This window comes from Clarias gariepinus, chromosome 2, assembly GCF_024256425.1.
Source record: "Clarias gariepinus isolate MV-2021 ecotype Netherlands chromosome 2, CGAR_prim_01v2, whole genome shotgun sequence".
NCBI classification, from domain to species: Eukaryota; Metazoa; Chordata; class Actinopteri; order Siluriformes; family Clariidae; genus Clarias; species Clarias gariepinus.
The window spans coordinates 13,144,687-13,288,865 of record NC_071101.1 but is presented as its reverse complement, the minus strand read 5'-3'; the positions used below and the strand labels follow the sequence as shown (position 1 = coordinate 13,288,865).

Sequence of the window (144,179 nt, the reverse complement as noted above, 5' to 3'; positions counted from 1 at the left end):
CTGTATATTCTGTATTGTAATTCATATACACGAATATATATTCTTATAAGAATATGAATTACAAATCATTATTACAATACAAATATAGAGTAAGCGTGTTTTTAAAGTAAAAAAAAAATTTTTTTTCCAGTTTTCGGCCAAATGCATCCTAAATTTTTGGTTTCAGCACAGAATTTTCATTTCGGTGCATCACTAGTCCAGACCCTGAAATATTTGTTAAAACATACTAATGCAAAAAATTGCTACAAATGCTTTGGCTTTTAGGGCCGACCAACTTTTACAAACTGCCATTTTGTAAACTCCAAGGTTTAGTTCTTCATTTTTTTTTCTTTGTGTTACACTGCACATATGGGTAGATATAGGGAGGGAGGGTTAGTATGTTGGATTTTTGAAATGTAAAATTAATAGAATCATTAGGCAATCAAAATATTGTTTTAAAGGTCGTATGTATGTGTCATTTGCTGTATGTAGAAGACCACTTTTGTGTTGGCAAGTAAACCCGTCCAGTGCTGCTGGCTTCCACTACAAGTATATTTCAGACTGTGGGAAACACCAAACAGAATTACATTAATTCATTGCTGATTATTTTGCAGATGGAACAAATTTACATTGAGTTCTTAAGCAATAATAGTATCCTTTCAGCTTTTGAATTAATTATTGAACGTTTTTTGTTTGTTTGTAGGAAGCTGAAGAAGGAGGTTGACTTGATTCAGGCAGGACACATGGACTCCAAGCTTGAGGAGCTCTGGGGAGAGATTGAACAGTAAGGAAAGCTTTTCAGTTCATGTGTATTATTGTCAGGCCTTGCTATTCTTTTGAGAATGTAGAAGAGTGTGTAGAAGAATGTTCTCAGTAGGAATAATTTATTTGTCTTTAGGGGGAAAGTATTTACTGGTAGTCCCCGACTTACTAACGAGTTACGTTCCGGGAGCACGTTCATAAGTCTGATTTGTTCTTAAGTCCGATAAAGTGAGTTTTATATGCCTTCGACACGAATTGACAACGTAAAGTATACCAATCCACTTGAAAAGTATACTAAATTTGCATCTGCAGTGTCTGTTTTTTGTACACTACATGTGAGGTACTTCTGTGATTTGTTCAGATTTACGAATATTTGTCGAACTGTAGTCTTTTCATATCTGCGGACATTTGTTCATAATTCGGGAGCTGCCTGTATAAAGTAAGCATAGTTGAGTGGTTTTGCTAAACGTAGACATGAGCATGAGTTGTAAGTTACACACTCTGCTTTTACATACACTCGCTGGCCACTAAAGGAACAAGCGCACCCATGTGTTCTCATATTATAAAATTTAGTTGATTGCTGTGATGAGTTTTGTTGCACACTTATGGTGTGTAAATGTATCTGACAGAAAAAAGAAACAGGAGGAGGAGGAGGCTGAGCAGAAGAAGAGGGCTACAGAGGCGGCCTATCAGGGTAGGTGCAGAAGAACACAAGTTGCATGCATGGTCCTTTATTTTACATTTTATATTAAAGGTATAAAAAATTATATATTTTTTTTCTTCCCCCTACACATACACGTACATCTCCAGCACGACAAGCTGCTAAAAACACAAAGAGGCACCCAAGCATCACCGTACGTTCTCCCCTGGGGGCTGGGTCACCCAGCATGGATGTCTCACAGCCTGACACTCCTCAGCCAATTATGGATGAGTCCTGTCCCAGTCCTATGGTGCGTTCATGCCCCCCTCTAGCAGTCTCTCAGGTTTAAACGTCCGCTCGTTGCAAAATGCAACCTGGGTACTAAATTCAGAACCTCAGATTTCCTCTCATTGTAATCATTGTGTGTTTTCCTCAGACACAGGGCGTGCCAGTGTTCATTCCGGTGTCTGAGTCAACCGGTCCAGTGCATAAAGAGGGAAGTCTGGGTTCTCTGATAGATGAATCCCCACAGAAGAAGCTCCCGAATCAGAAAGCCACGCCCCCACCTTCGCCGTTGTTGTCTGAGCTGTTGAAGAAAGGTAGCCTCCTATCAGCCAGCCCCAGACTGGTAAGCATAACAGATTGAAATCGAAAAAGCATTGTAACTTACTTTTTTACTTTTCTTTTTTTTTTAATTGTGGGTTGTGTTGATAAAATCGCTGTTTGTGTTGCGTTCAGGTGGTGGAAGGCGAGGTGGCTGCAGCTCTCAGTAACGGTGCTCACAGTGTGGATCTTCACGTCCCTACAGCCGTTCATTCCACCAGCCATGACGTCTCGACAGGTAAACCCTTAGCGCGTCTAAATCATCATTTTAGGTTTCTGTGCTTAATTTACACGTTTTAATAAGGCAGGTATGTTTACTGCCCGGATTTAGATTTAATTCTATAAATTGTGCGTTCCCTTCGTTCGTTTTTAATCAGGGTGTCTCTCAGGAGTACAGATCTCTAACAATCCTACTAATAATATTAATTTGCTTAAGTAAATTACAGTATATTTATTCTTAATGCATCGGCTTGTTACAATTCTAACAACTAACGTTACATGTTGCTGGTTTTGTTATGCATGAAAATTATTATACTTGCATTAGGACCGTTATTTAATGTATTCAGAAGCGATAAAAACACTAATTTGTAATATATTGTTATTATTATTATTATTATTTACAGGTAGTCCCCGACTTATGACCATTCGAGTTATGAATGTCCGAACGGACCGCCGATCTACTTCCGGTTCAATCGCGGAAGTAGTTCACGTGTATTGTACAAAAAAATAGACACTGCAGTGCACCAGATACCGATATTTACAATTATTTACAATATTTTCAGTGCGTAAGTGAATGTATAAAATGTCTAAAGTCTGGTATATTGTATGTGTGTGCGGGACATGCGGGAGAAATGATTCAGCCTCACCGGTTTCAATGAATCAGTCCGGGAGCCCGATTAATGCAGAATAATTCTAATTTTTGAAAATCCAGTAAAAAACAGCTTTGCGACAAAATGCCATCCAGGATTCCCCTCACAAATTAAAGGCGCAAAGATAACAGCACTTAAATTTCACAGAAGATTAATTTTTTTAGGCGCAGAAAGGGAACAGATTAAGCCAAGTGGATTGGTATGCTTTACATTGTATTTGCATGTCAAAGGCGTCTAAGACTCAGTTTCTTGGACTTAAAAACAAATCAGACTTACGAACCTGCTCCCGGGACAGAACTTGTTCAGGGGACTACCTATTTTTAGTTTGCTATACTTTATAGTTAGTGAGCAGAAACAGCAAACAGGTTTAATGAAGTTAGTTCTGTTTACAGTTGGGATAAAGATGGTGTATATTTACATGAGAAATATGAAATGCAGTTGTTATGCTTTGTGATTGCCTTTGAGTGAAGTTTTGCTATGTTGCGCTTCTGCTTATGTTTGCTCTGTCAGTGTAAAAGTACAAGCGCCATAATATAAAAAATATTCAGATGCAGTCTAATGCAAAATTGTATAATGTGACTGAAGGGGTGGACATTCACTACGTCACTACTTTAGACTATTAAAAAAAAATAAAAACTCCATCGTCTTACTGCGTTTGGTTAAAAAGTTGAAGAAGGAAAGCTAGGCTAAACAATATGATTGATTTGGAGCGATGGCTGTCTGGCGCCTACTTTATCGGTCCGACTCGAGGACATCCCGGCGCGCTCAGAGCTCCATATACTGAGGAGCACATTGTATGTTGTTTTGTTCAGATTGGTTCGTCGTAGCGAGACTTAATACAGAATATTCAGGGCCTCTTTCGAGTGAATGACTCTGTAGAGCAGTTTAATAAGCAATTCATAATTTACATGTTTATTTCTTATTTTTCGTTCATCCACCTCTGCAGTCTGTCGTGTTTTTAAACAGAGATAGCTTTGCGTTGCATCTCCGTCTGGCTTTTTTCCCCCCCGTCACTAGTTTCCTGTGCCTAGTATGTGTGGTTTTAGCGCTGTATCTGTGTTTTGTGTGTCTGTGTGTCAGATGCGCCAACATTATCACGTTTGTTGGAAGCCGCTCCCCCAGTCCAGATGTCAGCCAGCGCTGAGCCCACTAACCCCCCCACTGTAGCTCCTCCCGTCTCTGGACACCACTTTATACCCAGCACAGGTCTCTTTACCTCTTACACTCTATATTACAGCTCGGTGTAGGTTTCTTTTTTCCATCTATCAGTTTACAAAGGAAATGATCTGAGCTAAGTCTTTAAAGGAATACTTCAAAGATTTTCAACCTAACGGAGATGTACAATAAAATGAAATGCAATACAGTGGAACCTCAGCATATAAACGCCTTCCTTTACAAATTTTCGCCTTAAGAATTTAAATTTGGCATCTAAGTGCAAAGCACTTTTGCCATACGAACCAAACGCCGAAGTTGTGCATGGTCCGATTAAAATCAAGCGAAGCTAGTTTGTTAATTTTGGTTAATTAATAATTTGTAATATTGGTTACATTTTTGAGTACCTGGAATGGATTATGACAAAATCTAATCAAATCTAATGTAGTTATCTGCATTTAAATTTTTTTCTCATGGAGAAAAAACGTATCACAGTACGAGTTTTTAGCCTTAATATCTTGCCTTCAGAATGAATTAAATTAGCATGCTGAGGTTCTGCTGTGCTTTTATCGTGAAACGTGTGGTAATATTTTGTACATTAGAGATGCGATAATGAAAGAAATGTCTGGAGTATTCCTTTTATTTAACCACAAACTTACGTTATATGTTTTTTTATTATTATTGTAATACTACTAGCTTCATGTCAATTTTTCTTTTGTCCATCTATGTGCAGTTTGTGATGCTTGTTAAATCAGACTGATTTTAAATCTCGCTGTGATTGGGCATTTTTAAGCTTCCTGCTGCATTTTCACCTCAAGCACATTATACCACCACCACCAATAAAACATGAGGAGAAGCATTAGTCCTGTTTTTGATGCAGAAACTAAACTGTGTGTATGTGTGTTTAGGAGCTGCAGTAGCAGAATGTTCTGGTCCAGAGTCAGTGCTGACGGTACAGTCTGGGTCGGAGCAGACAGAGGAGCGAGAGGGTGAGCTTGTGGAGGATCTGGTGGCTGTGTCTTACATGGAAGACGAGTTGGACCTGGAGACAGTGGGGGACATTATAGCTATTATTGAAGAAAAGGTACAAAAAATATATCCAGAGATACACAAAAGCATTATTTATTGAATTGGCAATCCAAGGATCAAATTACCTTACAGCTTTTATTTTCAACAATTCTGTGATGTGCTCTCTCTCTCTCTCTCTCTCTCAGGTGGACGACTCGGTGGAGGTTTTGGATGCAGCAGCAGTTGAGGCTGCTCTATCGCTATGTGAGGAGGCAGTAGCCGGGGGTCACTCTCTCTCAGACCCCTGGGAGTCACAGCCCTTTAAACCCCCCGAGCCGGAATCTAGAGTTTTTACCACACCCCAGCTTAGCTCTCCCTCTCCTGCGTCCGCCGCTATTGTGGTAGAATCCGTCATGGTGGAAGAGATAGGACAGACTGGAGTGTCCGAGCTGCCCACGGAGGACCACGAATCCGCCCCCGCGGCAGTTCCGGGAAACGCACGTGAGCCTGAGACAGCAGGAGGAGAAGAAGAGAGGGAAGGAGAAGAGGACGGAGCAAGGGAGGAGGAACAGACGGAGAACAGGACACCCAGTCCGTCTGTGAAGTGCGAGAGCGAGGAGTGGACGCAGCCGGAGGCTGAGACACCCTGCCTCGACTCTGAGGACAGCTCTACCTCCGGGAGAGACCCGAAGGTACGTGATCTTTAACTCAACAATGGATAGAAAATTAAGCTGACAACCAGGTTTCCATGGTAAAAAAGATGGGAAAAGAAAGAGAAAACAAGTATATATAAATAAGTCGCTGAAAAAGAAAAACTACAGACTCGACTTAACTTGATGTTTCGTGTGGATATGTCTCTCATCTCGCTTTAGGAAGTGAAGGACGAAGACGGAGGGAGTGAGGTGGATGCAGACGAAGGGATGGAGATGAAAGAATGCGGAGAGGGACCATATCTTTCAGAGGTGGACCCCCCGGCAAGCGAGAGCGAGGACGGGTACGGCACCAACTCCCAGCGCTACACCACAGCAGACTCCACCGCCAGCAGCCCCGCCTCATCCCAGTTGTGAGTAGGGTGTGGGTGTTGGCAGAGTTTTTGAAAAAACAGAATATGTCTAAACTCATTAAATAATTAGTTTATCGTCTGCTGTTGTCCTGCTGCGTGCCAGTTCGATGTGCAGTGAGGATCAGGAGGCTTTGCAGGCCCAAAAGATATGGAAGAAGGCCATCATGTTGGTGTGGCGGGCAGCAGCCAATCACAGGTTAGTGCTGTTAAATTAAACGTTTAGAATGGTTACTTTCTGGCTTGTGATTTTAAGACTTATGTCTGGTGATACGCACAGGTATGCAAGTGTGTTTCTGCAGCCTGTATCCGATGACATCGCCCCTGGCTACCACAGCATCGTACACAGGTTCTAAAACACGTTGACATGATGTCGAGGTCATATTACTAAGAGCAATCACTAAACTAGCATTTTTTTGTCTTGTTTTTGAATGAGTTGGATGTAAATGAATAGCTTTAACAACATCAGTAAGTCAGCTACACAGTCTCACACTTCCCACCCTCTCGATCAGGCCCATGGACCTGTCCGCAATCAAAAAGAACATCGAGACGGGGCAGATCCGGACGACGGCCGAGTTCCAGCGAGACATCATGCTTATGTTTCAGAACGCGGTCATGTACAACAGCTCGGACCATGACGTCTACCACATGGCCCTGGAGATGCAGCGCGACGTCCTGGAGCAGATCCAGCAGTTCCTGGCGACCCAGCTCATCATGCAGACGTCCGAATCGGGCATCAGCGCCAAGAGCCTCCGCGGGCGAGAGGCCAACCGAAAACAAGACCCCAACGACAAGGTAAGCCGTGCACACCCGACACGCCGACTCCGGCTCAAGGAAGAGTGATCAGAAACCTGATTTCATTTGATCCTGGCTGGAGAAACAATCCCCAATCCTGCTAAAGTCCCTGTCATTAAGCATAGCGCTCGCTGCATCGCCTAACGCATAGTCTCATATACTTAGAGCCTGAGCCCAGCACACAATGATGCACATTTAGAGCCAGAACCAGCAGCCATGTCCAGAAGGAAAAGGAACAACTCCAAACAAGATACTATTAAACAGGTCAGTGAGATTAAACACACACACATATACTGTGCACGCAGAACCTGTTTACACCTGGCAGTTTCATGCTTACAAAAACACCCATTTAAAATGTATTTACATTGGATTGTTCTATTTGGGGTGTAAATCTCTCTTGGATATCAATACACCTCTATAATCTTCATACACACCAAGAAGGAAATAAGAACAATTTGGACAGTTTGTGTACAGAAAATTCTAAAGATTTATTTTTTTTATTTTTTACTACGTAAATTACAAACTACTTACAGAAGAACCAAAACCCAGTTTTACACAATACGACTTTGCAGCATGTTCTATATGAATAGGAGAAAAAAAACGTCTGAGGCAAAATAGGTGCCATATAAAGGTGCCATACTAGGAATCAAATGCTCTGTATGCTATTTTGGGCACCAGTGTAATTTAATCATGCCTATCTGTAGCATTATTTTGGTTTTAATAAAGTTGAACAGTATTTTTAAAAATGCAGAACATGTTATTCGTAACTAAAGGCTGAAAAAATGACAGTCTAAAGTTCTAAACTGAGACTTTAAAAGTCAGTCTAAAGTTGTATTTTTATGCTTAATTAAACAGCAATGTAAAATATATAAGAGAAACAAAGATTAATTGTTTTTTTTTAAATTGAAAAATCAACTTTTATTTTTAAAATGTATACAGCATTTAAAAAAAACATTGTCATTATTTACAACACAAGGAATAGCTTAAAGTTGACTGAGATGAATTACGTGCATTACAGTGCCATATATTTTTTAAAGCCTTTTCTCAGATCAAAAACTAAAATAAAGTCATTTCAAATGACTTTAAGCGTCAAAAAACTAAGGCAAACATTAGTTGTGCAACTTTCAGAACTAAAAACTTTTTATCGCTACCTTCTATTTTGCAGCCCGCACCAGAACGCTCCCTCAAATCAATACACAGCTTACTGTTTGCGTCTCCTCCCGCTTTGTGGGTGACATAAGCGCTGCTTCTTCGTCGGTGTTTACTGGCGACTTGCATCTGGAAGCGCGCTGTGTCGCGCAAAACAAATAATTGTTTAAAAACGTAATGCAAGCTTTTAAAATTACTTAAAAGAAGCTTCGAGGCAGAAGATTTTGCCTCAATCATTTTTTGTAATCGAATTACTGAGGAATCGTCTTAGCCCCAGTCTAAAGATTTGTGTAACTGCACAAATCTTTCATTATGAGTGGTAGGGAATGAAAGGTCCTGTTAATTTTTTTTTTTCCATTTTCTTTATTTCAGCATAAAATTGAAAAAAAAAAAAAAAGCTGCTGTCAGTTGAATAATAAGAATAATTATTATTATTTTCATTTTTTATTTTTTTTAAAGGTTTTTGATTCTTGGTTTTATGTTAAAAAAACATAAAGGTATTAATGATTCATGGATTATAATCGGCTAAGGCCGTTACAGTTTTTAGCACAGATCATGTTTTATAGTTGTTTGAGCTGTGGTGGCTCAAACGGTTAAAGCTCATTTAAAGGTTATTATTTTGAAGGTTGTAGGTTCAAGTCCCTGCCACTGCCAGGCTGCCCACTGTTGAGCCCTTGAGCAAGACACTTAACATTGTCAGCTCCAGGAGAGCTCTGACCCTAGCTTCCTAACTGGGACATGTGAAAAAAAAAAAAAAACAGTTCACTGTGCTGTAGGATATAAATAGTGCACCGACCAGAAATGGCTGGTATTCAGTTTGAATACAGTGATCTAGTGATCGGCCCATCAGCCTCAGATATAAATAATTCTGGACAGAGCCAACAAGCTTTCGATTGGTACAGCAGAAACAGATTTTTATGGTGTCACGATATCAAGAATTGTGTGAGTTATAAGCCTCCAAACCGTATGAGCATATTGTCTTAAAATCCTCTTATTATACAGTACATGCTTACACAAGTCTCAAAATACTACGAGCGCAAGTTAGTCTAAAAAATTGTCCGCGTTAGAAGCCCCGTGTGCGTTAGAAGCCCAGTCGCTCAGTTGCTCACTGCTGAGTTGAGTTTTGAGACGTTGGAGGCATTTGAGGCAAAAAAAAAAAAGTCACTGTTTCTGTACCATTCACATATTGCCATCCCAGGTTAGTAGGAGTAAATTATTTGTTTAGATATAAGGCAGATGACATCAGAGATGTAGCTTTTTGTATAATTAAATTTTATGTTAAATTCTTATATTTAAAGTTTAAGGATAATTTATTAAGCTGAATTTTTGGGAGCATATTTAGGGTTTAAACTATGAAAATAGGCATTTATAGGCAATATAAGGGTGCTCTGGGTGGGGGGTAATGGGGGTGTTGACTTACATAAATATTTATTGTATAGAACATGCAAATAACTTTTGTAAAACTAGGATGGAAATATTGGAAAAAAGTTTTACAATTATAACTCTTTAACACAACAAACCATAGATTATTATAATTTTTTTTTTCTGGAAAAGCCTTTAAAACAGTATAAAAAAAGGTTAAACTAGAAGTGGCTAATGGCTAAAAATGGCTGTTTCACCAAACAATTAGACATCCTCATGATAAAAGCTGTTATTTAAAGTCTGATCACAATCCGTGAGAGCATGCTAATCATGGATAACCTGTAATAAAGCTGTTTAAACAGCGTATAAAAGGTCGACTCAGTCCTCAAGACTTTTTTTTTTTTTGAGGACATTAAAAGCACCAATCCAAAATCCAAAATGCATAAATGATTTTCAGTCAAGATGGACATCAGAGAGGAACAACACATATATATGTCAAAAATATTCGCTCGCCTGCCTTCACGTGCATATGAACTTGATAAGCATCCGTAAGGTTTAATATGATGTTGCCCCCCCCCCCCTTTTTTTTTTTTTTGTTATAACAGCTTCAAATTTTCTGGAAAGGCTCTCCACAAGGTTTAGGAATGTGTTTATGGAAATTTTTTCCATTTCATTCTTCTAAGAAGCGCATTTGTGAGGTCATCATAACATAATATTAAAACCCTACGGATTAAAAACCGGATGTTACTCAAGTTCATATGGATGTGAAGGCAGGTGAGCGAGTACTTTTGGCAAAACATCAATCTGACATTTAACATATTAGGAAACAGTGTAATCATAAATCAGTTCCATGAGAATGCCAGGTGTAAATCTGGTCCTGGACACCTCAGGAAACAAAGATCATCAGCTAATTAACAAACGCCTGGCAGGAAATTTCATAAAAATGATTGACACGAGTCCAACAGCTACTCAGTCGAGTTGAATTTCTAGAAAGATCACTTGATGGTAAGTTTTCAACATGTTAACTTGTAAAAGTGAAAGAATCTGTTCAGAATAGTTCTGATTCACTAAACACTTGTGTCCTCCCCACCCCACTGGCCCTGTGTCCCTTTTAAATTACCAGAAATTGGTAAAAAAACAAACAAACAAGGTAACACACATGCCTCAAGCTTCCCTGGTGAGATTTGATCACTTCTTTCCTTGAGAAGGACGTGAACGTGTGTGCGACAGTTTGTAGCTGCATCATCTGCATGAACCTGTTACATTCGCATGATTCCTCTCTGTGGCCTACTGTCATGTGTACGCCGACGTGTCTGTGACTTAAACACACACCAGACCTGAAGCAAACCCATGTCACCATAATGACTCCATCCACATGATGTCCTGCCTGCTTTGTGATGTGTAACGTGTGTGTTGATGTTCAGTTGAAATAAATCGTGCATGTTGTGGTGTAGTGATGCAGAAACAGCCTGAGGGATCACTAAGGGGCCAGGTTTCTCAAAATAAGAAATAAGCTACTTGAGGTTGTGTGTTCATCGTTTCACCCGAGTGCATTAAACAATACGAGAAAGCTGAGTGTTTAATAAATTAATACAGCTTAGTCATTTTTTTTTCTCGAACATAACAGCATCAAAGGGAAGTTTTGACATTTTGTTAGATTTCGCATTTGTTTAAAAATTTATTACAATAATGTTTATCATTCTATCGACAATATTTAACAATGACAGAAGGGAAAAAAGGTGTTTGAAGTGTTTCATTAATTTATTAAATAGAAAAGCCTGAAATATCCCAATTACTTAAGTATTTATACCCTTTGTGACACTTGCAATTGGGCTCTGCCACATTCTATTCCTATCAGTGGTCCTTGAGATGATTCTACAGATTGATTGAAGTCCACCTGTGGCTATTTGAATTTATTATACATATTTCGAAAAGGTACACTTGGGACAAAGGGCCTTGGTCAGACAGGAAATCAAGAACGCAGGGCACTATAAATAAGATTCTAAGTTCTATTGTGGAGATGGGAGAGCATTAATGAAGGACAATCATCACCGCTGCTCTAAACCAATTAGGCTTCTGTGGTACAGCGGCCAGATTTCTCACTAAAATGCAAATGATTTCTAGCTGGAAGTTTGCTGAAAAGCGGCTGAAGGATTCTCAGACCATGAAAAACAAATCCTCTGGTCAGATGACACAAAGATCAGACTATTTGGAATCAGGAACTCGAGCATCATCCTGTGGGGAATTTTTAGCGACTGGGACTATGAGATTAGTCCGTATAGATGGAAAATTTATGCAGACAAAATAAAGAGCTATCCTGAGTGTACTGTAAATTTTCTCCAGAGTGCTCAGGATCTCAGGCTGGGGCAACTCTTTACATTTCAGCAAGACAGTGAACCAAAGCACAACGCAAAGAAAACACAGGAGTCGCTTCAGAATAACTCTGATCTAAACCCAAAAGAGCATCTCTGGAGAATCCTGGACATGGTTGGTACCCATACAACCTGGTTGAGTTTGAACAATTCTGTCAAAAAGAATGGAAGAAACTTCCAGAAGAAAGATGTGCCTTGTGAAGATGAAGCTTGTAGAAATGTTTACAAAAAGACTTGTAGCTGTCATTACTGCCAAAGGTGTTTTAACCAAGTACTAAAAAATGGCTCTGAATACAGTAAATGGAATATTTTTTGTTTAAAAAAATTATTGCGTATAGAATGATTGTGGGTGGGGGGGATTTAATACATTTTAGGATAAGCATGAAACCAAAATGTAGCAAACATGAAAGGGTCTGAAAACCTTGTCGGCGCTGTATATAATTATGAACTAGAAAGTACAGGTTTCACATGGATCCTCCCTGGCAGCCAGTGAGCCACCGACTCCTGATATGGAAACCCTGCAGTCATACACCACACACTAACAGCTTTAAAAGCAGAAAACTGTCACTAAACATGTGTAATATCTCCTCACTGCTGTATTTTGGGAAACTTGGCCTTAAAATGTTATTTATTTATTTAATACATTATTTACAGTTGTGGTTTGTGTTGGTGGCGTACTATTTGTTAAAATTTGTATTCACACACACTTCAGGACATTTACCACCTCCTATCTCACACTATATCAAACACAATTCATTCCACAATACTTTTTTTTTTTTTTTTACACACAAACACCAATCGCTCATCTACCATTTCTCTCACATTCTCCTGTCAAGCACTGATCTGTCATCTTTCTCAGCTCCATCTCAGACAAAACACACAAGTGGCTTTCCTTGCTTTCAGTTCTCTTTTTAACACGCTCTTTGTGGAACACTTTTCCTTGAAAATGTTTGTGGAATCCCCTCTCTCTCTCTTACATGCCACTACGTTCTGCTGCTTTACATAAACTTTGGAAGATCACTTCTTGTAAGCCCGAGAGATTAAATCTGCTTTGGCGAAAACCTCTCCAATCTGGCGTTCCAAAAAAAAAAAAAAAAAAAAAAAAGTTTATAAATTCTGTCTAGATTTTTTATGTAAACATGTTAATAAGTGCCAGTCAGTAGTAGATGACCCTAGCATGTTCACGGCACAGCTGATTTACGTTTAGTGACATCCACAATAAAAGGCCAAAAGCTCACAGTAAGCTGAAAGTGACAAACACACACACATAAAAAGAAGGGAGCTAAAACTTTTAGCAACAAGACTCAGATGCCCTTACTTTTATCCTAAAAAAAGCTCGGACCCAGGGTGCCGTCACTTTTATCTTGATGAAAGCACAGACCCGGGTGCGGTTACTTTTAACCCAATAAAAGCTTCGACTTGGGCACCATTACTTTTATCCTAATAAAAGCTTGGACTCGGGTGCCGTTACTTTTATCCTAATAAAAGCTCAGACTCAGGTGCCATTACTTTTATCCTATTTGAATGACTAGACTGAATTCATTCATTCAGTTTATTTTTGTATTCATACAATTTTCAAATATTAATATTATAAAAATTTTATTATAAAATTGGCAAATTTCTGAATTTGAAGTGAATGAAACAAGGATCACGTGAGGGAGTCCGCCTCATCTCCTTCATTTTCATCAACGGCGTGAAAGATGTACAAGTACATTAATTTTATATTCTTGAGTATATCCCGTTGAGTATAAAGCTGTTTGTACGTCCAAATCTTTAAATGTTCAAAATATATATATTAAAAAAATATCACTACATCACTCAGAAAACGATCGATCTGCTAGCTAGTTCTCACGGCAGGAAATTTAACACTCCTCCTTGTAAGCTAGATAATAAAATGATGGTGCATATATTTTTCCATTTTGCCTTCTGGAAAAGAGAAGTGTGTCCTGCCTGGAAAATCCCCTCAGCACTACTCGACAAGGGCGTGTCCAAAAAAGCGAAATGAAACACACATTCTCTAGCTTTTGCTTTCATTTCCATCCCACCTGTACATGAGAGCTCCTGTATTTGTGTGTGTGTGTGTGTGTGTGTGTGTGTGTGTGTGTGTGTGTGTGTGTGTGTGTGTGTGTGTGTATTCACAACCTGCTGTGTACGACTAATACATGTGTGTGGTTGTGTGTGCTTTCTCCTGGTGTTAGTTTGTGTATTTGGTGAACATACTGTACTGTACAAGTGCTTTGAGTTGTTGATGTTTTGTGACTTTTAACCAGGATGTTAACACAGTGTCTCTTCCATATCCATGTTAGATGTGTTTCCACCGAAGTCTTGATATCTTTGTATTGTGGAAGATCCTGTTCTATACTACAGAAACAATGACTTTTCTTTAGAAAAAGAAAAATGAAACAGATGCAAGATTTTACTGTGTTTTATTTTATTAGCATGTATTATGCTGAGTAGAGTATCGCCACATTGTGATGACGGTCATCCCAGGGCAGAACTTATTTCTTCACACTGTAAAAGTGCAACTTTATACTTTGGAATATTTGAGACTAATCCACACAGTAAGACTTCACTAATAAGAGAACTAAAAATCTTGTCCCTTCTGATTTGTACATGTTTTTAAGAAGGCCGTACATCCGTGAATAACAATCCTGGCCAAGGTGGCTCGGGACCCACCGCAGTCGTTCCCAAACATCTGATTCTTGAAAATTGACAGATAACTTTTCGCTATCGTGCGGAGGAGACGCATCTGTCTGTGGAAACTGTACACACAATTTATCACCAACTCCACTTGAACGTTACAGGAACTCAACTGCGAGTTATTGCCACATCTCCCGTACAGTCCTGACCTCGCTCCAAACCATTTCCACGTTTGGGCCATTAAAGGTCGTGACGATGATGTGAAGCCTCATTTAGGTGTCGTGGCTTCCCAGCCGATAATTAAAAAAGTAAAGTTTGTTGTGAAATGCAAAATAAAAAAAATCCTGAATCTTGATTTATGAGTTTAAAAAACAAAAATCTGCAGAATGATTCAGTCACGTAAATGGCTTCATTTCTCATTTGTTGAACCGACGCGCCTCTAAGCAAGGCTTCATATGGACACGCCCCCTCCGAGCTTCGAAGCTTCTTTGTCATAGTAACATCACTGATTGATGGAGTTTTTGGGAGGCCACCATTTCAGACATAAAGCAGGCAGTCCGATCATGGCTCCATCTTGAAGACGACAAAGCACCAAAGGAAAGATGTAGAAAAATTAAGTCATGATTGACCCTGAGGAATTGAAGCACTCGGGCCTTTTTTCCACCCAAAGTCATTTGAGCAGCAGGTGGTCTGCTGAAGGCGCTCTGTAAAAATGACGAGAGCTGGTGCTGACTGATTCAAAGTGACATGCCAAATTATATTGATTGCCTAGGAAATTATTTTAAATGCTGTAAAGCGTCTTCACTTCGCTGCAAGACAAAGCGACATGGAGACATTCCACTGTGAGTGATCAGATTGAGTAGTGGCATGCAAGCGCCACCCCTGGTATCTTCTGCTCCAAAACGTAAAGTGAGATAAGAAATAAAGAGCTCCTCTTCCAAGCCCTGTGACTCAGGAGGTAATGAAGCAGTTCACACTTTTTTTTTTTTTTTTTTTAAGAAAAAAATAAGGATGCCCCATAAAAGCGCATGCCTTATGTTCACTGCGTTGGAGAACATAAATCTTTGTCTGCGCTTTTACAGTCACAGCATTAAAAAGGTCACTGGATTTGTTCTTCTGTGGCAATTTTCAATCACTCATGCAACATTTTGAAAGTTCCTTGTTGTTAAAAAAAAAAAGCTGTATGTGCTTTACTCTGCTTTACCTGTCTGTCTGTATGTCCGTATATCTTTTTGCGTGTCTGTAGTTCTTAGACATGTCTGTAGGCTGCTGCGTGTCTGTTGTGAGATACAGAGACGTGTGAGTGTGTGTGTGAGAGGGACTCTCTTTCTCACTGCTGTTTGTCCTCCTACAGGACAGTCTCCCCATGGCCTCTCCTGCTTTCCTTCTTTCTCTTTTTGTAAGTATCCAGCTTTTCTCTCTGCTCCCTTAATGCCTGTCGTCTTGCTTTTTACACACACACACACGCACACATACGCGCGCACACTTTCTCCCGTTGTAGGACTGAATTGAGTTTTGCACAGACCATATAACTAACTAGTATATTTATACATACATTTTAATTTTTATACATTTATGTAAAAGAAGAAATCAGTTTTAGAGTGTACAGTGTCTGGTGTGTCATGTCTGACAGAATGTCCATGAGCTCATACTTGCACCCATTGCTTTTTCTGTTTTTCCAGGATGGAGGCACCAGAGGGCGCCGCAGTGCTATAGAGGCTGATATGAAGATGAAGAAATGAACAGGATCCGCAAAGCCTTAAGCATCTCTCCCTCTCTCTTTTTTTTGTTTGTCACCTGGACTTATTGCAGGACAGACCAGTGCTCTAATGTGGACAAGAGTGTGTGTGTGTATGGAATTACACTTGGTAATCTATCCTACCTTTAGTCTAGCAAGCAACAAGTCACTCGCATGCACGTGTGTATATCGTCAGTTGTGAAAAAGTGGTGGAAGCTATACGTGAGTTTTACAGTTCGTAGATCAAAATAAAATTCAACCAAAGTTTTTCGCACTAATGGTTGTGCAGTTTGGGTTACAATGAAGAAGCTGAAGTCAGCATTAACAGAAATAAATTGAGCCAGAGTAGACTTAAGTCAGCACTATCATAAAAAAACAAGGTGGCAAAAAAAAAGTAAGGCAAAGATAAAGTCAGTTAGTCAAATATGTGATGTTTAAGATTTTGCAATAAAGACAGTGTGGCTTTTTTTTTTTTAATACGTAATCCGCATGCACCTGTGATCTCTGACTTGCTGTAGTCTATTAAACACGGACTTCTCGTGTAGCTGAACACTGCCCTCTTAGACAACTGGATTCGCTTAACATCATATAATTTCATTTGTAAATACAAAGATAACATCGCTGATGAAGATCAGAGTCGTAGTGTACACACACATCTGCTCCTGTTGTGGGAACATTCATACTGATACAAGTCGTTCAGTCACATGCACATGGCATCATCCTACAGATACGGATCAGCAGCTTTGGTTAATGGCAGGTAAAGATATGAGAGGCGTATGTTCCTGTCTGACAGGAGAGGAACACGATTTGATCTTCACTGTTGAAGCGCATCCACATAAAGTTTTGACGTGCATAATGAGATTGAATAAGTCTATAATGAATGAAAATCTCTAGAGATCAGCATTTATGCTTTAGAAATGCTCAAAGCAGCCCGTCTGCCACCAACAGTCACTGTTTAAGATCACATGTTTATTTACATCATTATGATCTTTCATGTGAACATTAGCTGAAGCTCTTGACCTGTATATGCACCGTAATGTACAGGTGTTCCTAATAAAACGACAGGATTTATCTCCAATCAATAGACGGACATGGTGGTGAACGTCGAGCACGTGTGTTTTTTGGATAAGTGGTGTAAAGGGGAACATTGTGTAAATTTTATTGTTTAATGGTTCCTTTAATCTACTCGGTGTCTACTAAATGTCAGTAGATGTGCACTGTCTGCGCTCAAAAATCAACTTGTGTGTAAAATAAATTCCTTAAAATGTAGCTAAGGAAATGTCCTGTATAAAAAACGTGTATGTTTAAAAGAACCTTTTTCTACTTGTTGTAATTTATGTGTGGTAATAAAACTTAAAACTGAAAAACAAAGTTTATGGTCTTGCAACAATCTTTCCAAACACTGACAGCGCAAAACTAAAATCATATTGCCTTTTCGTGATACGGCATATTTCTAAGTAAAACACTCAGCATTTTGCGTGCCATGAGTGAAGTAGCATGTGACAGTCATTGTGCAACAGTAAAAACGGGACAGTTTTAAAAAAGAAATCACGCTTGAAAAATTCTGACTAAGAAAAAAAAATTCTGAAGTGATACTGATGAGTCAAGTCCAACAGTAGTGTAAAAAGGGTCAGTTTTGGAGTTTGTCTTTAAAATTCCAGGATTTAGCTAAATCCTTTGACATAATGACACTGAAAATATAAACCCTGCTTCTTTAAAGAATGAGTTGTTTAAAATAAAAATAAGCCCTGTTTATTACTTCTTTAAATAAGTAGTTTTTTCTATGAAAAAAAAAATAAATCCTGCTTAGTGCTTTATTAAATGAGGTCTTCAATTTAAAAAAAAAAACCCTGCTTTGTGCTTCTCTAAAGAATAAGGTTTTTTTTTTTCTTTAAATAAATCCTGCTTAGTGCTTGTTTAAAGAATAAGGTATTAAATAAAAACAAACCGTTTATCACTTCTTTAAAGAATGTGGTGTTAAATACATAAACCCTGCTTAGTGCTTCTTAAAGAATAAATGCTGGTTAGTGCCTTTTAGAATGAGGTTTTTAAACTAAAAGTAAACTCGGCTTAGTTTTTCTTTTAGGAATAAACCGTTTATTACTTCTTTAAAGAATGAGTTGTTTAAAATAAACCCTGCTTAGTGTGCTTGTTTAAAGAATGGGGTGTTTTAAAACAAAAATAAATCCTCCTTAGTGCTTCTTGAAAGACGTGTTAAGAGAAAAGGAAAAAAAAAGAAGAAAAAGAGAGATGCCATCGGTCATTTAAAAACAGTGCAAATATTTTATTTTTCTTTAGTCCTGAGACAATAAAGGATAAAATGTGCTTATGCTCATATAACATTTGAGAACATAAGGAAAAAAAAAAAAAAATCACAAATTACAGTTTTTCTAAATAGTTACACAAAGATAAAACACCTGTTATATAAAACACAGATAAGAGTGTTTTTCCGGGAGACATTTCCCCCCCTCAGAAAACAATCACAAACGCACCTCAAGCAGCCCAAAAACACATTCCTTAAAGGTAAATAACACTCATAACATCTGTACGCAGTGTAAACAGTGCAGTAGTGTGCAAAAGGTAGCAGTTCAGCAGTAACAAGTTTAACATGTATCTTCAGTAGTAAAGGTAATTAATAAATAAACATAAGAGCAATGTGCAAATTGGCTAGTGACAGTTTTCTTTAACACATGCAGTGATACAGATCTTCCTGATCCTCCTCTTCTTCCTCCCTGCCTTTAAAACTCAATCACTGTAGGACTGGCGGACGAGTAAAGCTTTCTTTTGATGAGCCGATACTCGGGTCGAAGCCGCAGGACTCTCTCAGACCCGAACAGCTGCTTTAACTGTGGCCAGCGCTGCAGCTCGGCTCTGAAGACCACTGACAGCTCGAAGGTGGGCGTGAGGTCGTGCTCCAGCGTCACCGTGCCCGCTTTCTGCAAACCCAACTGCGTCTCTGTGAACAGGTGAATGAGCGCTCCTCTTAAACCGCACGGCTCGTGCTCTGAAGCACGGAGGACGTCCCTGGCTACACGCATGCTCATGCGAGTCGGCACCAGCAGCTCGCTGCACTGCAGACTCGCTGCTTTCGCCATCACGAGACACTTTTCAATGCGTGCAGCCAAATCCTGCTGCTGTAGCTGGATACTCGCTTCCAGGTCATCGTCCTCTAGACTGCACTCTGACTCCAGACCTGTGAGAGGGGGAGATTAAAGTTTCTTTAACACCCGCATCATTTAATGCCTCCATGTTGTACAGGCTATAATTCCCTATGCAACACTTTAACCATTGTTACTGCACTCTGTGTTGAACGTATTTAAGTAGCTAAGAAATATTCACATTAGAACTGTATTATACAGCTGTTGCTGTTAGTCTCAGTGCTGCTACCATTGAGGGGTCGCTGCACACCCCGCATGCCTTTCCTGACACAACCGTCCCATTTTGTCCGAGTCTGGGACTGGCACTGGGGTTTGGGCATTGGCCGAGAATCGAACCCGAGCCTTCCACATAGGCAGGGGAAGGCGGAAAACCTAACACAGATAAGAGTCACTAATTCCTATCAGAACTGTATTACATAACAAATACTAAAAATACTAAATAAATGTGATTTTTTTTTAATCAAACTGTCAGTAGTCACTTTTTAATATATTTCTTAAACGGAACTAGACAAAGAGTGGGAAGCTGAAGCGGTCAGCAGAGATGTGTATATACGTATGTGTGTGTGTGGGTTGGTCGGTCACGCTGGTATCAGCTGAGCAGGTCTCGATTACGTCAGCTGCAAGCCTCCCTAGTGTAAACCGTATTGCGCATGCGCACATAGCCACTGAGCTTGCAGTGAAACTACATAATATCTACCACTTCTTTTAAGCCTAGACACAAATATATAACTAATATTTTTTAAATGTATGTCAATTTTTTATGCTGTAATTATGTTTGCGTTAAATATTGCTTGTCACTTTCAGTTTTCATATAATGTACTTTATATATATATATATATAAGGCATTTCTCTATACTTACTAGTGGAGCTGCTCGCTTTCTTCAGGCGTCCAGCGTCTTCCTTCCCGGCTCTGAAGCGCTGCAGCACCTTCCTCCACTTCCCAGGTAGGTTATCCTGGTCAGCTCCACTCGCCAATCCGTAACCGAACACCAAAGCCTGACTGTAAACCATTTTCGTTTCGTTTCTTCCCTGAACTCTGAGATATCTCCGGTCGCCTGGACCCCGAACCTTCTCCCTCTTCACTCGTGTTCATGAACATTCTAGAAACTGAAGTGCGCGACTACGGAGCGCTCGCGCCGTATTTATGCTCCACTGGCCTTGCATCAGCTGGACCACAAAGCGCTCTGATTGGCTGCAGCGCTCTCGCGCGTGGTGGGACGGCCTCGGTTGCTATGGGAACGTCCCACGTTGCGCAACACTGTAGTGAAGTTAGATCAGCTTCTGCTACATGCAATTCCCAGAGACTCTTTCAGCTCTAAGAATGAGACATAACGTCACAACACTTTATTATTTCTTTCATTTTACATATTTTATTAGTTTTTTTTTATTACTTTACAATTATTTTACTGATTATGAAGGTCCCAGGTTCAAACCTTACCATCACCAAGTTGCCACAGTTGGGCACTTGAGCAAGGCCCTTGACACTCAAATGCTTAGATGTATAGTGTGTTCAGAAAGATAACATAGAGTAGTGCGTTGACACGTTCTTGTACAACAAGTTGTACGTATCTGAGGAGTTCTTGGCTAAACATCCTCTGTGTTTTTTGTGTGAAAATATTAACCATCGAAAAAAAGCGTTTTTTAAAGCTGACAATAAATACATGGAAGTCAGTGGAAAATTTAAGGCAGCTTTTCCTGAGACAACTATACCACATTGCAATATTGTGTGAGATTTAATAAATAAATACATGAATAATAATGAGCTTCATTAAACTAATATTTTCCCATAACCTACTCTATGCGGCCACTGCGGAGGGACTTTTTGAACACATTTTATAATGAAATAAAAATGTAAGTTGCACTGGATAAGGGCTTTTGCCAAATGCCATAAATGTAAATGTACTGTTGCCTTGCACCTCCAGGGTCTGGTTTCGATTTCCGCATTTATGCCGGCTGCCTTTCCTGACGCAACAACGTTTCCATTTTATTCAGGCTTGGTATCAACTGTGGCTGGGGTTTGGGCGTAGGGTGAGTATTACACCCAGGCCTTCCGCAAGGCAGGCAAGAAACCTACCACTGAGCCCCCAGTGCCCATATACACAGCAGTATATCAATATTGTAATAAATTCTGTCAGAACACTTTACTAAAACCATTTAAAAGTTTGAAGCTTTCTACAATTTGTTTTCAGGGTTAAAATACATAGATATGTTTTAATTGTAAAATTACAACAAAAATAAAAACATTATGAATGTCTTAATTAACAATAAGCACTATTTTTAATTTTTTTTACTGTATATTACTGTATATATAGTGTTTGGACATTCAATGATCGAAATTTTTATTGCAATGTACAGACAAAAAAACAGGTAAAACTTGTAATACAATAAGTGTCTTCATTAGGTGCAACAATAAATGTATTATGCAGATGAAAACATTTTTTAAATGTCCATTTATTTAAACACAAGTAAAAACCTTATCTTAAGTTGTTTGTTAACTTGGAGATATGAATCTAGACTGCATTATGAACAGACAGTGATTGTGAAACGAGCCAGAGAGCCGCTATTGTCGTGTAAATCGGCCTCTTTATCCTAATTGTGTAGAAACCAAAGGGGGAATTTGTCTGGGATGGAAGGTTGTGTGGTTAATCAGTTAAAGACGTTGCATGAGGCTGTGGTAGATGTTTACGGGTGAGGCTCATTTACAGTTGTTACAGCCTGGGCATTGAAACCAGTGTTCAAGGAACGAAAATGAAAAGTGGAACCAAGTGAAACCAAGAAACGTAATGATTGTTAACTAAAAGAAGAACAGAAATGGAAATTTGACATCTGTGACACATTTACCAATAAATCTTCATTTTGTCCTGTCCAGTAACTTTCCAGTGGAAAGATCAGACCAAGCTGCATTTTTCATTTACTGTTAATAGTTTATTCCTGGCTACCATTTTATTTCTTTTTTTATCATCACATCTGCTGATTTTATTCAGTGCATCACAGGTGAAAACTCTGAAAGAAGAAACAAAATAAATTTAGAAGTCTTAGGCACTATATTATCTGAAGTACAAATTACTTTATATGTTTATCATTTCTGCATTATTATATACAAAACCCATTTACTATGTCCAAAATTTACTTAAAAATTAATAAAGAAATATTATTGCAGAAGAATATTTACATGTCTGTTAGAAAAGCAATGTTACGACGAAACAGGTTTTTTAGAGAGGAAAAAAACGAATGTAGACTCCTGGGTTTTACAAGAAAATAAAAACGAGCGAGTGTGACGAAGTTAGCAGAAAACATCGAACAGCTGTTTTACTTTTAAAACTGCACAAATCTGTATCTAAGACTACTGCTTATTTTTAAGCAAAGGGTTCTCACACCAAATATTGACTGTGTTCATTTAATTTCTCTTTAGTGACCTTTATAAAAGTTTCTTTTATTATGATTTGGTAAAATATAGAAATGTTTTTAATGGCGTGTTTGATTATGGTATTTTTTTGTATGTTCCCAAAGTGAATGTGCAGTACTGTAAGTAAATAGCTGTTAGGTTTTACTGAGAGTGCTAGAAAATTTGCGTTCTTTTGGTAACTTTATTACACTTTGGCTTGGATGTGGATGCTGGACAGATTGTGAGACAAATTTATAAGACAAAGCAATAATCTGGAAAGACAAATCAGGCAAAATCAGACAATCAGCAAACAGGTGGAATGTGGCAGAAGCATAAACAAGCATAAACAAACCTATCAAAGCCATATCTGGAAAATCCAGGGGCTTGAGAGCAAAGGTTTAGTGACATCAGTGATAAAGTGAGACCTTTTAGCAATGGTATAAAATTCCGGGCTATTCACGGGCGCACAGGATGGCACAATGAGTAAGGCTGCTTTATGGATGGGTGATGACTAAGTGTTTTAATCAAAAGAAAGTGAAATGAATGAGAGATACGTGTAAAACAAACATATGAACTAAGTTACATAAAAATGGCTGAACAATATGTAGATAGCAATATGTAAAAATCAATATGTAAATGAATTCTTTACCTGTGTTGTGTTATTTTTTTTTTAAACATTATTTAAAATGATGTGAGCTTTGTCTGGTAAATAAAAAGTTAAAAATCTGCATGTACTGTGAACTGTACATCTCAGGGTACATATGCAAATGAAGTACAGACATACATGCTGTTCCCTCGAGGGCACAATAGCGTTTTCTAAAGGAATGTAGGTACATTGTGTTACTTTTCAGGGTTGCTAAATGTACCAAAGACACACCCATGAGGAATCTACCCTAGTGCCCCCATGACATTAAGTATGTAGTTTGGTTCTGTGCGTGAGAAGCTCTAGTATGGTAACTATCCTGCAGTAATGTGAGAGACGTGTCTGTGATCATGTGGTGGAGTAATTTTACTTTACTTTAGTTTGGTCACAACATGAATGGGGCATGAATGAGTACTGTAGGTGTGGGTGTGGTGAGCGGAGAATGCAAGAAAGAAATAATTCCACTCTATGATGTACACTGTACGATAAATTAGCAGACATCTTTATGTAGTGTGACGTATTACACCCATATGACTCATCTTTAACAAATCTTTATTCTAGTTCAATAGATCAGCATCTTAGTCAATTGCCCCAGGTAAGAATCTGACGTTGGTCCAGGGTTTATTTTGGGTGGCTGTGTTGGCCTTTTGTATACAATGTTGTGCTCAGTTTTCATATTATCCCTACCAACGCTGGTCCAAATTCAGCTGGCGCTAAGTGACTAGATGACAGGCCGAGGCTGATCAGTGAATAGGTGGTGCTCAAAACAAATACAGTGACTGTGAACTGGAACAATAGACCATGTGACTGGTCTATTTAAAGTTTGCACTCCATGGATGAGTAGTGCATTGTGGGAGTTGCATATTTACAAACCTTCTTATTTTAATTAATCGAAAAGTAAAAAAAATAATGTAATATAATGTTGTTCTTCTTCTTTTGTAGTTCTTTCTCCTCCTGTTAGGGGTGGCTACAGTGGATGATCCAATTTACAGTTTTGGGTGTGGATACTGGCTGGGAAGTCTTTCGCATTTTTTATAAAAATATAAAAAGTCTGATTGGGCTCAGATCCAAATATTGACAAAGCTGAGGGATGAGGGTCATGCTCACTACCAGACAGGCAATGTGCATGACAGGCAAGATGAACTAGACTGGCAGTGTCAAACTTATCTGTATGTGTTTGTTCCAACCAAAGCAGGAGCCACACCTGATTCCACATGTTTAATGAATGGATCTTTGCTTTCAGTAGACTTTCGGGTGTAGCTGCTGCTTGGTTGCTGTCCACCTACACCAGCCCTTACTGGATAAGATCAACCCTGGACTAGACCACTAAAAATACAAAACAAAATGAAACACAAAATGTGTGTTCACTCACAAAAAGGAAAAGACAATTTTCTATGGAAAGCATGTTAATAAAACAACTATATAGAGCGCTTGACTTACAGTATAAATAAAAGTGATTTTTGAGTCTGCAGAAATTATAATTTGTACGTCCCAGGGAACATATATAATATAACATATATGTAAAATATAATATTTTACCAGCTGTTCCTAAATAAAAGTTAAAGATAACAGGATAAGGTACAAATGAAATATCTATGAGGAATCTACTCCAGTGACAAGACACTGCAAGATACAGCTTAATTAGTAAAGCAATAAATGAGCCTGGAAATGTTCATGATTGCTGGAGAGTTAAGACAGTATAAGTCCTGGCCCACTCAAAACACCATGACTGATGTACATGAGTGTATACGTATGTGGGTAAAGAATGCAAAAAAGAAAGAGTTTTTCTTATGATGGACAGCATACAATAAATATACAGATATTTAGCAGACACGATGATGTAGAGCAGCCATAGTCAGGAACTATGGTCATGGGTTACTGTCCCTGGTAGCATATTGAATCTGGTCCAACATCTATGTCAAGGATCGTAGATATGCAGTGTTGTTCTCACCCTGGCTGACCCTGGATGACTGAAAGTTTGTTTGCCCTGGTCCATTGTCCAATAGACAAAATTACATTGAGCTAATGTTGGTTAGTTTGTTACCTCAGATCAAGCTGTACATCAATCGATTACTCAATTAATCCTTCAAACAATTAATAAATAGATCGATCAATCGATCAATCAATCAATCAATCAAGCAATAAACATGTTATGTTCATGTATTTTATAGTTGGTGGTTATTTGAGTGCCCAGTGAAGAGCAAGTAATTGTTTTAAAGCAGCCAGTGACTCAACTCTTCGCACAGTCAGAAGAAGGTCATTTCATCAGTCTGGTGCTAGGTCAGACAAGTACTGTCTATAGTACCAGTCAATTGTTTGTCCGCAACAATACTGTATTTTTGTGTTATTTTATAGTTTTTTCCACCATAAAATAACACATACTGAATTAGGTAATTTAGTAACAACAACAACAAAAGTCAGTTGTTATTTTAGGACATGAAGGACAGCTGGCCTGGAACAGTTCTTGCAAGAAAAATATGGTCAATATTGTTATCATTACAGCAAATATTGTATTTTACATGTATTCTAATATATTGTTAACAGTATTGTTATCAGTTGTTTAAGGGAGATCATTGCATATTTTGGATGCTTTCAGTAGTGTTTTATTTCTTTAGAAAAACATAAAAATAAGGAAAGCCCACTGAATTAGAAGCTGTGTCCAGACATTTGACTCTATACCTTGAGTAATATCAGTACATGTTATACTGTGCTCTAGGTTTAAAGTCAACGTGGTGTAAGAAAGGAGTGTCTTCGCGTGTGTAATTGTAGCGTTTTTGACTTTGCAGTGTTTTTTATGTATCTGATGTGGAAAGTGACAGGAAGCCATGGCACAAGTGCCGCAACAAGGTGATGTAGGAGAATTTAGAAAGACTTAAAAGCAGAAGTTCAGTGTTTCATTGGTTTGTTCAAGCTACATAAAATTGACAGATTTTTTTTACCTTTTTTTTCTTTCTTGTCTTTTTTTAACCATCACCCTAAACCCCTTTTCCTTGACTGTTATGTGATTTCCACTCTTTCATTTGACCATTTCTATAAACATTATTTAATTTTAACTAAAAATAACTGAATAAAAGTTGTGAAATACATATAGACGCAGCTACAGACAGGTGTGCAGCGGTGAGTCTGCCTTTCCCCCGTAGTTTTTATTGAGACAGTATGAGTCAGACATTACCCGCAGGTGATCCAGACTCAGACGGGAAACAAACGTTAAATATTTCACCACTGCTCATGCTGACAATGCTTTTCCTTCTGCTGAGATCACTGAATCAGGCCACCTTCCACCTGAGTTCACTTTACATGGGAAAGTCCTGGCTCCGTCTCAAGTACCACTAATCAATTATTATTGAATATTATAATATCACCTTACTTACAGTATGAGACTGTTAATGACACAGGAAATTGGCACATCTCCCATACAGTCCTGACCAGGAAACAATATTAAATAACTTTGAGGTTTGCTAGTACTTTATGGAAGAGATAAAACGCACAGAGCAAAGGAGTAAAAAAAAAATTTCTTTACATATGAATAAGGAGGAGAACTGAATAATAATAAAAAAAACCTCTGACTTACAATATTGTACTTTTTTTTGCTACTTCTACTACTACTGGATAAAGTTACTTAATAATGTATAGTACTTATAGTAAATAATATTGTAGATAAGGTTTAGATAAATAATGGGAATAATAGCAGTAAAGGTATTAAATATTATGATGTGAGAGATGATTGAGTCAAACCAGGACTTTAGATTTTACAGAATAACAGAATGTTATAATGAGAGTAAAAACTACTTTAATTTCTCTATGCAATTCTCTACTACACTAATTTACTTATCCTATCAAGGTATAAAGTTTTCTTTGTACACCAGAGCAATGATTGCACTGCTGCTTTCATGTCTAAAATGCTGGCCCCCCAGGAACTCCTTTAATGGGAAAATGGCTTGGAGCAAGGCCAATACTGTATGGGAATGTGGCAATTACTCCCAGCCGATTTCCTTTAATGTGCAAGTGGTACTGGTGAATGATTGTGTGGACACAGGCAGATCTACAATGCACAAGTTATCTGTCAATTTTTAAAGATCAGACATTCCACTTGCTTAAAGTTAACATAATAATTGTTTATAATAACTACAATTTATTTTCCTTTAACTGCCTTGCTTTTAATTTTTAATAGGTATACTAGTTAACATTTAATTGGTGCACTTACATATGGTTAATAAATTCAATAAAAAATTTAAATAGTTTACAAATTAAAAGTTTGGCCTGCAAATTATACACTTTTCAATGTCTTTTCATTATGGTTAATGAAAAATGAGGATTAAACACCAGTATATAAATATATTTTTTTACTTAAACAAATTTTTATTTTAATTATTATTTATTTTATTTATATTTTTTGTAATTTTTTTAAATTTATTATTCTCCCCCCAAACATGTACTAGTAGAAGCAGTAAGAACCTGGTCTGAGAATGTTAAGCATCCTTGGTCATAAAGCTGAGCAAGAAGATGCAGAGAGAGTGTAGAACTTCATAATTAATATTGTTAAGTATTTAAAGTATGGAATAGTTTGGAATTTTTTGTCACTGCATAGTTCCATGTGTGTAATTTTATAATTTTAATATCCTCCTGTTTCTCTTCCTACATGCATTCTTCTAAGATCAGGTGTGTCTGTGCCGGTAATGTATGTATTTAGCTAAATGACTAAAGCAGCATTAACCTTAATGCTTAAATGAATGTAAAGCAACATTTGCAAGCCTACTGTAAACAGTAAAGAGTGTGCAATAATCTTAATTTAATCCATACTTTTACTGCTTAGTGGGTGCGTGACATTAAGTCTTAACATCTTTCTGCCTTCCAGCTGCTTCTGTATGTGCATGTACATGCATATGTGAGTCACTCTGGTGTTTTTCCCCTTAATGGTGACTTCACCTTCACTCATGAATACTGTTTACTGTAATGAAAGGTGTGCTGTGTATAGAGCTATGTGTAGAGCTGTGTGCAGTTCAGTCACATGAATATGGAAATGTGGCTTTTTAGGAACTACTTGAGGAAGTTATTTTACGGGAACATGAACTGGTTTACCACCGAATATGTCAAAAAGAAAAAGAGACTTGAGCTTTATTAAACATTTGAGCTAAAAAAACTTACAAGGAACTGATATAAAAATAGTTGTTGTTGCGGCCCTATGCCCCACCAGGAGTGGGAGAAGCCCCACTACAGGCTTAAAGAAAGAAGAAAAAGATATAAAAATAGATAAAGTGATGTGGCATCATTTCTCTCAACTGTATTTTATTGCCAGATTGCTGTCTTTTTGAAAAAAAAAAAATTGTCTGGGAGGAGACACAAGCGGTGGTAAGTTTTGGGAGCCAAAATGGATCTAAGCAGTAATTTTCTGACTGGCTTTCAGGTATAAAAAATAACAGCAACATAAAGTGTCTTAGTAAAGTATTGCTTAGCCACAAAGTCTCTCACACCATTCCTCCAAACATTAAAACATTCAGTGAGCCCTAGTGCCCTGTGGAAGGGGCCATCATCCTGAAAGATAGAATAAAGATGATAGGTCAGAAGAGCTTTGTATTGATTTGATCATTGTTGCTCACTGACAAACTGTTAGTAAACTGGAATCCTATTAATAATGTCAAAAATTATGTATTGATAAAAATAATAATAATAATAATAATAATAGTAACAAAAATAATAATAATAAAATAATAATAATAAAATAATAATAATAATAATAATAATAATAACTAACATGCTTCTAATTTCTCATGTGATGTTAGTGAATTACATGAGCAGTAAAACTATAACGGGCCTAAAGTTTGGCCTTATGGGACAAACATTTTTTTTAAAAATAGCTTACACAAATGTACTTTAATTTAATTAATTAATAATACCCAAGCCAGTACTTGTTGCCAAGCATTATTGTGCACTCTTTTGTACTGAGGTTAATTACACATTTGTAGGGTCCTGGTGGACTAGTTGTAAGCATTTGTTGCTTTCACTGCTATGGCCCTAGTCCAATTTCCAGTGATGAAACTAACCCAAATTGCTGGGAGTTGCAGTAGCCAGTGTGTCCTTTATGTTTGTTCTAAGCCCAAATGAATAGGGAGGGTTGTATCAGAAAGGGCAGCTGATGTAAAAACCTGTGGCAAATCAAATTTACAGATCTGGTGGTTGGCTGTGCCAACCCTTAACAGGAGCAGCCAAAAGAAGGACAACAACAATTACATGTTGATCATTTGAACATTCCGTGGACCTGTCCTAAAGGGTTTATTCAGAGTTTCGTATTGTAAGTATTGTAAGAAAATGTTATGATATTATTTATATTTGAATTCGTAGACATCCTATTTAAATAATAATATTAACAACAACAACAATAATAACAACAACAATAACAACAACAAAAACAACAACAATAATAATAATAATAATAATAATAATAATAATAAAAGGCAGCTCATTCATCTGTAATTAATAAAAAAGGTATAGCTGACATGATTTTAATTCCTCATCTAATGCTTCTGAATTATATGAGCCGTAAAACTATAAAGGGCCTAAAGCTTAGCCTTGCGGGACACTATATAACACTTTAAGCCTCCTGGAAGCTGTAAAAAGGTCTGAGTGGATGATGTAATATCCTGACTCACCTTAATAAAGTTATATAGTACTATGGATGAGTTCCCTCAGGTTCCTCTGGATTTTCCCTGATCTTTCCTTGTCTCAGGGACTTTTTTTCTTATCTCTGTTTACCCTGGTTTGATTAACCCCTCATACTACAAAGCAAAGAAAGATTATGGATCTAAAGCTACATTGTGATTTTGTTTAAGCTACTCTCTGAAAATGTCCATTCATGAAAGAAATATAAAAAATAGGCTAAACTCAAAGCTTCTCAGGTGATTTTTGACATGCCTCATTTTGAACAGAGTATGCCTTTACCTTGTGATCCGTCATACACAATCATGAGATGTCCATGAGTAAAAGACCGGTTATCTTTTTTTTTCTTTTACAACAGTAGAGAATCACTGGCCCAGAACCGGACAGACACGTTCTCTCAGTCAGCTGATCTACATATGACTGAAAACAACATCTGCATGTCTTCAAAATACCTCCAGGCCAAATGCATGCAAAATACCTTAATGTTAAAGTTTTATCTGATACAGTACCTTTAAATGTGAAACACACACACACAAATACACACACAATAATATAATTTTATTTTGGCTGCAGTAAAATATTTGAATTGTGTGAATGTTTTAAAAGAGGCCATATTTTCAAAACCTATCAAGCACCATGATGAAATTGGCTCTCATGAAGTTTCTCATGTAGTTTCAGCACTATCCTTGTAGATTTTGATATTGCGTTGAAAGGTAATTAACCCAATTCCACTAATTTCAATCTCCTTAGTTAGTTGCTTTCTTTGCTTGATGCAGCCAAATAATTTAACACGTTTGAAATAGTGACTTTTTTTGGCCAGGCTTTGTATTTCCCCATAAGTCATTCACACATTTTAATGCTACTTCGATTTCTGTAAACAGATCTACTGATTTGTTGCTCGATTACTTTATCAGGGTTATTTTAAGTAATAGAATTAAAACTGCTTCGACAGATGCAATGGTAAGATTAGATTTAAAAAAAGCTTGTTTGTGGAAAAGAATATAAAAAAATTGAGCTTTGACACATGATTGGCAGGAGGTTTCAATTTCAATTGAACATTAATCTGATATGATACCAGTGAAATGATTTAATCATGACAGACATGATCTGACACGCCCGTTTTTAGTGTTTCCTCATAGATCTCGTGAAAAAATACACAAAAAGAAGGAAAATATGTCTATGAATAGGGTTAGAAAATGTTGTGTTTGTTTCACAATAATTTCATATGAGAAATTTATATATACCCACTGGGCGCTTTATTGGGCACACCCGTATGACTGTCCTGTGAGCCTGGAGCTTATCATGGAAGAGTTTAGGTATAAGGCACTACTGGCAATTAGGGAACACCAGTCAGTCTAATACGCACATCATGATTATGGGAGGAAACCAGAGTACCAGTAGGCAAGTGCAGAGAAAACATGCAAACTCCACACACACAGACCCAAGGCAGGAATCAAACCCTTAACTTGGAGTTTTGAGGCCATAGTGCTAACAAATTATGCCAGTGTTCTACCTCATGCAGGCATTAGTTTCAGCTACAGAATGCAGGACAATGTAATCTCCGTGAGTTTGAAAATTAGCACGGTTGTTGGTGTCAGATGGTTTAGTGCGGGCATTTTTAGAAATATTGTGGGCTATTCACTTAAAAAGTCTCTAGATTTTATCCAGAATGGTGCAAAAAAACAAACACCGTCCACTAAGTGGCAGCTCTGTATTCATTTAGCAGATGCTCTTATCCAGAGTGACGTACATTTTTTTTAAATTTGTTATCTCATGACACATCTGAGCAGTTGAGGGCCTTGATCAAGGGCCCAACAGTGGCAACTTGGTTGTTGTGGGATTTGAACCTGGGATTTTCGAAACTGTAGTCCAATGCCTTATCCACTGAGCTACCCCTGACCCCTATTCAGAATCAGCTTGTTAATGAGAGGAGAATCATTAGCTTGGTTCAAGCTGACAAAACTTCTACAGTAACTCAAACAACCACTCTACATGACTATGTTGAGCAGAAAAAAAATTCTCAAAAAACACAACACATAGAACCTTGCTGCCGATGGCCTACAACAGCATGTAGTTATGTTCCAGTAGAATCAGAACTTAGACTCAAACTAGACGGAAAAACCACTCCCAGTCTACTATGTGACTATATTCAAGATATTTTTACTTGCTGGAATATTTTATTTAATTAAAACAGACAGGAGTGGCTAAATGTGTGACAAGATTAAAAAAAATAACTTTGGAAACATCAAAATCATGGCTCTAACTAAAGAGGAGATATAATAGATATAATACTGATTTTATACACCATCTAGTGTTACTCTCGGTAGATACAACTGCTGAAGTGTGCTTCCATTGCTAAACAGTTTTTTTTTTTTTATTATTCTATATGTAACCTGGTAATCAGGTTAGTGCTGACTCACTAGACAGGGATATTTTTATAGTGTTACTTAAGCTACAACACAAACACAAAGACACTTCATGATGATGTCATTGTCGGTAAGTATAGTCGTCATTCACTTCTGTCTTATACAGTCCATACATGGTGCTGAACTTCACATGACACACACAAACGTACATGTCAGCACAATATTTCCCCACTTCCCATGGAGCAGTTGTCATGTAATTTATTAGAAACAAGTCTTTGGACAATCCAGCACATTTATTAGTTCCACATGTTTTAAAAGAAAAAAAAACATTTTTTTTGTTTTAAACTTTTTTTTTTGCGTTTAACCTACACTAAAAGTGAAATCAAAATGTTAAGTAAAAGCAACAAGACAACAAGATGTTATGAACAGATATGTGGCAGATTTAATGATGTACTTTTAAATAAGATACTAATAATTTACTTGCTCAATGTAAACAAACACCTGCACCAATATGTTTTAATTATGAAAAATAAACTGAATATTTTAGCTAGGATGAGTTCATATTTTCACTGATAAAATAAGAGTACTGAAGTGGTATAAGTGAGTTTTAATCCGCTGGAGTCATCTTAAAACAAAACTTCATCTTTATCCGATCATTTTCGATTTCTCATCTGTGATTCACTCTCCAATTACTCAACAGGGAGTGTATTTGGCTGTCGATGAAAGAAGTAGGGATTAGCGTAAACAAGCGTTAAGATGCTCGACCTTAGAAAAAATTAATTTCTTTGTTTTATTAAGAGGCAGCACAGTGGTATAGCAGTCAGCACTGTCGCTTTGCACCTCCAGGGTCTGGGCTCGGTTCCCAGCCAGGCTCGATTCTGGTCTCCCCATGTGTGCATGGAGTTTGTATGTTCCCCCCATACTTGGTGGGTTTCTTCTGGGTTCTCCCAGAGGACCATGCAGATTGGGTAATTGGTGTTCCCAAATTGCCTGTAATGGATTGGTGTACCCCACCTCGAGCCCTAAGCCTCCTGGAATAGGTTCCAGGCCCCCCACCACCCTGTATACAGGATAAAGCGGTATAGAAGATGAGTGTGAGTGAGTGTTTTAATAAGTTAGACAGAGAGTTCTGACAGAAAGACAGACAGACGTGTACTGTATGTGGGCATAAACACGAAATAATGATAATAATTTCACTGATTATTAAGGCTGATCAGATTATTTTTAGCTTTAACTAACTTTGGGAATGTTGTGATCTCACCTCATTGAAAAAAAGTTTTTTTATCTTGATATGTTTTCATCCTTTTTCCTAAAAATGTTCTTTAGCTATCTGTGAAATTAAGTTTACAAAGTGAGCAAAGCCATATGAAAATGACTGGCGTATATGGAATATAAAGCACCAGTCAAACGTTTGGACACAAGTTTGTATTTATTTTCTATATTCTGGAACATTACTGGAATTTGCCAAAACTATGAAATAACACATATGGCATTTAGTTAAAACAAACAAACAAACAAACAAACAAACAAAAAAACAGTCAGTTGTTATTATAAGACATGAAGGTCATCTGTTCTGGAACAGATCTTGCAAGAACAATATTGACAAGTGCATTTGCAAAACCCATCAAGCACCATGATGTAACTGTCTCTCATGAGGACCTTCTCAGGAAGACCAATACTTACCTCTGCTGCGGAGGAGAAGTTCATTTTAACAGCACTTTGGATTAAAGACGCTATGAAGGCTTTACAGAGCATAAGACACATCTCAATATCAACTGTTTAAAGGAGATTATTGCATATTCTGGATGCCTTCAGTAATGTTTTAGAGTTTAGAAAGAAATAAAAACCAGGAAAGATGATGGAATTAGAGGGTGTGTACAATCTTTTGTCTGGTAGTGTATAATGTGTTTAATATGCATATAAATAACAAACATGCAAATGATTAATTGTATGGAAATAAAATTAAAAAAGTATAAAAAAAAGTGGTTTTTATTATTCATATTCACAAAGAAGAAACAATATTCACAGTGGGCTTTAATCTCGAATTGTTTCACAATTCACTTACTATACAGTATGTGCCTAATACATACAACATGATGTAATAGAGATATAGAACCAAAATACGTTTTAGAACAAGTGTCTTTTTGGAAACAATTTCTTTTGACATCGAAATTTTAACAGAAATATTTGATAACAAAATGTACCATTATTATTTTGTAACAAAATTTTAGGAATTGTGTTTTGACAGACTAAGCACTTAAGAAAAGAATTTTCTTATAGCCTTTGAATGCATAAATATCATCACAACTATCATCACAAAGTAAAAAAAAATGTTTTCTGATAACCATTATCAACAAGATACATTTTTATTATGTTTTTATATGTTTGTTTGTCACTAGTAGAAATTTCCTACTACTCATTTACATGTCTCTAAACACACCATGAACACACATTATGTACAGGAGGTAGTGATGGAGTATCAGCTTATCTGCGTCTGTTTTGATGGTTGTTGGTGTAGTCTGTATTCTCCTCAGGTTCTGATCTCAGAGACTGTGGTGCACTGATCATCAGGCTGGGCAGAGAGCTGAGTGGCTCCTCCTGCTGGCGGTAGTGAACCTGAGGCGTAAACCCTCCCTGTTCTGGTACGGGCTCGGGCAGGTCCTGCGGGAGGTCCATGGGGATCTCACGCTTCTCCTGCTGCAAGTGCTTGATGATGTCAGTGGACACATAGTGAGGGTGGATGTCAACTTGCTGGTCTAAAAAAAAAAAAAAAAGTGTTTATTAGAGATATGTAAATGTTTACAAGAAATTGTTCGGCACGTATTGTCTAAAAGGTTTTCATTTAAAAAAACTGACCTAAAATTTTTTTTAATTACAAAGTACAATTTAGAACTTCTGTTGTCTGGTGCTTTATTTAATGTAAAAAACTAGAATTGTTTGCAGGCTGCAATGGATTTGCACCCCATCCTGGGTATTCCCTTCCCTGTGCCATGACAATGTATACAGGATAAAGCGGTATAGACGATGAGTGGGTGATTAAGACTTTTTGTGAGTTTGTCAGAGTTTAGTTGGTGTTTTGTGAGAAAATTCTCACCATGTCTAAAAAACATGATTTGAAAAACAAAAAAACAAAAAACATAATAGTCAATAAGGTGATCAAAGGTGAATTTTAACAGGTTATATGTTTCATGCCTCTTCATAATGGAGCTTATGCCAAATTCCTTATGTACAGTACTGTTGACAGTTGACCTATCACTCCTGAGGCCGAGTCATTTCTCCCGCACCCCTACATGCACACACATACAATATACTAGACTTTAGACATTTAATACATTCGTTTACACACAAAAAACAGTGTATACAATTGTAAATATTGGTATCTGGTGCTCTGTGCAGTGTCTATTGTACGATACACATGAGCTACTTCCATGATCGAACCAGAAGTACAACCATGATCCATTCTTATCTGCTAAAATTCGTAAGTCGAATGTTCATAAATCGGGGACTACCTGTACTCTAATAATCTAATACTCTGTTCTCAACTGCCCTGCACATTTTTGTGATTTCTAATCTCCCAGTACATCTGATTTACCTAATCAACAAATAAGCAGCTTTTCCTTAATTGAAGTGGGTGTGTTGGAGCAAGTACAATACCTGAATATGCAGGACAATGATCCTCCAGGAATAAGGTTTCAGATTCACTGCTAAAACTAATAATGCTAAGTACATGGCTAAATCCCTGAACTAAATTACTAGAGTACAATTCCCACCCCATACCCAAACCCCAGCAACTGGATGCAGTGCCATGATAAAATGGGAAGGTTGCGTCAGAAAGGGCATTTGGGGTAAAACCTGCACCAGAGTTGCGTGCGAATCTGTGACGCTAGCAGCCAAAAGATCACAACAACGACTATTTAGTAGTTCAGTTTGCTCGAATGCCGTTGGTCTTATCTTCCAGTCCTGAAGGACCACTGCCTTGCACATGTTAGTAATTAGCAGTAGACCTCCAGGAGTAAGGTTATTAACCACTTCTCTAGTAGATACAAATTCCATGGATAAATCTGACCTTGCATGGGAAATTACTAAAAAAGTAATGTCTAGAGTGCGTTTAACAGGTCAGAAATCTTGTTCTTATCCAAAGCAAGAAGTTTATGAATTCATATGTGATTCAATGAGCCAAATCATATGTGATTTAAGACACAAACTAACTAAAAACTGTCAAGAATTTTAGTTTGGGACAATTCGGTATGTCCTAGCCAGACTTTTACTCATGTGTGAAAGCCCCTTGTAGAAAGCTAGAGAGATTTCTACACTGTATCTCTACATTCACCAAAGCTTTTTCCAGCCCTCGGGCTGCAGCATGAGAATTTTGAGTTATAGTCCCAGTTATAAGACTCACTGTCGAGCAGGATAAGGCGGTAACGGTTGCGACACTCTAGAGAAGATTCCAGGATGTGACTGAGAGTCCTGTAGAAGAGCAGAACCTGCTGTCTCCTGTCCTGCTCGCTGAAACCTGCAGTGCTGTCCTGAGACATGTGATAGAGGGTGAGCAGAGGAGTGGCGTACTCCACCACACAGTAATACTCCTGGGGGACGGAGACGAGCAGAGATTAGAGAAATCAGCTAATGACATGAGACCAGGGAGAGAATTAGCAGAGAAACAGGACTAAAAACTGAAGGTAATGTTACTGTAGTATTACAAATCATAAGGTTTTTGTAATATCTACTATAATAGTGCTGTGTTAGAACATTCCTCACAAAACATTCCCAGTAAAAGGCTGAAATATTAATAATCGAAATGTTGTCGTAGGAATGAGAAGAGAAGAGTTTTACAGATTCAAAGGTTTGTTTAACTGGAGAAAATGTTCTGCCATATTAACATAGCGTAAATGAGTGACGTGTGAGTTCAAAACAAAGTGCAGTGTTAGGTTAGATGTTTTCCACATGATGGTGCTGTTCTCGCAACATGATTATTCCTGTACAAACTGCTTAATTCTTGACTAATATACATTATAGATATTATAGAAATGATGTTTGTTTTACAGACTTTCTGCCGCAAGGAGCGATGAAGTGTGGGAAGTGGGATTTATGTACTGTATCTATGTCAATAAATATTGTTGTTACTAATAATTGATATGATCCAGTTTTTTTACAAAGGTGTGTGTTTATGAAAGGATAAGAATTATTAATAAACTTTTAAAGTATATAATAAAAATGTTTGTTATATCTTATATCCTATTTTAAATAGCTGTTATGATTACTGCACTGCTGCACTATGGTTGACCTTTATTACGTGCCGGAAAGATGATGCTCTAATGATATCTCGTTGTTATTTATACTCTGCTATTTATAACAATGACAATTAAATTAAATATTGTGCCAGAAAAAAACAATATTTGTATTGTATTTAACAACCTCAAGAAAAGCAATTATTATTTCATAATACGCTTTTAAATTACTAATAATCACAATGTCAGTCATTGAGCCAGGTATTTATGCTGTATTCATGAATATTGCACTAATAAAAAACTTATTTTGCTAGACTGAAAGTTTCATTCTCATGCAACTGTTACACCGTCTGATGAAACCATATCCTGATCAATCAAGGTTTTAGAGTTAACCAAGTTGGATTTTCAGTGCTTTGCTCCTCACCTCTTGTTTATCGTCTCGGATTTTGTAGATGCTGTGCTTGAAGACTCTGCCCCTGACACCGGCCCGGTCGACCTTCAGCTCTGGGAGGTTTGTGTGGAAATGTATGTTTTGGTCTTCTTCCTCTATCTTTGCCGGGGCAGCTGCGCTCAGAGGCAGGAGGATGTGCAGCCGGGCAGAGTGAAGATCCTGCCCAGTCAGCGTTTTGTGTTTTTTTATCTGGTTTTCCAGCTCTGTGGTGACACACACACACACACACACATACACACAGAAAAGAACTGAATAACCAACGTACTGGTGAAAAACATGCAGCTTCCGACTGGTTTAAGGTAACAGGAAGGCTTCGCAACTCAAATCGCAAATCCTTGGAAATATGATGAGCACGCAACAGGCTAGAAAGTGAAACCACTTTGTCTTCCTTTCTATTTCCTGAAAAGTGTTTTTTTTTTTTGTGGAAACTATACTTTTTGTGTACATTCATAGTTAGATTATTTAGATCTTAGAATCTAGCTTTTAGAATATTAGAGTATACAGATTTTCAAATATGTGTAGTAAAGTTTTTATCACAACACAATGTTGGTGCTGATTTTATTCTTTATGTTATACATATAATACAGAAAATTTGGTCCCAAAGAAAGTGCACAGAAATATATGGAAGTGACCACTCTTGCTCCCCTAAAACTAAAAAGTTGCTAACTTCAGCAGTTTTGCAGATGCTTTTAAATGTGCCCCAAAAAGCACCATTTTTTTGTGTTATACTGTCTCACTTTAAAACAATAATAAATGTAAATACAAATGATTCATATTTCTTTATGAGTATTGATGCTAAAATTGGTATAACCATCTAGAAGCACAGAACCTGTAAAAATGTTTGCTTAAATTGTTTTTGGGTTTTTTGGGGGGAAAAAGCTTAAAAGGTAAAACATCTGTAGTGTCCGTAACCATGTCAAATTCATGTTACAATATCTGAACAATTTTGAGTTTTAGAAAAATACACTTTTTAGGTGTTATGTCTTTTCATGTGAAACCTAAATTGATCAAGGTTTATCTGAATGACAATTAAAAGTTACAGAAACTACATAAAAGGGCATGAAATTGTATTTAGCAAATGTGTTTCTTTTTATCTGATAACAATATAAATGTGCATCCATCTTTATAAAAAGCTAAGCATGGATCGGGAGATAAGAAGCATTAAGTATTCTTTAAAAAATGGTGTTTTCTGATCCTACCTGAAAATTACTGCTGTAGGTGAGACACATTTTAGCACCAGTACCATGTTGTGTAAGTTTGTAGTGTGCTATTCTTATAATAACAGCGTAAAAGAGTATTTGTGTGGAAGTGTGTGTACCTGGGATCACAAATTTCAAATAACCTAGGTAATAGGACCAGGCTAAGCCGTGAGCTACATTCAGCTTCCTGCTCTCACACACCTCCAAGATCTCCACTGGTGTAGGGCCCTGAAAGAGAGAGGGGGGGGGGGGGCATTTGTTGGTTACAGTGAATTACAGTCATACAGACAAAAGCTGTCTAGACATCACATTTTTAGAAACATAGAATACATTTTTTTTTCAAAAGACTTAAGATTGACAGGGTTGACAAAAGTATGTGCCCCCTCAACCACCACACCAATAAGAGATTGCTGAACATCCCATTCCAGATTTATTTCCAAGTTTGCAGTAATAATAAGCTCCTATCTTCTAAGAAGGATTTAGAAATTAATTTTGAAGCATGTCTGTCTATAAGAGTGCTGCTGTGAGGTCACTGATGTTGAGTCAGGTCAGAGTTCCAATTTATCACAAAATGTTTAAATTATGTTGAGATCAGTGCTTTTTGCAGGATATTTGAGTTCTTCATTTTCATCTTTGGCATTGTCATGTTGGAACTTGCTTCGTCTCATGGAACGAAATTACAGTGTTCCAAGATACAAAGACACTTTATACAACCGCGTGCTTCCAAGTTTGTGGCAAATTACCACAGATGGGCTTGATGGTCAGGTGTCCACATACTTTTAACCATGTAGTGTGTGTGGCATAAAAAGACTTTATTTAACAAAACCTATAATATATTCAATTTCCTGCTTCATTTCGGAAAGCAGATTAGCTTTAAAAATCACGTCCCTCAATGGAATTACATAGAAGCCTTGTTTAACATTATGGCTGAGTTTGTGATCAGAACCCTTCTTGTAATCACGCTTTTATAGTTAGTTTCTTTTAAGGCCAAGCCATGTCATAATCACTTTTTATGTCCAAATCAAACTCACACCTCTCAGCTACTGATCGTCCAAATATACAACTCCACAAACTCTGCTACAAAGCTTTTTATACAAACATAGCTATAAAACCAATCTAGATAAAACTACAGCACTGATATAAATACAGTATAACTGTAAGCAAATATAACTACGACGACATTTCTTAGTGCTTAGCTAAGCCATCATGACCTGTCTCAGTGCACACTGGTTACACAGGTAATGGAATGCTACTGGAAGCATGGACACTATTCTGCACAAAGATTTAACTTAATGATGTTCGTCAAAAATGAATGTGAAAGAAATTTCATATTATTATTTTTATTTTCTTGAGCAAGGCCCTTAACCCTGTCTGATCTACAGTAGGAGCAGTTTATAATGGCTGACCCTGAATTCTGACCCCAGCCTAATAACATGAAATCTGCGATATGTATGCAAAGAATAAATAATTCCACGGTGTAATCATGTATATGTAATAAATAAAAAGGCCAAACCCGCTATGGGTGGGTTGGACTCATCTTGGATGAATCTATTCTCATCAAGATGGAAGTCAGAACACAATGGCATTGATTATGACATGTCTACATCTGGACACGTGAGCCCAATGTAAATATAGCTAAAAATGGAGACCCGCAGAGTCGCAATACTGTTTTTTTTTTTAAAGTAAAGCTTTTTTTTAAGTAAAGCTTTTTTCAAATAAAGCTTCCAAGCTTCTTGTGAAATTACCAAATTTAAAAATCCATGTACGAACTAGCACAAAGATGCTACATAGAGAAAAAAATTAGCTTGTTTGGTATTACCGTTTACATAATTTTCATATTATAACACCTCCTATTGATGGCGATGCCCTATGTTTTACATGTCTTCAGAATATGGATTTTACTTTTCTTCTAAGCCTAAGCCACCATATGTTGTATAGCCACCAGCTACTATATAGCGGTTTGAGAGATTTAAGTTTTACCAGGCTAGAACTGATGTTTTTTCAGGCTAACACAGGACATTTTGGACAATTATTAAGATGGATTATATTGCAAAAGAAGGTTTAGCATATTACGCAGATTAGCTCAAGAGCTAAGCATGTGAAGCAAAATGGTTTAACTTGCAAATGTTGGTTCTTGAGATACAGAGCTGACCAGTTCGCATGTCTCTAGGACTTGTGATTTGGGCTGAACATTTTATTTAAGGACAGAAGAAGACAGAAATGTTTCCAGCTCTAGCCGCTTGGACCCCTATAAACACCACCAATGTTGAGTATGTACAGTAAGAGGTTGTGATTTTTAGGAAAATTTGGCAAGTAAGTAGTGCTGTTGCGAACTTTACCAGAACTCCAAAGGCCTTCAGCAGGAGGTAGAAAGCGCAGGTTAAGGCACATGAGACAAACTTGTCATGTGTCCATTTAAATCCTCCCACCAGCAGAAGTGAAATGACTACACACGTTCCTGCAACAGTAGATCTGCTGAAACAGGCACTGAGCATCTTCTGGAATCTGCCTCCATACCTGACAAAGAGCAAGAACCGAAAGAGTTGCTTGTGTGATTACACATGCATGGACATAGTGTAAATCTAAACATGTACAGTACTAACTTAAGAAAGACATGGTGATTATTTTGCTCTATTTTGTTATTCGTGAATGTGCAGACAGCTTAAGTTATCTTTTAATTGTTAAATTTTGGTTTCATTAATTAATTAGACATAACTGAGATTTTGACAAATGTACCCAAATGTAGCACAATGTTTGTACAGTGATACTATTTATTACCAAATATAACATTCTTATTACCTACTGGTGCATATCACCACATGGACCCACATATGGACCCACACCTTCATTTACCACATTGAAATTTTACTGTAAATAGGACAACTGCATTTCTTTGGCTTTGTACATGTACAATCTAATCTAATCTCTATCCATCTAGGAACCTTTGTAGTCCAACTAGGCATTGTGGAGACTAATGGTGACCATTGTATTTATTCCCATTTTAATGGCCAAGGTAGAACCTCTGGTCAACATTCACACACACTACGGGCAATTTGGGAATGCCAATTAGCCGAATCTGCATGTCTTTGGACTGTGAAAGGAAACCGGAGTACCTGGAGGAAACCCACCAAGTGCAGGGAGAACATGTAAACTCCATGCACACAGACCATGGATTAAACTTAACATGGGGTGGGAATTGAACCTGGACCCTGAAGGTTCAAGGCGACAGTGCTAACCACTAAGCCACCTAATCTAATCTAATCTAATCTAATCTAATCTAATCTAACCTAATCTGAAGATAGCTAATATAATAATATTAGATACTTACTGTGGTTGATACCAAGCAAGATATTAGATAAAAGATATTAGATACAAGATGGTTGGTTTCATATAGTATGTCTCAGTGGAAGCACTAACCCCTCCAATAGGTAGCTCTCACCAGATCTGAACGTTTTTTAGTTAACGGTTGGGAATGACCTTTGTACCTGTTGAGTCATGCCAGATTGTCTTTGGTACAACTTTACCGCTAATGTAGCTGACGTGATGAAGAGAAAGCACTATGTACTTGAACTTTGTTTAGAACACCTACTGCCCACAATACAACCAACGCAAGCCACCATATTGGTCTGGTACTTCAAAGGTCTGCCTATGTCTTTATAACTTATATTATAAGGCCTGGGCAGACCTTTGAAGTATCAGGCCAATATGGTGGCTTGTGTGGGTTGTATAAGGTTAAACGAGTTGTGAGCTGTGGCCGAAAAGAAACCTCAATTTCCCTAATTTCTTGTTAAGAAAAATTCTCCGGACATGTCTCAGTTCTCATTCGTGAAAAAAAAAGGTGAACTCTCCTTCAGTCGGGACTTTCCGTCCACATCCATGGATGTCTACTTTAGTTACATCACAATTCTTCATTTTTGAAGCTGCCAAAAGCAGCCGTGCTATCATGCTGGAGGGAGAATTGACAAGCAGTCTTCCCACACCATTTATGCAATAACTCCAGGAGCTCAATGTGTCATTAACTGCTTTACAGCTAGATGGCGGTCATTAACTGCTTAGTAATCTGCACTAATGGGTGGTCAAATAATAACAATGAACTCCAAATTGACCAAAAAAAAAAAAAAAGAAAAAAAATTTATGCTGAATCATGTTCTCATGCACCAACAATAGTTCTGTTTATTACTTTCTTTAAATAAGGGTCAATTTAGGTGCTCTATCATTTTAACATAGATTTTAGTCCTGATGTTTTCTTCTTCCAGATGTTGAACAAAGATCTAAGGTAATGATAATGTAAGAGTCACCAGGACCAGGAAAAATGGCTGACATAAAACAATCTGAAGGATGTCTTATCCCTTAAATTCGTTTTTCTAATTCAAATACAGCATACTATCATTAGGGCTATTAAGAATGGAAGGCTTTATTGATTTCTTTCTCCAAACCGAGTAATTAGGGAAGAAATTAATGTGTACCAAAAGAAGAAGAAAAAAAGACGATCGTCATTTTATTGGATAGTAATAAACATTTCAGGTTAGTAGCTGCTTGCTACATTAGGGCAGTAAGTGTTCAAATAATTTGACTCATCTCTATACATATTAGAACGAATAATGTGAATATCTGCAATACTGTAAGTACTATATTTTTTATCCATTATTTTAATTTTACCTTTATTTTTAGACTTTATCTATCATCTTGTCAATATTGTCCCACATTGTAGCCTTAAAAAATCCAACAGGTTTAAACTTTAACCAGTTCATACTGTACAAGCAAATGTCTTACCTTTGTCTTGAATGAAACAGCCACTCTTCTGGAAACAGGCAGAGGCTATGCAGTGTCTCCCCCAGGATCAGAGTGAATAAGACGAGTCCCGATGTCTCTCGTGTTAGCACAGCGTCATGCAGCCAGATTGGCACAAACAGCAGACTGAACAACAGCACCGCACACACCACAGGCAAACGACCCCGAGGCCTTGGAACCATATTCTCCTTCAACATCCTCACCTGCTTCTAAACATAATGAATACAATTCTGAGAAAATCTGCGCCTGCTCAGGTTAAACTCAGCAAATAATTTCACAATCCCACAACATCCGGGTTTAAGCCTCAAACAGCCTTTCCTCTCTGTGGTGTATTACTAATTGACGTTGAAGCTAAATACGTATGTCCTAACCTGTTCTACAGGTCTGTTCCATTTCAGAACATACAGCATTTTTGTGCAACACAGTTGTCTAATAGTTAGCTAGAAATCTTGATGGACATGGCTGCTGAATTTCTGATATCTGAGATCAGGGAGTTTTTCCTTCCACTGTTGCTCCCAGTTTGCTCATCAGGGAGCAGCTTTACAAGCAACACATATTTCAATATTCATGATCTGCTTAGTGATTCAATTTCCTGCTTGGTGGATTATGCGATGAGGGTCATTCAAGTCAAACTGGGACTTTCTTGTGAATGAAGCTGTAAGACTGATTGAAATTTACAGAAAACATCAAACACAGTATGGTGATGTGATTTTCATCGCAGTAAAACATCTGAATGGTAGAAACATTTGAAAGAAGGCCGTACGTCCATAAATCCTGGCCGAGGTGGTTCGGAGCCCTCCGAGTGGAAAACCCGATTCTGGAAAAATCAATGGATAACTTGTCGCCTCTGTCTGTGGGAACTGTACACACAATCACTTGCACATTACAGGAATTTGGCTGGAAGTTATTGGCCCAGTTAAAGGAACTCCTGGGATGCCAGCGTGAAGACGTGAAGCAGGCAGTCTGATCATGGCTCTAGTGACACTAGTGAAACGCTGGAATAAGTGCATTAGTGTAGTAGAAATAATATATAGAGAGAAATAAAGAGAGTTTTTACATACAAAACTACGTTCTGTTATTCTGCACAGTCAAAAGTCCCGGTTTGAATTGAATAGCAATAGTACTTAGCTATTATATACTTGATAGTAGTCTATCAATTAAAAAAACTAATTTAAGTGGTCTCAATGATAAGATATAATGGTCAGGTTTTGCTGTTTGCGTTGAGTAAAGCATGCTTTGAGGTTATTTAATACTAGGTGGTGTAGTGGTTAGCACTGTCGCCTTGCACCTCCAGGGTCTGAGTTCAATTCCCGGCCAGGTTAAATTCCTGTCTCTGTGTGCATGCTTGTTCTCCCTGTGCTTGGTGGGTTTCCCCCCGGTTTCCTCTCACAGTCCAAAGATATGCAGGTTAGGTCAATTGGCATTCCCAAATTGCCCGTAGTGCGAGTGAGTGTGTGTCTGTGTGCCCTGCGATGGATTGGCACCCTGTCCAGGGTGTACCCTGCCTCGTGCCCTAAGCCTCCTGGGATAGACTCCAGGTCACCGTTTACACAGGATAAAGAAGATGGTATAGAAGATGAGTGAGTGAGAGTATTTAGACCTCAAACTTAAGACTTAAGTATTTGTGTCCACATTATGCACAAAAAAGATGCAGCATTATGATCATTAATATGAGCCTGCATGATATTGGCTTGAATGAGAAATTACATTAAGTGCAATGAAGCAGTACATGTTTATTTCAGTGCTTGCCATCTTCTCACTAATATCACGTCACATGCACAGTTTTACAGAAAGTAAATAGATAACCTTGCATTTACGCTAAAAATGTATGAGGTATACACCAATTTCTGTTGCTAATGAATCAAATTAACTATTTGTTCCTTTCTTTTCAGATATGAATATATATTTAACTTAAAGCATGGCTAGAATGCTATAAGATAAATATATATTTTAGAACCGTTTGCAGAATTATAATTCACGTTAAATTAAAGTATAAAACATGATGATGATAGGGATTAGTCAACAGTGCCTTCTGAAAAATGTCTTCATGCCGTTGGACGACCTGTTGAGAATAACCTTCTCATTCTATGCCTATACGTGAGTCATTGCTGTTAAGGCTGCTAAAGTATTAATAATGTACTGATCCTTACATTAAACCATTTTCAGTGCATTTTTGTTTACATCTTGTATGTCTGTGTTTCTTTACTTTTCATTTTTAAATTGTTTCCTGCATTAATATTAAACTTTAATGACGTTTAACAAAACAAACATCCTTCCTTCTTCAGTCTTCAATTTCTATCCTTTCTATTTTTCTTTTTTTGTTTTTCAAGGATTAAAAGTAAGTGAGCAGGTCTACATTCCAAGCTGCAGGTCTAGACACTTGTAAACTGTTCATATACTCATGAGAATATTTCCCAACCTTGAATGCATTACACACAGGTAATTTTTATTCCTATGAGCTCATACAAATAACACTTAAGTACCTGTGCATCCTGACTCATAAATGTGAACACGCTTGACTTTTCCTTGACGATATGTTGAAAATTTGGATTTAAGTTAAATCCATTTTTATGGTGAATCTAATCCAAAGACACTGTTTATTAAATAATAGATCCTGGAATGTTATTCGATTGTGCGTTTGTCATGTTAGAGCCTGTATCAATGATAACATCTGTGTGACTTATTCAAAGCAGAAAACCCTACAGCAGCTAATGTCCAAAAAAACAAACCGCAAATGACCAGAGTTTACAGCTTTTTTATGTATATAAGACCTGTTTATTAGGTTAGATTTAACCCTTTTATGCATTGTGTCTATACTGATGGACAATCAATTATGGTTTTAAACAAATCTAAATAGTACTGTAAACCACCTCCAAATCAATAGACTATTTATTGTTCTTCGTATTTACTAGCTTTTTCTACAAAAATAATCTAATAAAATAAAAATTCTTATACAAGGGTTTTTTTGGTTTGTTTTTTGGATTGGCAGAGTGGGAATTTATATATTGATTTTTACATGATTTTATTCAGATCTAGCTTTTTTTTCATGCACAGTCTATTTAGTTACAAATCGTTGCTATCAAATTTATATCATGTGATTTTATATTTAAAATAGAATAAAAATAGAGAATCTGATGAATAATTTATGCAATAAAGAGTTGCTTCTGTATTCGGCCCAGTCATTCATTCCGAATGAAGTGTGAACTTTTTTATTTTTTAACTAACTTAGACATGGCCTCCGGGGATGTGCGGTGGTGCCTGGCACTGGGGAGTTAGTGATGGATCCTTTGGGTGCTGTGGGTTGCAGGGTTGGGCCTCCAAAGTTCAGACTTGTTTGTCTGGCATATTCTATGGTGGCTCAATGGGATTGAGAAATGAGAAATTTAAATGCTGGAAAAACAACTTTGAACTCTTTACCTGCTAAACCCTAACCCTAAACCTAAGATGCACTGAGTGTCCTATCATGATTAGCATTGACCTTTTTCAGAAATTTGTTCTTTTCTGTGGAATTGGACCAGACGAACTAAATGAGCTTTAGGTTCCCATGATCCTGTCACCAATTTACTGGTATATACCTGTTAATCAATGCCATTCAGTATATAACTGTTAATCAAACTGTTAAACAGTTTTTTGTTTTTTTTTTATTACAGTTTTCCATGAATTAAATTAAGGTTTCACCCTCAACAATGCATAAGGCCTTTCAGGATTCTATCTGTTACACAATATTTGCATGCCTGCTTTGTGGTCATTTGAATTGCTGATTCACAGCAGCTTCTAAGTCTCTAGCATATACAGGAACATTATCTCATCATCGGACAAGGAGATGTTTGAAGAGTAGAGTCATGCAATTGTATTGTTTAATCAAGGACATCTGAAACTACAGTATCTGAAACTTGCAGATTCATAGGATTTTTTTTTTAATTCTAAGAAGCATGTATAAACTCAGTATCCAGTTCTCTATTGAAATTCTCTCGGTACACAAGCATAAAGAATGAAGTGCCATCATTCTGACTCTGTGGAGCATTTTAGGTTAATATTTGGGTTAGTATGCTGAGAACTTTATTTAACTGTATTTATACTAAACCTTTCAGTGACTTGTGTAATAACAGCAACAACTCTGTGCCTTCGTGTCTTGCTAAAAATGTTCCCTAGACGTCAAATCCACAACAATCTAAAAAGAATAAAATAAAATGAATTAAAAAAAAGATTAAATGCTGCTTCCTGAAAATTAATGACTAAACAAGAAAAAATAGTTTTACAGATGAAAGGGTTAAAAAATAATGCAAAAAAAGAGATAGAATAACCTGTTTACAGTTTATCCCTTATATACTGTAGAGATCTTTTTTTATCGACCATATTTTAGATTGTTTATTCCTGGAATTAAAGTTATAAGTTCTCATGCTGATTAAAAGTTATTTACTCCTTGTGTAAGTGAGTGTGGAGTTATATACAGTAATAACAGTGTAACAAGTATATACAGTGATAACAATCAGAAGGAGTTGCACAAAACAGCATGAAAGTGCAAAGATAGTCACACTTCCTAAAAAAACTCATCAAATTGTCTTTCTTGTTATCATGTTTCCCATTGCTTACAGCTATTCACTAATTAATAATTGGATTGTTACATTTTATTAAGCATTTAATTAATGTTAATTAGCTGGATTAGACTCCTCTACTGTGTCCTACTAATTTGAGATCTTGCTCGCTGTCGTGTGTGACAGTGTGTTGATATCAGGGCAATATTTTCGGTATTTTTGGCGGGGTTTTCCAGGGTTGAATCAAAAGTTTATCTTTATTACAATCTTCAATTTTTATTATATTCATTATCATAATGTTTAACATGTTTCAAGTGAGTTTCTTTCCTGATTATTTTACATTTTATAAGAACATGGAGCATCTGTTTAATACATTTTTGTAGCCCAATGATCTCGTCACTTTGTATAGAAACATCCGTTATTTTAATAAAAGTCATTTGTTGAATTCATGCAGATCCTGAGTCATCCTGATTCTGTTTTAGACCAACCGTCATTTAGATGCTGAACGTAAAGAAGTCTGATATCTGAAAGGATTAGGTATTGGGCATGACTATAAACCTCTTCCTGTGTAGATGAGATACTATTATTCCTGTGCAAAATAAATCGAGTGCGCCAACAAATCAGTAATACATTACGGCGGTATGTACAGTATACACATGTGTGTGATTATAAAGGATTAAAATCGTGACACTGTGTGCACTAATTACAGCAAATAAACCATTATAGTGAAAGAAATGCATGAAACTTACCTGTAGTAAATCCTGTCCCTCTCTCTCACACACACACACACACACTCTCTGTAACTCTCTGTTTCTCTTTCTCTCTCAGTCTCAGTCAATGTGCCGATTTTGTGTCTGGTTTCTGGCACCTCCACACCCTGTTTTTCTTTACCGCCCTTAAGATTTGCTGAGCTACTCTTTCAGTTTCACTTTCAGTTGGAAGTCATGTGATCTCAGCCTTCTTGCTATTGTTTTTCCTGTTTCATGTCTAGCTGTTTATTTAAAACTGACAGAAAGTCCAAATTTAATCTTGCAACGAACACACAAACTAACAAACAAGACCGTAGTGTCTGTTAAACAGATGTGCGCCCCTAAAGTTGTTTATGGATACTCCTATAAAAAGCTGGACATCATGCCTATGACTTTCAGTTTTATGGTCCAAGTTAATGTTCCACATATGAGAAGAACAAATCTGGTTTTTTAGCAAACTGTTACAATGGACCGTCCACTTCACTGGACATTAAGGACAAAAAAGAATAAGGACATGTTTTTAAATGCATACCAAACAGGTAAACAATATACAACTAATAAAAGTTTACAATGTTGCAGAAAAGTGTCTTCTTGTCTATGCAACGTGGCATGGTTCAGACAATAAAACAACAACAACAACAAAAACAAAAAAATGAATGTTAGGGGTAACCTGAAAAATACCAAAAAGAAATTGTAACAAGTTTGAATAGCAACTGTGTTAGATTCTCCTGGATGTTTAGTAACATGTAGGGGGATTACCTTCATCCCCAAATTTGATTGATTTGAAATTTGAAATGTCTAGACCACCCGGCAACTTGTGTCAGAAAACACTGTTGTTGGGTCATACAGATCAGTCCAGCCAATCCTCACGTGTGATGTTAACATGCGCATTGTTGCTGCCAAGTTCGTTCCCAGGCTGCTGACTCAGGAGCAGAAGAAACGTCAAAGTCTGCCAAAAGCTCAGCGTGCCATGGATGACCTGTCCTTCATGTGGAGGATTATTACCGGTGATGTAACTTGGGTATATGGGTACGACCCTAAGAAGAAGCAACAGTCTTCACAGAGGAAGAGCCCATAAACAACATTTACAAACCTACTATTGTAAAAGAGGTCCTTTTATGCTTTTTTAAATATTTTCTTTCATGCAGTGTGTCATGTAGCTGTATGTGAACATAAACTATCTGCACTATCTGTGACGCTGACAGTGCACGATAAATGGAGTTTTCGTCTATTAAAAAAAAGAATCGGCTCACATTCGCCTAAACGAGTCGTTGGCAAATCTATTTCACTCCGTAACATATTTGCATAATGTCTGCCTACGTTCTACGTCGCGAACAACTTGACCGCCATCTTACAATAAACGTTACCACACTCTTGTTAATGTGACCGAGCATTCATGCCAGGTTCGCTTAAACACTTAAAGGGGCCAAGGCCCTTAACCCTCAACTGCTCAAATGTATAATGAGATAAGAAAAAAAATAAGTTGCTTTGGATAAGAGCATCTGCCAAATGCCTAAATGTAATTAAACGCTTAAAATAAAAAAACAATAAAAAGGAGAGCACACGAAATCCTTTTTAACTGTTTATTCTCCATCATTCACCAAAACTGAACTTAAAACTCGCAAAGTGGCAAGGCGCATGTGCACTTCGCATGTGCGGAGGAATTTTTTCCCTTGGGGTTTTCCGTCGGCAGGGAGTAGTAATAATGATGAAACAGTGCTGCAGTTATTTGTTTGGCACGAGAGAAGGAGAGATTGTGGTGGTTTTTTTTTTTTTTTCGAAGATTTTTTAACCGGATTATCTTTGACTGGACATATTCCCCGGACTTCTCACCCTCTGTCATCGGCCTCTCGGACTTCATTAACCCCGGTGAGACTGAACAATACTCGGTATACTCCGATAACACACATACAATAAACACGGACTTCAGACATTTTTCGCACACATACCGTGATTTTAAAAGCCGAATCGATTCCTCTTCCCTCGGATAGTAATGCCTGTGCACGTGGCCTTGATGACGTATTTTTGACATTGGTTTAACGCACAGCATTTGTGGACGTAATTTCGCCATTCGTCCGTGTAACAGAGGAGTTGTAAAAATGAGTTTTGGGGCTGTAAACGGTCAGAGTCGTATATTTCAGAGTTGTATTGTAACAAACACACAAAATCTCATATTTGTAAGCTGTCGTGGGCGTAGATTTTGGAATCCAACTCAAACAAAAGACAGAATTACACAGAGATTACAAAAAATTTTTACTGATGAATATTTTTGATTCTTTTGAAGAATAAAAATAAATAAATAATAATAATAAAACTTTTATGACTCAAAAACCTTAATTAACAGAATTGTCAAAATCAGAATTGTCTTATCTTTTAAAAAATGCAATCTTTTGATTTTAAGAGACATTTTTTTAAACAAACATTTTAGTCTATCCTTAGTCTATTGTTGTTTAGAAAAAGACATGATGGGATCAAATCAAAACATACTGTATAGTTATGTTTGTAGGTTTATAGTGCTGTCAGTAGTCCACTGTTTTAACACCAACATTTACAGGTCCTTCTCTAAAAATTAGCATATTGTGATAAAGTTCATTATTTTCTGTAATGTACTGATAAACATTAGACTTTCATATATTTTAGATTAATTACACACAACTGAAGTAGTTCAAGCCTTTTATTGTTTTGATATTGATGATTTTGGCATACAGCTCATGAAAACCCAAAAAATTTGCATATTTCAATAAAAGAAAAGTGTTTTTAATACAAAAAATGTCAACCTTCAAATAATTATGTTCAGTTATGCACTCAATACTTGGTCGGGAATCCTTTTGCAGAAATGACTGCTTCAATGCGGCGTGGCTTATATAAAGGCTTGAACTACTTCAGTTGTGTGTAATTAATCTAAAATATATGAAAGTCTAATGTTTATCAGTACATTACAGAAAATAATAAACTTTATCACAATATGCTAATTTTTTGAGAAGGACCTGTATAATGAGATTCTATCAGCACATGAGATATTCCACACTTTGTATTCCAACATGCAGTTTTGGATTTATTAATTTTTCGATTTGATATTAATCTTTGTTTTAAAGATCAGCACTTTTAACGCCACATTCTGTATACCGGTATTTTAGCTTGTGCATCAAAGACTAATGAAAGCCAGCAAACACTATATGCACCTCCTCATGGACAACGTGTCAGTGAGCAAGACCTTCTGTAAAATGTACTGCAGGAATGTTAATAACTGATGAAGACAGAATTCCTACAGGCAATCAAATCCAGACATGAGAAAAAGCAAGGACTCTGCAGGAAAAAGCTGTAATCTCGGAACATTTTGTAACTTACTTGACACAACACGAAACTCCGTTTTGAGCTTTTGTTATTTGATCCACCCTTGTTTAATGATCTGCTCGTTATGATTCAATGCCAAACTGAAGTCAGTTACAGTAAACATTAAGACATGTTTCCACAGAAGAAGGAAGTGAGGTATAAGAGTGTGGAATACCATGTCTAAAGGAATGGAGTTTAATTCTGACCTTGAGGCTACTCCAGAATTCTCTTCCTGCAAGATCCTGTTGTATTACTATTCTAATCTCTTTTAAAATTTCCGTTTGCAAATCCAGTTTCTGAGTGCATGGTGGATGTTATATATAGAAATATTTATTTCTAAAAATAAGCCACGGGACAAAAGGACAACTTCTCATATTCTTCTAGATGGCACCAGACACTACATTAGGGTTTTACTAGTAATCTAATGACGCAATACTACTCTGACAGCTCTCCTGGGACTGTGCATAATGTGCATAATGTGGGTCGCTGACTCACTTCTCACATCATCTTTAACCCTTAATTTCCCAGAAATGCAAATGCTATCTTTAAGTCACGTGAACTTGCTTGAAAGACTGTTCAGTATTGTTAATGATATAACAATTTAAACAGCAATTCCATAAAAAAATGGAAATGTCGAGATCTGTGTACTTAAATAAAATAATAATAATAATAAAGAAATAATAAACTTAATAAATAAATAAATGAAATAAAATTATATTTTTATTTATGTAACCTTGCCAAACCATTTCCATTTAGAAAAGCCCAGAAAACCTTTTTTTTTTTAATTAGTATTTCATTAAATCTCCATTTGAACACCCCATGTAGGAAATATCAGAAGGATTAGCATGATGTAAACGTTCTTTTTTTTCCTGACTTAAAAGCTTTCAGACACTGCCATTTTCTACCATTAGCATTCAGACATGTCCACTTAAAGCAGTACATTATACATTGGGATAATATCGTCCTAGTCATTAACACAATCAAATGCAAAATGTCCAATCTGTCAGCTGTAACTTTTTATATGCTGAAAATTGACTATTAATCGATGTAAAGTTGACAGCTTCTGAATGTTCCTCATAAATTGGACACGAATACAATGATATTACCACTTACTCTAGTTTTTTCCCAGTAATTTTGCTGTCATGGTTACAGATTTCCTTTTGTTATTTTTAGACTTATTTTATTTACTAAATAGTTTTGTTTTCTGATTCCTTGTGGTTTTTTTTTTTTGTTTATTTCAAATTTTTGTATCTTCTTTATGCATGTTTTGGGGTTTTGTGGGCTATATAGTTATGGTAATGTTAGATTTTTTAATAATATTATTATCATGATTATTATTATTAATAATAATAATAATAATAATACATTTCTCTTTACATTTTTTTTATTTGTGGTGATACACTTTTTAGTTTTGTTTTTGTCATTTTTATTTAGTGTTTTTCTCTTTTGCTATTATGTTTCCAAATATGCTTTTGTGATTTTGGATTAGTTGTGCCTCCATACATTTTTCTTTACTGATTCCTTGTGTCTTTTTTTTCTTCTTCCTTTTTTTATTGGGGGGGTGGGGGGGGGGGGTGTGTTGTGTGTTTTTAAGTTTGTTGTTCGTTTTTGTAAAAAATTCTGCATGTTCACTTTTGCAGATCCTTTTTTTTTTTATTATTTCTAATACTTTTTATGTGACCAAGACCTGGTTGAGAATGTTTACCTGAGGTGGGGTAAAGTTGAGCACAACAACAGCTTCACCACACACTCACCTAAGAAACTAGTTTGCTGTTAATGACCTTAGGGGAATTAGGACACGCCTCAGCTTCCCAGAACCTACAGAACATCTTTTGTCAAATGCTTTTATGTTTTCAATGTCACAGTCTTAGAAAGCAAGAGGGAACTGTTGCAGTGTGTGTGTGTGTATGTGTGTTTTCTTAAACAAGTCTTCATAAATTCTTTTATTATATTGAAAGTTTACTCATTTACAATTTTATTATTGTTTTACTAGTCTTTATTACACTTACGTTCTACAGTATATGAATACTTGATATATGTATTTTTAATCACTTCAATACAGTTTGATACGCTGGCCAATCTCCAGATGTTAGGACTGTTGCTATAATTAGATACAGTGCGAAAATGTGCATTGAATTCAGTGTGGAGAATGTGTTTCAAAAGTGTGTAAGTGCATAGATATTTAGAGTGAGCACAGAAATGGCTAAAGGTCCATGCATATTTTATTCAAGAGTAAAAAAAGAGATTTGTCCCATTGGGGCATGCGTACACTGTGTGTAGATCAAAAGTCCAAATGGCAAAACTAAGAGGAAAATATGAAAAAGAGTGATATATATATATATATATATATATATATATATATATATATATATATATATATATATATATACAGAGAGAGAGAGTGAGTGAATGAGAGAGAGAAAGCCAAAGATAGAGAGAACCACAAAGAACCCATGAACTGCTTTAGTTTTCAGTTTTAAAGTAAAGCACAATGAGTGACCAAACCAGAAGTCAAGCCAGAAACAGCAGAAAGCTCATTTTATAATAAACAAGAAGAATATTGAAGAGAATAATGATGACTGTTGAAGAATATATCTTCTTAAAAACAATAGGACGCCAGAAGACACGTCCGTATTTGCTTTACATTGTTGAGTTTCCCATGCAGTCATGCAGCCTGGATGGCTTCGCAAACAGTTATACGATCATTCACGCAACTGAACGACTGCCGTACGTTAACAGAATAGAGAAAGGAAAGAGAAATAAATTAATAACAGAATTCATAAGCGCCGCCACTGAAATGTACAGCAACAAAATTACAGCAAAATTTGTAAATGAAAAATTAAAATAAATAAACTTAAATAGAAAAAAACATAATGTGAAAAAAAGGTAAACCAAAAAAAGAAAAAAAGTATCTTTTACACTTTATGTACAAAGCGAGATCCCAAGGCGTGTTCTGAGCAGCCGGATCAGTCTTTTGAAGCTGGACAGGCCAGGACCTGATTGAGACCATACACTAGGTGTGTATATTTGCACGAAGAATGTCAGTGCGTGAATGTCCACATACTCCAGAACCTCATGATCCCACCGGTCCTCCAGGACAGTTCGAGATATAAACGCGTGATGTGAATGTGTGCCTCTTGTTGAGTCCAGCTTGTTCGGGTCCTGCGTGATTACGACAGTTTTACAGCGGGTCCTGATAAAATGCAGCGACAGCAGTGTGACAGCCCACAGAGCGGATGAGTAAACATGAATGGGGGAAAAAAAACAAAACTGCATCACAAGTGTCTTTGGGTCAGGTCCCGGTTTTCATTCGACCGCACTGGAGGCTAATCTGATAAATACTAGTAGCAAAACATGGTAAAGAAGAGCTAGAGATTGTGAAAGTAAATATATATATATACATGTATATATGAATACTGTGCAAATGTCTTAAGTCATCCCTCATTTCTTCATATTTAATTCATTTAAATTCTGTAAATTAAATTCTGGAGCAAATGTTTTACTGCGACAGGTTGTTTATGTAACAGCCTCAGCAGCGACCTCATTTCCCCTCTCATCTGTTCCAACCACTCAGAGTTCAGCATCACCAGTACACTAATCACCGGCCTGATCATCTGTCACCATCTGCACCTGTTTCTCACTGGTTCATGCCTTAAGTTAGATGTTGTTTTTATGCGTGAATGATTCGCAGGCTAAACAAAGAAAAAAAATTTCTCTGAAACTGCTCAGGTACAGGGACTAGATTAAAAATTGATCAATTAGAGAAGTATTCCTCAAAAGTACATGAAAATTCCAGAAAGTCTGACTCTTCGGAAAGAAAATATGAAGAAACGAGGGGCGGGATCAAGACTTCTGCGTGGTATTGTATATACACACAGAGACACACAGGAACGCAAACACGCACACATACTGTAGTAGGGCTGTCGGGTCATATTTTACATTTGAACAAATCGAGAATGTTTCATTGTTTAAGACATCATGTTCTGTCAGACTTTTTAACCTTAATGAAGCTGATGTTAATAAACACATCAATTAAGGCTACCTTTATTTTTTTACATATTAAAAACTATATATTATGGACGTAACACAATCTACTGTTAGTTTTTGCTTGGATTTAATTTTTCATTTTCATTTTTAATTTAAAGATGAAACCGAGAACCGTGTGCACACAGTGAATGGGATTGTTTTTTGTGCTAAAAGTCTAGATCACAAACTTTTTTTATTTTTTTTTATTTTCCTGCAATATTTTATATGAAATTAACTCTCAAAATATAAACCACCACCATTCAAAAACTACGAATTTACTACGTCAATCATGATGTATTTTTCTGTTCATTTCCAACACACTGCATCAAGGCTGTGTAGAACGCTACATAGCCACCAGAAAGTCAATTAGGATTTTAAGAAAATTTAAATTTTGCGTGATTGAACAACTTGACTGAGTGTGAGTGTAACCTGGGATGTGCAGTACATTTTCTGTATGAGCACATATACATTTTTCCACCTTGTTGTAAATTAATAATAGCTTAAATGCTGAATTTAGTATCAGCGTCCTGTATGTGCCAGGAAAATTCTACATATCACCAACAAATACATTTTGAAAACTATAAACGTTCAAATTCAAAAATATGATTGCTTTAATTTTCAAAGTGATGTTGAACCTTTGATATTTCACTACTAATCCTATAAATGATACAAAATTGCATTTTTAATTAAATAGACAGCCCTAACCGACTCGCACACACTTTTGCATACACACACACACTCCTCTGTCAGTGAATGGATATCACAGACGCCGTAATTTTCAGTTTCCAGCAGGCAGGAAAAGAGGAACAGTCTTCTGTGATTAAGCCTACTTCCTTACAAAGTAATTACACGTCAACCAACTGCCCACACACACACACACACACACACACACAACAGACACGAACTTATCCAAGGAAACAGCGCTCCAGCATCCTATTATCAGTTATCATGTCATTATACTGTACAACCCACACACTTGTCTCTCTCCTTCACACACACTTTCACACACCCGTCTCTTTTCTACTTCGATAAAACATGACCAGACTGAGCTTTAAAGCAGGACGTCCTCCAGCATTAAGAAATAAAAAAAAATAATAAAAACAGGCTCTTCCGTTATCCCCCTCAGGCCACGTCTCAGGTCACAGCCGGACATCCACTGTGAAGAAAAGAGTGACGCAGACGGATGGAAAGACAGGACAGAGTGAGGGAGAGGGAGAGCACAGACGGAGATGAAGAGGAGGAAGATGAAGATGGGGAGTCACTGAAGGTTGCTGTTGTCGTCGGTGCCGTTGGACTCGGCCATGTTCATGCGGCCCATAGACAGACCCACGCTGTTGAGCACGTCGCGGCGCGGGGGCATGCGCTCGTTTATCCGGTCCAGACCCTTCGCCTCCTCGAAACTGGTGATCTTATGCTGCGGTGAGAAACCACGGATAGCTGGAGAGAGGAAGAGGAGAGAGAACGAGAGAACGGGAGGAGGAGGAGGAGGAGGAAATAATCAGAAAGAAATAGTTGAATCAGGAAGAAAGATGGGAGAGGAAAGGGACATAGATAAAGGAGAGAGAGAGAGAGAGAGAATGAAAAAGAAATGAGACAGGAAGAGTGAGAGAAGTATAAAGAGAGGGATGAGAGAGAAACACAAAGAGGACAGAATCATGGTTCTGCTGAAACAATGTTTGTACATTTTACAGACACACACACACACACACACACACACACATGCCAATGCATTCTTTAATACCCCACCACTCATTCTTTAATACCCCGCCCTCTCTTTCTTTAGTACCCCACCCCCTCTTTCTTTAATACCCCGCCCTCTCTTTCTTTAATACCCCACTCACTCATTATTTAATACCCCACCCACTCATTATTTAATACCCCGCCCTCTCTTTCTTTAATACCCACTCACTCATTATTTAATACCCCGCCCTCTCTTTCTTTAATACCCCACCCACTCATTATTTAATACCCCGCCCTCTCTTTCTTTAATACCCCACCCACTCATTATTTAATACCCCGCCCTCTCTTTCTTTAATACCCCACTCACTCATTATTTAATACCCCACCCACTCATTATTTAATACCCCGCCTTCTCTTTCTTTAATACCCCACTCACCCATTCTTTAATACCCTGCCCCTTTTTCTTTAATACCCCACCCACTCATTCTTTAATACCCCACCCACTCATTCTTTAATACCCTGCCCCCTTTCTTTAATACCCTGCCCACTCATTCTTTAATACCCCACCCACTCATTCTTTAATACCCTGCCCACTCCTTCTTTAATACCCTGCCCACTCATTCTTTAATACCCCACCCACTCATTTTTAATACCCCACCCTCTCATTCTTTAATACCCTGCCCCCTTTCTTTAATACCCTGCCCCCTTTCTTTAATACCCTACCCACTCATTTTTAATACCCCACCCTCTCATTCTTTAATACCCCGCCCACTCATTCTTCAATACCCCGCGCACTCATTCTTTAATACCCCACCCTCTCTTTCGTTAACACCCCGCCCACTCTCTCTTTAATATCCCGCCCACTCATTTTAATACTCCGCCAACTCATTATTTATTACCCCACCCTTTCTGTAGTTCCCCACTTTTGGGAGGCCAAATATAAAAATAATAATTTAAAATGCAGTTTTACAAAAATTGCATTTACATAAAAGGGATACTGATTCTGAAACTTAAAATACCACACTGGTCAGGCTCTATGTCTAAAATTTAAGTGAGAATTAGTAACTCAAGTGAGAATTAGTAACTGAAATCTTTACCATCACTAATAATCATTTATCCCTCTCTCACTCTGACTCATCGTTTATACCAACTAGGGACCGTGGAGGCCAATGGTGACTATTGCATTTTTTTCCATTTGTACGACCGTGATGGGAACTCATTCGCATGCACATTCACACTCTACGGGCAATTTTGAAACGCCACTTAGCCGCATGTCTTTGGAGGTATGTGGGAGGTAACCAGAGTACCCGGAGGAAACCCACCAAGCACGAGGAGAGCATGCAATCTCCATGCACACAGACTGCGAGGCAGGAATCAATCCCGGACCCTTGAGGTGCAGGGCAACAGTACTAAACCCCTAGCCATGAGCATTTATACTTATTTATTTATTTATTGAATTGTGTGGGAATCAAAATTGAAATAAAATGTAAACAATAGATAAAATCCAGTTAAATAATTAAATGAATAATTAAAATCCCACAAAACAGAGCATAATGTTGGAACTAAAACAAACAAAACAAAAAGACAAAACTGTAAAAATAAAAAAAAAGAAAAAAAACAGAAGATCAAAGTAGGACAGTGACCAGGAGAGCTCACACACTCTGGCATACACAACTGAAATACACACACTTGTATCATCTACTCATTCAACTTTCGATGTTTCGCATAAAATTTTACAAAACACACACACACACACACACACACACAAAAAAAAAACAATAAAGAAATTTGTGTCAGCTGAAGAGGAGGTCACTGTCTCTTTTTTTTTTTAAAACCACATTCTGAATCACAAGGAACTCACACAAACATCAATGTTTCCAATAGAAAACGAGACCAGGATCTACAGTAGTTAAATATTTTAAGACGTCTGGTCCACTCTGATCTCTTCTAATGGAAACATGGCGGAGATGATGTGAAACGCTGCTCTACAGGGGATGCATTCACACACAGCATTTACAGAAACTTTTTTTTTTTTTTACATAAACATCTCTATCATACAGTATAATTTTTCCTGCTGTGTTTCTTGGGTTTCGAATGCCCCGTTAGCAGAGAGGTCACATGATCTCAGCATAGGTCACCTGCTCATGAGGGACCAATCACAGAGGCAGCAGTTGTGAGGCAAGGCGGGGCTGGACAAGGGTCTTGTAATAGCATCTGTGTTACCATTCAACACATAATAATAATAATAATAACACTTAATTATAATATTTAATTAGGATCAAGTAACATGCTGTGTCTCAAATCGTATTATACTGTGTAAAAGTCTAAAGCATATAACTTTAGATTGGTTTATTCATGCAGTGTGTGTTAAATAAGAATTTAAATATTCTTCCCGCACAAGGAATTGAAACAGACTACTTTTAAGGGTTGTTTTTTTTTTGTCTTCTTTATTTAAAAAAATCACTAAAGCCGACAGAATTTAACAAGCATAATGATTAGCTATGAACTTTTAGCTGCTCATTTGATAAAACACTTTGAGGTGTACGACTATAGAAATATAATAGCAATCAGTTATCGCTACTTTATTTTAAAATAGCTCAGAATTATTATTATTTTTTTACTTTTTTGTCCCTTATAATCACGCTGATGTTTTGGAACAATTTGGCATTTGTGTTATAGCAGGACCAGTCTCTATTTGCATCCCTTACAATGTTAAGGTTATTTACAAACTGTAAAAGTTCTCAATCCAGAAGACTTCCCAAGAGAATTTTGAGTTTTACCCCAGACTTTCAAGAAACACCGACACTCTTCCAAAAATACCACCTTTATTGCCAAGTTAACAATTACTGAAAGGTTTCTTATGTTCAAGGTTATTTTTGCATCGTGTCCCTTGCGTAAGCAGATATCATACAGTAGAAACCATAACATATTAGAACGAGTGCATCAATATAAACCAGTGTTTCCCAACTTAATTCCTGGACGACCACTTTCCTAAATATTTTTATGTTTTCCCTGCTCTACAACACCCACTTCAATTAGGAAAAGGCTGTTGATTAGTTAAATCAGGTGTACTGGGAGCTGAGAAGGCACTAAAATGTGCAGTGCAGTGGTTCTACAGGACTGGAGTTGAGAACAATTGACCTAATGCTGTGGTTTGTCTATTTTTATATTGTATTTTGTATCTACTACCCAGGTGGGTATTGGTGGCTCAGTGGTAGGCTTATTGCCCACCATGTGGAAGTCCCAGCTTTGATTTGCAGCCAAAGCCCAAACCAGGGCATCCTTAATGCCAGACACAATTCCAGATAGAATGGAAGGATTGTGTAAGAACAGGCATTTGGTGCGCCAAATTGTACGTGGATCGGCCCACTGTGGCAACCCCTTGTCGAAAGCAGCCGAAAAAACAACATCTACTGTACTACCCTGATAATGTACTACTTAACTATTTATTGTACACTGTAGCAATAATTCCTCTGTATAATGTAAAAAAGTGACTTGCTCGCTTTAGGAAACAATTTCCGCTGCTTTAACGTTTAATTGTATTATTTACTTGTGGAAAATTAAAAATACCTTCTGTGTAGGCATTTTAGACAATAAACAGTATCTGTAACATCACGGTAGACCATTAGACCAGCAAAGAAAAACACCACTTAGTCATGACGTTGGCTATAAATAATTGAAAGTGAACTGTTTAGCTTCAACTTTTCCAACTGAAGGGGTGGCGTTCGCTGGTGGGTATGAAATAGGGCTGCACGATTCTTGCTAAAATTTGAATCAGGATTTTTCTCCATGGGAACTGAGTTCACGATTCTCTCCTAAGACTCTCATTTTTTCAACCAAAACATTTACTGCACTCAAGTAAAAAAAAAAAAAAAAGTGCTGTCTACGTACACAGGACTTTCAACTCTTGTAACAAAAAAGTGGGTTTTCCTTATTTTAGAAGACTTGTATGTTTTTGAATTTTAATAAAGTATTCATTTATTTATTAATGTGAAAAATTTTAAACCTGTTGAACATAAATACAATGTTAAAAATTATAATTAAAACTAATTAATAAATCGCACTCAGCCAACTATAGTACAGTGAAACCTCGGATTGCAAGTAACACGTTTTGCAATTTTTTAAATAAATTTTGACCTGAAAAACGAGCAAGTCTTGGTTTATGAGTACCAAGTATCATGTATCATGCATCATGCATGCACTTCTTGTTTTGGCACGGTGTCAAATTACACGCGCACACACACATAACAACAGGCCCAAACACACACACACACAGTGCCTGCGCGCATAATCGGAAACACTTATCTGTCGGGATTTATTTTTACTGTTTTTCATTAGAAGGTTAAAAATCCATTTTCTCCCTCAGCCTGTCATTATATGCTGACACAAATCTTTAAAAATACAGACCGGACCAACACAAATCTTTAAAAATTACAGACCGGACCATTAACTAATATTTTTAATAATCACGTGCATATGCTGCAGATCTCACAGCTTTCAACTCCAGCAACTCCAGGAAACTCCCTGGCAGTCATGTTGTTTTTCTATCTGTTGTCTGCTACATCTATCTCTATCTGTTGTTCCCGTTTTCTCTGCAGTGCATGATGGGATTTCAAAATACACTATGGTCTGTTTAGTGAATTATATTTGTTAATGTAGTGTGAACACAGAAATATCTGAGTACATTCGATTTGAGACACAGCTAATGTCAGGTTTTAGTATTAGCAGTCAGTGTGTGTATGTGTGTGAGAGCGTGTGTGGATATGTGTGTGAAACCATCAACGAGTCTGGAATTTATTTTTTTCAGTAACATCAGATGACACAGCCCCTGACCTTTCATAGCCACCTCAAGCTAAGTTAGCTAGCGCACGCTAGCTAGCTAGTGCACACTATGGGTGGCTATGCAACCTCTGAGCAGCACAGATAGCAAGGCCGGCTGGTGATTACCTTCACTGTCCTCAACCGCCTCGATGGCTTCAATGGCCTCGATGGTTGCTGAGAAAGCACAGACAGACACACAGAGAGACGGAGAGACACACAGACGGAGAGACAGAGAGAGGAGGAGTGAAAGGAGGAGCGTTATTGTGGCAGCCATGCAACCGGCACGAGCCGCCATGAGTCCGCCGCCGAGGCTGGGTATTTAGCGGTTTAGCGTTAGCCAGATAGCACCGCTAGCCAGTTAGTAGTACAGTGTACTGTAAGTGCATAGAGTTGCTCAGTAACAAGAAAATAAAAAATGTCAAATTAGGGAGAAAGAGAAAATGTGAGAAGAGATAAACGAAAGTGGTGATGATTTAATTTTTTTTTTATTTTGCTTACCGCTCTGTAAAGTCTGTTTGCCTCCAGAAAGAACGCCGCTGGGCAGCATGCCGGTCGGGGTCAGACCCTTTAGGGTCAACACGTTTTCGCTCTCCTCACTGTAGTTTGAGAATCGCAGTATAAGTCACAGTGAAAATATTCAGAGGGAATATAACTGATATAATGAGAAAATACATTAATACTTTCAGAATAAGGTCACGGACGCTGAGTAAGTTTGTGGAGTTATACCTTATTCTCCTTTCTTTATACAGTATATCACATTATTTATTTTTTTTAATCAGTGGCTCCTAAACTTAATCATACACCGTTCAGCCATAACATTTTGACCACATGCCTAATATTGAGTAGGTCCCTTTTGCCGCCCTTTTGCGATGCACTGTGTGTTCTGACACCTTTTCTATGGGACCATCAGCAATAACCATTTCAGCAAATTCTTTCGTATCTGTCGATATGGACCAGCCTTCACTCGCGATGCACATCAGTGAGCCTTGGCTACCCAGGACCCTGTTCTCCGGCACTTTTGGAAGGTCCTAACCGCTGCAGACCAGGAACATCTCACAAGAGCTGCAGTTTAGGAGTTGCTCTGAACCATCACACAATTTAGTCTGCTGCACAATAGCTACAGTTTTGTCCATGTCTGTGCAATTTTGTCCCTGAAGTTGATGTATTGGAAGCATAAAAAAATGGGCAAATGTAAGGATTTGAGAGACTTGTGATGGCTAGAGGAAAAGCAACTCCAAAACTGCAGCTCTTGTGAGATGTTCCTGGTCATACATAGCTGACTTCTGGGTCAAATTCAGGGTGCGGTGTGTGTGTGGAGTTTCAGTGCTTGTGTAGTTCCATATAATGCTAACTTAAGGCCTGTACCATAAGTAACGCAAAAGTGGGGAAAACTTTTTTTATTAACTGACAAAGGAAGTTCATATTGTACATATTGGTAGAACGGAAGGTACTACTCAACATCACAAAGATGCAGTGATTGTCATCATTGTACCAAACTCTCGAAATCTCTTTGAAAATCCACTTTGTTGCATTTGACAGTTTCCGACAGTGTGGTTTTGTCTTCAGTGCTGGTTTCTCCTTCCTTAAACTTCATGCATTTGATGAAAAATGCGTGAACATTCTGTAGCGCAGTGGGGGACCATTGACTGCGACAAAGGGGATTTGCAAAGAGGACTCGAAAGTTGGGTTTAACGATGGCGCAGATACATTCCTTGTTATGGAAATTATGTTCAGTAGTACATTTGTTATACTCTGAACCCCTGGATACATCTCACAGGAGTGGGCTCACAATGCCTCGTCGCTCATCACCAGACACAACTCGCTGCCCTGAGCAATCAGTGGACATCTGAAAGCTGTTTGACTCACAGCACCTTAGATATCCACAAGGCATGGTGTTTCTGCTCATTGCGTGTACCCATCATCCCTTTCATCTAATGATCCGAAAACACTTCGGTGTAGAAGTATAAGCCTGCTTTTACATGCTCTTTACTCACCGTAAGACGGAGAACATTTTGGCCATTTTGCCAATGGCACGGATTTTGTTCCTGATGACTTCCTTACGGGCAGCTGCAGCATTCGCTGAGCGAAAGAACATAGCACACACACACACACACACACACACACACGCACAAACACATACACACATGCACACACACATGCACACACACACACACACAACAAGTGAGAAAAAGTCTTCTCAAAGCTAGCTCTTACCTCTGTTAGTCAGATTTAGAAGTTCATATTTTTAACGTAGATTGTCGTCCCTAACTCTGACCTTATTTAGGATGCAATGCATAGCCAAAAGTATGTGAACACATAACCGTCACACCGATATGCGTCATTTCCCACTAATGTAGGATGTTGTAGCATTACAGTTCCCCTTCACTTAAACTGCAAGGCTCAAACCATGACAAAGTGAGATCCAGGAAGACATGACGTGCCAGGGTCTGGGGTGGAAGAACACAAGTGTCCTGCACAGAACCCTGTCCTCAACCCCACTAAACACCTTTGGGATAAACTTCACTACAGACATCCTCACACAACATAAGTGCCTGACCTTACTAATGCATAGCTGAATGAACACAAATCCCCACAGCAACGCTCCAAAATATTTAGAAAAGCACATATGGGTGCGATGACTAGCTGTACACAAACATTGGGTGATAATATAGTGTAGCTAAAATCTGGGATTTGACCTCACCGTCATAGATCTCTTCTCCATCGTTTACGAGTTCATCATCAGAACAGATGCTAAGGACGTTCACCAGCATCTCAGTCACTGTGGAGAGGTCAAAGGTCACAGAGTGAAAGAGAGAACTGTCTCCAATCTATCCACAAAGATAGTTTTTGTGGTTTTATTTTTTTATATAATAATAGTTCTGTTCATTATAGTATATATCATTATATTATATATATAAAAAAATACATATAAGATAAATAAAAATTGTAAAAAGTTTTTAAAGTTCATACATAAAGAAATATATAATCCATCAATATGTCCATTTATAATACACACCTAGTGCAAATGTTTCTGGTGTTTTTAATGCTCTGGTCCAATTTAAAATAAAGGTATAATAAATAATTGTTTAAAAAAAACATTGCTTAAAAATAAATAAATCAACACATATTAAAACTTTATTTCATAATCATGTAGTTGAAGTAGGTGTAATAACGTCTGAAATATTTTAACAAGACGATATTATTTGGTTGGTGGTGGCTCAGCGGGTTAAGGCTCTAGATTACTGATCAGAAGGTCAGTGGTTCAAGCCCAATTTCCAAAAAGTTGCCACTGATGAGTCCTTGAGCACGGCCCTTAACCGTGTTTGCTCCAGGGGTTCCATATCATGCCTGACCCTGCACTCTGACCCCAGTCCCAAAGTGAATAAAACCTCCACCCTGAAACACACTAAGAATAACTATATTAAAATATCCTCATTCCTCACATACCTTTCTCTCCTACGAAAGGCAGAGACCAGGTAAACACGTCCATGAAGTTGGGCAGCCAGTAAGGGTGCGGCGAGCAGTTAAACTGACGTATGTTCATCACGTTGTTCTCGTATTTTAGCACAGCAGCTGCACAAACATCAAATAATAGTGACATGCATCAGTGCGTCCAGTGCTAATGCTAATCCATCAGCCAGCCGAATGACTGTTACTTCATCAATACTAGAGCCTCAAAATCAGTGTGGACCATTAGCACACCATAGAAATGACCGACCTTTATTATTGTACACGTCCAGATAATTCGGAGCGGAGAAGATAGTGATGAGGGACGGGAAGCCTGTCGTCTGGCTTTTCCTGTACATCCGATAACTATTAAAAAAACAAACAAACAAAAAAAAAAGAGGTGATGACAACAACAATAACAACAATAAGAAGAAAAAAAATTAAATGGAGAAGATTCTATGCTGGAGGAGAAACAATTGGATGATGGGAAGAATGCTGGGCAAACTGGTAAGGATGAATAAATGACTGGACAATAATGGATAGTTGGAAACTAAAGAATAATAGATAGATGGATAGATAGTGTTCAGATTGGCTGACATTTTGGTATGGTGAAGCAGGCCAGTAGAAAAAGATCAACTATAGATGGGTGATTGGATAAACGTGTGGATGTTAAGCAGGTTTACATTTACATTTAGTCATTTGGCAGACGCTCTTATCCAGAGCGACTTACATTTTTATCTCATTATACATCTGAGCAGTTGAGGGTTAAGGGTCTTGCTCAAGGGCCCAACAGTGGCAACTTGGTGGTTGTGGGGTTTGAACCTGGGATCTTCCGAACCGTAGTCCAATGCCTTAACCACTGAGCTACCCCTGGCCCCGTTAGGTTGTTATAGATAGATAGATAGATAGATAGATAGATAGATAGATAGATAGATAGATAGATAGATAGATAGATAGATAGATAGATAGATAGATAGATAGTAAGGAGACTGGTATATATGGATAGATAAATAAATGGGTGATGGATGGATGGTGGAAGGAATGGTGAACAGGTGGGTAGTGATAAGTGGATAATTAAATATGTGGAAGGCTGATGGGTGGTGGGGGAATAGTGGGAAAGGAAAAAGAGATGGATAAAATTGATTGTGGTTTGTGAGGATGAATGATAGGCAGGTGGGAGAAGATGGATCAATGGAAGTTAGAAGGATGATAGGGGAATGGTAGGCAGGTGGGATGTTTAAATAGATGGATAGGCTAAGCTGAGGGAAGAGTGGACAGGTCGGTAGAGATGGATGGATGGTGGGGAATGCTTATCATACAGTTAAATGGATGGTGGAACACTGGTGGAGAATGCTGGGCAGGTGGGTACAGACGGATGGATGGTTGCATGAGTGTAGGGGAATGGAGTGGGCAGGTGGGTATAGATGGATGGATGGATGGTGGATGAGTGTAGGGGAATAGAGTGGGCAGGTGGGTATAGATGGATGGATGGATGGATGGATGGTGGATGAGTGTAGGGGAATGGATTGGGCAAGTGGGTACACATGGATGGATGGATGGTGTATGAGTGGTGGTGGAATGGAGTGGGCAGGTGGGTATGGATGGATGGATGGATGGATGGATGGATGGATGGTGTATGAGTGTAGGGGAATGGATTGGGCAAGTGGGTACACATGGATGGATGGATGGATGGATGGTGTATGGATGGTGTATGAGTGGTGGTGGAATGGAGTGGGCAGGTGGGTATAGATGGATGGATGGATGGATGGATGGATAGATGGATGGATGGTGGATGAGTGTAGGTGGAATGGATTGGGCAGATGGGCACACATGAATAGATGGATGGTGTATGAGTGGTGGTGAAATGGAGTGGGCAGGTGGGTACAGATGGATGGATGGATGGTGTATGAGTGGTGGTGGAATGGAGTGGGCAGGTGGGTATGGATGGATGGATGGATGGATGGATGGATGGATGGTGTATGAGTGTAGGGGAATGGAGTGGGCAGGTGGGTATAGATGGATGGATGGATGGATGGTGGATGAGTGTAGGGGAATGGATTGGGCAAGTGGGTACACATGGATGGATGGATGGATGGATGGATGGATGGTGTATGGATGGTGTATGAGTGGTGGTGGAATGGGGTGGGCAGGTGGGTATAGATGGATGGATGGATGGATGGATGGATGGATGGATTGATGGATGGATGGTGTATAAGTGTAGGGGAATAGAGTGGGCAGGTGGGTATAGATGGATGGATGGATGGATGGTGGATGAGTGTAGGTGGAATGGATTGGGCAGATGGGCACACATGAATAGATGGATGGTGTATGAGTGGTGGTGGAATGGGGTGGGCAGGTGGGTACAGATGGATGGATGGATGGATGGATGGATAGATGGTGTATAAGTGTAGGGGAATGGAGTGGGCAGGTGGGTATAGATGGATGGATGGATGGATGGTGGATGAGTGTAGGTGGAATGGATTGGGCAGATGGGCACACATGAATAGATGGATGGTGTATGAGTGGTGGTGGAATGGGGTGGGCAGGTGGGTACAGATGGATGGATGGATGGATGGATGGATGGTGTATGGATGGTGTATGAGTGGTGGTGGAATGGAGTGGGCAGGTGGGTATAGATGGATGGATGGATGGATGGATGGATGGATGGATGGATGGATGGTGTATAAGTGTAGGGGAATGGAGTGGGCAGGTGGGTATAGATGGATGGATGGATGGATGGTGGATGAGTGTAGGTGGAATGGATTGGGCAGATGGGCACACATGAATAGATGGATGGTGTATGAGTGGTGGTGGAATGGGGTTGGCAGGTGGGTACAGATGGATGGATGGATGGATGGATGGATGGATGGATGGATGGTGTATAAGTGTAGGGGTGATAGAGTGGGCAGGTGGAGAGGTGAATGAATGGTGGATGAATGGTGGGGAAATAAAGTGTGAAGGTGGATACAGTTGGATGAATGGATTAGGTTACACCTAAAAACATCTAGTAAGTTAATAGAAGTAACAGAAACTACATTATTGGGGGATAAGTTTTCATTTACTTTTCTTCTTTGAATAGTATATCCATATACTATAACTATGTTTTGTTCTCTGCAGAACCTTTTCACATAGGGCTTCATCATAAAGCTTTTAGGGTTTAAGACAGAGTGTCTTTCTGCTCCACGATGAATCATTAAGGCAGAATTGTGGACTTATAATTTTTATGAGTAACGATCGTTATGGTGAGATTTGTGGTTTTGTCTCCACCCTGGTTACTCCCCTCAATACCAGTCAGCGCCAGCACAGTCTTAGTTTTAGTCATGCTGTTGACTAAGAGAATTATGTTAGGGGGAGTCCATTAACAGGGGATTTATACATAAAATACACCATGCTGTTTCATAAAGGATCTTTACTGGATTGACATTTCTTAACCACGGCCTGAGGAAATAAATGGTGAAATCTCCTCAGTTACCTGAAAGGGACAGGAGGTAAAACTGATAGGATGTACAATCAGCATGTGTGCATGTGTGCAAACTTCGGAAGTTCTTACATACAAATACAAAACAAGATTTTGTGTCAAATCACAGGTCTATATAGTGTTTATGTAATCTTTTAAATAAATGATCATCCTAAACGTGAACATTCCATGGAAAGGGATTAAGAAATAGGCACAATCATAAATATAATGGCAGGAGTTATAACTCGAACTTTCATAAGAAAAGACTGCAGAAATGGAGAGATTTGTGCTTTATAGTTTCTCCGTACTGCATTATTTTATCTTAATAGCTTTAGGAGCGAGAACAAAAGATAGTCTGGTGAGGGACTGCCTATTTATAGCTCCTATAATATATGTGAAAACAAGAACAAGAGGAGAAAGGGCCTGAAGGAAAGAGTTTAGCAATCTATAAAAAGAGCGAAAACAAGAACAAACCGGTCAGATAGACATAAACCGTAAGTGTAAATGGATAGGAAGTATGATGTTATTCTTTAATGAATTACGAATAAGAGTGCTGTTATTGGACAATAATCAAATTAAATGAATAAATATATAGTAGAACTTACATCATACACTGATTATCATTTTATTAAAAAATAGTTCATAATAAATAACAAATTTAGCATTTTTCCTTAGTTTCTTGTAATGTACAACACAAAGGTCAATCAAAGCTTCATTTTATAAAAAAAAAGTTCTAAGAATGAAAAAAAGAAAAAAAAAAGTCCTGAAAAAAAAACAACCTATATCCGAGTTGCTAACGTATGTTGCACTTTTCAGGCTTTCATTTGCCTTAGTGCATGCGTATGTGTGTGTAACCTATTTCCCACACGAATGTCTCCTACCTGTGTGCAGTGATGTGGTTAGATGTTTAACTAAGGTGGAGTTCACTGTTGTGGAGTTTACTGATGCTGCAGTGATGCTGAGGTTTATTTTAAGTGAATTCAGTGATGTGGTTCTAATGGAAGCGACTGTTTCCGCTTACCCTGCGTCCTGCGCCTCATGGGCTCTGATCACAGAGAGCAGGTTATTGGTCTGTAGGAACTCACACACCGCTGGATAGCTGGAGGCGGAGAGAGAGAGAGAGAGAGATAATTTAGTATTTAAAATATAGGAAAGAAAGGAACAGGGAGAGACAAAAAAGAAGCAGACAGAGAAAGTGAAATACACAGGCATATGAAACAAAAAGACAGACAAGGAGATGTAAGTACAGTGGAAGAAACAGAGACAGAGATATACAGTATATAAAAGAGAGGTGGATAAGGGAAGACAGAATAAGTGAGACATACAGAGAGACAGAGACAGAGTACGGATTATATCGAAAGAGAGAGAGACAACAAGATGGAAAAGATTAAAGCGTACAGTATAGAATGAGAGTGAGACAGAGATAAAAGACAATGAGACAGAACGAGAAACACAATGAGACAAACAGAGAGATAGAGATGAAGTGAGACAGACAGAAACTGTGCCAACTGCTAAAAGAAAAAGAGAGAGATGTGTATACCACATTAAAAGACAAGGAGAGACAGAGACAGAATGAGAGAAACAGATATACAGAGAAACAAGCACAGAGATAAATAGATAAAAGAGGGGGAGAAAGAGACCTACAGTATTTAGAATGAAATAAATATAGAGAGACAAACAGACAGAGAGACATAAAAAGAAAAAAGACATCATGAAGAGTAACACAGAGAGACAGAAAGAGATGGGAATAGAGAGAATTAGTTAAAGAAAGGGAGAGAAAGAGATATGTGTATAGAATATGTAGAAAGAACAATTGAATGAAACTCTTCTTTCACACTATTATATTCTATGTCCAACAACCACAAGATGGCAGCACTGAGCACATTCTTAAACAAAAAAAAAAACATTGCACATTTTATAGCTGAAAAGTGATCATTTGAAGAACAGCTGTGCAAAAATGTATTTTAGCATGTTAGTCCCTAAAATTGAATGCAAACTCATTAGTATTAAAAAAATTAAGTTAGTTTGTTAACTTTATGTGAATATGTGCTCAATAAATCTCCTAGAATGTAAAAAAAAACCAAATGTTAGAATAAAACACATGCTAGGGGTGCAAAAACATGATTAAAAAATAACATGATATGGGTCTGCATGGAAATTTTAATAACTAAAATAAATAAACACAACCACTATGTGTTTATGAATTATTTTTTAAAATCACCATGCCCACAATTTCATCATGATACTACAGACTAGCCAGAAGTGCTAAGGGATCACACGCTCTGTGTTCTATATCAGCCTTTAAAACAGTTTATTAATATTTTTAAAAAAAACAAAAAAAACAGAGAAGCTGCAATAATAAAATGAGCAGATGGAAATCTCACACTGCGCTTACAGAGTGCTTCTCTTTCTCCCTGCTCGAGCGCTCCTCTCTCTGAGCTCAGTCGGAAAACTGCTGCTCAAAAATCACCCCGCTCTTAAACCTCTTTCATAAATGACTTCATATGATTTCGCAGGCCTTGCAGTTTAAAGGAAAGTTTGCCAGAATGTTTGTCATCATTTCTAGATGTAACAGGGCTGGACGATGAGATCTTACCATGAAATTGGTGCTAAACGTAGCTAATACAGTATTTTTATACATAGTGTTTTATATTATATATGTTAGATACCTTCTGAACTTTTCCACTGTAGTACATGAAAAATGCATAACATATATAGGACAGTATGTTGGTAAGTGTTCCATAGTACCATACTACAGTACACGGTAGAATATGGTACTGTTGTATGAAAATATGTACACGCACCACACTATAGTGCATGGTTTTAAAATGGTACTTGTATTTATATCAGCAAATAAGTACACTATATAGTTAAAGGTATTTTACCAAACTTGTTAATTATTGACTTGAGGTGTTTCAATTAGGTCCTGTATCCCCAGTGAAAGGCAGTCTTAATGCTTCAACATACTGTACCAAGACATCTTGGACAATGCTACAGTATACTTCAAGGTCCTTTTCTATTCTAACATGAAAGTGCCCCAGTGCACAAAGCAAGGACTATAGAGACATGGTTTAATAAGTTCTGTGTGGAAGGCCTTAAACCCTGACCTCAACCCCATCAAACACCTTTGGGATGAACTGGAACAGAGATTGTAAGCCAGGCCTTCTTCTCATCCAACATCAGTGCCTGACCTCAATAACGCTCTACAGAATGAATGGGTACAAATCCGCACAGAAACACTCCAAAATCATGTGGACAGCCTTGCAAGAAGAGTGGAACCTGTTATGGCTGCAAAAGGGGGACCGACTCCATATTGATGTGGATGCATTTGGATACAATGTCATTGAGGGTTTGGCTTAAAACAGTTATACAGGCCTAACAAAAAATGTGAAATGAATATGAAAAATGTATAAATTATTACAGAATGTATTAACCTGTATGGTTTTCATTTTAATTTGAAGAAGAATAAAATACAATGAAACGAAAACAATCATTTATCTGTGTACTTCCTTGTCTGGTTCTTTCTCTCTACTCTGACCAAGTGATCTCACTATGAGAGAAGTCTTACATCGCCTGGTGGTGGGCTTCTACCACTGTAAACCATATGTAAACCAAAGCTTATCGATAGGGCTTCAAAGTAGAGCACATACCCGTTTGGTCATACATGACGGACATATAAACTCATTTATTCTTATTGTTTAAACAGTTAACCACAAACAGCAGAGATTCTCCTTCCCTCACTCACTCATCGTCTATACCGCTTTATCCTATACGCAGGGTCGCAGGTGGCCTGTTGGAGGGAACCGGAGTACCCGGGGGAAACCCACCCACAAGAAAACGCAATCATATGATCTATAAAGATGCATGTTGGATGGATGGTGAAGTACATACCACTGTCTTCTGAACCCCCTCATATGATTCGGATGATAAAATCATCGCACTTGTAAAAGCAGATCTACACCACTGGGATCGTTGTTCCTTGAAGTAATGTAAATTCTGAATCTTTTCAGTGAGTCAAATTTATACGGCCACAGCTCAATAGTAAGAAGTAACTGTTTCGGCTCCCAAACAAATCATTTCTCAACCTTTTTGATACATTAATCATATGCCAAAAAAAATAATTGAATAAATAAATAATAATAATAATAATAATAATAATAAAGGTATCCATGGACCACTCAGTCCAGACTTATTATATGACCTACTGACTATTAAAAGGCTTTAGAACAGACCAAAGTTGATATTATTTATACTATTTCATGGTGTGTATCATTCTGTTCATCTCTGTTCTCTCTCTATATATAAATTCCAAATTGAAATGTGACTTACTCAATATTAATTTGGAACTGTTCTATGAAATCACAATCGAGTCAAGCTGTTTTACTGAATAACACAATGATACAGTACTAATATTCAGTATTGCACGCTTGCACATGTAAGATTGTGATGCAAGGTGCCATAGGAGCAGTGGTGGTACAAAAACACTAAAGCTCTGCGTTATTGAACGGACGGCTCAAGCTTCAGCATCGTCAAGTTGCAGTGTTGGGCCCTTGAGAGAGGCCCTTAACCCTACCTGCTCCAGGGGTACAGTATCCAGGTCGACCCTGCGCTCTGACCCCAGCTTCCTATCTGGGGGTTGTGAAAAAATTATTTTGCTGTGCTATAAAGTGCTTGTGACAAATAGCAGTCTTATTCTTAGTCTTAAGCTATTAAGGCCACGGCATCATACACGCTGCTCTGGTTTTCATTCTCCATGAACATGTGCCTGTTGTTTTCTCCGCCTTTGTCTGTTCCTGGATGTTCTCAGTTTATTCCCTTGATTAGTTTGTGCATTTATAAACTCTGGTCTCTTTGCCTCTTGGATGTTAGTGTGTCTTTATTTATTTCTTTGGTTTTGTTTAATTTTCACATCTAAACCTTGTTTTGGTTTCCAAGTTTCCGCCCTGCAGGTTGTCAAATCATTGCGGCAATGATAATCTGACAATTTTATGACCACTGGAACCACCTTTGGTATTAGGTTGTTTTTCGAAAGGTAGAATTACTTTGATAAAATGACGTCGGACCAACATTGGCTACATGACGTTAAGATAATATTGAACAAACGACTTTTTATAATTATGATCCCGGAGCCCACTGCAGTCTTTCCTAATAACATTCAGCAAGTGGAACTCCTGATCCTTAAAAAAATTGATGGATAAATTGTCGCAGCCTGCAGAATAGACGCCTCTGTCTGTGAGAACTGTACGTTCCCCTGCACCACTTGCACATTACAGGAATACGTCTAGGAGTTATTGCCATATCCACGTACAGTCTTGACTTCGCTCCTGGCCATTTCTACATGTTTGGACCATTTAAGGAGTTCCTGGCAGGCAGTCAGTTCATGTCTCCAGCGTACTGAGAAAACTTTCTACCTTGAGGGTGTCTAAGCACTAGTGAAACACTGGGATAAGTGCATTAGTGTAGCTGGGGATTATATAAAGAAATGAAGGTTGTTTCCTCCTGGCTACACGTTTAACACATGCACAGCTGATTTATACAGTACAACTCCCACCAGTCACTGCAGTGTCTTATCTTATCCTGACTAACCGAGCACAATGAAAGCCTACAATGAACTTCTTTTTTAGAAGAAATGAGAAAAAAAATGGCAGAACATTTTCAACATCTCCTCTCACACACACACACACACACACACACACTACATCTCCATCTCGCCCGCTCTCCTTTCATTGATGTTGGATTTCATAAGATGTGGGGGGAAAAAACACAGATCCATCTCTATCGCTTTTGATTTATTTATATATTTATTTCTCTCGCTTCTCACTCTCTTTCTCTCACTCTTCGGCAGTAGTAGCCGGTTGTCATAGTAACAGCAGATCGCCCCGATTTCCCAGGGGATCGTGGGAATTCTTGTGTTTTGCCGAGCCTGACCGCTGTTTGGGCTGCTTTACAATTCCAATTACAGACGCAGGCTCATTTTCGCACTACACCTAATTGCCCAGAGCACACAGCTCTGCACACATGCATGCACACACACACACACACTCACATGCACATACACACGTACACACTTACTGCTCAGCCACTGAATATTCCAACACAAACACGCGCCAGGTCCGTGTTCCTGTCGGAAAATTCACACGGCGAGATTGAAAAAAAAAAAAAGAAACGAGAATCACAGCAGTTAACATAAAAAGCTTTGTGTACAAATTTAGTCGAGTGTAAAACATTTAAAAGTTTTTGTTCTATACCAGAGGCCTGCTAAATGCTTTAATCTGATTAGTCAAGAGGTGTTGATTAAACAGCCGCAGCGGCTATAACTCAAATCAGGTTTATATTAATCACTTGCAAATTGCCGTGATGAAAGAGGAATACAACGTGCTGTTATTGGAAAATAATCAGCTTCAGTGTAATGACGATCTGACCTCCTTCTTTACTAATTCTTTTCCTATAACATCACATCTTAGTGTTATAGTGTTATTAACATCATAAGTTCTTATACTCCCAATTTATTATAACCTTAACTGAGTATGTACCAGCCAAAAGTCTGGACACAACATGGTCTTTCCTGAGCATTGTTGCAATAATCTCCTTTGAACAGTTGATATTGGGATGTGTCTGTTACTTATGCTCTGTAAAGCCTTTATAACAATGAGGTGAAAAATCCAGTGTTGTTTTAAGATGTAGAAAATGTTCTCCCTGTGCTTAGTGGGTTTCCTCCGGGTATTCCAGTTTCCTCCCACAATCCAAAGACATGCAGATTAGGCTAACTGGTGTTCCCAAATTGCCCGTAGTGTGTGAATGCAGGAGTGAGTATGTGCATGTGTGTGCCCTGCAGTGCATGGGCACCCAGTCCAGGCTTTACCTTGCCTCGTGCCCTAAGTCTCCTGGCATAGGCTCCAGGCCCCTATGACACTGTATACAGGATTAAACGGTATAGACGATGAGTGAGCAAGTAAGATATAAGATTAAAGATTTAGCAAACATGTACTATAGTGTGACACACATATTACTAAAGCTGTGAATCACAGGATTCAATTTTAGAGCTCTGCCATTTTCGATTTGATTTTATTCAATAGCATTAATTTTTTTTTTATCTATTTGTCCAAAGCAGCTATATTTCTTACTTATATATATAAGATGAAGAAGCCATACATTCACTTAAGTACTTTCCACATCAATTTGTATTTTATCTATTTGTATGTTTTCAAGGAATTTGTCTATTTTAAACCAAAAAACACGACTCAACAAGTCTCTCTCTCTCTCTCTCTCTCTCTCTATATATATATATATATATATATAGAGAGAGAGAGTCGTGTTTTTTGGTTTAAAATAGACAAATTCCTTGAAAACATACAAATAGATAAAATACAAATTGATGTGGAAAGTACTTAAGTGAATGTATGGCTTCTTCATCTTATATATATATATATATATATATATATATATATATATATATATATAAATGTATATATATATATATAAATGTATATATATATATATATATATATATATATATATATATATATATATATACAGTGGAACCTTGGATTACGAGCATGATTCGTTCCGGAGCGGGCTCATATTCCAAAACATTTGTAAACCAAAACTAATTTTCCCATAAAAAATAATGGAAACTCTAAATATTTTTTTTACCGCCCTGAAAAAATAAATACATGAAAATAATTAACACAAAATATGAAGTACAAATAAAACAAATGAACCTGCACTTTAACTTAAAAAAAGGAAAAAAATAACCCCGACAGATAAGTGTTTTTCCGACTTGCTTTACCTGTAGAAGTAGGAGCAGCCACGGACAGTGTTGTGACTGAAATACTCTTGCGACTTCTCGTTGCCAAAATCTTCTAGCGGATCTGACCACAGAAGATCACACATGGGCCCAAAGGCTGGAGGCTCTTTAAACCGGTCCAGCTGGAGCACAGAGAAAGAGGAAAGAGGGGTATTAATTTTTCATAACTCATACATTACCATACCAAGACTAACACAAAATGATACACTAGGCTACTTTGATCACATCGACACCTGTGTCCTGAGTCTCATACAGAATACAGGGATTATCCAAATTCAAAGATCCAAACATCTCATTTTTAATTTAAAGAACTTTTTGTGTCTATGTATAAATTGTAAGTCTGGACCTTTAAAGATGTTCACAGGAAACACTGAATTTTAAATAAAACTCTGTTCACATTACAAAAATGATAAATCAGCACAGGGGTGTTGAGACTTGACTGTTTTAATGCCAGCCAGGTTGGATTACATAAAAAAAATCCAGCAGGAGTTAACAGAACAGTTTTTTTTATTTCCTTAAGGCTAATAATAACACCAATCAGTTCTATATTTTTCAATGTAGACAATTTCTATTCTATATTTTTCAATATAGACAATTTAGGCCTCTTCCAAACGGTTAAGATGTCACTTTATGGTAAAAGTATTAATACATTTAAAAATATAACACAACACACATTTAGTATTTTTTTTACAAGTATTAATACGTTTAGAAAGATAAATTCTATCTTTTACACTAGATATTTTTTAGCACAGAGTACCTCAACCGAGTGGTAGAGATGGCTCAAATAGGATTATGTTTATGATTTTTTTTTATTAATTTATTTATTTTTTACAATATGAGATCTCTTTCAAAGAGTTTTTCCTAGGGACACTTGCTCTCAGCTTGTTCATGAGGGACAAATTGATAGTATAGTCTATACCTTTTTCCATACACATTCTAATTTATTTTCATAAAATTGCGACAATGGCATTGTTTACAAAAAAGTTATACGATAAAAAATTAATTTTCTATCAAAACATTAAAAAAGGGTTGAGACCCCACTACAGTGGAATAATTAAAGCAGGTCACATGGAAGCTGTAGCTGTGAGACACACGGTGATATTAATTAATTTTGCTTCTTTTTTTAACATAAATGATATTGCTTGCTTTTCTGACAGGATAACTTTAGTTTCACAGCTTTTTAATTACTCTGACTCATGATTTGTTCCTAATGTGTTACAATTGTAAAAATTCCTTGATGACAGTTTCGTAACATACTGTACAAGACTTGCTGTCTAAGAAAATCTATTCATATATCTGGCTGCTTTGACACTGAATTTATTAGCGATTTAGCTAACAGTGTTAAAACACACTCTGCTGCCATCTTCAGGTGAAAGGAAAAATAGCAACATTTTGACTCGCCGCATTTTGTTACTTTTTTGCTATTTCTAATAAGGAAAGATGCTCAAGACAGTGGAGAGACCAGCGATGCTTTAGGGCTTAGAGACAGTGGCACTGAAGAAAAGACAGGAGGCAGAGCTGAAGATGTTGAGGTTCCATTTTCTGATCTAACAATCTTTTGCAACTTGGCTGTTTAATATCTGTTTCCGATCCTGGTAAGCTCTAAACCATGTGCATTTACACTTGCATCTGTAATTCTAATAGATTGAACTTGTCGAATCTGTAACACACATAATAATATCCAAATAAGCTTATTTTCATATCACTTCAAGAATACTGAACCATGCCTTAAACACTTTCTGTAGACGAAGTAAACAAGCTAACAACCAATGTGAAGTCTTTCCAGTTCCTGAGTGTATGCAAGGTCTGTGTTTACGCTGCTTACGACCTTGAGTTCTGCACTGTCGCCTAATAAAACTCCAGAAAATGGATCCGCAAACCTATCTCCAGTCCTGTGTGTTACATTTATAGTACCTGGGCACAAACATTCAGTGTTGTTCTGGTTGTTTTATTCAAAAGGTGGCTCGTAAAAAAGGTAGACACTTTTATACTTACCTAGCAGAACACTCTTGAGATGGTTTAATAGCTAAAAGTACTATATTACACGAGCATCTTCTATACTGTTTATCTTTGTACAGGGTCACAGTTATAGTAGCCTTAATGCAGGGACAATGTGCCAATCCATTGCAGAGCACACACATACAGTACACACATGCACACACACTACGGCAATAAGTACCCAGAGGAAACCAATCAAGCACGAGGAGAACATGAAAACTCTACACACACATCTGATAGAGGAATCGAACCCTTGACCCTGGAGGTTCAAAGCCACAGATTGCACAAGCATCTAAAACTCAATTTAAAGTATTAGTACTACAGAAAGGTTTCGGATTCAAACATTCAAAAAGATGTATTTGTTAAAATTCGTCTCAGACAGTTCATTTCAGTTTTTTTTTTTATAATTATATGTCCAGTACATTTATGCATGCATACACACACTGTTATCATAATTACAACAGCAGTCTTTTGCTTAAAACCCAAAGTTGTTGTTTTTTTTGCAGGTACTTTGCCCTACATGCCTTGTAAACTGACCTTGTGGGTTGGGCACATATGCAATTAAGTAAGTAAATAAATAAATAAAAAATTAATAAATTCGTGTTATAGGCTGATTTGCATTTTACGCAGGAACTGAATATGCATGTGACATCCGATTAGCGTGCAATGCAGGTATAAGACGTATTACAACAGGCAAGACTGAATGATTTGTTCATTTAACGGACATAAAAGTCAGTTTCCTCTGTGGCAAGAAATGTCATTCTAACACCAAATCCATCCGCATATTCAGGAGTTTGTATGTATGCATGTGCCTGTGTGTGTGTTTGTGTGTGTGAGAGAGAGAGAAAGACAGAGAAAGAGAGGGAGCACCTTCTTGATGTCATCTAACGTGTGTATCTCAGGTGAGAGGCCGCCGTGCACGCACAGAAACTGCTGATTCATCAGAGCGGCCAGCGGCAGACAGTCAAAGGCATCCATACACGCGTCGTATACCTGCTCGGAGTATTTAATCTTACCTTAATTATAGAGGGGAGAAAGAGGAAGATGAATAAAACAAAAGGGAGAGAAAAAAAAAAGAACTGCTTTAAAACATGCAAATGCTCTGACATGTTCCCGAAGCTGTATTTTTCTCCGCGGCTCATTTGTACACAGAGATCCTGCATGAATTTACACTTTCACAGAACGCTGTCAATCGAGAGAGCGAGAGAGAGCGAGAGACAATCTGTACTGTGTCAACTTCGCCATCCCAGAGCCACCCCATCTGTTCAGTCATACCACTGCATCACTCAGCAACACACATACACACACACACCTCCCTCCATCTCTTATCCCGTTTCTATGGTATTCGTACACACACCGAGGCGTCGCAGGTAATCAGTTACAAATTGGTGATTGTTATTGCATCATAAAATATACCAGCCAATCAGGTTACAATATGCAAATCGACGCCAAATCGAAATTTTCTTATTTGTATACTTACTAAACCTGCAAGTTTCCTCTATTCCTTTTTTTTTTCTTGCTAAAACCCTTAACATTAAACAATGCAGAAGGACAGGAAGGTTTGATGGTGATTAAAACCATACGTTTAAGAAGACAACAACAAATTGTCCTATTTATCTGAAAAGCTAAATGGTTTCTTTAAGTGAGGGCAGCCCTTTTCAGGACAAGAGTGTGTCCAATGAAGCCTGCGTGTGCGTGTGTGTGTGTGTGTGTGTGTGTATGTTCTCACACTTGGCAGATGGAAAAGGAGGGCGCCCACTCTTTACTGTCCCATCAGGGAAATCACACTCGCTGACTCCCTGGGCCAATCATTAAGGAGCAAATTAATTTGCTGCTAATGCTCTCGCTCTCTCTGTCTCATTTGAGAGAGACTGATCTAGAAAGCATGTCTGAGAAAAAATATGGATTTTCTAGAGGTAAAGAGGTAAAAAAGGGTCCTGAGTAAGTGGTGGGATTTGGGGAGAAGAAGACAGAGAGCAAAAAAAAAAAAGTGCAGCAATTAGTGATTAAAAAAAAGATGATTGGAAACATTGACGGATAAATGGATAGATGGATAAATGGATGGGTGGATGGATGGATGGATAGATGGATGGATGGATGGATGGATGGATAGATGGATGGATAGATAGATAGATAGATAGATAGATAGATAGATAGATAGATAGATAGATAGATAGATAGTGGACAGAATAGCAAAATGGACTATAAGATACTTATGGATGAATGTTGGATAGAAAAGAAGAAATGGATGGATGGATGGATGTGTAATATATGGACAGACAATGCTTGGACCATTGAAAAAAAGGATAGATAGATGGATGGATGGATGGATGGATGGATAGATAGATAGATAGATAGATAGATAGATAGATAGATAGATAGATAGATAGATAGATGAATGGAAGAACCTTTCTTAGAAAGACAGCTGTGGGTGAGGGGAAGGAGTTATAGATGAATGGAAACAGTGAGCTGATGGAAAAATGATGCATTGTGGGTAAACAGGAGATGGAGATGGAGATGGAGAAGGAGTCTCCAGCGAATGTAAGACATTTAGTGGATACCAAAAGAAGTGTATGACTTTGTACTTACATTCTTGTTTGAATGTGAAATATTCAGTCAAGTGTCTACATTCATGGTTTCCCCGGAGCAGAAATAACGTCTTTGGGTAGAGGATTTTCAGGGACCAGAGATACAAAACACACTGAGAGAGAGGGTGAACGAGAGAGAGATCACGGAAATTATATAAAGAGCTTGTTTAACTTAATCTTTATATCCTGTTATTAAAAATTCAATATGATAACAGATCAATGAAACTTTAAATACAATTACTTTTAAAACTATAAAAAATAATTTCCCTATATTCACCATGAACACACAGATGGGTATGCTGAAAAAAAAATGCATCTTAGTAAATAACAGATTTTACTGTTTTTTGTTTGTTTGTTTGTTTGTTTTTTAAACATTTTCTTGTTATATTATCAAATTTTGTTTATTTATGGAACTATACATTTATGAAAAGAAAGCAAAAGTATCTGCCAACAGAATAAGAAAATGTAACGCTTAAAAACAGTAAACCAAAGTCAAACCGGGACTTTTGATTGTGCAAAATGGCAGAACACCGTTATGAAAGTAAAAACTCCATTTATTTCTCTATATAATCCCCTGCTACACTAATGCACTCATCCCAGTGTTTCACTAGTGCTTGGACACCATCAAGGTAGAACGTTTTCTCAGTTCGCTGGAGCCATGATCCGACTGGCTGCTTCACGTCTTTAATGCTGGCCTCCCAGGAACTCCTTTAATGACTCAAACATGTGGGAATGTCTGGAAGCGAGGGCAGGACTGTACAGGGGCAATACATGTGGCAATAACCCCCAGGTGAATGATTGTGTGTACAGTTCCCACAGACAGATGTGTCTCTTCCACAAGTTGGTGACAAGTTATCCATCGATTTTCAAAAGTCAGACTTCTTTAAAATGTTTGCACCATTCAAATGTTTAAGAGTCTCGTTACTGTCCAGTGCTTGAATCCCAGTTTGACTTGAATTGATTTTTTATTTGGTTTATGGTAAACTTATATTAAGAAATAGTGCATAAATTTACTGTATCCTCCAATGTGCCATTCATCGCAGTGTAACAGTAAGCTAAATCAAACCGTAATGTTTTTATTTTATAATACTAGTAGCTAAAGTTTTCGGTTTTGAGTAATGGCAAGAAATTCAAATTATAATTTTGTCAGTCTTGACCATGTTAAAATGCTGTCATGTTTTCTACACCACACACTGCCATGTTGGATTCTTTTTTTGTTTATTCCAAAACTTTTGGTAATTGCTGTAATGAAATTGTCAAATTATATGATTGCAATTTTTTTTGAAGTACAAAAAAGTTAAGTCTAAGAGTTTTTACACCAGTATAATGTTGAAAGTGTGTTTCAGTTTCAACAGTTTCAAACAGTTCAATGTACAGTACACAACAATAGAGTCCATGTCTCAGGAGGTTAAAACCACATCAGACCTTTTATCTTTTTATCAGCAATATAGAATTCATAATTTACAGAGATTCTGATCACTTCAATTCAGCACTAACCTGGCCACTACGAACACATGGTTAATCACTTACACTGCCTAACCTGGCCACTGACCACAAAACAAACATAAGAAAGCTCCATCTCACTAACCTCGATACTGAAGTAACCTCGGTCCACATAGTCCCCTAGAAAGAGGTACCGCGTTGTAGCTGGAGAGCCTCCAACCTCAAAGAGCTTCATCAGGTCGAAGAACTGCCCGTGAATATCTCCACACACTGCAGTACACACATCATGTCAGGAAGAAAACAAAATGTTCATTCTTATACATTTACACTGACCTAATCGCATCTACAGAACACCTGGTTCATCTGTTATACCTCATTCTGTGCTCTGATTGGTCAGTTCATTTTCTATACCCGCAGCTCTGACAGATGTTCTGCATGCAAGATCTAAAATAATGGGCTTGTCTTGGTATGTTGTTGTTTCTATAGCAACAGGTATCGTGCAGGTATTTATACGGCAGAGACCTCACGAAGATGTACAGTAATTTGAGCAGATGTTCATTTTGTACTTAGGGAAGGAGTCTCCAGTGTCAGTGCAGTAACACTTTAGTGAGAACGGAGACTCATTGGGCTTTAATCTATAAATGACCAAAAAGTGTGATGTTGTGATTTACAAAATAAATAATACTCAGGGACACGCTAAAATTGGAAAAAAATACTCAACGTCATAGTGGTAGCAGAAACTCTGCTTTATGGCCGGCAGCATCACGCACACATTGTCGTTGATCATTTTGCTATAATAGAATGCCATCAGGTGTTTTATTCCTTACTTAGTACATACTGTCTTCCAACAGTTAGCAATGAATTATTAATCATTTCCCCTTTTTAAATATGGTTTGACCTCATCTTAATTCAGGGCTGCTGCATAAAGGTGTGTACAGATGTGTAAAGATGATTGGTCTCTCTAATAAAGGTCTGTTCTTTAGTACAAAAGGCCCCACTTAGCATACTGAAGTTTTACATAAAAATCTACTTAGGGAGAACTTCTACTACAGAAAGTTAAAGATAAGAAAGATGAAAAAAAAAAACACATTAAAGAACTATCTTTTTAAAGACTTTAAACAACCGAAAAATTCCAGGAACATTTTAAACAGTGCTGGTTGTAGTTCCTGGGCTGCTGTTTATCTAAAGGACTGTTGAAATGTAGAAATCTTAACCAGGTATCATTAAAGGAACTTGCTTTTAGGACAAAAGTAATAAAAATGCATATTTTCTGCATCAATTTGTCATTTACAATAGTGGTACCTGTTCCCACGGTGCAGTGGAAACACAGAACAGGAACTCGTCATGAACCCCAGTAGAAGCATGCCTTTTAACTCCAATCTGTGATCTACTGTACTGTAATAAGCTATTCAACTGATTTGTAAGATATTTCCAAAAATGGAAACCGAAACCCAGAGCACCATCTGAGTTCCTCTCCTCGTACTGCTTCTACATCAAAACCGCACATCTCACTCTCTCACCAGTCTTCAGATATCGATTTCCATGTGTCTGGACAATATCTCATAAAAACTAGAATTTTTGTCTACCTTGAAGAATCTTTTAAACCATCAAATAACACAGTATTCACATGTTTTCTGCAGCCTGCAAACTGGACAAAGTCTGTAACAGTTGATAAGTGTCTAAATATTTTATACAGCCTTCTCACTTCATTCCCACCATGTGAAATAGTCACAGAACCAAAAGTCCAGGGGTGGAGCAGGACCTCTCTTAAATCCTGCTTTAAGTATAATGCTAAATCTTTTCCTAAACCCATAACATACCAACATACAGACAAAACACTGACTGTAAATTGACTCAATTATGTTGAACACAGCTTCTAATTTAATGGTCTTCCCTGATTTTTGTTTCTGTAAAGCAATGCTTAAGGCATCCAAAATATACAATAATCTCTTTTGAACAGAACTGGGATTTTTGGATTTTGGGTTCTGCGGGTGTTGGTATTTAAACCATTTTCTCATGTAAGGAATACAACCCAAAGGTTCTATTACATAATTATTATATGGATTTAGGATCATATATCGTTTGATTTCTAGAGCTGTGCGTTTTCATTGATTATGCAACTCAATTGATTTTTTGCTTGTGGAGTCAATTAATTGAATAGATAATTCAATTCTCGATTCAGAAATTATTTAAACTTACAAATGTTAAATGGTCTATGGCCTGATATTTTTTTTTGCAAAGCTTTCACAGAAAATAAAAACAGAGCATATTGCGTCTTCTTCTTTTAAGTTCATGGGCAGTTAGTGTGATATCTCCACCTACTGGACTGGAGAGGAGCAGAAGACTTGCCATAAACAAAATGATCACTTTTTTTAAGGAGGCTTACTTTTAAACAATCAAAATATATCTTGCACAGCATTTGTAACATCAAAGTTCATCAAATACTTTTAATAGTTTTAAATACTTTAAAACCTGTAGCAAATATAGCTGCCTGAAACAAATCAGTCACAAAAACGCTGTTAAATTTAACTGTATGCAAATACTGTTCAGTTAGAATTGACCCCTAAGCAGATAAAGTAGTACATTTTACACTTGAGTTTATTATTCCATAATTAGTGGAGGCTCAGAGTGTTAACGCACTCAGTTACTGATTGGAAGGTTGACGGTTCGAGCCCCAGCTACCATTTTTGGCCCTTAACCCTATCTGCTCCAGGATCATGGCTGACTCTGCGCTCTATGACTCCGCGCAGCTATGCTGCGATATGTAAAGAAAGAATTTCATTGTGCAGTAATGTATATGTGACAAATTAAGGCTTTACTTAACTAAAACCTATCGAATCGAGCCTGGCCGGGAATTGAACCCGGACCCTGGAGGTGCAAGGCGACAGTGCTAACAATTAATTCTATACCATTTAATATTTGGTAACTTAAATAATGTAAAAGGTAGTGTTTAGGACTTAGTTGACCTGTAACCGGAGCCTCGATGTCCAGCATGGTCTTCTCCTGTCGCAGGATGGAGGCTCCTTCGTTGATGATGCGCAGGGCGACAGGTTCCTCTACACGGCCCTCTTTGGTGAGGTGAGCCTTCAGCAGGTCCACTCGTGGCTTTCCCTCACAGTCAAACACCTCCCGCATACTCAACCTGTGGCTCAGCGGGAACGGGACTGCTATAGAGAGAGAGAGAGAGAGATAGAGAGAGAGAGAGAGATAGAGAGAAATTAACTAAAAGTCCAATGGCATCCAATGGCATCTCCTCTTGATTAAAGGTGTTTTTTCAACAGTAGACAAACATACTATACGACCAGAATCAGGATATTCAGCTGATTCCAAGCTTATGTTTGCCTTTTTTTTTCAGCCCAAAAATGACTTTATCTTTCCAGACAACAGACCAAAGGTGATTTACATGAGGCTTATTCTGTTCAACATACATTTTACACCAAATGAGCTGTGCTTCCTAGGTAGAAGGGGCATACACGCTCTGGCCTGTCAATCACAGCAATGCTAGCCAATCGTGGATGTCTTTAAGCTTGTGTATTGTGGATGAGAGTAGATCACCCGTTATATCACGTAGGTTATGCTGCAGATTGAAAAGATCGGTCTAGAAAAGACAGGAGGCAGAGTTGGAGGTAGCAGAGCTGAAGATGTTGAGGTTCTCTTTGGGAGTGACAAGGATGGATAGGATCAAGAATGAGTTTATCAGAGGGACAACCAACGTTAGATGTTTTGGAGATAAAGTCAGAGAGGCCAGATTGAGGTGGTTTGGACATGTTCAGAGGAGAGATGGTGAATATATTGGTAGAAGGATGCTGAGGTTGGAACTGCCAGGCAGGAGGTCTAGAGGAAGACCAAAGAGGAGTTAGATGGAGGCAAATGATTCGCTGTGGTGACCCCTGAAAGGGAACAGCCAAAATACAAAGAAGAAGAAGATGCTGCAGATTGAAAAGATGCTTCTGACTTGTTTCACAAGTCAGACAGCAGAGGGCAGTAAAATTGACAAACTGCTTCTTTAAGGGCAGAAAAGGAAATGATACAAGAAGGAGAGGGTGCTGATCCCAGAGATATAAAGTCTCTACTCAACATGGAAGAAAAAAAACTCTGATTCTGAAATGCATGATGTTCTACTCACTGTGTGGCCTTAATGGCTAATTAGATTCATTCATTCATTCATGTTCTATACCACATTTCATGTATACAGGGTCACACAATCCATGGCAGGGTACACACACTCACACAACATGCAATTTGGGAACACCAATCAGCCTAATCTGCATGTCTTTGAAGAAAACCGTTTGCATGTTCTCCCCATGCTTGGTGGGTTTCAATTGGGTACATTGGTTTCCTCTCATAGTCCAAATACATGCAGATTAGATTCATTCTTGTTCTGAAATTGCACGTAGCATGTGAGTGAGTACGGGCAATGTGATGGGCTGGCACCCCCAAATGACCCTATACAGGATAAGCATATGTATTTGTGTTTGTATAGGTACAATATTTTCCAAGATTGCCACTTGCAACTTTGCAGGCTTAACATATTCCTTATAGTAATTATTTTTCATCAAAAACATAAAACATTATGCACAGACCTTTATGAAGGAAGAAATGTCTCCCTACCAGTATATACTGCCAGAACTGGGGCAGTGGGAAAAAAATAAAAGAGAAAAACAATATGCAAAAAGAAAAAAGGAAAACAATTCTATATAAAAGGACTATGTTTAATTTTAATTTAATAAAGCATTGCACTAAATTACTCAATGTACACCGAATGTTTTATGACTGAGTTATACATTTCTGGATTTTGTTTATGGAGTTACAGGAGGGGAATTGACTAAAAAAGAAAAAGGTGGTGAGCGAAAAAGCAAACTGTGACAGGTGTTACCAGGGCAACTGTAGCCACAGGCTAGTATGGCATTGGTCATACACACAGAAACACACTCCCACACATATACACACTACACACACACACACTACACACACTACACACACACACTACACACCTAGGGGCAATTTAGAGTCCTCATTCAAACAACTGGCACATTTCTAGAAGGTGGGATTTGGTGAAAATCCACACAGACATGAGGAGAACCTGTGAAACTCCACATGGACAATAACCCAAGGTCCTGTTTAGGTGAGAAGCCTTTTTATTTACATTTGATTGATGGACAAAGGATGTGCAATAAATCATACAGTATACGTCATATCCAGTAGCTCTAATGCTAAGACAACACATAGTCACCTCACTGTTAAAAATACAGCACAAAGAGAAGAAATAAAGACGCTAGCGGGAGTCGGGTGCTGTGTAAAAAAACTTCAGCTGAGGTTTTGTCAACGTCAATAACAGGATGTGCTGTTTCAGAAGCTTCCTTGGCCAAAACAACAAAAATTATTGGTGCTGATTTTTTTTTATGTTATACATATAATATAGAAAATGTGTGTGCCAAATATCCTACTTCTAAAGTTAATAAAACATGGAAGTGACGATCTTGTTTTGCAAAAAATTTCAAGTTGCTGTTTTGGAGAGATGATTTTATATGTGGTCATTTTTTAGCGTTATGCTGTCTCACTTCAAACAACGATAATTTAAAATGCTAATTATTCATATTTCTTTATAAGTATTGATACTAAAATTGGTGTAAGTTTCTAGAAGCATATGCCCTGTAAAATTTGTTGCTTAAATTGGTTAAAAACGCTTAAAAAGCAAAAAAATCTGTAGTGTCCGTAACCATATCAAATTCATGTTGCAATATCTTAACAAATTTTGCATTTTAGAATAATACACATTTTCAGGTTTATGTCTAAATGACAATTAAGACAATTGAAAGCAGCCTCAGCAGCAACCTCATTTCCCCTCTCGTCTGTTCCAACCACTCAGCATTCAACATCACCAGTACACTAAACACCGGCCTGATCATCTGTCATCATCTGCACCTGTTTCGCACGAGTTCATGCATAAAGTTAGATTACTTTTTATGCTTGAATGATTCTTAGGTCATGTGTGGCTTAACAAACAAAAACACATTGCTTTCACTGCGAGGATGATCAGCTGTCCTTCCTGTCTCCCTGTAGCGCTGTCTTAGGCGTCTCACAGTGCGGACATGGTGATTTATTGCCCTAGCCACATCAGCAGTCCTCATGCTTCCCTGCAGCATGCCTAATGCACGTTCACGCAGATGAGCAGGGACCCTGGGCATCTTTCTTTGGGTGTTTTTCACAGTCGGTAGACAAGTCTCTTTAGTGTCCTGCGTTTTTAGAACTGTGACCTTAAATGCCTACTTTCTGTAAGCTGTTAAGGTCTTAACGACCATTCCACAGGTGCATGTTAATTAATTGATTATGGTTAATTGAACATGCATGGAAAACATTGTTTAAACCCTTTACAATGAAGATCTGTAAAGTTATTTGGATTTTTACAACATTATTGTTAAAATACACAGTCCTGAAAAAGGGACGTTTCTTTTTTTGCTGAGTGTATATATAACTTCCTCTGTTTCACTCCTCCTCCAAACACACTGTTTCAGTGTCTAAATGTAAATTATCTACTGCTCAGCCACGTCCCTCCAGAGAACATCACTGATCACGTAAACAGTTTATATTTTTATACTTTTACTCATTTAGGCGAAAAAAAATAATTCTCTGACACACAAGGTAACCTTATTTTAGATGCTATAGTGGCCGCATTTTTTTGTCTCATGACCAGCCAATCGCATCGCTTCTTTCCGTCACCTGATGGGCGAAGCAGAACTACTGTGGTGGCTTCGCAGTTATTTTACCGTGGCTTAACTGTAGGTTTGAACAAATTTTGAATCTAAGAAAGAAAGGACATTTACGCTCCATTGTCATTGCAGTCACTCCAGCAGTAATAAATGACAGGTCGCTTAATGTCTGCAATACATTCTGTGTAACAGGACAATTTGCGATATGGATGTTGTTCGAACACCATGTTATAAACATAACAAAACAAAGTGGGACACTGTGGTGTTAGCACTGTGGTGAGTCTTCTGTTTGACTTCCCAATTGATACTTCTCTTTTTCTCCTCTTGCTTCTGCTATCACAGGCAATGGGAGACTTGATGCACCCCTGGTAATATTTTGGAAAGAAAATGAAGCAGACAAATAATGATTAGGGTACAGGAGACATGAGATACATGTGCTGTGTGTGAGACGCTGGTACAACAGCTTTGTCTGGTTCTGTCCGTTCCTTCCTGTTTATGACGTTATAGCGTTAGGGGAGCACTGATGAGTACGCAGGCCACTGCATATACCTGTACCTGTACTGAGATAGGGAGCTGCTGACATGCACCGAAGTGAGACTAAAACTGGTCGAAGAGGCGGCTTGGGATGCATTGTTCAAACTGTTCATTTATTTAACAATTATTGGCTAATCCTGTACAGGGTCACGGGAGCCCCGTTGTATATGCCAGGGAACATCCCAGGGGCACGAGGGGGTACACCCAGGACAGGGTGCCAATCCATCACAGGACACATAAGCATAAACACAGTCAAACACTAGGGGCAATTTGGAGGGGCCAATTAGCCTAATCTGCTAACTTTGGACTGTAGGAGGAAATGTACATAGACACAAGAATCGAACCTTCACCTCTGGAGGCATGAGGCCACAGGACTATCCACTACTGCCCATTTAATAAGTGTTTACAGTTTTAAATGTACTTATTATTATTACTAGGACTTTGGCCAGGAGTCTATATGATAATAATGCTCATGTTGACTTTTCAATAATTCCATAATTATATTTATTAATGTGATTAAGATTTTTAAGTTACACAAAAGGCGTTTAAGTCAAAACTTTATTAACTTCAACTGAAACTTTATTTCTCTATATAATTCTCTGCTACACGAAAGCACCTATCCTAGTTTTTCACTAGTGCTTGGATACTATCAAGTTTAAAAGTTTTCTCAGTACGTCCGGGCCATGATCAGGCTTCCTAAAGTCATTTTCCTTTAATGAAAAAAAAAAAAAACATAATTTTTTGCAGGAAAATGCACTACCTCATACTGCTCGTCACACTGCTTGGACATTTCAGCAACTCAGCTGGGAGTTATTATACAGTCCTGGCCTCGCTCCGAGCCATATCCACCTGTTTGTGTTATCAAAGGGGTTCCTGGGAGGCCAGCATTTCACACCTGAAGCAGCAGGCAGTCTGATTATAGTTGCAGTTTCCTCAGAATTCGTTCAACCTTGAAGGTATTCAAGTATTAGCAAAAGTCTAAGATGAGTGCATTACTGTAGCAGGGGATTATATAAAGAAATAAAGGGAATTTTTACTCTTCCCGCACAGAATCAAAAGTCCCAGTGTTACTTGAACACCCTTGGAACATTAACAAGTGCGTGCAGGGAACAAAAAGAAGAGAAACGAACAAACTGCCCATTTCCAGTGAAGTCAGCAACGTCAAACAGATGGAAGTGACTACTGTGTCAGCTACATCAGGCACACTCTGAAGTGTCACAAGGCATGACAGAGTAACTCACGACTTCTTCCAGTGGGTCTCTCTAACATTTTTCCAAACCTTTTACTACACAAATACCAAAGATTTATGCTAATATCGGCTTTTGAAATAGAAGAGAGGAAATGTGGAGGTCAAGAGGCTTTCATAGCTTTTAATACCGTACACGCGTAGCATTTTCCATTCACACTACGGGAAATGCTTCACACAAAATCCTTTAGCAGTGGACACACACATCTACACAAAAACACACACTGAGCTGTCAGAGCCAATGGCGCAGCGCAGGCTGCTCTTAATTTCAGCAAGAGTCTTGAACCAAGACTAAATATATGACAGTAGGAAAGTATGCGACGTCTCTATTTGTGTCTGTTATTGCTGAATGCTATTACATGCTGTAACATAATGCTTTTTTGAGACATCGTGGGAAACGCGACATCCGTTGATATATGTGTGGGTCAATAATTGAGACTGAAAGTGAGCGAGACAGAGAGAGAGACAGAATGGTGCATTACTGGGATTTAATCCGACTCTACAAATGAAAGCAGAGAAAATGGTTGTACAGCCTCTTATCTGATTGTGACTGTGTGTGTATACGTGTGTGTGCATGCATCTTTATTGTGTGTGTCTTTATTTAGCAGTTTGGCTGCATTACTGAAGTGCAGTATACAGCAGAGGGCTCTTACATAACAACACCTCCTCGAGAGCTTGCACATAGAGACAGTTACACACACTTACACACACACACACACACACACACACACACACACACACAGAGCGCGCCAACTAAACCACTGCCACACGTGCACACAGGCACGCACACATATGCAGCTGCCCTACTGCATCATCACACAAAGAGACACACATACACACACACACACAGACACACACACAAGCAAATAAAAGCATTTACTGCATATTACTTCTTACATGCAGCTTATCAAGCACAAAACATGACTGCTGTTTGCATATGGAAATAGTTTTAAAAAGCGATAAATGATCTGCTCAGTCACTTAAAGCACTTAACGACCACATTCATGTTCATTATAAAAACATGAAAACATTTAACACTTCTATAAATTATAAATTCCTGCCTGAGTGTTCCAGGAGGAGGTGTTTCCCCTTCTCCTTCTACCACAGACATAGGAGTTTAGTAGTACGGTCCACATTAATTGTACAAGTCAGAGAACCACCATTTTGAAAGACAAAGCTGACACGGGTTGTTTGTGTCACAGCTTTTCATCTAGTTTATGTTAGTGGCAGAGTTTAGCTGTTTTTTCTTCAGGATGAGTGAAAGATTTGTGTAGTACAGAAGTCCATGAGTGCTGGGGAAACTGCAATCATACCAGTTGCTGTTTTGCCCAACCTGTAGTTTCACTTAAGTGATTACAAGATGTGATGTGATTGGGTTTTTATGGACATGTCACGTTTTCCCCCGTGTAACGAGGTTACGTTTTTTGCCCCAAAAAATGCATTAGTTCTAAAGACTTTCTAAATAAGAGATATATAGTGTTTTTTAAATTTAAAACAGTTTTGTTACACACAGTCTAGTGTGCCTGGAGGAAAAAAAATCATATTTATTTGCATTAAGGATTTTTTTTTTTAATCAAATGCTAATTTAGTTGCAAATAAGGAGGTTTTTGTTCATTACAATGCACATCTGACATCATTTTAACACAAAAACATAGAAAGATACTTCCTCATAAACTGCACTGCTCAAAGTCAATGACCTCACATTTATGAATATTTAGCAATGGAGTATCTGCATTTTTGTAAACTCAGAGGGATTTTATTATATAGTCTATAAAATAAAGATTCTTTACAAGTCCAGATGGTAGTTAGTAACAAAATACAGCGCAATATAAGAATGTCCTTATAGTCAGTTTTGAGTGTTTGTTTTGTTTCTCTCATTTTCTCTTCCTTTTCTCTTTATTGAGGATGTGGGCAAAGGCTTATGCTGTACACAGTATTCATCATTGTATTTATAGTAATGTGATTCACAGCTCAAGAACCTTCATGAAGCAATCTGTAAACACAAAAATGTCTTAACAAGTATCATTCTGACATATTGAAATCATTTAACACTGAATTTTCTTGTCTTCTGCCAAAAAAACATGTTTCCAGTCCTGGTTGTAGTCGCGTGTTGACTGTCATTGAGTTAATGCTGCTGTGTTAAAATGCTGTGAGTGGATGGAACTGTGCGCTTTCAATACTTTACTTCGAAGATGATGAATGCTAACCAATAGAAATCGAAAAACAATATCTTCCAAGTAACTATATATGCTCATTACAGAATATAACAAGTTAGAAGGGGTGTTCCAGTCAAATCGGGAATGTTGGTTGTGCAGGACAACAGAACACTAGCTTTATTTTTTTTTCTTCATAGTCCCCTCCTACACTAATGCACTTATCCCAGCGTTTCACTAGTACTTTGATATCATCAAGGTACAGTGTTTCTCAATATACCATCATGATCAGACTGCTTGCCAAAAGCTTAACAAAGCATAACCCCCTTAGCATTCAGATGTGTTTTTTCCTTTAATTTAAAAAATATTATTCCAGTTGGGAAGTATTTAAATAGTAAAGTGCTTCCTACCAGCCATAATTCCTACATTATATTTTTGCCATAGTAGGTGGCAAAATGGTCAAACTAGTGTGGATATCTGACTCTGTTGTGTGAATTTGTGTTTTGTTAGCCATGACCCTTGAATCCACCTTGTAAAACCTAGTGTCTTACACATAAACACACATACATACACTGGCCAAACACACCCCTTATGACAACTTCAATTTTTTTCAGCATGCTCTTTTCCCCTGTCACATCCATTAACGTCTTCATCACACAGCACTCAGATGACTATGTGTGTTTTTATTTGTTTGTTTGTTTGTGTGTGTGTGTGTGTGTGTGTGTGTGTGTGTGTGTGTGTGTGTGTGTGTGTGTGTGTGTTTGAAGGAATGGGTCAGACGAGGACAGACAGCAAGAGCATGAGGTCACGACATCAAGACTCTGCGTGTAGGATGGGCTACGGCCTTAGGCGTGTGAGACAGATGCTGTGACTCGAGTGGAATCTGACGTTGCGTACACAACCCGTTAAGCTGAAGAAATCTAATGTTAACCTTGGCATATACACACAGACATGATGTTGGTGAGAAAAATAACATGTGTTTAATTACAGTTCTTAAAAGCCCAGAAGAAATTGTACAGAGAAAATAAAAACGGACACGGTACAGAACCCTGAGGTACAACTTTTATATGGATTATATCCATAGCAAGGAATTGGAAAAGATACTTCGGATTTTAATTATGAACATTTGTACACATTTGAAATATGTACCCTACCAAATATATATATATTCATTTATATTAAGTTTACATTATTTACAGGCATACTTGTTTTTTGTTATTGGTATTTGTATGAAACACAGACACCAGTCAAAGCCAAGCACGGCTTAAAGGAGGGTTGATTTTATCTCTGTGCCTACTGTATGTCAAAACATAATAAATCCCAGACTCCCTGGCAATTTTTTACATACCATTGGTGTACCCCTGCAGTTCAGTTTGAAAACCAGTGCCCTTGGGTTTGTCCGATACCCGAGGATTCGGCTTTAGAAAAGAATTCATCAAGAACCAGCTTAGGAGGCTACAATCAGTACAACAGCTAATGATATGATGGGTATAAGTCTAGTCTTTCCTAATACAGTTTGTCTTTGTAATGTTAACAAGGTATAATCTGATCCACACACACACACACACACCAAACCCTCTCTCCGACTCACTCACTTTCTAACCTTGACCTGAGTGTTTAAGCAATCGCAAACAGTGCCGGCAACCCCACATTCCCCATGCACACAACCCACCCCACACACAAACACACACACACACACACGCACACGTACACACACACACACACACACACACACACACTGTAAGGACTTTTCTGGTGGATGTTGAAGCCCCACCAGTGCTAGCACAGATAATGGCCTAGAATTAGACTTTAGGAAAGTAGGGCACTGACAGGCTCGCTCTTGTTCCTGAACCCCTGAGATACGAGGAGAGGGACTCATCCAGGTCACAGCTGTGATACAGCTTTCCCCCTCTCTCTCTCTCTCTCTCTCACTCTTTCTCTTCTCATTCCTTCTCCTTCTCTGTCCTTCTCCTTCCTTGTCCCACTCCTTTTCACTCTCAGCATCTTCCATTTTCTCTACCATTTTAATTTTACTCTCTTTCTCTCTCTCTTTCCCTCATCTCATTTCCACAGGTTTGAAACTTTTACACTTGGAAGGCCATAGATGGTTTATTTCTCCTTCACAACATTATGGAACATTCATTGATGAATGTCCCATTATAATATCTTTACACTTTTTTACTCATTACAATATACTATGTCTTGAGGACTTATTCCATGACCAGGCCTGTTTGCTGATGTGAAAAATTAAATTGAATTCTTACACAACAGTGGATTTGTATTAAATTTGCACTAAAATATAGTAGATCAGTCCATGAATTGATATCCAGATTTATTTAGATTTGGACTGGATGTGCTGATATAATCATAATAATACAATCCACACAATCTTATTTGTAGCCAACAGATATGCAGATATTAAATATCAGCAGATAAAATACCAGATATGGCTTAAAGTATTAATATTATTATAATTATAATAATAATAATAATTATTATTATTATTATTGCAATTTAAACTCCTGGCACTAGGGTAAACACTTAGAGACATATTTGGGAGGTGTGTCCCATCTTTTCTCTCCCATTACTCTTTTCTACATGTATCCGGTGCCATGCTCAGATTCCTCTTCTCCATTCTACCTCTCTTTATCTGTCACCTGGCTGACTTTTTTTTTTTAAAACACAAGCTGAGAACACACACCGGCTTGATGGCAATAAAATTATGTGTCGACTCACTAATTTACCTACGATTTATCCATATTTAAAGTAACAGTCAAGGTGTGTGTATGTAGCAATTCAAATATATCATGTTTCCCTGTTGTTCTGTGTAGTCAGTGTGTGTGCATGAGTTTAAGGGGAGTAACGGAGAGCATAATGATATTATTGACTATGTAGTCACGAGCTGTTTGCTGGCAGTAGCAATTGTGAAAATTTTTGATTAGTAAATCCCTTAAAATTCAAAAGGCACAGACCTGTGCCAGCAACACAGCAGGTCAATGATGATAAATATATATATATATATATATATATATATATGTATATATATATATATATATACTGTATACACATTTGAATGATGCAAACATTTAAATTTAAGGAAGGCTGTACGTCTGTGCATGACGAGCCCGGCTAAGGTGGCAGATAAGTTGTCGACAACTCAAAGAAGAGACATCGATCTGTCTGTGGGAACTGAACACACAATCATTTCAAAACACCACTCACACGTTACAGGAACTCAGCTGGGAGTTGTTGCCACATCCCTGTACAGTCCTGACCTCACTCCAAGCCATCTCCACATGTTTGGACCAATAAAGGAGCTCCTGGAAGGCCAGGGTTTCATGTGAAGCAGACAGTCTGAAACTTTCTACCCTGATGGTTTTTAACTACTAGTCAGATGCTTGGATAAGATTATTACTAAAACAGGGGACTATATAGAACTGTTTTCTGTTATTCTGCACAAATCAAAAATTGACTGTGTTTGAATATTTAACACAGCTGTATTTACCATTATTTATTTTGCTTACTTGTATATTATACTTGTATGGAAATTCTGCTCTTAATTTGCCACATTTGAATATTTTTTTCTCTAATTTCTTTGCCTTAGTTTTTTTTGTGATTTTTTTTTTTTTAATCATACCAGTGTTTTGACTTAATTATGGATAATTTTACTTTCATGTGTGTTTTGACCCTTGCTTTGACTCTAAATACACTTGAAATTGCCCCGAATAATTTATTTACTACTGAGTTCACACACTTGTGCCTTGCCTACCACTGTGGCACTAAAAATGCACATTTTGTTAAATGTGCTGATTTAAAAATGTACATATTGTTTAAAATGTAAATTGTTAAATGTACTGCTTAAAAAAGTTAATATTTTGCTTAAAATTTGTTAAATGTAAATTCATCCCTGTACCCTGGGTCACAATGTTACTTTACTATATATATATATATATATATATATATATATATATATATATATATATATATATATAGTCAGGCAAAAATTGTATACACACTTCAGGAAAAAACAAACTTATATCCATTATATAAGAGTCCAAATGTAAATATCCAAATATATATACTCATTTATAACATAAAGCAATATATTACTAGTATAAAATAGTTTAAATATATTTGTATATTTATATTTGGACTCTTATATAATGGATATAATACTATATTATTATAATATACATCATACTATTTTTTTTTCTGAAGTGTGTATGCATTTTTTACTTATTTATTCCATCCAGTGCGATTACACTTTTCCAGGTAATATAAATGAGGACAGACTGTAGTGGGTACTGGGTATCAGGTGTGAGGGCAAGTGTGTGTTTGGGTGTGACAACTGACCCGTGGTTGTTGTGTTTGGGTTGTTTTTTTTCCTATAATATAACAACAGATCATAAACACAATTCAAAACTGCTCCCCAGCAACATGTTATATAATACATTCCTTTCTTTAAATAATTGGGAATAACACTTAAAAAAAAAAAAAACCTTTCTAACTTCAATCGTAATTTACATTTTTATTTAACTTTACTTACTATAACTTAAGAAAAATACACACACGCTTTAAGCACTTCATGAACCTTACGCAACCCTGAATGTCCTCTGCTTGAGCTGCGGGCGATATTCACTGAGGTGGCTGTAACTAGTTTAAAAGATTTTGAAGGACAGAGCAGACATCCACTACAGGAGAACTACAGAAATAACACTTTTTTTCCCTTTTTTACCATTTCACTACTCCAGGCTTACATTGAGTTCTCAAGGTAACAGCGGGACTTGAAGCTATTTAACTGTTCATCTAAATGACATGACAAAATTCTTTCCTGAAACTGATATCATTGTTGAGAATGATTCACACTATGTAGTAACGGTGGTCTTACAACTTTGCGATAATGGCATTAAAATCTCCCTCATATTCATAATCTTCATCAATCATAAATACTACAAAACCCATACTGCATACTCTTAGAAGAAAATGAAAAGCTTCCCTGGACAAAACAGTCATTTAGTGAACTTGACCATATTAATAGTAAAAGAAACAAACAAATTAAAAAAATCAATAAATGCTATAATTTGCCTTTTTAAATGTGACCAAAATACTCGCTAATACATTAGTACCTCATCATACGAATTCCCCGTAAGAATGTTCGCCTTAAGAACTGAAATTTGAAAGAAATTTTCCCCAGCCATGTGAACCACATTTCAGCAGACATGCGATCGAACCGAGCCAAACCGAGTGCCACCTTGCTGATATGTTGCGCGTTTGTCTGGTTTGCGTCTACGTTGCACGTGCACATAACTTGCGCGCATGCCTGGGAGCCGTTTAAAACTTGTTTGCGTCTGCTGAAAGCCAAGTGAAGCAAGTTTACATAGTCCCGGTACCAAGAAAAAAACGGAGCCACTTTCATTTTTGTTTTTAAAGCGGCGATGCCAAGAGGAATCATCATTTTAAAAGGTTAAATAAGGTTTAATGTTTATTTATTTCATTATTTTACTCCATTTACGTGTCTTTTATAAATTCACTGATTGTTTTTCTATGCAAAAATATGCTTATAGTGTTGAAAATTCAAGTCAAGTCAAGTAGGCTTTAATTGTCATTTCAACCATATAAAATTCGGTACATGATGAAACTCAACAACGTTCCCCCAGGAACAAGGTGCTACATGCGTCATAAATTTACAACATAAAACTAACTAACAAAGAACCTAATTAGCTGACTTGCTAAGACAAAACAGATTAACATTATGAATTAACTGAAAGTAAGTAAGTCCTATAAATTGATAATATTGGTAATATTTTTACCAATTAGGGAATTGGTAAAAATTAGGGATACTTTATTTCCTATTGTAAAGCGCGTTTCGAAATTTGAATTTTCGAAATTTTAAATTCATATGCAGAGAGATCACTGGATTTTTTGCGTGCACATTTTTTGCCTATATACCTTCCTCTGACCTTTTTCAGATCCTTAGAATCAAATCAGGTCTCTATGGTAGGATAATATTAAGTCATGCATTTGACTCCGATCTGAAATCCCTCAAATGATCCATCATGTTTTTAAAATGACAATGTGTGAGTCCATTTGAGGATCTCAGCCTCTGATTCTGCTCCCTTCTGCTGGAGCGCTTAACAAATGGAAATACCATGAGTCAGCAGGAACAGCAGAGACGGCTCACTGCAGCTGCCTCCTGTCTTTCTTTTTCTTTTAATGACAAATATATACAGAACGCCCGCACTTATAGCAGTTGACCTCTGCAATTAAATCTCAACCCGGGGAAAACGAAAATACTTTCGGTACACGGAAAACACTTTTGCGCCATTGTTAAGATGGAGTAGCTTACAGTGCTGAAGTAAGCGCACAACAGGGAAATCACTATTCACCGAATGTGTGACTCATTCCATCGCTCTCTCTCTACAATAATCTCTTTGAAAGTGCATGTTCTTTAAATTCATAAGGACGTACCTTTAACCAGACTTAAAAAATGTCTTTACCACTCTGCATGGCTTCTGTAGTTTTTCTTTTCATGGTCTAATGCTTTTGAGATAAATAATATCAACAGCTTCACTGATGGCACTCGTAGATTTAAATCTGTCGTCTCCCAGTGTGATCACTTCCTTTCCACTACATTTAGCTGATGCGCTCTTAAAATTTGTTTAAACGTCTTTCTAAGCTGTGAAAATTATTTTTCATCATTGCAACTTACTTTACCCCTCTATGGTGAACTCCTATATCAAAAGACCCACTGCTCTGCTTAACTCCACCCAGTTCTGGCCAACTCTGGCATTCTCCATGCATGATTTATTTATTTATTTATTTATTTATTTTTTTTTTTTTTTTTTCCTAAATAAGGCTAGGCTAGCGGGTAGTAGCTAACTGCTAATGGCTAATCTAGTCTTCTTTATCTCTTAGTTTTACAGTACAGTATATCGCTAAACATTGAGCAAACCATCATAAATAAATGCTCTTACATATATCACCACTTATTGTGTTGATCATAAATGCAGCTTTAAAAGCACCTGAGAGTGGAGGTTTCTGGTTCTGATTGGCCAGGAAAATACACTTCCGCAACTTAAAAATGAGCCAGAAAAAAGCCAGCGCAGAAACTGACTTAATCAGTAACACGTGTGTTATGTTTTTTCCTACTGTATATTAATAATACTAAATTGCTTTATGATGGCGACACTGTTGCTAAGTGTTTAGCACTGTCGCCTTGCACTTCCAGGATCTGGGTTCAATTCCCAACTCAGGGTCCGTGAGTACATAAAGCTTGCATGTCCTTGGTGGGTTTTCCCTGGGTACTACGGCTTCCTCCCACAGTCCAAAGACATGCAGCTTAGACTAATCGGCATTCCCAAAAAGGCCTGTATTATGTGAATTTTGACTGGAAGTCCTACAACGGTTGTAAAATGGGAATAAATATATTGATCATTGGCCTGAATTAAGTTGTTAATGATTTTGTTTTAGTAAGAGAGAGGAACTGATACCAACCAAAACATTATAATTTCGACATTATAATTTCCACTTTTAAACCTGCACAAACTTTCAAGTAAAACTTGAAGGCAGCACTAGAGATACCCCCAAGCCAAATAAAGGTTTTGATAGGCAGTTAGGTGTTTTTAGCTTCCTATGGGGAACAACTGTAACAAGTTCCCTAAAAGGATCAAGCCAGAGAAATAAAGGCATTTCAAAAGTGTACACAAAGAAATATTTCCAGATGTAATAAACACATGCAATAAATCTCACTCACTCATCTTCTATACCGCTTTATCCTGTATTCAGGGTCACAGGGACCTGGAGCCTATTCCAGGAGGCTTAGGGCAGAAGGTACACCCTGCCTTCTGGACAGGGTGCCAATCCATCACAGGGCACACACACACATACACTCATTCACACACTATGGGCAATTTGGGAACGCTAATTGGCCTAACCTGCATATCTTTGGACTGTGGGAGGAAACCGTATTACACCCGGAGGAAACCTACCAAGCACGAGGAGAACATGCAAACTCCATGCACACAAAGATGGGAACCGAGCCTAGCCGAGAATCGAACCCGGACCCTGGAAGTACAAGGCGACAGTGCTAACCACTACACCACTGTGCCGCCTACAGTAAATCTTCCTGTTCATTTTTCAAGGCCTGTATTTGCATATTGGAGTCTGATTGGCTCTTCCATATTATGATGCAATAAGACTTGGCTTTGATGTGTTTTAAGCTTGATGATTTAAAGATTTTTTTGAACTACCAGGCGATCTGCTCACTTCAGTCTGATAAACAGAAAAGTCACATAAATTTTCTGTCTAATCAACGCACATCAGCTTTGTGTTTGAATCAACACGGTGGAAGCAAAACTGTTTTTTTCTTTGTCCCTTTTAGTCTAGGGTCTTACACATTAAATCATTTACATTTAGGCATTTGGCAGACGCTCTTATCCAGAGCGACTTACATTTTTATCTCATTACACATCTGAGCAGTTGAGGGTTAAGGGCCTTGCTCAAGAGCCCAACAGTGGCAACTTGGTGGTTGTGGGGTTTGAACCTGGGATCTTCCGAACCGTAGTCCAATGCTTTTACCACTGAGCTACCCCTGGCCCTTGCAAGTTCAAATCAACTGCAAGTTCCATAAGATCTGGCACAAGTGTTACTCCGGATGCCCTTTCAGTCACAACCCATTTTCTAACTGGGCTTGGGAGCAGCACCATAAAATTTTAAAGGGGAGCTTTAAAGTGAAATTTGCTTTTTAGTCATTTTTAGACATTGACATGGGCATCCAGCCTGTGTAAGCGCACACACACAAAATTCCATCCTGTTTTCCACTTTTTTCTTCTTTGTGTTTAACAGCGGTTGGAATCCATCAGGTTGCATTACCGCCATCTGTAGGCTTCATCTTCCCAGCCTCTTAAAGCTGAATTTCCAGTCCAGCCTTCTTTAAAAGAAACGTCAATGCTTCCTTTTCTCATCTTGTTTTGTCTTATTCTGTGTCTCAACCTCCTTATCTGCTTTTATCCGGCACTTTATCCACACACTCTACATATTCCCTCTCAGTATTGAGATGCTCTGAACCTTTGGTTGAAGTGCTGTAAGTTGCATCACCACTTTAAAGCCAGCTTTTCCAGTCCAGTTTTCCCCCTTTTCCTTTTTTCATTTTTGTATTGACCAAGGCTTTAATAGGCAAACCAGATTTCCCCCTATTGTGACCTCCTATATCAAAAGACCCTCTCCAGCTCTGCTTAACTCCACCCAGTTCTGCCCTACTCTGGCATTCTCCATGCATGATATTTACTTTTTTTTTCCAAGTAAATAAGGCTAGACTAGTGGGTAGTGGCTAACTGCTAATGCCTAATCTAGCCTTCTTTAGCTTTTAGTTTTACAGTATATCGCTAAACATTGAGCATACCATCATGAATAAATGCTCTTATATATATATTACCCCTTTTTGTGTTGTTTTGCAACTGAGCGTGGAGGTTTCTGGTTCCTGCGTTCTGATTGGCCAGGAAAACGCACTTCCGCAAAGGGGTCTTCAGCTGCGAGTCATTTAAAACTACAGACTCTGAAACAGTGCATTTGAAAAATGAGTGAAAGAAAATCAAGCATGATCTGAGTGGTATTTTACCTGGAACATTAACAGACGTGTGTTAGTATAACAGACAACTTGTTTAAAAAGAAGTATAATATGTGACCTTTAAAGCTGAACAAAGTAGGACGGGCTAATATTGAGCATGTAAGTGATAAATGTTATTGCATCATAATATGGACGAGCCAATCAGGTTCTGTTATGCAGATATTATTTTTTTATTGCAATGGTTTATAGGGTAAGGGTGTTGGGGGGAGATTTTTTTTTATCTTTGCATATGCATACAATCTGGATTTCCAGTCTTGTGGAAATGTTTCTGTGTCTTTTACTGTCGTTTAATGATATTTTAATAGAACTACCACATCAAGGAATGTATTATTTAATATAGAAGAAAAATGGTATTTTAAGTTTTGGGTAGTGTGTGTATGTGTGTGTGTGTAAGTGAAGCACAGAGCAAGCAAGAGGAAAACTAGGACAGAAGATCAGAGAGAGGATGGAGAAAAATTGACTCTAGGGAAAGTCTCCCTGTTACAATATAGCACATGATTGCTGAACTGGAACCAAAAGATCATCGGACACCTACTCGGAACTATCTCGAAACCTGTGTTACGACAAGCAGAAACACATTCAAATACTGCATGTAGTACTCGTCTCCTCTGCTTTTTTTTCTAGACCAAAAAAAACATAGGATGTATGTTAGAAAAAATAGTTGAGTCAGAATAAGAATATTGAACCTGGACAGGAAATATGTAAGAGAGTGTACATGCATGTTGATGTGTGTCACATGTCGTCCCAGATCAAGCGAAACTAACCATGCTTTTTGATAAAGCATTTTTTAAAGGCCTATTTAAAGTCATGCAATTAATGCATTCCATACACACGTACAGCCATCTGCACTTACACACATACACATGCACACAAATAGAAAGCCAGGCTGGCAGGTGGGACAGCATGCTGAGAAACAGAGCGCAAAACGAGCCAGTAAACACAGAGCTAGGATGACTGACAGCAGGAAAGAAGACAACAGCCAGGTCTGGAAGACAGACTGCTAGAGGAGAACGCTGGAAAACTGAAGAGCCATGTTGGACTTGAGGTAACTTCCTGCTTTAGCGTGGCCTCATTTGGCCAAAGCTCTGTCCCACTCCGTTCTCTTCGAACTCCTAGCTCTACTATGTGTGTTAAAACGGCTAAAATTATCCTTCCTCTCCTCTCTGTTCTCTCGTCCTTTCTTTCCTAGCCACCCCACAGATTGAACTACATTTTCACACTTCAGGTACGATTATGCTGTCCAAGACGAGTAACTTGCATGTTAGAAAAGACAAACAGACCCGCTGCATAACGCAAGTGATTTGACTTGGATTTTAAAACTTACAACCACTCTAACTTGAAAATGAATTCCATCTCCAAAAAATTATGATTTGTATTTAGATTCTGACTCCAAAGCTTATGACTTGTGCTTGGACATCAGAGCTCTTAATTCAATCGGCCTCAAGTATCAAAGTTTATGTTACTTGACACTGACTTCAATGCATATAATTTGCAACTCAAATTAGGACAAAAAGCTCAACTCAGACTGACTTAAAAATCAACTCTGACGTCAAAGCTTTATGACTTCTTACTCTTAACTCGGACTTTAATGCTTATGTCTTAACTCAAATCAGACTTGACAGAAAGTTTCCTGAAGCAAGTTACTGTTTAAAACTTGACCCAGAGTCAAAAGGTTGTTACTCACAACACAACTCAACAGCTATCAGATGACGAAACCCAGTTTTGACTTCAAAGCATAACTCAAATCAGACTTCAAAGATTATGTCTCACAACTCAACTATGACTTCAAAGCTTTTCAAAGATTCTTACCCTGATCCTGACTTGGAACTTACGATTCTCGGCATGGCTAAAGCGCTAATGCAAACAACTCTAGCTTTAATTTTTACGACTTCACTGTCTTCAAAGCTTTTGACTTTCAACTCAACTTGAACTTCCATCCCTATAACTCACAACTCAGGCTCACACTATACAATACATTTCTGACTTCAACATGACGAGGAATTTGTATCTATAAGATGTGATTCTGACTAATAACAGTTTAAACAAAATACTTTAAAGCTTATTGAGTTTCACAACAAATTTTAAGGATGAATGTTTTATTAGATTCTATTGGATTCAGTGTGATTTTATTGGAATTCTACCAAATAAATTGATAAAAAAAAGCTGTTTCATATGTGTTGATTTACAAATCCTACCAATTTGCAGTCCTCTTTTTAAAGTGTCTATCATAACACAACATACTGGAATAACGCTACTGCTCTTATCCTTTTTGACAGCTGCTTCGAGACACATGAGTTCTCTGGCCTAATTATTTCCAGAGTATTCTGAGCAGTAATAGCCATGATGGAAGTGTCACACTGTTGTCGACCTCCTAAACGCAATTCGGAGACACACAGACCCAGGAGCTGAAAGACTAGATGCAAGGTTTTATTAACTTTTTTTTCCTTCAGGGCAGCTTACAGGTGAGACAGAAGCCAATCCAATCAAAGAGATGAGTAGAGTTGCTCTGTGGTAGCTCAGGGATTGTAGCTTATAACCCTTCTTGTACTAGTGCAGGTGCTTAAAGCAATAGTTCATATACTATGAATGATACAGTTAGACTTAGGCAGGGTTAAATGATCTGCATTCTTTGATCACAACAGTGTGAGAATATTATGCATTTATACATCTGTGTATATTTGTGTAAATACCTGTATCATCATAAATCATCATAATCTCAAAGCGCTGGGGTTACTGTACAATTCCTGCTCCAGTGTTTCAGTAATAACTACATACCAAAGACATATCACTTACACTGCTAGATTCGGTGCTAAGCTGCACTTTACACTAATGATGTCGGTGTGCAGAAATCATTGCATCATCCACTGGCTACTGGCTACCAGGTATGTCACATCCTCTAGTGACACAACTACATTCAGCCCACAAGGCCCTGCAAGGTCATCTGCTCCAGTAAGGACAGCTTTCCGACATCACTGTTCTCTTATTCACCATTTTGGTAAAGCATGTGATGCTGTTCTGTTCATGACTAATATGAATACATTGCCAGGAAATAAAGTGCCAAAAACCAAAACGCTTAGTAGAAATACACCAATACAGTAAAAAGTGCAATAGAATAAATCCCCTACATACGAACAGGTTTCATTCCAAGAGCTCCAAGAGTAAGTCCAACAAACTAACATGTTCCTTGATCTTGTCTTTGCATTTTAGATTACGTTACATGTTAAAAAAAAACGCAATTTCTGCCATCTTTTCACCTCACTCCATTCTCTCACTTTTGTTTTTATCGTTATTGCTCGATTACTCTTAAGAGTATCAGCTTTATCGTCGCTGCTTGTATGTTTGCTTCTGGACATCATGAGATACACGCTGCACGAACATGACAATGTTAGCCAGACATATGATATAACCTTTGCATATCTTCGAAGGTCTGTAAATGTTCGAATGTTCATGTCTAGGAGACTTACTGTATTAAAAGCTCATGGAAAACTAAGAAAGCAACACGATCTGCCTCTGAGTGCGACAAGAGGAAGAATTCAAGTCGGTTTCTATAATACTGAAGCGATTTGCTGAAGTTTCAAGTTGCACTACTTACTAACAGATATTCCTGAAATACCCAATATCTTAATTATTACCACATGGGTACCCAGACTAACTCTCAGGTTCTTCTTAAAAGGTCTTTGGGTCATCTTTATGAATATAAGACTAATTACTGATTACTCTGTAAGGAAACCCAATAGACAGCTTTAGTATGAGGACTTATATAGTAAATTATTCCTGAAGATGTCTGGGGTATTCACATTTTCAGTGCTTTAGTTGGATGTGATGCCATCCCACATAAGTCTTTGGTTTGTACGGTACTGAAGACATCCTGCAGTCATATCTGTGCCTACTGGATAGCAGTTGAAGCACCATTCACAAAATGCATTGAGCACCAAATTGCCCATATTTGTGAAGGGTTTTAATAATTAATAATTGAAAAAAGAGAGATGGAGGGAACATGACACTAAATTTATTTTCTAAACATCGGATTTACAGATTCTGTTTTTATTTTACATGATCAGAAAAGCTAAGACAAGCACACAAAAATTTGTGTGGTCACCGTGATCTAGCGATGTTTGAGCACCACCTCACCCTTCCCTTGTCGTGAATGTAATTTGCTGTCTGTTCCAATTCTCATCCTATTTTCTTTTCTTGCAAAAACCTGGAACTGCCAAACTTACGTCATCAATCTTTACAAAATAGCCCATAATAATGAAGAGGGAATCACTATGGACGGTAAAATTATTTAATTAATAACATAAAACCTAACAGTTGTAAAGTACTCCCTTCCACTGGTGTGAAACCCTTAAATTAATCCTGGTGCAACAATTAGTGTCATGTGACCTGAGTAGAACTTCGTGCTCCTAAATGACTGCATTGTTTGCTAGACCTAACAAACAATCTGACAGACGTTCATGTTGTTCTCAAAAGGAATGGGAAAGGAAAAGATGACAGTGATGACGGTCCAGATGTGGAAAGATGATAGATATATATCTGAACTGTAACCACAGGTATTGAAACTATTGACCCAGAAGGTGAGAGTGAATAACAAATGTGTCTCAATACCCAAAAATATTTTGCACCTTTAAATGTTAGAAGAGTTGTGCAAAAAAATTACGAAAAATTAGCGAAAAGTTACGCAAGGCACTGCTCAACCATTTATACACAAACCAAAGACATCAGCACGAAATACAAAAACACCCGCAGAAATACACACAACAATATTACGATAATGGTCTAAACATTTTCCTCTCAAGCCAGGCATTATTTGGTGCATTGCATAGTCTAGTAGAGCCATGGTAGAGTTCTAGCCTTCTGCTAACAATAACACTTGTGTACTTTCAGATTTTTTCATCAATTTTTACTGTTTTTGTTTACAATAACCATAAAAGTTTCCTTTTTAAAACCGACTCTAAACTAATAATCTAATATCAGCACAAAGGCTTTGACATGTTTTTTAAATCCTAACGCAGTGAATAAAGCAAAAACTTCTTTAGCAAAATTTGTCTCAGAGCTCTACTGTTATCATAAAGATGACAATTGTGCATACTGAGCAAATAACAAGCAACTCATGAACATGTGCTTCTGCTACAATAAGACAAAGCTGGTGTGTTTCCTGTTTACGTGCTGGGCGAAGCAGCGGCGAAATAAAGATGCTGTAAATAGGCTGGCTGACAAACTAAAGCTAGCAATTAGCTAGCTAAAACATATAAGTCTTTTATACAGATAGTGTAAAGGATCTGTGACGGTAAAAACAAGGGGAAATTATTAGAAATATAGATGTTTCACTCAAATATGTTGGTAAAGTAATCAAAAAAAAAACTGACAATGAAGTTACACTTAGCATGAGTAGCAAATGGAATTTCCATGAATTCTGGCATTCTTAAGAATCAGACTGTCGCAAGTCATAAACTAAAAACTATCGAAAATGTATCTGTTGAGCATCAGATGTTGTAAACGGTGTGTTCTTGTGGTATGAACTATAAAGCGCTGATGAATAGAATACATTGTCTTTGTATTCAATGATCCTTTTGCATTTGTTTAGTTTCCGCGTGCAAAAAAAAAAAGATTTTTTGAAAAACTGACCCCTTCTAAACAAATTATTTTATCAGTGCACACAACTAAGGTTAACAGTTGTCTAAAGTAGCTAACATTTCGACAACAAAATATTATGCTAGCAGCTACAGATTGTTAGCACTTGCTAATTGCTTTGCGAAGTTGGTAATATACGTATAACAGCTAAGAGTATAAAAGTATAAATCTGACCAAAATCTGAATAAGAAAACATGTTCACCTCCTTGCCTTAAAGTGTCAGAATGAAGAAAACATTAAAAAGTTCAAGCATTAAATTTGTTAAGCTAGCTAGGACACTAGATAGATAGTATTTGTGTCAGCTTATGTTACAGTATGGCAGCACTGTTGCCTTGCGCCTCTAGGGTCCGTGTTCGATTCCTGCCTCGGGTCTGCGTGCATTAAGTTTGCATGTTCTCCCCGTGCTTAGAGAGTTTCCTACTTCGGTTTCCTCTCACAAAGGACATTGATGGCTCAGTGATAGGTTTCTCTACTGTTCAATTGGGGGTTCAATTCCCCCAATGCACAAACGGGATGCAGTGCCACTCCCAAGCCCGGATAAAATGGGATGCGTCAGGAAGGGCATCACCATAAAACCTGTGCCAAGTTGTGGCGAACCCTTGACCGGAGCTGCCGAAAAACCAACAACATCTCCGGTTTTCTCCTAGAGTCCAATGACATGCATATTATGCCAAGTGGCATTCCCAAATTGCCTGTAGTATGTGAATGCACATGCGAATGTTGACCGGAGGTCCTACCGGGGTCATAAAAATGGGAACCACTGGCCTTCACGGTCCCTTGTTGGACTACAGAGATTCCTATGTGGATGTTACAGTAAAGAAAGCTTGTTTTTTTTCCCCTAATGTTGTAATGTTCCTACTTGGTCGACACAGCTCTAACAATGACAAAAGCAGCATGAGCACTGCTATGAAGTCATCAATAGGTGACTAGCGTAGATATACTGTAAATATGACTGGTATAAAATATACAATAATGAAAACATTTATAAGACTCCATTTTCTGCAGGAATCTGCTGATCAATTCATAGTCGTTTTCTTTCATCTCTAAGGGGTCTACCCTTAAGAGGATAATTATCATATGAGCTGACATGGACAAAAAAAGCTATTGCAGTCTTCAAAATCTAGCCAGGATTTTATTGGGATCACCATCATCATCATCATGATACACGGTGACATTTAATACTCTTCTTTGAAAACGCTTTTGAGGAAGATTTCAGAGCTAGTGTGTGCCATATTATGATTATTTTATGCAGAATAGCATATGTTGCTGCACTATTTTGGTCGGCCACGGTCCCTCGGTGAGGGATAGCCCATTTAGAGTGGATTCCAATGAAACCCCTCCTGTTTCTCTCTCTCCCTCTCTTTCTCCCGTTCTCGTTTCCCTTCTGTCCGCTCGCTGACTGCCAACAGCCTCCCCAATGCCACACTGTCATCTTTAATAATGATGATATTAATATCACTAATTACTAATTCCATCAAGCAAAACAACACAAACGATATACTGTAAAAACAAAAAAAAAACAGCACTTTTTTTTTGCAATTGCTATAACACTCTTAAGCCTTGTTATTTGTTTTTCATCCGACATAAAGCACATTACGTATAGGTTTATAGTCACAACTAGCTGAAGCGTGTTAAAATCCGAAAACTGTGTGTGTGTGTGTGTGTGTGTGTGTATTAGCTAATACGATAAAGAAAGCCTATTTGTGCTAATGAAAATTAAACAATATAACAGATAATATGTGGATATCGTCTGTACAAGAAGTCCACGGGCATCTCACAGTCTATCAGCTATCAGACAGTATCGCTCAGGGTAAGCGAGCCGGGTCACGAGATAAAGCCCGAGATCGATCCATGGAGCGAGGCGGTAGTCTAAGGTCTTAATGAAATGAAATGAAAAGAAGATAAAGCAGTTCTACCTTTAGGTCGTCCTTTGGCTGCTGTCATCGTGAAAGTGGCAAGGACAAAGGTTTCATTGAAACAAAATGATGCTGATCTCCCTTTCTCTCTCTCTCTCTCTCTCTCTCTAGCAATTCACGCATTCACCACTAGCAGAAAGATGGTCTGAAGCTCATTAGCCAGCCTCCAGCCTCCAGCCTATCAGGGTACACCAAAAACGGATGACAAATGGGCCGTGGAGCATCAGCTCACTGATCTAAATAATAATACCATAATGATATACTGATATAATAACAATGGACCAATGCAACCACTACTGATTATTATTATTATTATTATCAGATCAGTCTATGTTTTTCCCCAGAAGGAAATGTGTGCAGAACAATCAGACAGCCGAGCCCACAGTTTGTAAATGCAGTTGATCATTTAATGACAGATGGAGACACGCAAGAGACGAGACACAAAAACATCCGGCTGAAGCGGGCGCGCGCCCGCCCGCCTGCTCGCGCACGCACTTACATTTGATGACCCTGTCGGTGGGGTTCAGACCCATGACTGCGTTGGACATGTTCATGGGGCTGTGGTGCTTTAGGAGGGCAGCGCGGGCCGCAGCAGCAGCAGCAGCATCACTCGGCGCGGCTCCGCTCCCCGCTCACCGGAGAAGGAGGAGGAGCAGGACGAAGAGGAGGAGGAGGATGATAGGGAGGTGCACGAGCTCGGCTCTTGTCGCAGAGATCACGCGCGCGCGAACAGACGGACAAACGCACGGAGACACGGATGCTGAAAGACACCGGGGAGGAGGGTGACGGTGGGGTGGTGGTGGGGGTGGGGTGGAGTGGGGTGGGGACTGTCCTAGCTACTCGCTCCGCTCTCTTCGGGCTTTCCTCTGGCTCCTCGGCGCGGAGTTTCTGCACCACCCCGGCATGATGGCGGAGGCAGGAACGCCCACGCACGCAAGCCGCTCGCGCGCAGTCACGCGCTGCCTCGTGCTGCCATCCGGCGGCAGACTCACACAGTGTGGGGAAGTGGGGTGAAGGGGTTTCCCTGGTCTCTCTCTTTCTCTTTCTCTGTTTCTTAACTTCCTCTGCGGGAATTGTTACCAAACTTTAACTTAGACTGTAAAAAAAAGTGCCTCCTTCTTTATCAGAACACAGTGGTTCTGCTCATGACTGGACATTAAATTCCATTCCACTTCAATTCTACTTTATTATTTGTACATAGTGGAAATTTTACAGCTTAAAAGTTTTCTATATTTGTATTATTTTATTATTATATTCCTATTTCATAGGTTACATTTTTGTTCGAATATTTTCTTTTTTATACTCTGTTTTTTATACTCTACTCTCTTTTTTCATACTCTATCAGTCTATGACTATCAGTCTAAGATCTATCTATCTATCTATTAGAGCTGGGCAATATGTAAGTTGAACTTATAAATTGAAAATATATAAATTGAATTTCCGATTTTTGAGACAAAATTAGATTTTCGATTTCATAATGATTATTTTTCTTAAAATGAATAAAACATAACTCTTTTTGGGATTAATAATAATGGGGTTGGTGAAGTGCAAGCTGCAGACCTAAATTACTTTTTCTAAAAAAAAATTGTAAAAAAAAAATATATATATATATATATATATATATATATATATAGAGAGAGAGAGAGAGAGAGAGAGAGAGATCTGTATGTATATAAAATAAGACGGAAATAAAGAGACGTTGTTGCTGTTGTAGTAATACAATAAAGTGATTTGTTTTGTAACTTTCAGAAACCAGTAGCAATAAAGAGAATATACGAATATAAGAATAAGACTAAAATATAAATGTAAGAATGTGGGTCTTGGGTGGTGCAAACAGTGCCAGGCAAACAAGTATCGTCAGTAAACAGGAAGTATAGTACAAATTATATTTATTCTATTTACAATTCTGGATGTAAAGTGTTCAGTGCATTATCAGCTACTCATGGAAAAAGGAAAAACATACAGTATGTGTATACATCTAGTGTATGTTTACATAGCTAGCTACCTGTGTGCTTGTCTGTACAATTATCTGTTTGTCTGTCTGTCCGTCCGTCCGTCCGTTCAGCTTTGTTTTCCTGTATGTCTATGCAAGCTAGTCATGCAAAATATACACAGGAAGCGACAGCCTTATTTGTAATATGAATATTCTTTATAAAATAAATAAATAAATACTTGACAAAAATATGAACTGTATTTTGTTGCTTTTTCATTTCACAAGTTTTTCATTTCCTTTAGAAAATCTAAAAGGTGCTCAAAATTTTTGTCCTTCGACATAATTACAAAGACAGTTTAGGATTAATTAGATTGTTAGTCCTTGTCTACAATAAACTATGTTTAAATTCAAAATGTGAAACATGATTTGTGAAGTTTGCATAATTGTGCCAAATGTGGTCTAATGTCAGCCCATTTTATGTATCTGTATTAATAATTAATAATGAAAAAAATAATTCGGTCCTAAATTTATTTAAACAGTCTTGTTAAAGTTAATTTAACATAGTATACACATGGAATATACAGTATTGTGTATGTTCCCTTTGTGCTACCAAAAAAATTGCACCAAGCTGATTCTTTATATCCTCCATGGCTCAGACCTGTTTTTCTGGCACATCCCATGGATGCCCGATCAGACTGAGTCAACATCTTCCACACTTTGTCAACTTTGTCACTTTGTCCACTCAATTTTTTTAGTGTGGAAGAGAGAATTATCCTGCTGAAAGAGGCCACTGTTATTAGGGAATACTGTTGTCCTGAAGCGGTGTGATTGGTCTGCAACAAAGGTTAGGTAGGAGGTAGATGTCAAAGTAACAGCAGGATGAATACCAGGTCCTGTGGTTTTCTAGCAGATTACTGCTGGCTTGTCTTGCTGGTCCTTCATGGTGCCATCTCTTCTCCAGGTAAAAGATGCACATGCATCCAGCCATTCACTTAACTTTTGTGATTCATCAGATCATGCCACCTTCTTCCATTGCTTCATTGTCTGGTTCTGACGCTCATGTTTTCAGTGTAGGTGCTTTCAGTGGTGGAACGTGGTCAGCATGGGTACTCTGACCTACACAACCTACACAAGTCTACACAACCGCTTACACGTCAAAATTATTTGGTCAAACCTGCAATGACATTATATCCAAATACATATACTTCAATACGGAGTTGGTCACACTTTCCCAGCTAAAACATTTTCCACCTTTCTTGAAAAGCTGTCTACAACATTTTTGAGTGTTTCCGTGGTAATTCGTGCCCATTCATTCTGTAGAGTATTTATGAGGTCAGGCAAACTCATCAAACCATGTCTTTATCACTCACACACACACACATGAACAAAAATACTAATCACTGTTATCATTATTATTATCACTATTATTACTACTATTTATTATTAGTATATTTGATTATAATCATTATAATTTATATATGCTTTTCTTTTTAATGCGTTCACAAGTCACATTATCTTCGACTTTAACTAAATATCTGCACTCTTTTATTTTATATACATTTGTTCAATATTACTCCTTTTTTAGTATTCTGATTTTGATCTCCTCTCTTATTTTATTTTTATTATTCTCTTCTTGTTTTTTAAATAATCTACTCCTGTTTTTTTTTTTTTTTTTTTTTTTGGTGACTTATTTCTAAGTTTTGGGAATAATAATATATATATTTGCAGTGCCAGTAAAGCACCTTTGAATCTTGAATTTTGGCCTTGCTTTGTGCTCTGGGGCTCAGTCACATTGGAATAGAAAAGGGCCTTCCCCAAATGTTGCCACAAAGTTGAAAGCATGCTATTATCCGAGATGTCTTGTTATGCGTAGCATTAAGATTGCCCTTCACTGGAGATAAGGGGCCTGATTAAAACACATACTTACATCTATAAAGTGTATCTCTGATCCTCTGTACTACCACTACTACTACTGTCTTAATACCATTTGAGACATCAATTGATTCCTATAAATGACCCTGTGAATGATCAGATATTTTTGAATGCCTTGGGGTATCAGTAACACCTAATGGATAAGTGTCTGACTTGCATTAAAGATAATGGATTGCGAAACCTTTACAATCAACTCCTGCTCGCTTATCCTGTCATTGGCGATATTCTCGTTTTGTATCGCGATATAACATATACTAATATCCCTCCGCTTTGGCTCAACTTCTCATCAGAGGTGTTTTCGTGAAACTGCAAAAATCCGGAAGCCGGAAGAATCAAGTGTTTGGTTAGAAAAATATCTGTATATCAACAAGAATATCAAAGAAATAACTGTTTAAGCAGATACACGTTTGATTTATCTTACGTTGCATTTACACTATAGACATGATTTTTTCCCCTCGTCGAAAAAGATGGGGGGAACTATGAAAGATCTATGAACGCCATTTTGGATCAAAACGTAAGCGTTGGTATAAAAGCGCCTATTTGGATGAGTTACCTAAGCACAGGGGCGTAGTGTTAAACAGTTCTAGCACTCCCTATACACGGACACTATTTAGGGTGCGACAAAGCCCTGCAGTCGCGCCCTATGTAGATCTCGACGGCGCTAATTTGAACAGCGCGTATGCGGAAGAATCGGACATCTAAGCGGTGTGATTCGGTCGCGGCGGCCGCTGCAAGAGGAAGGAGCGCTTTAGCCTCTCTCTCGCTCTCTCACTCACTCTGAGTGTTGCTTTAATACCTTTCAGTTTCGTCTTTGAAAAAAAAAAAAAAAAGGGAGAGAAACCCTTCATCGAGGTCAGTTCCGAGTACATTTGGTAGAAGGCTTCAGCTTTACCCGGTGCTGGTCGGCGCTCAGAATCGAAAGGAGAGTTGGTAGAAATATTGTGAAGAACTGCGCTTTTCACTGACAGCAGCAGCAGCACAACAATGGCACTGAAGAGAATTCATAAGGTAAGGGGAAGGAAGTGAGGCCTCGGTTTCGCACTTCGACTTTCTCATCCACCCGTGTTAATTTACAGTGCGTTCACATTTTTGAAATAAATCAGAAATGTTCCGATGGATATTGTCAGAACCGTTCGAGGTTGAAAATCAACCTTGGTATCAAATAGTTTAGCTCTAACGCATCGTGTTGTAACGTTCGCTAGCTAAGTGTCTAGCTAGCTGCTAATCATGTTACATGTTACTATTATCCTTAATATTAATTCTTATCTTTTCGACTATTACTACTATAAGAGTTAATACCATAATTGGAGAAAATGAGACACAAATGGTTGACCTGTTATTCATTTTTATGTTAAATGGGATATTTTTACACAGATAAATACAAGAACTAGCCGGCACGACTTCTGCTTGCTCGCTAGTTAGCTAGCTCTCTCGCGCTCGCTAATCACCAGGCCTGCTTTTTAAAGTTGCCTACGGTTAAAAAACGCGACTTGGCTCGCGCAATAAAACCGCCACCACTTATAAACCGAATATTACGTTTCCGTTGCTAGGGGATGACGGTTCATCGAGCTAGCTATAGGTAGCTAACTAACCAGGATGCTAGTTTTTTCTTTGCTAATTTAACGAAGCAGATATTTAGCATCGGCTATGAAAAGGCGTCAGCGCAAACTACTGGTGATTATAGTATCTTTGTGTAGGTACAACCCGGTTTAATTATTATTTTTGAACAAAGAGGTGAGCTGATAGAAAGTTTTGGCACCTTTTGCGGAGTCACCGCTGGTCCCTCGTGTTTGTTGTAAACGCGAGTAGTAAAGCTTAGTCACATCACAAATATTCAACTTCACACCCTGAATTGAAGCAGTTACTCATGTTTAGCTTGATGGATCCAGTTCTCTCTCTGTATGTAACTTTACTTTACACCACTGGTGCTAACTCGTTTTCACGAGTATATACATATCCCTGGAGATTTTTTTGTCGTCTTCCTTGTCTAACCTTTGTTCCGTCTCTTTCTATTTCACTAGGTGTGTGAAGTGGAAAATATTTTCCTTTTGCCTGTTTCTGTTTGTAACTTGAAAGCGTTTTGACCTGTTTGGGAGTCCTGTCAGGTTTAGAGAAACCACCTGTGGTTCACGCCACTGAGTTTTTCGAGTACAGTTTGCCCCTGTCATGATGGCATTTTTGACATACACACACACACTGTGTGTGTGTATTGCGGTGATTAACACCTGATAAGGAAGTCAGGGTTGTCATCGTACTGTAGACAAAATAGTTTTACACTCAGGGACACCTTATTATATACAACACTTCTCATTTACTGGACATCCACCAGGACAACTTTGTTTTACAAAACATAAAACTGCTCTGTAATCTAGCACGCATCAAATAAGTAAAGTTTTGGCTGTTTATAGAATCCAGTTTGCTTTTAATTCTCAAATATCGCACTTTGTAATGCAAGTTTTTCACCTGGACTTAGCTATATTTATATCTCTGTCTATCTATTTCCGAGATGGTTTGCTTATACGTGAAATAAGCCATGTAAATTGCTTTTAGGTCTTTAAAGGCACAGAATGACGACATTGCAGTCATGGAGAATATCAAACCTCCCCCCCCCCCACACCAATATCCCTGATGTGTTTAAGATTTGCATCAATGCAGGAAACTGGAAACAATCTTAAAAATTATTTTCAGTAAATTTATTCATACTATGTAAGAATCACGTAATCATCTTACAACATTTTTTCCTGTGTGAGCTCTACTTGATAGATGGATAGATACATTATAGATCCCAAAGGAAATTTTTACATCCAGTAGCAAGGATAGTAACACCATAAACATGTAGTTACAGTGAAAAATAAAGTTATAAAAGAATCAGAGTAATTTTTTTTGTGTAGCAATATTTGTGTAAAATATGGGGGTTAAATTGTGTTGCTGAATCACGATACAAATTAAATCTCCATCCAGGCGTCATGATTATATCAGGTGGTTCCTGGTGTTTCTCTTTTCTTGTGTTTACAGTTTAAACATTCAGCCATTAAAATGATTATACATTTATTGTAAAAACAAAAAAAGTTTGTTTGCATGGCTTTGAGGTGGCGAAATGTCAGTTTCTCTATAATTCTACAGGTGGCGCGCTCTAAACTATTTACGCATTAGTCGGCAGGACAGCACCTCGTGTGGTAGGGACAAGTTATTTGCTAAGCTGGTTTTGAAATAAAAGTTGTCAATGACACCCCAGAGATACAGGCTGCTCTTTCACAGTTTAAATTGAAAGTATAGCGGAAACTTGGCTTTCATAATTTAAGTCTTAAAGTAAGGTTGGATATGAGGCATGCTGTCATACTGAGGCTAAGTATGCTGGTAATACGACTAACATTTTGCTAACAAAAAATAAAAAATTGTGGACCTGAATTGAAAAAAAATTGAAATGAAGCAAAGCTTTAACTAAAATATAGTTTTTAAGGTATAAAGCGTAAGAGATTTTCCTTTTTAAACATATATATTTTATATTTACAGTTCCTTCAAGGTTTTCAATTTATAACAAATTCAGGGAAAAAAAATTGAATCGGGATATTTGTACAACAGGTGTTCAAGTCCTGTTGCTTGTATGAAAGGCATAAAACCGATTGACTGATCCTCGAAAATTTGTAGGAGTAACTTTTTCACCAGTTTGCGGAAGAGACACATCTGTCAGTTGGAAACATACACACGTTTATTCACCAACACCACTTGCACGTTACAGGAACTCGACTGAGAGTAATTGCCACATCCCCCGTGCAGACCTGACCTCGCTCCAATCCATTTCCAGATGTTTGAGCCATTAAAGTAGTTCTTGTATTCTGCATAACTAAGGACATTTTCCCAGTAGGGGCCCCTGATCAAATGTTCAGTTTCTTGAACATTTGACCCCAAAGCCTAGTTCATTTTGGTTAGTGAAAACACAATCGTTCCGCGACTCTGGAGCTGTGCCTGAGTCCGCTTGACTAGGTGGTTTCAGGCACAGGGCAGCATGCTCTGGTACGGATCGGATCGAAGATAAAAGAAAATAACACCTGAGCACGAAAGTAGATCGCTGTTGAGGCGTGACATTAGTGCTGAAATTGGACAAATGACTAGCTCCTAATGTGAAAAAGTCCTGGTTTGACTTAAACATCACTTGTAGAATTAATTTGGCACTTGTGTATTGTGAGAATATCACATCGGGTGGGTCCAAGTTTCCAAGGATACAAAAGAGGTTGCAAGAAGTGGCTAATGAGATGGATGATGCATTTGACATAAAAGCGTCAGAGCTACACAGTGAGCATTGAGTGTGGGCACGCTACATACTTCTTTCGTATTCATTCACGTATTCATTGGTTTATATCTAGTTAGTAGCCAGGGCCGTGTTTGATAAAGTGAGAAATCTGCTAGTATCTGTGCGTGATCAGAGCATTAACAGATCTTAGTCAAAGGGGTATATAGTGCCAAAGAGTTTCCTGTGAGTGGAGGAACTGGTGTTTGATTTTATTGGGTGTCCACATGAAGAAGGTTGCAAAATCTGGTATATGAGTTTTTTTTATATATATATTTTTGAGGAAAATTGTTGAACAGAAATAACCAGAACAACAGTTATAGGATAGTTAAAAAAAAAATTTTTTTAGGTTAAAATGAAATGGATGTAACAGATGTAAATGATTTTTGTTTTTGGAGTATACTGATACACGGTCAACTGTACCTGCTAACTTTATCCTGCATTACATTCTTGAGTTTTATTTTTATTTTTTTTCTTTTCTTGCCTTTATGTCTTTTAGTTTCTATTTGTCATAATTTTTTCGTATCCCGTACAAGTTCCAGTTTTGGATTACAGACATGCTGTAGTCAAATATGGTGTATTGTTGTCATTCAGGTTTGTGTGGCGTCATCATGACTCTTGGTTAACCTGGTTTAGGTGTATTTTGGTAAAACGTGATTTAAACTAACTTTACTTTGTTACTAATTAATAATAAAGGACTGAAGTTTTTAATTGAACTTTTCAGACAACACACAAAGTTTAAGCAGACATGATAGGTTTATGGTCTTGAGGTTTTTTAAGTGGTCACGCTCATAACACAAGCTAGTCAGATGAACACACTTTAAAGTTAAGGTTACACCAGTCCGGAATAAAGCGTTTCAAGTTAAAAATAATAGTAATAATTTTGCTGTCGGTCATAGAAGAACTCCCTAATAAATGAAGTAACTTAGCTAATGGAAACATAGCTGCTTGAAACATGTTTAATGAATTTTGTTTGAGTTCAGTGTCTACATGTTTCCTTAGACAGCTTTAACATCCAGTCTGTGTTATCAAGCTGATTTTGATGTATCAGTTTTGTCTGAATAGACATCGGATTTTGACAACATATTTTGACATTGTTAGTTTTATTGAAAGGTAAATGTTAAAAGTTTCAAGGTAAAAAAACACTTGTATTAAGCAATTAATGGCATGACTTTCATTAGTGTTGATGTTTATAGACAGTTTTGCAGTGCTAATCGGGCATTAACACCTTGTGTAGTTCAGTCAGCTTTGACACGTTTTCAAGGTGTGACGTGCTGCACGTACCTCAAATGCGAAGTCACGAACTGAAGTGGCAAACTGACCATAAACGTAAAAAACAGCACAAAAGTTATTGCACTCTCTTGTTTAAGAATAGTTTAAACAGTTCTGTCTAATAATAGTGGGTAAAACCTCTTTTAAATAAGGGGTGTTTAAAGGTTATATTTAAAAAATATTTTTTGATTATGAAGATAATGTTATCTTTTTTTTCCTTTACAACTCTATGAAACTTTCTCCTCGACAGGCTAAATGTGAAGCTGGTCTTTCATGACATGCAGTAGAAGTCAGCTTGGGGTATTGTTCCTAAATATGAAAAGAGTTATACTGTGTATACACAAGTGTTGCCTTTCAAATGAATTGGCATACAGACACTTCATAAATTATAATAAAAAAATAAAACACTGACAATATACATAACTCATCCAAGTTAGCTGACTAGCATGGTCCTAACTAAACATGCTTGGTTTCCCCCCTCAAATGTGCAGAAATTCTGACGTAGCAGCGTGGACAAAGCGTAGGCTGTAAGAGCTGTTTATCTAGTTATGAGGACTGCTTTGTGCCTTTTGCATTGGTTTAAAATTTTACAGCATATGTGCATTTCTTGAATTAAAAATATCAACTTAAACAGAACCAATTGACTGAGAGACTCGCGCAGCACAAGTTAGGGCTAAACTGTGTTCACTTGGATTACAATGCACACCAAACAGTATAGTATGACTGCACGTACTGTTGTGCCCTTGATATGTAAAGATTTGTCTAATTGCGATTGAGGTCCATCCTGATAAATGCGTTGTCTTTTGAAAAGTAAAAGTCCAACGAAAATTTAAGCACTTGCATGACAAGTTGCTTAGAATCCTCTAACACACAGCCTTTTTTCTGATAAACTATTCAGAATAAACTGTAGAGTACAAATTCATACTCATGATCACGTCGCTGACCAGGAGCCGCAGTTTAACAATAGAAGTACGTTTTCTATTTACAAAGTCAGTTGTACATACACTTGGCATAATCCCTGCTTCTCCAGAAAACCCTCTCCAAATCCTTGTTACTCCAAGGCACTGGTCACTTTTAGCTAGTTTTATTTTCACTCTTTATCTTTTTATCTTTTTTGGAGCATTTAAACAGTTGGGCGAGGCTGGCGATCCCTGGCACATTTTCTACTTCAGTCATTAAAATAGTTTTGTACTTTCTCTTTTGCAGAATTATTTTTAATAAAAGTCTTTTATTTGGTAAGCAAACCTCGGAATACATAGATATCTCGGCTTACGTAGATATGCTTTATTAATCATAATGGGTATATTTTCTTTATTGCCTGTTTCCGGTCACGCTGTAATTAAACCTCCAATTACAGGAAATGGGTTAAATATTAATTCTCTTCTTCCAGGTGAAGCTTCCTTGTCCAATTGAGGATTTTGTAAAAACTAAAATTTACAAGTTTTGTAAATGTACAGTTATTTCCATGTTGGAGTCATGTTATTTCAAGATAACCATCACTACATGCTCAGTAAATTCGAATAGGGTTTTTTTATGATCTTGGTTACGCAGCTATGTTCAAAACAAAGTTATGAGAACCATATAAAAAAGGATTTAAAAAAAATTGGCTTATCATCTGAAGAATAAATGGTGAGTAATGTCATAATAATCCAAAAGTGTGTAAGTGGGTTTATGTTGTTAAACAGTGTGATGATGATTATAGATAATGAATAGAATATCTATAGATGACTTAGAAATTAACTGTGTGTGTGTCTGTGTTGAAGGAGTTGCACGATTTGGGCCGTGACCCTCCTGCCCAGTGCTCAGCAGGACCAGTAGGGGATGACAGTAAGTATCCGTCAATTTACCCAACTCTTGATTTTAAAGTAATCTGTTATTACTGTTTTTCTGGTGCATATTAAAGATATTGAAGTGTATTTCTAGAACTCAGTTCTCGTCTGCGTTAGGAATTAAAAATTTTATTTGTCACATACACATCCATAAGCAGGTATGATATGCAGTAAAATGCTTAAACAACTGTTCCTGACCTAAATGGAAAGATGAGGTAAGATAGAATAAAAAGATAGAATTCAGCGTCGCCCAAAGGCTCACACACTCCACCACTAAACAAACCTGTTGTTGCTCGTACCTGCTCTACATGGGCGGTTTATCGATCGTCAATCCGTCAGCGCTTCTCTTCATAGCCGCGACTGATCTCAGCTTTTCATCTGTCCAGTGTAAGGTTTCACTCCACTCTGCTCCACAGGAATGCGTAACGTAGAGCTTACCCGTCCTGCGCACTCTAACCATCCTGTGTTTTGTGATGGATAAAGAATTTTTTTCCCCCAAATTTTTGCTATCCAAAAAAAAAAAAAGCTTAATCATCAATTATTTTTTTGCCTTCATACTTTCTTATAGAATCCCTAGGGGATCATGGGAGGGAAAAAAAGAAACATAAAAAAAACAAGCAATTTCTGATCACAGTTAAAGATTTAAAATACATTTTAAAGAAATGATCCATGAAAGTTTTTAAGACTAACTGATTTAATAATCAGTAAATATTTATAACATTTTGGTAGATGAACCGTGCTAATGAAACACCGCCTTTAAGTCCCGCCTCCCTGTACTGTGATTGGCTTTCATTTCATAACAAATCTAACCTAAACCTTGCTTACACATGGATTACTTTTTTGGTTTGTTTTTGACTTATATAACAAATAATAATAAATAATTTTATATTATGTAATTAAAATTAAATTATAGATAATTTAATTTATTTTCTTTTTCTTTCCTTCTCTAAAAAGCAGTGACACATCTTCCACTGACAAAAAATATACTCTCATCCATCTGGTCAAGATCAGCTTTTGATTAATTGTGCAAATGTTTGTGTTTTGCTCCCCAAAAAAAGATAATTTTTATTTTTTTTGACGTGACTCTCTCAAAGTAAAGTAGTAAAATCATCTGTGGCAAAATCATTTGTGGCAATTTGCTGATAAGTGACAAACGCTGTTGTAAATCCAGATACACCGGGATAAGTGTTAAAACTGAATCATAACCCAGTGTGTTCAAACTTAATTGTAATCTGTCATAACTGACATGATAAATTCCTCCCTTCAATCTCTGCCAGATCCTTGGCACTCAGCTTTGGGTCCAAGCATCAAGTACTTTATAACCGTTTTTTTTATTTTATTTATTATTATTTTTTAAAATTTAATATACTATAGGATTGTTTTCCTAAGGATGTTGAAACCGTTTTTGATTTTTCGTTACACCCCTTGGTGCTTTTGAATTCACACTGTTGTTACTTTTTTTGCAGTGTTTCACTGGCAGGCAACAATAATGGGACCAGTAAGTATTATGTTTCCTCTCTCTTTCATGTATTATCACACCACTGTCATCAATCACTTATGTTTTACTTTTTTCTTTTCTCCCTGTCTTCTTACAGAACGACAGTCCTTATCAGGGTGGCGTGTTCTTCTTGACCATTCACTTCCCCACAGATTACCCCTTCAAACCACCAAAGGTCTCTTGTTTCTTTCTCTTTTTTTCTTTGTGGAAAGTGCTACTTCATTAAAGGCTGACAGTGGACTAGTTTCCCTGATGGCAGGATGGATGAGGAAGTGGTTTTCAGCATATCCTCATTCAAATCAGCTGCTTTATATAACGGCGGCAAATGAGCATGACGTCAAGTTTGACTTTCCGTTTCAGCAAAAACAGCATGTGTGCGTTAAACCAGGCAGCGTTCTTTCTAACATATGTTACTCATAGATTAAAATGTAAAGTTTGTGTTGAGATATGGGACTCTAAATAGCATCTTCACTATAATGTATTATTCATCATAAATATTCCACAAAAGTTTTATTATTAAAATATGTGTTATTGATTTGTTTATTTTCCCCCTCTTCTGCCTCTTAAGGTTGCGTTCACCACAAGAATTTACCACCCAAACATCAACAGCAATGGCAGCATCTGTCTGGATATTCTACGGTCTCAGTGGTCTCCTGCACTTACCATCTCCAAAGGTATTTACACACGCTGGCACACACACTCGCAGCACACAACTAGTGCTGATCTGGTGTCAGGTTTAAGTGTATTTTTACCCAGACCTAATTCGTGTGCCGAAATATTACCCAAATGTGATTGGGTACACTTGGGAGTTTTATTTATTTATTCTCCCAGGCTTACAATTTTTATCCAATAAAGAATGTAAGTGCGAGCTGTAGCGCGGGTATATCCCAAGTAAGCTGTACTGTCATTACAGTCGACCTCAGAAATTCAAGCGGGTTACGTTACTAGGACCTGCAAATTGGGGAAAAAACACAAATTTTTTGATATGGTCCAAAAAATTACTTTTTATGGTTTAATTCAAATATTTGTTTTAAAAAAATATGCTTCCAAAACAATTTCAGTTCAAATGAATACATTTCAAACTATTCATACTGTTCATTACCTTTTTTTTTTTTTTTTCAAAGGATAAATGCATAGATAGATACTTTATTCATCCCCATGGGGAGATTCACAAGATCCATCAGTCTGCGTATAGTTACATCTAGAAAATAAGAAAAATAAGGTAAAAACATCCCTTAATGTGTCAGCCCCTTAGTGAAAGGTAAGGAATTGAATACAACTTAATTGGAGAGTAAATCAGAGGTAGGAAAAAAAAGTTAAAGAAAACGCATAAAGTTATATATTGCCATGAAAAAAAGGCAAAGAAATTGCTGAGGATATTTGCAGTTTTTGCAAAATTGCTGGTTGTTTTTGCGAATGCCTACTCAAACTGTAGCGATCTTATGCCCTGATTGCCAGAGCGAGTTTTACCGCCGTTATACACCAATTGCCAGCACTAAACACGAGTTGCAGGTGATCAGCGCTGTAGTAATATCCAGTGCAACAGAATGCTGAGAGTGAGATATTGCTATTGCACAACCGTTCTCGTAATAAGACGTTACGTAAGGAGTAACACAAAACGCACAGGGAGGTGTGATGTGTCATGACAGGAAGCATTACAGCATCTACTTGTATTACAGTAATTATAGCGTTTAATGTACAAATGTTTTAGTTGTTTTGAACGGCTAGGTATGTTTCATTTATAAGAGTTGGTTCTTGTTTTCAGCAGTGGGGCCTGGTTGGTGGTCTGTCATCCCCATCGCCCCCAAAATCATAGCCAAAAATTTTAGAGTAATTGGCTCGTCACAATTGTAGCAATTTTTTTTTCAGTGCTATAACACTTTATTACAACGACACTTGTCCAGGTGTACCTGTAGCTATGCTTTGAAAACCCTGGATGTGAAATGTGCATGTTGTTGTGTAAATCTTCCCTAAAAAAATTAAAAATTCTTTCAGCCAGAAATTTATCTGAAAGGAATGTTTCATGTAGTGTGTGTATCTGTTAATGAATGCTTTGGAGTAAATGGTGTTCATTTCCTTGTAAGGAATAGGGATTGGCATACCGGGTAAAGTTCGTACCCGACACAAGGAACTATAAAAAGTACTGTGTAGGCATTACTTTCTTGGAAATGCAAAAACTCCCTTTATGCCTTGTGTATACTTTTGGTTGTGCACATGCTCTTAAAATTCCTTATATACATACACTAAGTAAGGGATATTATTTACATGAGTGCTTTTTCTATTTGCACTGAATTTGAATAAAATAAGTAAAGGTTACCTTTGATATTACTAATAATGTATGAGAAAAAACATTTTCATGAGTTTAATATTTATTACCCCAAAAATTTAGACAATCACAATTTTTCCAGATTTGCCGCAATGACAGCTTAACAGTGATGTCTCATGCTCGTTTCACTCTTCCACAAGTACTACGCAGTTTTGCCAGGTCACGTGGGGGTGGGGTACGATCATCCAGTCTCTGTTTCAACTGGTCCCAGACATGCTCTATGGGGTTCAGGTCAGGAGACATTGATGGCCATACCATGTGAGGCACTCCAACTTCCTGAAGTCAAGCTGTGAAATTCTGCCAATTTGGTGGAGCATTATCATCCATGAACAGGAAGTTTCGGGTGTGCTGGTGGAATTGGAGGATGATGATGATGGGGTCTATGATGTCTCTGAGGCAAGAACGTGCAGTGACTGAGCCATGTACAATAACCAAATCTGTTTTGTGCTGAATGGTGATGCCTGTCCAGACTGTTGCACGTTCTCCACCAAAGCAAACCCTGGGGATCATGTTCACCTCTGCGTATCACTCACCTCGCCTTCTCCTGCATTGTCCAGGTCACATGGTCTTGTGCCCACTGCAAACGTTCACGGCGGTGTCTTGGTGTCGGTGGAGTCACCTGCAACGGTCGTCTGGCATTTAAGCCAAAGCGGTGGAGTCGGTTGCGAATGGTTTGTCTGGAAACCCTAGTACCCCTCGCATTTCGTAAACAAGCCTGCAGCTGTATAGCAGTTGCATAACGATGTCTGAGTGCGTAGGTCCTTAGGTATTGGTCATCGTTGCGGTCTGTCACTCGTGGGGCTCCTCTTCTGGGTCTGCCATGAACTTTGTCAGTAGTTCTGTATCTTGATGCAAGTCTGCTGATGACACTTTAAACACACCAAGTTCACGAGCAACATCTCACTGCCTGCCACCGACCCGAAGGCGCGCCATGGCCAGGTGGTGCTGGCCATCCGTTAAGTGATGTCATGGCTGTTTGAGTAATAAAATTGGAATGACTTACTGACAATACCAGCTTATTATATCCATAGAATGTTGAAATTGATGCCACATTGAAAAAGGGTGTCTTTTGGGATTGGCCCGAATATAAGGCACACCTGTACACAATGAGACCACATGTGAAAACACAAAATGAGGGTGTCTATCACCCCAATACAATTGCCTCCCTATCCCAAAAATGTCTGAAGTGAAACAAACACTGTCTCTCACAATATCCCTAACTTATTGAGTGGTGTAAATAGGCATACATATTACCATAATAATAATAATTTATAGTACCTAGTTTTGTTTTGTTTTTTATAGTTCTGATCCAAAGAAGAATTTAAAGAAAAGATTATTTTCATGGCATAGACCACGTTGGCTTTTAAAATTCACTCAGACTTGAGATCTGAGGTAGCTAAATTAACAAGGTCCTAGTTTGATTAATTGTTGAGCAAAGTACAAAATTTAAGGTTTTCTAGACAGATATAAACATCTCATTTGCCTATATTGTGTGATGTATCTTTTATTGTCCTGTGTTTTGTTCAACAGTCCTGTTGTCTATCTGCTCTCTGCTGTGTGACCCCAATCCGGATGACCCCTTAGTACCTGAGATTGCCCGCATCTACAAGACTGACAGGGAAAAGTGAGTTTCTCAATACATCACCGCTTTATTAAAGACTAAGCCATGCACACTTTACAAGTCATTTTGTGTTTACTCCTGGCGTTGTTAACGTGATATGACGGACAGTAAAGTATTTTAGTCCTAGAATGTAAAATAGCTTTTTTGTTTTATTGTGAATAAATACACATTATATATTCTGGATACAGTGCATAAGCCTTGCACATTTTCCCCCCTAAGCAATAGTTGAACATCCTAATGATTAATAAAGCATTAATAATTCATTATAAGGCACTTTTCCCTCAGTGTTACAATCGTACCAGATTAATTATTTGGGAAATGAAGCCCAAATTGTTAAAACAAACATAAAAAAAAGCTGCTTTTGAAAATAGAGCTTGTCTCTGTCCTCATTCCGTAACAAGATTGCTTAAAAATACAAAGATCAATACTGTGCATCACCTGAAAGAGCGCCCTCTTGTGGTTTAAAAGACCAGCTGTTTGAGCTACAGAGAAACAGTGTTCAAAACATTGTTAATAAAAAAACTTCAGTTAAATGATTTAATTCTTTTAAAATGTAATAATTTAGATGAGTGAATTTTGAATCTGTTGATTTAAAATCAACCTCCAACATGAGCTTTAATTTTCTTTGTTGTGTGTGACAAAATGTTATAGCTGTGTAATTTCAAGCCACATATTTATAAATCTATAAAGAACAACATTCCCTGATTTTTGCAGAGTGCTTATTTAACTTGTACCAAAACAGTTTATATCCACTGATTGTTTCAAAGGGCTCACATTGGAGATAAATAAATATTATATACCCATTTCCTAAAGAACACCTCCACAGTGGCGTTATCTGCTTTTTGTGCGTACTAGTGCCTTGTGCAAAAGTATTAGAACAAACGCATTAATATACTACCTGGTCACGAAAAGTCACATATTGCCTTTAGTTTTGATTACAGCGCGAACAATGGTGGTGGCCAGTTCAGGTGTGGAAAAATAAATGCTTTCACAATTTATGTCCTGCAAAGTTTCCCTGCCATCAGGAAAGAAAAATATGGAATAGGCTCAATCTGGACAAATCGGACCACATGACCCTTGTCCATTGCTCAAAAGTCCAATATTAACGCAAATTCAAGCCTTCTTCCTGAATAATCTCACTAACAAGTGGTTTTCTTATGGACACAGTTGTTTAGTCCCGGTCACATGCTTTTACTTTCACTATTAAAGATCCCTGTAGTTTTTCTTTTTTTTTTTTTTTTTTTTGAAGGTGCAACTTTAAGTGTTGGTCATCTTTTTATGTCTTTTTATCTTGTGTAAAGTTGACGGTTCAGCACTATCCATCCATATTTTAATAATTAATTCGACAGTTCTTTTTTTCAATTCCAGTCATTTCAAATCTCCTTAGTCGTTTTCTTTGCTTTGTGTAGGTAGATAAATTGGCTGTTTTGAAACAGGAAAAAAAACAGGGTTTATGCTATACTTTTTTTTTTTTTTTTTTTAAGCCCTAGAACATAGAGTATGGTAGCAGTGTCCTTGTCACAATAACTTTCAGCAGTTCCTGCAGGACTTCGTGTGCTGTGAGCGATGTTCCAGTTAGCGCACAAATCCATCACAGTCAGACTTGTAAGAACAAGGCGTTTTGGTGCAGGAAACGGCGATTGTGCTTAAACCGATGATAAATAGGACTGTTTGTGGTGGTTATTTGGGTGATTGCTGAAAAATACTGTGCGCCAGCCTGTGACAAACAAAACTACTTTCAGATCATTTGGCTGAGTAGCCGGGCATCCTGTCAATCGGTTGACTTCTGAAAGTTTTATGAAAGAATAATTTTACCTCATCACTGTGGAATTTAAATTGTGTGCAAGTCTAGTGATGTTTATGATGAACTTGTAGAGAACAGTGAGAGATAGGCGCGTGTGTGTCTAGGCAAACCCTTGAATCTGTCTTTCGTGTGCAGATCAAGATCTAAAGATTTGACAATGCAACAAAGAGAAGAGCTTCTGCCACCAGAGCAATGACTCACTTTCGAAGTTTTATCACATGCCTGCTAGGGTTTATTTTTCATTTATTTTGCTAGGTTTTTTTTTGGTTCTCGAGCAGATCGCTCTTACCTGCTCTTCAACTTTCACTTTTTGTTTCACCGCCTGAAAAGAGAACCTGTCTGCTCGTGAAATGGCTGGTACATGAGCTGGTACACATCAGCTGTGTTTTTACAGTTGTCGAAAACACAGCTGAACTCTAGGAAGCATTTGGCACAGTCGTGAAAAATCGTATGTCTTGTCTTGCTGTATAGTATTTATTTTATTTATTTATTTAATTATTTTTCCACCCTTCTCTGTTTTTCAGGTACAACAGAATAGCTCGGGAATGGACACAAAAGTATGCAATGTAGTTTTGGAGTTCTAATCATGGCGGAAAATGAAAAAAAAAAATTACACCTCTCCGTCTTAAGGTTAGGGGAGATTTGAAAGTTTAAGAGATAAAAAAAAAAAAGATTAAGAAAAAAAAAAACAGATCTTGTTGGTTTCCATTGGAGTGCTTTCTTTAAGCCCCACTTCCCCTCACCAGAGCACCCCCACCCCACCCCTCCTCTTACTCCTACTCCCCCCCCCCACCTCCCCCATAGCCATGGTGTACATACTTTCAGACTTTGAGTCCAACTCCAGCTTATTTGTCCTCAACTATCCCACCATCGTCATCTTCCTGAACACCCTGCGCTCGGCGTCTCTGCTTTAGCGTCTTCGTTGCTGTGGTGACTTGCCTGCTGCTTAGGGTCAGCCAGATTTTTTTTTTTTTTTTTTTTTTTGCAGTTCAAAGTGTCCACAGCTTGAGAAAAAAAGAAAGGAAAAAAAAAAGAAAAAAAATTAAGCATTCCTTGTTTTTAAACACCAGGGAGGGAGAACCATTCTCCCTCTCATTTTGTGATGTAGTAAAGATTTTTTTTTTTCTTTCCTCTCCACCCCCACTTATTTCCATTTCCTGGGGTTCAAACTATATACCGGATCAGGAAAAAGGGTTCTCTTCTTTTTGTTTGTTCGTTTTTGTGTTTTCCATTTGGCACAGGAGGGAGGGGTATATGCTGGCTATCTTTTTGTATAAAATCTATAAGGAGTTCTTTTAAAATCATAGCAGGTTATTAATGGAACAATGTCAGATTTTTTGGGTCCTCGTTGTGAATCATTCTAAAGGACTTGAATACTATGAATATATTTTTTTTCTTCTTTTTTCCTCTCCATTTGCCATAACCAAGACTGTCTCTACCCTGTTCCCTTAGCCACGAGCAACTTCACATGCATTCACATTTCTGGTGAATTTTGGACCGGTTTATTTAAAAACAGACTTGGATATGCGCGTGTTTAGGATTTTTTTTTTCTTCTTCTTCTTCCCCCTACCTCCCACTTGTAACTCTTAGTTCCATTTTTAGCTGCATTATTTTCCCCCCTAGCTCTTGATGAATTAGATGCTAACATGGCTGAGACAGACTCAATTGGGTCCCCGGGTGAGAGGACACAAACTCCTCACAGACAAACTTCTGTATATTTAATTTCCTGACAGGCTCTTTGAGCTTTGTGTTGATTAAAACTGTGTAATAAAATGATTACTAAAGTCTGATCCTGGTTTGTGATGGAGTTTTTTTTATTTTATTTTATATAAAGTCTTCATTGTCAAAAATGTCATGCTTATGCAGGAAGCAAAACAATTTTGTTCCAGTTCTAAAAAATGACTGGGGTACAGAGGCTTCTGGTCAAAGATTAATCTTAATTTAAATTTGTATAAGTAACTTTTTATTATGGTATAGGTCACTTGAATGTGGTTGTGTTGGATGATAGCTTCAAAGATATCCATTTTCCAAAATCTGCAAATCTCCTGTATACCATAGCAATTTTAAGAAGAAGAAAAAAAAATACGATTTTCAAAAATGTAGAAGTTCACCATGTTGTAGTCCAACTTTTTGAAAATTATTTGTGCAATAACATTCATTCCCTTTACCGGGTTAACTTTTATTTTTACATTTTTTTTATATAAATAAATAAATTGTACCATGTCATGTTGAGAAGAAATTGCAATCTTTCTGTCTGGAAGACTACCATAGAGTTACAAAGCACTCATACTGGAGACTCCTTCCCGCTTTCTGACAGAAAATCCTAATAGTGCCCCCATTTTCTTTAAGTTTTCAATGCAGTTCTAATTATTTCAAGAGCACCCTTCATTGCATTAGGAATACGTTAAGTTATTAATAAACAATTTCAGGCTTGTTTAGTGTTGTGGCACATCCTTGAGACAGAGTAGTTCCTCATTTCACTTAAGATACTGTGGTTAAGAACAGATGTTCATTCTCTAGCCGTTTCTTTTTTTTTAGGTTAATCTCTCGCACACATGCATGCACAACTTCTTCTTGTTGCCAATAAACCAGAAAGCACAATATACTGTGTGTATATGTTACTTTACAGGAATCTGGATGTCCATTTGTCTCTACTGATCATGTCACAAGCAGTAGTGGTAAGAGAAACTCCCTGAGAGATCATATGTAGAATATTTATTTGGGTGACACCTGATTAAGAACTCATTACAGCTATATGCTTTGTTATACAGCTTTATACTCTAGATACATTTACAGGCTGGTCTTTAATGTCTGGTTTCATAGGTACTTTGCGTTTCTCTAAATCATACAATGGCAAACTGGAGCGAATCCTGGCTTTGATAGGTCAGCACCTGGAACGTCTGATCTTTAAAAATTGTTACCAACTTGTAGAAAAGATGAAGACTTTATTGTCATTGTAGCAATGCAATGAAATTTGTTGGTAGCTCTCAGAGACCATCAAGCAATAATAAACATAAAAATAAACTAAAAAAATAAACAAAATATAATGAATATTACCTTGTAATTGCACTAAAATGTATAAAAATAACTACTGTATATACATGCATCTGTTTGTCTGTGCACAGCTTTGTGTTGATTAAACAATCATTGGTCAGCACCACTTGCACATTACAGGAACTCGGCTGAGAGTTATTGCTACATACCTTGTACAGTCCTGACCCTCACTCCACGGCATTTCCACATGTTTGGTCCATTAATGGAGTTCCTGGGAGGCCAGTGTTTCAGACATGAAGCAGACACTTAGGTTATGGTTTTAACGTTTATTAGTGTAGCAGGGGTTTATATAGAGGAATAAAGGTTGTTTTTACTTTCATGACTGTGTTCTGTTATTCTGCACAATTAAAAGTCCAGGTTTGACTTGAACACCCCCATATACATATTAGAACTAATGTAGTTTTAAAATTTAAATTGAGGAACTTTTAGCTGCAATAACACACATGATGTTATATAATTTCTATCCGTTATCACTCAAATGAGGATGGGTTCCCTGCTGAGTCTGGTTCCTCTCAAGGTTTCTTCCTATTGCCATCTCAGAGAGTTTTTCCTTGCCACGCCACCCTCGGCTTGCTCATCAGGGACAATCTCATTATTAGCTAGACACATTTTCCTCACACATACACACTTCCATAAATTTTCTTTTTAAATTTTCTTCTCATTTTTGTAAAGCTTTTTTTTTTTTTTTGAGACAATGACCATTGGTAAAAGAGCTTTATAAATAGAATTGAATTGAATTAAAATTCACAATAGAACAAGACCTAACTAACGCCACTCAACTTGTTTCCTTGGGCTGATCTGAAGTCAGTAGTCTATCAGAATTGTCTCAGAAAATCTTTTTTTGTTGTTGTTTTAGTTGCATGGGACACAGTCAGTATTGATACATGAAGACATTTTTTTATTTAGAAGACTTTTGAGTCAGATGGTGTTATTATAGAAACTACTATATAAAGTGGTCTATAGGAATAAAACATAAATAAAAAAAAACTATTTTGACTGCTATGAGAGCTGCTGCTGTAAAAAAAAAAAAGAATAAAAATGTTCAGATGCTTAAGAGTTGTGGTTTTTAATAAATGACAGGTTGCAGTCTCTCGAGCATTGAAGTCTGAAGTCTAGAGGAAAGTTCACCTCAGAGGCAGTAAGCCCCGCCCACACCTTCCTTTCAAAACCTGAAACTTCAAAAAAGATCAAAACTGATTGGACAGCGCTAGTAAGCCAGGCCGGAGGTTCGATGTGATTGGTCAGCGCTGTGATGACGTTCTCGCTCTCGAGTTTACGTTCTGTCAGAAAGGAAGGAAGAGCTAGGTGAAGCCTCGTGAAGGTGTCGACGCTTCGCATCCGATAGTTTTAACGAAAGACACTTTTCATTTAAGAGCTCATTATACTGACATCTAGTGGGCAAATCTTGTGTTGCAACTAGATCCTCGTAATCTGTGTAGCTGCAAGTAATATTTCATACATCACTGAAAGGCATATATACAAATCTTTCTATATATAGAAATCTTAATGATTTACTTTACTGAATAATGGTCACCCTCACTGTCTTAATGTAATAATACACTTCCTGGTCAAAAAAAAAAAGATTTAGTGCTGATTACAGTTAACAGTGTGGTGGAGAATTCATGTGTGAAAACGATTCCTCATGCTCACAGAATCACACTTTCACAACGTGAATCCTGGAATATTCATCTTCCATCAGGGATGAAAAAGCGTATCCAAAAAATGTGATAACCTCATTATTTAGTACATTTAGTTCATCAGCTGACCAACTGAACCAACCCCAGATCATAAAACTGCCTCCAGAGGCTTTACAGTGGCCATTATGAATGATAAGTGCATAGTCTTACTGATCCCTGTTTTTCTTATAACCACACAGCTATTTAGTCCCAATCCTGAGCTTTCATCATGCTCTCATCGAAGCTCCTACTTTTACTATTAAACATCGTTTTTACTGTCCTTTTTTCTGAATCATACTGTTTTCCAGTCAAGGGTCACATTTCTTAAATAAAGTTGATGGTTTAACGTAGTTGTTATAAGTTTTAATAATGCGTTAAAGGATCTTGTCCCAATTCCAGTAATTCCTAATCTCATTCATTTTGTTTGACACCTTCAGCATTATTTTACAGTGCGGAGAGAAATAAATGTGAGGAAGGACCATGAAATTATGGCACAAGGTGTGTCCAAACCTGAAATGTGTAAATGCTGATCAGTCATAACCACCAAAATAGTAATGACCCCTTCTGACACCTTTCTATTGGAACCAGCATTAACATAATGATAATAATAACAATTATATATATATATATATATATATATATATATATATATATATATATATATATATATATATATATAATATATATATATATATATATATATATATTATTATTATTTTTTTTGTAATATATATATTTATATATATATATATATATATATATATAGTATTATTTTTTTCCCATTTAAGTGTGTATACATTTTTTGGGCTGACTCTGTATAAATATATATAAAATCCATATGGTTCAAAGGGCACATAACTAGCATCTCAGGAAGCAATTTATTACATTAACTGCTTTATTGGGAAAATATTGCTACCAATTTATTTTTATTCTTTGTGTCTCCGTTCAAAAAAAAATAACTGCATAGCAAATTTGGCGCTACACGGCCCGCACAGTATGCTGATTGGCCACGTCATCGGTCTAGTCACAGTCAGGGAAATAGCCCCGCCCCCGACACTGGCACCGCCCTTTCACGCGCTTCGGAGTTTTACGTCACAGCACTAGGAAGAGGTCGCGCGCGACCTTGTAGCAAAGCCGCGCGCAGAAATCAGCGAAGCACCACCATGTCGCTCCAAGCCGCAGTCTCGGGATTACCCACCCCGGCGTTCAGCTCTGCACTGCGGCTCTCTAAAGGTGAGCTCTCCTGTGCTTTAGTCACTCAGCTCGGAGCGACCAGGCGGGGAATTTCTCATGCAGACATATTAGTTAATAACTTACTCACTCACCTCTCTGACGTCTCATTGTATCTCTATATAAATCAGAGTTTTGCTTCTCTTCTTTCACTTTTTTGTGTGTCCTTGCACACACACACACACACACACACACACACACACATACACACACATAGCTGCACACCTGAACGTTGATCATGTGACAGCAGAACATCAAAAACTCATGCTTGTCATGCCTGGTGACGTTATGGTGGTAATAATCACATCAAACTCCAGATAGAAATAGAGATGTGATCACAGGCACTGCTGCATGGTTGTTAGTGATTGAAAATCCTGATCTACTGATTCCTGCATGCAAGTCATCCCGTTTCCCCTAAAAGAAAAAAAAGACTTATGATACAGCAACCAGAGGCTAGTTTTAGGAAAGCACTGCAACACCAAGTCACCATTAAATGACGTACATTAACATAAGTTTTGGTCATCATGAACGTTCATGCTCTGCACTGACTGTGAACTCTGTCACCCATAACGAAAGTACGATGGCTCCGAATTCCACAGCCCTGGTTCCCCACAAAAATGCATTTCAAATTTTAGCTCGTATAAAGCAACTGCAGTCCCGCTGACCCTTGGTATCTTTCAAACCTACTTAACAAACATACTTTACCACAGGACTTATGTGCACCTCAGTTTTAATTTAACACAGAACCCAAACTATCCCTTTACGTTATCATCATTAATAACAGTGGGTCTCGTTTATTTTAATATTATTATTGTTGTTATTGGTCTTTCGGCTGTTTTCCTCGAGGGGTCGCCACAACCAATTTAGCGCAGGTTTTACGCCGGATGCCCTCCCTGACACAACCTTTTTACCTGGGCTTGAGCAGACTGGTCTCAAACGGGGATTAAGTGAGTGGGTGACCAACCGAACAAAAGATTTATTTATGAACTTTCAGGAGCTTTTCTGCCTACATCTGTGCACATGTTGACAAATGGTAAAAAATAGCCATCTATAACCAGGGTTCAAACAAGCAAGTTAAAATTCCCCCTATTATGACATCATATATAAATTTAGCCACTCCCCTGTCTTGTTACTCATCGCTGTTGTTCCCTGCTGGGGCGTGGCTCACTTAAACAAACCCTGAAACTGGAAAGTGAAATAAAAATCAGTTTACCACTAACTTGTTAAGGAACTAGTAACATATACTGTAGGTCCTTTAAAGCACATTGCCTCAGCGACAGAAATTCCTCCTCCACAGCACTGTGTTGAAAAGGTGTGTGCTATAGGAAGCCGTCTTTGACACGTAGGACACTTGGGTGTACATGGTGGGTTGCAAAATGAGACATAGTTTACATATTGATAACTTAAAAATCTATATAAAGCCAGAAATTCGAAAGGTGGCTCAGTGTTCAGAAGTCACGGGTTCGATTCCCACCCCATGCCCAAACCCCAGCCACTGGATGCAGTGCCGGTCCGAAGCCCGGATAAAATGGGAGGGTTGCGTCAGTAAGTGCATCCGGTGTAAAACCTGTGTCCAGTTGTGTGTGGATCGGATGGTGCGCTGTGGCGACCCCTCAACGGGAGCAACCGAAAGACCAAGAACAACATTCTGTTTGTGTGGCTGGTGTTTTTACAGGTAGTCCCGTCACAGGTGCGTCATCATAAGCTTTTATATCATACCGTGAGCGTGTCTCACAGGCTTTCCTTACCGAATGTTACAGTAGGCAGTGTCATCTACGGCAAAATGGAGTACGGCTCTGACTTGAGAACATGTCGTAATGAGATCATTTATAAATAAAGGAAATCATACATATATACTAGCAGTTATAAACGACAACAATAAAAAAGGTGTCTGGAGTTTATAAGAGCTTAGATGCTATAAGGTTATTAAATTGTGGGCAAAACATATTATCTTGTGGCCCACGCATTAAACTATCTCGTCTTAGAAGGTTGTGGCCACAACTTACTTCGGCATGGGTAGGAGATACCATGTTGTGGCTGAACTTACTAAGACGAGATAGTTTAATGCGTGCATATAAAATCTAAAAAATATATAAAATCTCCAAAATCTTAAAACTGGGTTGAGTGGCTGTAAGCATGTGGGGGCGTGCGGCTTTTAACGCAAGCACGCAGGGCCTCCAACGCCTAGCACTCGCAGTGTTGAGACTGGTGTAAGTTTGTGTAATGAGTGGGTTTGAGGCGAATTCACTCAAAGGCAGAAAAAGGCAGACTGGAGGCTTATAACGTACGCAATTTTTTAATGTAACGCAGAATCAATTATATCTGAGGCTGATCACCAAAATCTGCCAGAAATCTAGATCTTCTCTAGAGCAGTGATGTTTTGGGGCTGTCGCTGGGCAACACGGACTTTCAACTCCCTCCAAAGATTTTCTATGGGGTTGAGATCTGGAGACTCGCTAGGCCACTCCAGGACCTTGAAATGGCACTCCTTCGTTGCCCAGGCGGTGTGTTTAGGGTCATTGTCATGCTGAAAGACCCAGCCACGTTTCATCTTTAATGTCATTGCTGATGGAAGGAGGTTTTCACTCAAAATCTCATGAAAACAAGGGGAAAAGAAGGGATACATGGCCCCATTCACTCTTTCCTTTACACGGATGAGTCGTCCTGGTCGCTTTGCAATTTTGGTCACTGGCTGATCCACCAGTTCATCTCTATTGTAATTGTAAAAATAGTGTTTTTTTTGTAAAAAAAAAAAAAAAAGGTACATTTTGAAATCACACAAAAGCTTCATAGCCGAATCGACTTTTCCTCTGATTTCTATACTAGACAATAATAAACTGAAATGCATTGTAGTCAGTATTTTGACAAAGTCACTGATCAGATGCCGTGAATTACTATGGAACCATAACTATACGACTCAGAAGGTTGGTATGTAACAGGCTATACCTGTAGATTTTACCAGACTTCAAAATTAAGAAGACAGATTTCACACAGTCTCCGCTCTGAGTCAGTTTAAACGATAGTTAAACTGAGCTGCTTTCACACTGATTTATTCTGCCTCACAACCCACAAGCATAATAAATAAAGCATGCAGTAAAGTCCCCCATGTTAAATTGTCCATAATAACATCGTTTTGTATCTAATGTGTTTTATAAGTGTTTATAAGTCCAGCTGGACGGAGTCATGCTTTGTGGTACGTGTTAGCCAGTTTATGAGTGCGGTTAGATGTGGAAACATAAGATAAAGTCTTAAAGCTGATTTGTACCTCTGGGTAAAGTCTACAGTCTGCATCACTGCAATGTGTAGTTACATTTCTGGGGGGGTGCACATCAGGCTACAGTGTAGGGTACTTGGCGCAGAGGCATAAATCAGGCTTTAGTCAGGTTTGGTTTGATTTCCTGAGGTCTGAAGAGGAAGGGGTTTAGTTTAAATGAAGGTAAGGTTTAGCATTTCATGTTAGTTTTTGGTTACTCTGAGGACACTTAACCTGATTTTTTTTTCACACAGCTTGTATCAACATGATCAATAGACTTACTGGCTACTTCATTAGGTACACCTTGCTAGTACTCGCTTGGATTACATTTTCGCTTCAAAACTGCTTTAATACTTCATAAAAGCAGGTGCTGGAAACATTCCTTAGAGATTTTACTCCATATTGACATAATAGTGTCACACAAATTGTGTCGACTGCACAGCTGTGATGCGACATCACAGAGGTGTACCAATGGTTTGAGATCTGATGACTGCATAGGTAATTTAAGTACAGGAAACTTATTGCCATGTTCAAGAAAGTAGATTTTTTTTTTTTAGAAAAAATGGGGTAGGAAAATGGTCTATGCTGGGAGGATGGAAAGATCTGTGGATCTTCGGTGCCAGACCAGACCCTTGTTTTTATAACGTGGGGAGAAGCCCACGATCCACTAACGCTGATGACTTTGCAGCCGTGCACGTTTCCCAGCTAGTAAGCCTACAGAGTGAGCGAGGAGCAGTAACAGGTTTAGGTGCATGCCCACCCCATGAGCACATGCCATGAAATCAGGTGGGCAAATAATCTTCTCACACTATTAAACCACCACCACCACATCAGGATGGATCCCTGCTTTTATGTTCTTTAAGCCAAATTCTTTCCTTACCATCTGAATGTCGCATCAGAAATGGACACTCATCTGACCAGGTAAGTTGCTGCCTTGTGATTGGCTGATATATGCTGGTGTGAGTTAACAAGCAGTTTAACAGAAGTACCTAATAAAGTAGCCGGTGAGCGTATATTGTGTGTGACTGTGTGTGTGTGTGTATATATATATATATATAGTGGAACGTCGGATTACGAGCATAATTCGTTCTAGAAGCGGGCTCGCATTTCAAAACACTCGTAAACCAAATCGAAATTTCCCCCTAAGAAATAATGGAAACTCAAATTATTCGTAAAATAAATAAATTAAAATAATGAATACAAAATATAAAGTAAAAATAAAACAAATTAACCAGCACTTTTCCTTTAAAAAAAAAGGACAAATAAATCCCGACAGATAAGTGTTTCCGTTTGTGCGCGCAGGCGCTGTGTGTGTGTGAGAATCTAAAGTCCCCCTTCTCATCTTACACAGTTACCCTTCCTTCACTCTTTTCACTCTTTTATTGAAAAAATAAACAAGAAATCTCTCTAATGACACTCGATTGAGCGACACACTAACGGAATCATTGCTGTAAAGTAAAAATTAAACAAATTAACCGGCACTTTACCTTTGAAAAGAATCGCGACAGAGCATTGTTTCCATTAGAGAGAGAGCGAGTGTGTATCTGTGAAGGCGAAAGTAGGAGGTTGGCTCACTCAGTTGTGATCACGTGACGCACGGCGTTAAAAAACAAGAACCGCATGCGTGCTACATAAAACTCGGTACTCGTAAACCAAGACTTTTGTTTTCCAAAGTCAAAATGTATTAAAAATATTTGCTCGTCTTGTGGAACACTCGCAAACCACGTTACTCGCAATCCGAGGTTTCACTTTATATAATTGACAACAGCTTTAGTAGTTCATGTTTGGCTTCTTGCGTGGATATGAGAGGCGTCCTGATGTGTACGTTTGCAGATCAGCTGATGATTGCGGTTCCTGTTGCAGTGGCCGTGGGTGCAGGAACATACCTGCTCATCAGGTACTTTAGCAGCCGGAGAAGTGAAGGGAAGGTTAACCTGGAAATCAGCAAGGACAGCTCCAAGGTGGTGCACAGCTTCGACATCGAGGACATTGACAAGAAGGCCGTCTACTGCCGTTGCTGGAGGTCCAAGAAGGTGGGTTTGCACGAAAAAGCATTTTGCGTTTTCTGGACTGAGAGTCAAATCTACATCAGTTAGCTTGGAGTAAAATTAATAATGTTGATAATTATTACACATACACACTTTTGTTCTCATAAAAGTGAAACTTGTCTAAATATATTCTTTTACTCTGCCAAATATGGATGGGAATTATCAGTCACCAACCGATATAATAATATCACGATGATTTGATTAAAATGGCAATTCTATTAGTATCATGATTTTATAAATAACCTGAATTTGCTTATAGTTAGGTGTTTGCAAAAAAAGACAGATATGAGGCTTTTAACACACGTGATTTCAGATGATGTAATTCTGTTGCACCACTAGGAAGCTTCTGCGCTCTGGACAGAATCAGTTATATTTGATATCTGATCGTCCGATCACCGGTCAGGGCCAATCAAACTGAAATCCAGCCAATTCTGATCGCTGGCTGATCGACCGGTTCATCTCTATTATAATTGTTGAAAACGACAGTCAGTGTGGCGCTACACGAATCGCCACACAAAAAAATAATGATGATTACATAACTAAATTTGTTTTTTTCCTTCCCATCTCTAATGCCAAAGGTACAAATCGATCTGCTCTGAGTTTGGGTTTTCTAACAGTGTTCTTGTGATTTCTTGTCAGTTCCCCTACTGCGATGGCGCTCACAACAAACACAACGAGGAGACCGGAGACAACGTGGGTCCACTGATTATCAAGAAGAGGGATGCCTGAGAGCCTGTTCATCACCCTGCTGCTCCTGCTGCTGTGTGGAATTTACTGACAAAAGGGTTGTGTAATTTTGTTGTGTGTATGTGTTTAGGTTGCCTCTTTAACTTCATTATTGCATAAGATAAGAAAAAGACTTTCCAGTAAAATCCACCACTATCATCATCTGCCACACTAACGATGTGTGAATAGAAGCAGTCGTGTGAACTGTGACATCACCTGCTGAGAAACCACCAGGACCTTACCAGGTTTTCAGACTGTCATTGCTGCTGTTGTCTCTCTTGCCACTGTATCTGCCTTTATCATAAACTACAACAGAATGGTTTGCTGTTCAAGTGTTTTTAAACACATTTGTTTCACTTTTCAGCATCTCAGTGGTAGAGCGTGTGGTGCTCGTCCAATCCACGTCCAACTTTAGTAAAAAGGTGTAAGGCAGCTGGAAATGTTTGCGATGTTTTGGCATTTGAAGGTTAAATAAAATCACAATACATCAGTACACAGATGCATAGACTTGCAACAGGGGTTTTGTTCTTTTCTCACTTCTTTTGTCAATTCTCATCAGCAGAAATCACACAGGTGTATTGATTAGGATGTTAAAGGTGAAGTAATGGATTAACTTCTAATAATGAATTGGGGAATCTCTCCTCTTGTTCCACTAGCTGTACATTCTGTGTGCGCTGGCAAAGACGTGCTGTCTGCACTCAGCTCTGGCTCTGTAAATAAGAAATAAACACTGGTGTTCTACCTGAACTGAAAAACAGAATTTGTGCTTAGAACCAAGGGAAGGGGGGAAAGTCGACGAGTGAACGTTGCATGTTAAGCTTAAGTCTGAGAAACAACCAAAGGAGAGAATTAGACATGACAAAGGCAAAGAGATGCTTCAACATGAAAAAAAAAAGCCCATGTAAACTCTGGAGTGATGTCCGTTCTGAAGCTATATAATGTTTAAACATGCAACCCCCTGGGATAACTTGATTTTTTCCTGGGTATCTAGCTCCAGAATTTACTACAGGTTTAGCCTCTCGAGTTGGCCCGACCGAAAAACTTACTCAGTTAGCCCCTTTTCTCTGGTTTGCAGTTCAACAATGAAGAGATCTCTGTGAGCTCAGACTCATAAAAACGGATGAAGAGGCTGCTGTCCTTTTGCTTGACAGGTGGTAAAAACTTTTTGTTTTTTAAAAAAGTTTTTCATTTTTAACATCCATATTATTTTCCTCTGTTTGGTGGAGTTCATGCTGGCTAATCCCAGCTTGTTATCTTCACTGTAGTAGCAGTTTGCTAAGCCGCTAAGGTTAGATAACATTACCTGCCATGTCGTTGTTTAGTCTACCGTAAGTCATGTTTCTCTGTATAATGTTTGCAGAGAGCACTCTCGGTTGGCCTCTTTTTTCCGGTTTTCGGCTTGTGCTCCTGGGGGTTTGGCAATGCATGCACGTGAGTTTGGGGTGGAGCTTCTGGGGGAGCACTTAAGTGATGGGGGTGGTTTTATTTCTTTGCCCTTTGAGTTAAGAAATAAACAACTTTTAAATTGATCAAAAGTGGAGTATCCCCTCAGGGGCTCCCACATTAAGGCTACTACTACCTGTCAGTCGGGGATGGCCGAAGACTATCACGTGTTCTCTGAACCATGTGAAACCAGCCGACTGCATCCTTTCGAACTGCTCGCTCATGCACCGGCATAACACTCGGAGGACAGTGCTCATGGTTGGCTGTAGAGCCGTAATTAATGTGAGAACACTAAGTGTTTACTGGTGGCTCAGTGGTAGGTGTTTCGCCAGGCCTGGGTCCGATTCGCTGGGGGCCTTGGATCTGTCTCAGGTGGAATACAGCCAAACCATCAAGGGGCACAAGCACTCACACACCCATCTAAGCTTTTAACAAGGTTCTGATGCCAAGCATCCCGAGAACCTTCATGTGTGGGGTTGCTTCTCAGCCAAGGTGTGGTAAAGTGGGATCACTCACAATTTTGCCTAAGAACACTACCATGAT

At 37.9% G+C, this 144,179-nt stretch overlaps 6 protein-coding genes across 17 annotated transcripts in view; 3 read left to right on the top strand and 3 right to left on the bottom strand.

Moving 5' to 3' along the window:
- brd8b (bromodomain containing 8b) overlaps positions 1 to 17,500 on the top strand; it is a 20,998-nt gene extending 3,498 nt beyond the window's left edge. The window contains exons 6-19 of one of the 5 annotated variants that reach the window (XM_053481352.1): positions 683 to 763; positions 1,371 to 1,435; positions 1,552 to 1,691; positions 1,818 to 2,009; positions 2,120 to 2,222; positions 3,934 to 4,059; positions 4,914 to 5,089; positions 5,220 to 5,705; positions 5,886 to 6,076; positions 6,180 to 6,272; positions 6,354 to 6,422; positions 6,586 to 6,868; positions 7,034 to 7,132; positions 16,074 to 17,500. In XM_053481352.1, coding sequence (XP_053337327.1) covers positions 683 to 763; positions 1,371 to 1,435; positions 1,552 to 1,691; positions 1,818 to 2,009; positions 2,120 to 2,222; positions 3,934 to 4,059; positions 4,914 to 5,089; positions 5,220 to 5,705; positions 5,886 to 6,076; positions 6,180 to 6,272; positions 6,354 to 6,422; positions 6,586 to 6,868; positions 7,034 to 7,132; positions 16,074 to 16,133 — 2,164 coding nt within the window. In that variant the 3' untranslated portion in view covers positions 16,134 to 17,500. Of the gene's footprint in view, positions 1 to 682; positions 764 to 1,370; positions 1,436 to 1,551; positions 1,692 to 1,817; positions 2,010 to 2,119; positions 2,223 to 3,933; positions 4,060 to 4,913; positions 5,090 to 5,219; positions 5,706 to 5,885; positions 6,077 to 6,146; positions 6,273 to 6,353; positions 6,423 to 6,585; positions 6,869 to 7,033; positions 7,133 to 15,745; positions 15,791 to 16,073 lie in introns of all 5 variants that reach the window. The other 4 variants (XM_053481360.1, XM_053481345.1, XM_053481377.1 and 1 more) reach the window with 4 other exon arrangements.
- Positions 17,501 to 18,389: 889 nt separating this feature from the next.
- On the bottom strand, positions 18,390 to 20,412 carry si:ch211-39i2.2 (DNA damage-inducible transcript 4-like protein-like). The gene is made up of 2 exons (XM_053484296.1): positions 20,148 to 20,412; positions 18,390 to 19,322 (listed from the first exon to the last, which is right to left on the bottom strand). Exons 1-2 carry the CDS (start codon positions 20,296 to 20,298, stop codon positions 18,868 to 18,870), a joined length of 606 nt encoding a protein of 201 aa, XP_053340271.1. The 5' UTR covers positions 20,299 to 20,412; the 3' UTR covers positions 18,390 to 18,867.
- Positions 20,413 to 34,309: 13,897 nt separating this feature from the next.
- Positions 34,310 to 49,451, bottom strand: sting1 (stimulator of interferon response cGAMP interactor 1). Of its 2 annotated transcripts, XM_053513763.1 has the most exons (7): positions 49,289 to 49,451; positions 43,987 to 44,213; positions 41,553 to 41,730; positions 39,333 to 39,441; positions 37,988 to 38,217; positions 36,735 to 36,921; positions 34,310 to 35,091 (listed from the first exon to the last, which is right to left on the bottom strand). In XM_053513763.1, exons 2-7 carry the CDS (start codon positions 44,199 to 44,201, stop codon positions 34,820 to 34,822), a joined length of 1,191 nt encoding a protein of 396 aa, XP_053369738.1. In that variant the 5' UTR covers positions 44,202 to 44,213; positions 49,289 to 49,451; the 3' UTR covers positions 34,310 to 34,819. The 2 variants fall into 2 exon arrangements, with proteins under 2 accessions (XP_053369738.1, XP_053369746.1); XM_053513771.1 differs by lacking the exon at positions 49,289 to 49,451 and having other exon boundaries at positions 43,987 to 44,995.
- A 5,522-nt stretch (positions 49,452 to 54,973) lies between these two features.
- Positions 54,974 to 112,463, bottom strand: ppp3cb (protein phosphatase 3, catalytic subunit, beta isozyme). 6 transcript variants are annotated; one of them, XM_053488489.1, is made up of 14 exons: positions 112,203 to 112,463; positions 86,855 to 87,055; positions 84,034 to 84,158; positions 82,447 to 82,558; positions 80,728 to 80,873; positions 77,842 to 77,981; positions 71,074 to 71,151; positions 66,867 to 66,961; positions 66,596 to 66,721; positions 65,850 to 65,927; positions 65,143 to 65,227; positions 63,647 to 63,744; positions 63,275 to 63,322; positions 54,974 to 58,084 (listed from the first exon to the last, which is right to left on the bottom strand). In XM_053488489.1, exons 1-14 carry the CDS (start codon positions 112,255 to 112,257, stop codon positions 57,906 to 57,908), a joined length of 1,566 nt encoding a protein of 521 aa, XP_053344464.1. In that variant the 5' UTR covers positions 112,258 to 112,463; the 3' UTR covers positions 54,974 to 57,905. The 6 variants fall into 6 exon arrangements, with proteins under 6 accessions (XP_053344464.1, XP_053344480.1, XP_053344472.1 ...); XM_053488505.1 differs by having other exon boundaries at positions 65,143 to 65,215; XM_053488497.1 differs by having other exon boundaries at positions 86,855 to 87,052.
- A 3,822-nt stretch (positions 112,464 to 116,285) lies between these two features.
- On the top strand, positions 116,286 to 131,996 carry ube2d2 (ubiquitin-conjugating enzyme E2D 2 (UBC4/5 homolog, yeast)). The gene is made up of 7 exons (XM_053476293.1): positions 116,286 to 116,576; positions 122,892 to 122,955; positions 124,424 to 124,455; positions 124,553 to 124,630; positions 125,024 to 125,129; positions 128,312 to 128,405; positions 130,731 to 131,996. The coding sequence occupies exons 1-7, from the start codon at positions 116,553 to 116,555 to the stop codon at positions 130,774 to 130,776; spliced, it is 444 nt and encodes a 147-aa protein (XP_053332268.1). The 5' UTR covers positions 116,286 to 116,552; the 3' UTR covers positions 130,777 to 131,996.
- Positions 131,997 to 136,022: 4,026 nt separating this feature from the next.
- zgc:110843 (uncharacterized protein LOC541492 homolog) lies at positions 136,023 to 142,513 on the top strand. 2 transcript variants are annotated; one of them, XM_053513987.1, is made up of 3 exons: positions 136,023 to 136,169; positions 141,283 to 141,452; positions 142,107 to 142,513. In XM_053513987.1, the coding sequence occupies exons 1-3, from the start codon at positions 136,100 to 136,102 to the stop codon at positions 142,194 to 142,196; spliced, it is 330 nt and encodes a 109-aa protein (XP_053369962.1). In that variant the 5' UTR covers positions 136,023 to 136,099; the 3' UTR covers positions 142,197 to 142,513. The 2 variants fall into 2 exon arrangements, with proteins under 2 accessions (XP_053369962.1, XP_053369961.1); XM_053513986.1 differs by having other exon boundaries at positions 141,253 to 141,452.
- Positions 142,514 to 144,179: the final 1,666 nt, after the last annotated feature.

What these genes read in the sequence shown, in the direction of transcription:
- ube2d2 (XM_053476293.1), top strand. Translation starts at nt 116,553, where the DNA reads ATGGCACTGAAGAGAATTCATAAG. An exon ending in AGGCAACAATAATGGGACCA is followed by an intron (nt 124,456 to 124,552) that starts GTAAGTATTATG and finishes GTCTTCTTACAG; the next exon opens with AACGACAGTCCTTATCAGGG. An exon ending in TACAAGACTGACAGGGAAAA is followed by an intron (nt 128,406 to 130,730) that starts GTGAGTTTCTCA and finishes TCTGTTTTTCAG; the next exon opens with GTACAACAGAATAGCTCGGG.
- ppp3cb (XM_053488489.1), bottom strand. Translation starts at nt 112,257, where the DNA reads ATGAACATGTCCAACGCAGTCATGGGTCTGAACCCCACCGACAGGGTC. An exon ending in CACCGACAGGGTCATCAAAT is followed by an intron (nt 87,056 to 112,202) that starts GTAAGTGCGTGC and finishes CTCTCTCTATAG; the next exon opens with CAGTCCCGTTCCCGCTGAGC. An exon ending in CAAACAGACTTTACAGAGCG is followed by an intron (nt 63,323 to 63,646) that starts GTAAGCAAAATA and finishes GTGCTTTCTCAG; the next exon opens with CAACCATCGAGGCCATTGAA.
- si:ch211-39i2.2 (XM_053484296.1), bottom strand. Translation starts at nt 20,298, where the DNA reads ATGGTTTACAGTCAGGCTTTGGTGTTCGGTTACGGATTGGCGAGTGGA. An exon ending in GAAAGCGAGCAGCTCCACTA is followed by an intron (nt 19,323 to 20,147) that starts GTAAGTATAGAG and finishes CCCCTCTCACAG; the next exon opens with GTCTGGAGTCAGAGTGCAGT.
- sting1 (XM_053513763.1), bottom strand. Translation starts at nt 44,201, where the DNA reads ATGTTGAAGGAGAATATGGTTCCAAGGCCTCGGGGTCGTTTGCCTGTG. An exon ending in TCCGAGACGATAAACAAGAG is followed by an intron (nt 36,922 to 37,987) that starts GTGAGGAGCAAA and finishes TCCGTCCCCCAG; the next exon opens with GAGTATTACTGTGTGGTGGA. An exon ending in CCGCCTTATCCTGCTCGACA is followed by an intron (nt 35,092 to 36,734) that starts GTGAGTCTTATA and finishes TTTTTTTTTTAG; the next exon opens with ACCAGCAAGTTGACATCCAC.
- zgc:110843 (XM_053513986.1), top strand. Translation starts at nt 136,100, where the DNA reads ATGTCGCTCCAAGCCGCAGTCTCGGGATTACCCACCCCGGCGTTCAGC. An exon ending in TGCACTGCGGCTCTCTAAAG is followed by an intron (nt 136,170 to 141,252) that starts GTGAGCTCTCCT and finishes GTACGTTTGCAG; the next exon opens with ATCAGCTGATGATTGCGGTT. An exon ending in GTTGCTGGAGGTCCAAGAAG is followed by an intron (nt 141,453 to 142,106) that starts GTGGGTTTGCAC and finishes ATTTCTTGTCAG; the next exon opens with TTCCCCTACTGCGATGGCGC.